Raw genomic sequence first — 144179 nt, forward strand, 5'->3', positions numbered from 1 at the left:
TCTATGGATCCAACAGTACCATCCCAGGCACAGGTCCAAGGTCAAGAATATTGCATGGATGTAGTCAGTCTATGCAAGTCAGCCTTAGAGCTAAAAAGTTCTCCCTGACTCTTTACAAGTACCAGTGTCACCAGTTGTTGCCAGAGCATGGACGCAGGTCAATGCTACTGGTGATGCAGAAAGTCACTGAACTTGGCAAGGTTTAGCTATTCATGGGTAACACACTCTAAGTATGGAGGGAGTCTAGGGGAAGGTTAATAGGTATGTTTGACTGATCACTTTCCGCCCCACTCCCCTTTTTCTCATTTAATCTAAAGAGGCTTCTGCAAGCGTTTTGGGTTCAGATGCTATGTCATTTTCTTAGGCTAAACACATAAACCATTGAGCAGGGCTCACCTTTTTTAAAACATACCTGATGCTTCCTACCCTTTGAATGCAGCCCATTTTATAAATACATCACAGAGAATTACTTATTTCCCTTCAACTCGAACAAGCTTAAATCCACAGCTTTCGTTTCTCAAGCAAATGCCCTCACCATAAGGCTATAACTTAGCCTGAGGATGACAGTGATACCTAAAGCATTCAGCTCGAAAGGGTAGTTTTGGATCTATACTATACTGGGAGAATAAGTTATGTTATTGTTGTTATTATTATTTTGTTTTAGTCCCAAACTGAATTTAATGGGCATAAATTATCCAGGGATCAATGATTAAAACCCGTGTATATTGCCTCCCACCAGAATGCTCCAGCTTCTAAACAATGTGCCAAGTGCATGCACCACAGTAATCACATCTCTTTTGCCAGCCATGGTTTCTGAAGGAAGCAGTTGTGGCTAGGCATAGATTGATCTCTGTTGCCAGTTCATGAGACTGTCCAATGTACAGCTACTAGATTTGGATCCTTTGGGAAACAGTGCTTAAGTTTCTGGATCATAAAGGGGTTCAGATGTAGAGAAGGCAATGCTGCCCAAGAAAATGTAATTCTGCAGTCATATACATACATACAAATCTTCAGACCGAAAGAGAGGTGTTAATTAAATATAGACATCTCCAGAGTCAGAAAAGGATTATCAACTTTGGAGGGAGTAGCTATTTATTTTTGGCATATTTTTGAAACGTGCTTCAAAAACAATTTTGTGCATGAGTCACCCCAAGACTATTATTAAATCGAGCGTTGACTACCATTGTGAATGGCCTTAATCAAGAACCAGTATAAACTCCATAAATTAATGATGATGCTTGTATTCATACACTTCCTAACAGACAGGATGATCTAACTATATAGTCCAGTGAAGAAAAATATTTCATTCTCAAATTTAGATCCTGAGTTCTTTCAGTGAATAAGTTCTATCCTTTCTTGAGTCAATAAGTAGCTAACAGGACATTAATTACAGGGAGCAACTTGAAGCTTGAAAAAATAAAAACCCAAATCTTCAAAAAGTTAAGTCAGAGCTTAATTTAAAAAGAGCATTACCAAAATAAGGTAAAGATAAATATGTGAATAAGGAGAGAGTGAGCCGAAACCTTGGATATGGTTGATATTGTACCCCATTTGAGTATAAAGAGACCATGACACGTTTCAGAGAGAAAAAGTTCTGAAATGCATCAACATGAAGTGAGGAACTGTAGGAAGAAAATATCAAGAAACTCTGGGAATACATATGTATTTTAATATAGATGTCTACATCTTCAAAGTTATTATAACAACATAGTCAGGAATAGCAAGAGATTGAACTTGATTGCCAAAGTTACCTCGTTTCCTCTTATTTTGATTTAATCTAGGCTCTAATTCCATCTAGAAACTTTAAAACATCGGGTTATGGAAAACCACCTATTCTTAATTTTCTGTTAGATGTGTGTAGTGTAGGTGGGACAGAGAGAAAGGAGAGTTTTGTATTAAGTAGGTACTGATGTGGCAGGAAACAGGATCTGCCGTAATTCTGACTGGCATCCCTTTACTCAGTCTATGAAATACACTGAGAGACATGATAAAGAACAAAAGTCTAGCAAAAATTGAGTCAGGGAAGTCACTAAAGTCCATAAGCAGAGGACTAGAGGAAGTGATTGCCATGCTACCATATTGCCCTTATTCATGCAGTCATGTTACAAATTTGCAATGCATCAGCATCTTAATTTTTTTTTTCTGAATACACATTTATACATTTCAGTTCTTTAAGTCCAAAAATTTAGTTCTGTAACTCCAACATTTGGTGCATTTGAGTAACTATAAATAGTTCTTCTCCCCTTTCCTCTAACTGCGGTAATTTAGCAACGTGATGCAAAATGAAACCTATCCCATATCAAAAACCCTCACTGTGCCAAGTGTTCCCAATGGTATCCTTTAGTTCGGCTCCATCCTAATCCATTGAAGGACTGCAGCTAAGGCTGTTATCAGATGAGCAGAGATGAGTAGAGATTATGATGTTATGATGATTTGACAAAGTATAAATTCCACCAAAAAATGCATTTGCAGTCACTTCAAAATTGTGTGAGTGCAAGCCAAATGTGCTCATTACCAGAATTTTTAAAATTTCATTACACATAAATGTAGAACTATCATTATGCCTGCTTCTACCTAGTGCTCCTGACACTCATACAAAATTTGGCAGTTCCTGCTTAAATTCCCAACTTTCTCCCAGGTCCTAGGTTAGCATCCTAACTTTAGAGTACAAAGAAGAAAAGGGAGATCATATTTATGTTTTAATGTGCTGTTTTGTGTTAGTGCTTATAAAGCCAGTGGCTCCTGCAGTGTTCCCTGAACCCAGTGATGATGTCTGATGATGTCTTACACAAAAATGGAGTACCTCCAACATACACATATCCTATCCAGAGATTTCCCAGGGTTTACATGCTCCATACCCTGCCTCTCAGGGTGCTTGTCTGAACTCAGATCTGTTCTCTTTCTGATTGAGGGTAGCAATATGAAAAAGTTTTTTTCATATTTTAAATTAATACTTTCTCCCAAGGCTATAGATATTCCGAGGATTATAGAGAGAAAAGATAAGACTTACGTTACTTCTGCTAGAATGGTTTTTCCGTTTACAAAACCATTCACATCTTGGCACTTAGAATTAGAGGAATTTAAGATTTGATTATGCCAATGTGAACTAAAAACTAAACCTAGGCTGCACAATGCAGGCAGACATTCCAACACTTCAGCAGAAAGAAAAATGTGGCTTTCTCCAGCAGCTTTGTCTGGATATAGTCCATCTTCTCCTTTGCTATTTCTTACCTGTGTTCCAAGAAAATTGTTTGTGCAAAGCCATACAATACCTCAGTCTCAAACTAATTGATTTTTTTTTCATTGTTCTGGGACCTAAAGGGAGGGTGTGGGCAAAAAAAGGAGAAACACAAAAACAAAACACTGGCTTCTCAGAATAAAAATTATTTCTATTGCTTAATTCAGAAGTGAAATTGAAAAATCAATTATTTGCAAAGCCTTAAAACATAATCAGTCTCATTGACATAAATGTGAAGTACACAAGTGAATTGAAAACTGTATTCCTCTATTATTGCTGAGATCTGTCACAAGTAATTTTAGAATCACTTATTGATCTTTCATTATTAAGATTTAGAAAAGCACTCATTTGCTAATCTAGGCACTTCTTAATTCACAGTAAAAACATTACCATAACACCACCAAAATGAAACACTCAGACAAACACCAATATATTATGTCAAATATTACCCCAATATAGAGAGAACTTTTCCCTACTGGAACTTTTGGTGTTTGTTTGTTTGTTTTTGTTTGGTTGGGGTTTTGTTGTTGTTGTTGTTTTGGTTTGTTTGTTTGTTTTGGGGGGGGGTGTTGTTTGGGTTGTTTTTCACTTTTTTAAGCCACTCTATCTTCATTCCTTTCATTCAGGATATTGACAGGAATGTATGACAAAGAACTAAACAAACAGTTTTCTAGGATGTAAAATTAATTGTCTACTCACATATGCATAACAAAACATGAGTGTTGGTTTATAAACAAGTCAGTCTCACTGTGGTTACTCAAAACAAATGTCTATAATTTCTTCTTATTTCCTTTAAAAATTCTCACTGAGAAATAAATGGATAATGAACTCATTATACAAACACCCCATTTGGTCCCCTTTGAAAATCATTCCTTATTATATTTGTTAATTCTAAATGATCAGTATCACCAAGAAGACTGGTAGCTAGGGATTTTTAATGAATAATACTTCTTTTAGTATGTTTTTGTAACTATAGTTAGCTAAGTATTTGACAAAGGCTGTAAGACACCGAGAACATAGTTTTCACATATGGGAGAAAAAATTCAACACCAATATTTCCTCTCAAAGCAGAAAATAGCTAAGCATCAAATATTTCTACCTGTGCCAAGTCTGATACAGCTGGCAAAGGCATGTTGCATGCAGGAGAAAAATATCTTCTCCATGAATATCACAAATCGGCTGCCAGTTATGTGCAGGTCTGTAGTAGCTGCATTGCTGGCATGGGTTCACCAGTCGTAGCTTTGGACTTGTCAGTACATAAAACATCCCTGATCCTGCAGAGCTTTATGGAGGTTCAAGCCATCTGTAAGTACATTCTTTATACCTTACACAAAATACGAGCACAGCATAATTGCACCATTTTTTCACTTCTATTGGATATTACAGCCACACTACAAGATCTATTCAAAGCACACTTTTCAAGTAATAGTCCATATGGAGTACATAAAAGTAGTAACCTGCAGTTAAAGTATAGTGAACTGACCAATGAAGTTTTAAGTCTGTACATTTGGGGCCATAAATTGATGGACTGGCAGAACTAGGATGAATTTCTTCTTATTATATCTAAAGTAAAATCAGGAAAGACAACACAATCCTTGTCTTCTCCATCCTTGTAATCGCTCAGTGTTGCAGACTATAGGAGAAAGTCCATTAGTCTGGAAATTCATAAGTTCTCATCTATAACTTAATGGCTTTTTTATTATTATTTTCTTCAGATTAACCAAGAATGTGCTTATGTAGTATAGAACTACCAGCCAAAATTGGAAGCCTGGGATAAGTCATTATACTACAAGATGCAAACAGAGTGGATATAATGAACTACTGAGCAGTCAAAAATCAGCTAAAAGCAGTATGATAAGTCCACTGATCAATTTTTCCTTCAAAAAGGACGGTAATATACAAAAAAGGGAAAAATTATGATGGAAGTCACTTCACTTAACTTTAGATTTTTAAACTGCAGATGTTTACATCTGTACTAACACCCTGGCTTGTCTTTGTAGTCAATAGAGACAAATGGGCAGCTCCAGGACACAAATCCTCTAGACTTTTTTGATGAAATTCAATGTGTCCTTCAGATGCCTACTTATAACCACTGAGAATAAGGCTAGCCTAGATGCTTAGCTCCTATATATCTGTTACATTACAAAAGTTCCATTTAGTCATATGAATCTCACATAAGGTAACTTAAATCCAAAATGTGCCTGGCAGAGTTTCCTCCTCACAACTGAACTCTTTAATGTACAGTCTTTGGGACCTTGCTGACCTTTCCTATGACCTTCCTGCACACACACAACACTACAAGCATTTTGGAAGGGTCTGCTGAATCTCACTGTATCTGTCAACACAGCTGATTCCTTTCTGAAGGAAAAAGGATAGGAACAGTGGCTTGCAATCATAGATGACAGGTCATCTTACTCATTCTTTGCCCTCAGTCAAGATAGGATATATTTTCTATCAGATAGATATAAATATATTTTTAAATCAAAGTTGTTAAAAGCTTTTATGAGTTATTACTGAGAAAAAATAACCACACTAGGAAACTCTGATGTCTGCGCTGTTCAGCTACCTCAGATTTGCGGTAGGCTCTTGAGAATAAAAATCCTGACAAAGCTGTATTCAAAAGCTTTAGCCATTCTAATTGCAGTAATTGTAACATGTTCCTACATTCCTTTTTATGGCCATGCTGATTTTATATAAAACCTCTATCTATTGTTCCAGTGATTTGTATGAAACAGAAATATCTGTAGATCTATCTGGTTAATGTGCAGGCTAATGGGAGCTACAGGGTGATAGTCTGCCCTTGATTCACTGTCTTCTTTCAATGATCCAGCTCTCTGTGCAGCCTATTAGTCTACTAATGAGTCAAACCAGTTCTGAAGTATACAGGCACTACTTCCAGACTTGCTAGAATTTGTTTGCCTCTCCCTGGTTTTTGTCAATGTCAAAGTGCTATCCACAGCATCAAGCTATTCTATTTTAAGAAGTACTTTGAGAAAGGATGCCCTTATCAGGAAAGGTTTTTAGATTTAAAAGGAAAAAAATATACATAGTATACAGCACACATGAATTAAAACTTAATGATGAATAATTCTATTGACAGAACATGTAAGAGGTGGTTTCATATGTGATACCACAGTTCTATAGCACATTTTCATAATGGAAAATTGAAAAGATTTAGAGGACTCATTCTCACATCATCTTTATCCATGGCTAATCCAAACTAGCTGAATATGTCCTACACAGAACAACAGGGAGGGTCACAGACAGCTACGGGTTCTCTGCAGGTATCTTTTTGTGCTGCCTTTCTTCTCCTCCTGTTTGAGCTGTTGCCTGGTTTTCAATTGCCAAGCCTTTGTGTCTGCAATTATTTGGTAAAGCATTAAAATGCTTTATAAATAGGATAGGAAAAGCAACCTTTTCATCTAGTGGAGATAGATACACATAGCGTATAGATTATATTTGAAAAATGCACTTTCAGAGAGAAACAGGGCTTTCAAAAATAGCTTTTGCTTGTTCAAAGAACAATTAAAGTACCCAAGACACAGTGTACCATCATGAAGAGTGGGATATTTGGGATACTAAAACCAATATACCAGTGCTCACATACTCTTATTCCCAGCCAAAGAATGATAGCTAGGATTACCTTTGCATAAACTAAAATGTGCCTGTAAAGCCATGGCCTTTCTTTGATGACTCAGTATATGAATGATTTAATGGAAAAAATTGTTTATGCCATACCTAGTGTATACAATCTTTAGAACTTTTGTTTCAAAAGCTAGTGTTTTTTAAATACTTTGGTTGCGAGAATTTCTATTTGAAAAGTTGCACAAGAAGCTCTAAGGCCTTTGTTATTAACTAGCTGTTGTAATTCTTGTTACAGCATGTAAGGTTCTTATATAGCTTGTTTGTCCTATATTAGAGCAGTTAATAGCTGAGATTTAAGTCCTCCTACTTTTAGCCTCATCTACATCTGTTCAGAAACACTGGCTGGCTGCCACTGCTCTGCAGCTGTCTAGGTTCTGTCTCTAAAGCTGTCCTGGGTCAGTAGCCACCCTATGTAACCTTATTCAAACTATAATTTGGATTGTGTCCTTTGTTATTGCTTTCTAATTTATTTGATGGTTGGATTCAAACTTCCTTTCTGCTATATTAGCCAGTGATCTTGAAATTAACCCAATGCTCTAAAACAAAATAGGTTGATGGTGGTATGGGAAGTAAAAATCTTTAGGCTAAGGGACAAATGACTTCCCTTTCCCCAATATGTACAAAGGAAACAAAAAACTATTTTTACAGCAAAGTATTTTATTCACACGGAACATGTAAGACACGCAGACACTGAATTCAGAGTAACCTTCTGCATCAGTAAATGCAGTCTCCCATTATTACAGGCTGCCAACTCAAATAATCCTGTTCAGATCTTAAATGTATGGGATAAACCTGAGAGATTCAAGAACTGACATCATTACGTTGATGGATAAAGGCACACAACGACCACCCAAGACTGTTTTTACTTGGCCAAATACATGTTTTATGTTTAGAGTATGCAGGTGTATGATGTGCACAAATCACAGCAAATGACAGGAGACAATGATAATTTCATGGAATCCTAACTTATTTTTGCAAGAAACTCATGAAAGTTATTTTTAATATTTTTGTCAGAAACTTAATGATTACAGTAGAATATTTTTACAGTTTCTGGAAGTTGCATCCTTTAGAGAACAGTGAGACACAGAAACTGACAGTACTTTTTACATTATGCCATATTTTTTCTCTGTGCTCAGATGGAATTTAGAGAACAACTCAGCTCATTCTGAAACATATACAAAGCAGTTTGTCAGCAGATGAGGCATGGAGTAGGCTCCATAGATTGCATTGACTCTGTTTAGAACAGGAGTTTACACATATAGCTTACGCATGAGCACTTCCATATAGAAGTCTAGGGTGTCCTAATTGCCACTGAAGTCTCACCCTAGACCACAATAAACTGCCGCATAATTCAATCCATTTGGTAAGAAGTGGATATTTTGGTACAAGATATCATGCTTCTGTATCCAAAGACATCACTGGCAATGAGACAATGACTGACAATAAAATGGAAACATGAAGAAATTTTTATTACTGATTTTTTGGAATGGCCAGAACAGAACAGTGTGATCCCAGGACACCATCAGAAGCTCCAGCAGGTCTAATTGTAAACAGAATAAGAGAGTCACCAAAAATAAGTAAGAGCACATCTGCAAACACATAGTTGCCATGCTACAAATCTGTTGGGGAAAACAGCATTTGGATTAGCAGTCCAAGGCCTTCCCCAAAGACAGAGTTGAATTGTGCTTCCTCATGTGTGTAGAACCACACACATAAGTATAGTGTGGTTTCCTCTGCAAAAATCTCCCAGCGTTGATTTTTGTGTGGAGAGAGGGGCCATATATGAATATGATATATATATGATATATGGGGGTATGTAACCCCCAAAAATTAAAGATATCACTACATCTGAAAAAATTAAACGTATTACTACATCTGAAATATTTTATAATTCTTTTGCATTGCAAAAGTACATATTTGACTTCATCAGTAAAGAAAGTAAATACATGATATACCGAGGATTTTTACTGTTTTGAAGCATGCAAAGCACTAGTAATCAAAACACACTTCTATTTGTTATGTTTTACTCACTTTTGGGAAATGTGACTATCCCAGAATAGCGTTCCAAAGAAAACCGTGATTCTAACAAGAAGATATAAAGGAAGGAAGTAAAAGCTCTCCACATATGATTTTGATACAGTCCAGTACTTTCAACCCAATGAATAACAAATTAAACTACCAAAGATGAATCGTGCATTCAATACACTCACAATATTCAAGATGTTCATGATATTCTGTAGGCCAACTCAGGAGTTAGGTTTTCATGTTACTTTGAGTGAAGAATGTGATCCCATTGGAGTATGCTCATTGATGCTTAAGGTTTCTGTAAAACTATCTAATCTTAAGGGCTGTATTCAGACTATTATAGCCGCCAGTGCTACAACAACAGCCTGGCAGCATGATTCATATTTATTCCCTTAGGTATTCCAGCTCTCATACAGTCAGTGGGTTAAGTGCCTCCACAAGGAAATTCAGAAACCTTAAGGAGGAAGCCTTTTCCTTTCCACTGGCAGTACAGCAAGTAAGTATCTTTGGAAGAGCTCAACCATGATTTTTGTCTGACAGTTGTACCTACTCTTGTACCTACATAGAACAGACACCTTCATTCCCTGAGATTCAGAGCATTGAATTTACTTTTGAGCACAACGAGATAATAAAGGATGCTTCCTTTTATACACAATTAGGGAACTTGACCAGAAAGAGATGCTAAGATCTCCCTCTGTTTACACCTCTTATGGAAGTACCTGAATCTCAGACAGGTATGTAGCTTGGACTGAGCTGAACTATTTATTCTCCACTTTTCCTGTTGAATCTGAATCACAGTGTAGAAAAAGACCAAAACATTCAAGGGATACATGGGAATCTATCACTAGGATTACACTGGCACAATGAAAAGACAAATCAGGCCTCAAAATAGCATAAGGTCATTTTAAACTTCTAATGTATGTAAGCTTTGAAATTTTTGCCTTTTCTTATTTTAGCAATCATAGAATGAGATGTGAAAGGGAAAACACCCTGAGCAATCACTACTTAGAGGCAGAATTTAGAGGCACACAATTAATTCATGTGCAGTGGATAGTAAAACAATTATTAAAACAACACTTAGAAAATAAAATGTACATCTATTACTTTTTAAGAATTAGAGAGGACTGTTCAAAGGACACACATTATTTACGCAATGAGCAACATGGACACATCTAAATTTTGTTGATGGGTTTTGCGTTAGAGAAGGCTGAGGGAATCTTATTTATGTTTATAAATATTTCAAGGGTGGTTGTCAAGAGGATGGGACCAGACTCCTTTCAGTGCTGCCCAACAATAGGATGAGGGGCAACAGGCACAGAGTGAAGGACAGGAGGTTCCATCTGGATATGAAGAGAAACTTCTTTACTTTGAGGGTGCCAGAGCACTGCAACAGGCTGCCCAGAGAGGTTGTGGGGTCTCCTCTGGAGACATTCAAAACCTGCCTGGACACATTCTTGTGCAATCTGCTCCAGGTGAACCTGCTTTAGCAGGTGGGTTAGACTGATGATCTCCAGAGGTCCCTTCCAACCACAACCACTCTGTGATTCTTTGAATATGATATATTGCTTTCCTGGTTAGGACTTTCTTTAATAGGGGTAGCTAATACTCTAAAAATATTTCATGAATGTGTCTCGGTTCATGCTCTTTCAGTGTAAATGCACAGAATGATTTATAACTTCTGTGGTACAGACAGTTTTTTTTAAAGCATGTTTCAAAGCAAATTGAGCAGAAGTTTGGGTTTGTTATTTTTTGTTGTTGTTGTTGTTGTTTTTCCTTTTGTTCTTCAACTCCACAAGAATTCATATTTCATTGACATTAGTATGGTCCACCTGAGTGGGTTAACAAAATAAAGACAGATGTCAGTGGAGTAACTCTATCACTTCTTTAGTTGAAAGATGCCACTGACAGACTTCTGTGCCCACTCTCACAGAAATATCTCCTGATGATATCTCCCTACCACCAATATCTCAGAAACCAGCAAGAAGTGTTATCAAATGGTATCTGTTTCCTTGTGTGTTCATGCAAGATTTCACACTTTCCGCAGACAGGAATTTGAGAATTATAAGAGTGACATGAAGAGAAAGATGTTTTGTAGGACTGTTTTAATATACAGCTACTAAGAGCAACACATTCTTTTACTCATAGACATGGGCCTTTCCCTCTCTTCTCTGTGCTTGTGGTAGTGAAAACAGAATGGTTCAGTTATTTCAAGACAAGTAGAAATCACACAAAAAAGAAATCACAAGCCCCACAGGTGATCATGAGCAGTATGACAGGAATATTATGTACTGGTTGCACTGGCAGTATAGACACAGCAGCAGGCAGGAGGAGAAGGAGGTGGAACTAGTTTTCTACTCTGGCAACTGTAATTTCATAGAGGGTCATGGTGTCCCTGAGATTTTGGTCAGCTTTCAACAGTGTGATCCTTCTTCACTTCACTGCAATACTGATTTCTGTAACTGAATATGTCAAACTGCATTTTCAACAACATCTTGAGTACTACTTCAGAGCTGACAGGCATGAACTGCTACTGTATTTTCAGCAGTATTAGACACAGCACTGATCTGGGAGTTCAGTTCATCAGTGACCTACCTGATTTGTTACCTCCCCTCTAGAAGAGAGGTTTATTATCTCTCCCAGGTTTCCAGATTGCTTTTCTATTATCTATTTATCTTCTACACTTCTACTGACTACGTGCTTTAGCCGATAACTGCCAGCTGCCTCAAATTCTCTGTGATGCCTGATAGAGATCTTTTGCAGTTGAGTCTATTGCTGTAGTTACAACGTCCTGTGTTCTGTGTCCCTGGGAGCTGTAAAAGAAAAATAATTTTATTGGGTGAGGAACAGACATGATTGATGCTTATAGAGGAGACTGACCTCAATAGAAAGACATGCTTTGGCTATGTTTTATCATTAGAATTCTACAGTCTTATCATATTCATATGAATTTTATCACAAAAATTGAAGTATACATATCTCTTTCACTTAGAGAACTAGGATTATGATTTTATGCTAGCGACAGCTATCTGTGTGTAGGAATGAGGGTAGAGTGAGACACAGGCTGACAATGATTAGTTGTTGATACAAATCTTACAGAAGGTGGCCTAGGTGATTTACCAATATAATTCTAATGATAATACCCTGTGTATTTGCTAGAGATGAAGAGCATGCACACCACATCATGGACATGTTGCATGTGGACATCAGACAAGTTTGAATTGTGTATCTATGGAACAGCAGTCAGTCCAGAAAACAAAACAAAGCAACATGATCAGAATGTAATCTTGTGTAGGCCAGAATGACACAAAATTTAATTTTATTTATTTTTCAGCTTCCTTTGAAAATCACTTTCCTAACGTTCTACAAAACAATACATAAACTTTAATATTTCACTGTAAAATACAATGTAGCCATGCTTTGCATTTTACAGGAACTGTCTGAGCTCCTATGTGGCCTATGATTTTCTTCAGGACATTCAAAGTGTTTGAATATGGAAGAGAGCTTAACACTGTCAAGTATACAACTTTGATTTCAGTACTAGTGGCTTCTCTGTGAAAGACCTTACATCAGATTTCATCCTAATTTACACATTTTTAATCCTGTAATTGTCGGCCTGCCTGGAAGTGACAGTGAGTTTGACCATGGGCATCTGTACCCAAGCCCCCTTTGTTTGTATGCCCGAGACCACTGCTTAGTGTTTGCTCTTCTCTCCACTTGGCTCAGGGGACCTCTCTTGAGAGCTTGTTGGTCTTTCAAGGCCAGTAGTGCAACCTGTTGGCAGGACAGATGCTGTGACTGCTGGGATGCTGAGCACAGGCTCCCTTCGGACACTTGCACAAGAGATGACTGACACCACTACCCAAATTAATGCAAATGCAACTTCCACAAGCTTCTCTGGCAGTCACCAAGGATGTTTGCTCCTAAAAACGTCCCTGGACTCAGGTACGTAACTCAAGTATTACTTAGTGTATGTGATGGCACGAAAATGACTCCAAACTGTTCAATCTGTTTCAGGAATAAAAGTACTTGCTCCTCTGATGAATTACTTACTTCTCCTTACAACTACAGTGCCAGGATCTGCCCAGAGACTGTAGCCACCTGGCTGCTTTACAAACACGTGACAAAGTATTCTCTCCTGAATGTGAATAACTTGCAGTGGAAGCAGATGACACACAAATTATAACAATAGTATCCTTGAGAAAGAAGGAATGATAAAATGTTATATTACTGAGTTTTCTGGGTCTGTGTCTTATGGTTTAATGATTACAGTGTAAAACATAGAACAATTCCTAACACTTCTCGCGCAAAAGCAAACAGATTCATAAGCAAAGGAATTTGTGCTCCAAGATGGCAGTCCTCTCTTGATAGATTCTGTGATGTGTAACAGGTATTGCCACTCGTGCTGCAGCTTTTTTTTGGGGGTGCCACGCTTCTTTCCAGATTATTTTTCAAACTTTTTTGTTCGCTATGTCTGATGCTAGTTAGGGGATTCAAATGTTATTAATGGAAAATAAATAGACAACCCTATCAAGTCCTTCCCTTCTTCACTTCACTCAGCAAACTGGAATATCCCCAACTACAACACAAGTTCTCTCTCCCCCTTCCCTTACACAGGCAGTCTCAGTTCCTAACACATATGTGAAGATCCTATTCATAAAGCTCTCACTAAACAAATAACATGCGATAAATTTTAAAATAAAATATAATCCCATGATAACCACATTTACTTTTGCACACATTTTGCAACATAATGTCAACAACTGTGATTAGTCCAGCCTCTTCACAGTTCTTTAAATGTTGCACATAATGTGCAACTTTTACCCATGAGAACAGACATTATGATAAAGGCTTTAATTATGCAATTATATGATTATGTTCTCTTTCCCTACAGGATTTTAGGCTTAAGGTCAGAACTTTTGGAGAATTTAGTGGCCACTTTCATAAATACGTTCATGATATATACAAAACAGTTATTGTAACTTTTTTTTCTTTTAAGGTAGAAGAAAAGGAGGCAGAGATGACCAAGATTTTAATCAACAACTCATTGCTGACTTGTCAAATTTAAGTTCCTGCTTCAGAAGAGAGATCCCACGTTTAGCACAAAAAACACTCCGATGCTACTCTATGCAACCTTTTCGTGGAATCGTGAGGGCACACAGCCTTACAATATGAAATACTTGGCAACCTCAGCTCTGAAGAGGAGGAGAACGGGGTGGGGCGCTGGGTGGGGGAGTGGACACGTCTTGTGCTGCCAGAAATGAGGTGAAGAGCGCGACACGCGGCCAGTGGGGCTCTCTGCGCCCCTCTCCTCCCCGGCGAGCGCACACAGCCGCGGCCGCGCCTCCGAGCGAGGGTGGGTGCGTCCTCGGCTGCTTCGGAACCCGCTGCGGTAGCGCCGGGCGGGCAGGTAGGCGGGGAGGCCGCAGGCGGCGGGGCCTCACGCCTCACCCTGGCGGGCGCGGGGACCCGCTGCTGCCCGCCTACACCCCCCCGGCCCGGCACGACCCGGCCCGGCCCGGCCCGGCGCAGCCCGGCGCGGAGCGTCCCACCTCCCGCGCTGGCTCCGTCTCCCCGGTCCGGGCGCCGCGCCCCCGCCAACCCCGCGGAGCCGGGTTGGGCAGCCTGGGAGGCGTCTCCTCCGCAGCCCCCGCCCCCCCTCGCCCGTGCTGAAGCGCCTCGGCCGCTCCCCGGCAGCACCCCCGGGACAGCGGCGCCCCGTCGGCCCCGCAGCAGCACCCGGGCCTCCCTCTCTGCCGCCCGGCCCGGGCTCTCCCGCCGCTGCTCCGCTGCCGAGGACACCTCATGGGAAATAAATAAATTTAATTACCCCGCTCGCCCCCGCGGCAGGGAGAGAAGCCGGCGGCGGCCGCGGGATTAGATCCGGCCCAAGCTAGAGACCAGGTAACGTAACCTACCCGCCAGGAGGGAGGAGGAGGAGCAGCGAGGCCGCTGAGGTCGCCCCCGCAGGGGAGGGCTCCGGGGGACGGAGAAGGGGCTGCCGCAGCCGGGGCGCGCTGGCATGGTCCCCGGCTGGTTGCGTGAGGGCAGCTGCCCCCGCGCTGTGCGCGCAGCACTGTCAGTCACTGACACACACGCACACACGAGCCACCGCCCACGCAGGTGTGGATGGATGGATGGATAGATGGACGGACGGACGGACGGACGCCGCATGGGGCGCAGCCACCGCCCCTCGCGGGCGCTGCTCCTGTCGGGCTTTGTCCCCCGGTACCAAAGCAGCCACTGCAGGGAGACGCCGCACTCCCCGCCGGCCCTGCAGCCAGCGGCTCCCCGCTGCCATGTGGGCGTCCGGCTTTGACATAAGGGCGAGGAGGCGGGCGGCGGGGCCGAGCCGAGACCGCAGCTTCGGGGGGGAGCGGCGCGATCCCGCCCCCGCACCGCTGCGCGCATCTCGGCGGGGTGGCGAGCTGGGGCGCAGGGGCCGCCTCCCGCCGCATCCCCGGGCGCTGCGGCACCGCCCGCCCCGAGCAGAGTCATGGCCGGGGCGGCCCCGCCTCGGGGGCAGCTCCGCTGGGAAATGTGGACGGGGAGCAGCAGCCGCACCAGCAGCGAAGCAAGGACCGTGCCGCCGCTCTTGCCGTCATCAGAAACGGGCCTGCAAGAAGCGCTGATGTCATAGCTCTGTGGTCAGGATGACCTTGGGGAACGTGGGTCTGGATGGACCCTTTGCTGCACGTGCCAGCTGCAGCACCTGTTACCCTGCTCTGGCCGCTCTGAGCCCGACAATGCTGGCATTATTATCTCCAAACATTGCTAGCTTTAGTTAGTGATTGTGTACTCCTTGTGTAACTGGTACCAGAGGAGGGAAAATATTGCTTCTCCATCATTCTCTTTACTTGACCTCTGCTGTCACACAGTGGATTCAAGGTCCTTGAAGGGAATGGTTTGAGCAGCCTCCTTGGCAAGGAGCAATCATCCCGAGAGAAAAGGGGTTTTCTGTGCCCATGGAGACCCCTGTGCCCTGAGTTTGTAGTTGCTGAAGTGGCCCCTACAAGACACTGAAGCAAGGAAACAATCTTAGAAGAGACCGAGAAGTTGCCCTGTTCACATTTCAGAGACCAGAGTGTCCCTGGCTACTCCTGGTAGAGGATGTTACCTCTCAGTCCTGCAGGGTCGCAGGACAGACACAGGTCCTCCAGTGCTTTTCCAGTCAGGTGGACAGGAAAACAAAGCAAAAATTAATAACATTTAAAGACGACTCTTACTGAAATTATTATTGAAAGCTGTTTTCGGAAAAAGAAACTGAAGGAAGCTAATGCCTCATGGAGGTGTCCATTCCTGTTTCATTGGTCTCTATAATAATCCCTCATGCTTTCATAGTGACATCCAGCTGTGCCTCTCAAGTTACTTATCAAATAGTAATGAAATAGGTGCTTGCATCTTCCGTTGCAGGAATGGGGCCATAAACTTAACCGCATACCAATTGAGCCAACAAAATATTGCCTCAGCTCAGTCTAGATCTTCAAGACAGAGGGAGGTAGACCGATATTTAAAGGAAGCAGAAAACTGACAAATAGTTCAATACAAGTTGTAAATGCTTTTACGTACAAGTATTAAATCTGGAAATAATGTATATGTGATTCCCTCCTTATTTTTAAAGACAACTCTCTCTCCTTCCATTATTGTCTGCTAGCTTTGAATACCATACCTGAGAATCAGTGCTGACTATCTACTCCGTCTGCATGGTAGAATAAGTTCAGAGAAGAAATTATACTTCAGATGTTTCTGTTATTTGTGCAATTTATTATAAAACTGTAACTCCATGTATCTGTAATGGCCCAGCTAGCTTAGTTTGCAACAAAGTATTTTAAATGTAAGTGGCTTCAGAGCAAAATCAGTAATCATTTTGAATAGGCAAAGAGTGGTAGCTGGAGGTTATGAGTTTTATTTTATGGCAGCAGTAAGTGATTTTGGTTAATGAAGTCAGTCTTATTTTATTTATATGATAGAGTTTGGAATAACATAAATATCAGCTGTGGTCTTCATGGAAGGTCTTCACGGATGGTACAGAAATAAATTCACATGTTTTATGGATAAGAAATACTTTGGATTATGTAGTGATACAACTGATCTGAACAGGTATTTGACGTGTAAAGTGATGAAGGAAGAGTAGATACAAACTTTTGCAGGAGACTTTGAAATATACAAAGGGAAATATCAAAGAAACTGAATACAGTTAAACATTGTGGCTCTGCAAGTGAAGAGAGCTGGAATTCTGTTTCAGCAATTTTCAGGGTAAATGAATGCATCATTAATAGTATACAAAAAAAGTCTCCTTCCAGCTCTTTAACCTAAATCCATCTGTCACTTATCTGCGGTATATATTGGATTTAAGCTCACTCAGCTCTTGCTATGGAAAAATCCTCATTCTAGAATCTGAGTTTTACGGAGACAGGAGATCTTATGGGCAGATTTAAAGGAGATGCTGTTATTTATGGACAGGCAAGTTAAGGGGGAGAAAAGAGCACTTCTTGAATCACAAGCTGTTTTGTTTGTTTTTGTTAATGTTTTTCTTTCATTACTCTTCTTTCCTGAATTTTGTTCACTATTTCATGCTTTCTGTCTATTTCTTTAAATATTTATACATATATAAAAATATATTTCTGGTACCCATTACCCATTGCTTATTGGTTTTCTTAATTTTAGAAAAATATATCCTTCTAGATATCCTTTTTTTCTTAAGTAAATTATCTTGTCCATTTTTCACAATGAGCAGGTGGTAGCACTTCCAGTAACTCTGGTTATTGTTGGGGCCCTTCCAGTCCAAGAAAAGGGACTATGGCTCACCTGCTTTTTTTTTTTTTTTCTATTGCAACATCACATGATTCCTATAAAGAGCTGAATTTTTCTTGATTAGATGATTGCTTTAGAAAAAATGGTGTCTGAATATAATTCTTAATTAGTTATATCCTTTACACCATTTGCTAGAATTAGAGCTGTCCATTTTCTTATGCAAGGACCAAGAAAAGAAGAACGGGTTTGGGCTGTGCTAGTAATCTGTGCTGCTAAATGAATCTTATGTTTCAAGGTCAATATGATTATGAAAACATATAATTCTCATTTGATTTTTATTAAAAAGGGTTAGGTCATAGCCATTAATCATTGATAGAGAACATTTCCAGTTTCTGCATCTGTTCATGTAATATATGTGGCCTAATGTTTGAACAGAATCAAGGAGGAGGTTAGATGGGAAAATAGGACTCATTGGCCAACTGTTTTATGTGTCAAATGAAAGTGAGAAACAGGCTGTGTTCCACATACACAACTCAGTCCAAACCTGCATTCCTTGACTTGCATGTATTTGTGAGCTGTTGTGCCAGCTTTCATAGTTTTATTGTGAATCTTGGAACATTTGAAGAAAATTTTGCAGTATTCAAACAAAAGTAATTGGGATATATGAATAAGGGCATGATATTCCATGACTTGAGGAAGAGAGTGGGTTGGACAGATTGACTGGGGAACACTACTTGGCTTTCTAATCTATAATATATTTCTGATATTTCTTATAGGTCTTGGTCTTGTAGCCAAGCAATCAAAATAATGTTAAGCTTTTATTGAAGAGAAAATGTCTAGCTAACCAGGTCACAGTGGCTGACAAACCAGAGTCTCAGTTTGGGTTTTTTTTCCTCTCAGTCTCAAGATTTTAAATTAATAATATTTGTGTCTGGTAGGGTGGTTAATCATTAGCAGATCATTCTTTTGTTGATTATATTTTTAAGTTTAGTTTATGCAATGTCTTTAAGTAGTTCCTTTATTTGTTATTTTCAAGGTCAAGCCTCCAGTTACATGCTAATATTTTTTTTATTTTCAGGACATGGTGGTTTCCTGTCTCATGACACTTGCAGTAATATGTAATCAGAAGTGTGCGTTAAGAACATTTGCTTGAGAAAAACTGAATAAGCATTTCCAAAAGGATATTAATATAACTAGGGCAATTTAAAAAGTTCCCAAAATGAAGGAGGAAAATTAATGGAAAAGAGTGGAGCCTTAGCATAGCATATGCTTTTGCTTTGTGATTGTAAGACTTAAGATCATAAAAAATGGAATTAGTGTTAATTCACAAAAGGAAGCAGTAGAAAACAAACTTAACCCTGATTTTTATTTTTTTTAACTTTAAATTTAGCTGTTGATGCATTTTATTTTAACCTGGTGTCATGATTATTGAATGTGAAGTATTGAATGCGTTTCAGTTCCACCCAACAAGAAAGAAGTGCTCTTAATAATAGTGTAAATCATATAGAATTGGCTAATAACTTTAGACTGCAGGAAACTTGTACTTTTAAGTCAACTATTCACAAGCTGCAGAAAGCCCAAACATTATAGAAGTTGGAATATTTCAGAATAGGTAGATTTGACATTCTTTTCATATGGTTACTATGAAAGATAATGACAGCATCTGATTTTAATGGTCAAAGCATAAAACTCTGTGGACTGGAGTTGCCTGAACATGCAGGATTGTTTAGACAGTGTTTGCTTTCTTCCAGCCTGAACGTTTGTATCCCCCAAAAAAACACTTGCCAGTTGTTTTGACAGCAAGCTTGGTAGTTATTTCACTTTTATCTCTCTTTAAGGCTTTCCAATGGAAGGACTAAGCTGGAGGTGATGATCAAGGTCCTGTGGGAACATTCAGAAAGCACATTGCACAGAAGACAGCTCAGAATACCTCCTGTATTTAATGACTTTTCTTATCTTTATATATTTTTGAGAGCTCTGGTCCTTTAGAATAGCTCGTCTTCCCACACCTGCTAGCAGACTCTTGCTGCAGCTTCAGGCATGACCATTGTACAGTGCCCTTCACATGGCCTCAGTGTCAGCAAACTGTTGGCAGCACTCCCAAGTTTTGCACTTAAGGATAGAACATATGACAAAGAGTTGTAATGGTGTCCAAAATACGTTTTGCATCAAAGAACTTTACCCATTTGCTGTCCCTACAGTGGTGATAACAACAGAGCCATGATGTATGTTGCCTTTTGCATGTGTTCCATGCAACAGAAATTAGTAAAATCAGTCACAAAACAGCACTACATCATCCCTAAAAATAGATTTTTTTTTTTCATAGAAATAGATGTTAGCATTCATGCCTGCCACTCGTGACTTAGACAGCCTTGCAGTCTATGGTACAAACAAAAAGGAGACAAAAGAAGATGAAATCCCAATTTATCTCTTGTATTAGTATCAAACTCATAGTGTCAGCTTCAGATTTATACTTCTCAGTCTTGTTTTCTGAATTCAAGAAATACTGAGAACAAATGTGTATTTTACAGCACTAAAAACATGTGAAGGAACACAGCAAAAAGACTTACCATTTCTGTGCCAGCAAAAATGGCAAAAACATACATAGAATCACAGAATCATAGAATGTCCTGAGTCTGAAGGGACCCACAAGGATCGTCAAGTCCAACTCCTGTCCCCACATATGACAACTCCACAGTTCACACCATGTGTCTGAGGGCATTGTCCAGTCTCTTCTTGATCACTGCCATGATGAGGTCTCCTCTCAGTCTCCTCTTCTGCAGGCTGAACAAACCAAGTGACTTTAGCCGCTCCTCATACAACTTCCTGTCCAAACCCTTCACCAACTTCATAGCCCTCTTCTGGACACTCTGTAGTAGCTTAATATCTTTTTCATGCTGCAGCACCCAGAACTGCATACAGAGCTCCAGGTGAGGCCGCACCAGTGCAGAGCAGAGCAGGATGATCACCTCCCTGCCCAGCTGGCAATGCTGTGCTGGATGCACCCAGGACACAGCTGGCCCTCTTGGCTGCCAGGGCACACTGTTGGCTCATGTTCAAGTTGCTGTGGACCAGAACCCCCAGATCCCTCTCTGCAGAGCTGCCTTCCAGCATCTTGTCCCCCAGTCTGTATGTACAGCCAGGGTTGCCATGTCCCAGGTGCAAAATCCAGCACTTGCTCTTGTTGAACTTCATGCAGTTGGTGATTGCCCAGTTCTCCAATTTGTCCAGAAAATCAGTTCCTACTGTAATGTGTTTAATCAGCATTGCAGACAGAGAAATGCACTCGCTTTCAGCATAGGCATTTGAAATAAGCTGTGTTAAAGAGGTGGTTTTCTTTTTAACATTAGATATGAAGTGCTTTGTGGCATTTTTTTTTCCAAATATCTGGGATAATGATATAAATATTTGGCAATGAAGGTTAGAATTTTTGAAGTGACACAGGATTATGTTCAAACTACCAACCATAACAACTTGGCTTCTGAGAGACATAGTTGCTTTTCTCTGCTGATCTTACAGAGTTATGGAAATTGGAAACCTTAAAATGTAGAACATCTTAACAGTTTGCCATGTTATTGAATTAAAATACCATAGGACTTGTGTTTATGAAATTGACCTCCGATAGTTTGCATTCATAATATGGTGCTCAGGGCAGGTTCAAGAAAGAAAGAAAAAAGAGCAACTTGGTGCAAATAAGCTTCCCATGGGAATGTAGGTGTTTGATTTCTTAGCAATTTGAATTTTATGTGTTAAACTCCATGATAATTCTGCCTTTGCTGAGTATCCTCTCCATCGAACTTTTCTAAAAGTTAACTCCTTTTGCATGCTATGCCAGGGACAGATGTGGATCTGAAACTGTACTGGGCCCTGTGTTCTCAGCAATGCCACCTGTTGATGTTAGAGATGGAAACTGGTGAGCTATAAACTGCAAACTGGAACGGAAGACTAATTTCAGAGACAGAAAAAATGTGCCTAGGACAAAGACTCAAGCTGGCTGAGCAGGAGGGGTTGCATCTGGTAGCAGGTGGACAGAACAGAATAGACCATGGAGAGAAATTGGTACTGGAAGCTGAAGAAGGCAATGGGTCTATCATCCCATACCAAACCCTTTTTAAGATGTACATCTTTATAATAGTTTGTACATAATGTTAAACTAAAGGCTTCCTTTTTGCCCTGTGAAATTTTTAAGATCTCTGCTCATTGTGTCACACAGGGGTTCTAACTCCCTGCCTTCCATTAGGCAGCCCCTTTCCCTTCTTCTTAACAACACTACAAAAGGCGAATCAGGGGACTCAATAGCCCATGATTAGAAGCCACACCACCAGATTTTAGCAAGGAGCGAAAAAAGGTGGTGTATTTTGAGACCTCTGGGTTGTATATTTGAGGAAAATAGGTAGAAAAGAATGTATCATAATAGTCTGTATTTACAAACCATGAAGTATGTATTGTATTTGTGAAGAATAAGAAAAAAAGAGAACCTGTTTCCTTGTTCAGGTGCAGATATAATTATGTTGGCTAGAGGCATCAGGTAGTTTTTGTCCTCATGTTTTTCTGATGTAGTTACCTAAAAAGAGATGTTTTGATGTAGTTATGCTGGATATGAGGGTGCTTTATTTCAATTTAGCTTATTTCCTCATTCATATATAACAACACCAGAGTGTTGTAGGCACTGTGCATGGCCTGTTTCAGTGTTAGCTGTATTATAGTAGTGAAAGAGGTTTATAAGCAAAGCTAATGAATATAAGGGCTAAACTCACATAAGGTAGAGAAATCCAGCAAGGGCATTCAAAACTGAGACCTAAAAGTGCTGTGGTGTTTTCTCTCAGTCAAATAATATGTCAGTGTTGCTTGATTGGCATTTCCTCTGCTTCTGTGACTCCAAGTCCAAACCTGAGCTCCCTTCCTCTCATGCATTTCCACTGGGTTAAAAAGAGTTACTCGTGGTTTATGCACGGTGATGTCTGAAGAAACTCTTTTGATTGCTTCTCAAGACTCAGTTTGCCTTTTGGATCACTTGCTTTGGCTTGCCTGGTTAGTTTAAATGGAAATTACTTCTCATAATGATTACCAGAATGATTTATCTGTTTCCAAGCAAATACTTTCATATGTCCATCTTTGTTCTTCTCTTCCCATCTTTCTTTCTGCGAGAGCATTTTCTCTCTCTCCATTTATTAGAATGAAAATACTCAAGGTAAAATATCAAGTTACTCTTCTGCTCTGCTCATCCTACTGGTGTAGTGGGTTTTCCACACTAAAAATGGAAACTGTCAGACATGCTCTCTTGTAGGACAGCTTTTATGTGGCATAGATGGTGCTGCTCCATACTACCTAGTATTTATGTTTTATCATGCTATTTTTATCTTTTGAGTTAAAAATGTTTACATTATGTACCATTCTCTTTTTAACTCTGCCTTTCAGGTGCTATGATTAGGTAAAGAAAAAATGTAGCCTTAGAAGAATGACAAATGTAGAAGGTGAAAACAGAGTAGAAGGGAAATAGACAATAACCTGAGGAAATATTATTTTGAGGTATTTAACACAGGCAAATATCTTCGAGCTAGCAGAAGTGGAATAATGTGTCATATTTTCTGTCAGAGTGGGTTTTAGTTGTCTTCAGATTTTTTTTTAATTTATTATTTTTGAGAAAGGAGTAGAGAGAATGTTGACCTTTGCTTTTATTATTTCTGTGAGCTAATTGTAGGCTGTAGGAAGGTTTTTGTTGCTGATGAATTGTTGTGTTGTCTGATCACCAAATGGGTGTGCACTCTTGACAGTGCTGTTGTGTATACCAGTATATCCATCAAACAAGATGTTAATAAAGAAATGCATATGAAATACAATATGAGAAAAAATTTAAAAAGAATTGAGCAATACAATTCTCAAACATTAATATTGCAGCCTTGAAAATAAAAGGCAAGTGTTGAGTTTTATAGTCATTGTTTAGCCTGGTGACTGAAAATATCTTGAATTACATTGAATAATGTAAGACACATTCAAAACCATTACACTTAACACTGTAAAATTAAATAAAGGTTAGAGCTAGTATTCAGATGTACTTGAGTAATGATGGCCTGTGACCTCAGTGGGAGCCAATGTGGACTCTGCAGTATGGGTTTGGTCAGGTGCTTTAACAGTGGGCACGCAAAAGGGGGATTGCTCCTGGTTTATGGCTTGTACAGCACAGGGAAGCCCCACGCCAGCCTGTACCCTGCTGACACATCCCACCCTACCTGTTTGTTAAGTGACTCCCTCTCACTTGTGCCATGAAAAGGGAGCTCTGACATAGGAAATGTGAATATGTCATGTATACATTGCTGTGTCCACTAGCAGCTGTGTGCATAAAGGAGTGTTGATCCACTTGACAGTTTCCAGCTCAGAATTATTTTTGTGATTAAAAAAATAATAGTGACTTCCACCACTATGCTTAATAATAAAGCTGGTTGTTTTGTGCAACCTGGAAACTAGAGTCATATTGTATTTATAATGTAATAGGATACACGCGCCTGTCCTTTCCACTATTAAAATAGGTCCTCCTTCTGAATGTGATAGCACAGAATGCTGTTAATAAAACAAGATGTTCTTGCTTAACTAGATAATCAGCTTGCACTTTTGAATATACTTTAGCATTGCTGAAATATTGTGTATCTAAAATGGTGATTTATATTGTATTGTTCTCATTGCAAGTGTGTTTTAGCTATGAGACCATGATTTTTTTTTTTTCTGGTACCTATTTCCTGAAAAAATAACAAAGCTATTGTAGTTGCCATGTCCAAGCTTACTTTTAAATTCTTATACTTAAATTGCTAGTCTAATAGAAAAGAGTTCTTACAGACTACTGAATGATACTTTTTATTGAGGATCCAATAGATGCTTTTTACCTTAATAAGGTAGTTACAATTTTTTTTTTCCATTTACTAGTTTTGTCCCAGGTGTATAAATACAACATCTTTTTTTGTATGTAGCATAATAGTCTTGTGAAACGTAAATTAGCCACCTAAATTAGTATGTTTAATTTCACTGTTGCTGGTTCCTGGGTAAGTAGGTTGTTATCTCTTAATAACTGAAGCTTAAATCCTACTTTTAAGTCAATCCTCTCTTCTCTAACACTCTCACAGGATGAAATCAGAAGTTATAACTGTATGCTGAACAGGCTATTTAGAAGTACTTTGAACAGCAGATATAGTTATTTTATAAGCAGAGAACCTTGCATTCTGGTGTAGTCTCAAGGAAGTATCTGTAATACTTGCTTCTCATTATGGCAACTGGATATATGTAAGTGAGGAGATGATAGGTCTGTAATAGAAATAATTGTATGTATCTATGCAAACACACAGGGTGATACAAAAATAGGAAGAAATACGCAACATCCTGCATACTAGGACATGAAGTGGAGAGAAGGCGGCACTGGAAAAAGAAGTGTAGGTATATTGATTCGATGTTTCAAGAAGTTTGAGTGTTGCAGCATGATATTTATAGACTATATTGATTCACCATGAGTACCACAGATATATGTGGATGTATTTTCCATAAAATCCTTTTGATTCCTTTGGAACATTTCTGTGACCAGGTGTGTAGAAGGAATACTGGATACTGATGGATAAAAAAGGAAGAGTGTTTCATACAAGGAGACTAGTGTGGAAAAAACGTGGGACTAAAGGAGGGAAACTGCATGTTGGCAGTACAGGAGTGAGAAGAGATGTAGATTCTGGACCCAGTAAGAAAATAAAGGGATCGAATGCCTGGGAAAGACTTCACTGCCATTGCTCTGAGTGCACAAACTGTCAGAACTGAATGCGTGATTCTTTAGGCAGCATTTAATAGTAAATTTAGCCCCCTAAAGAATGAAGGACTCCTATAATCAAGCAAGGTTTTGCTCATCCAACTAAAGCAGAGCAGGGTCATGTTTCCAGTGCCAAGTGGCTGAGGTTGTTTGCTACATAGCTGTTCTCACTGCTCCAAAGGGGAGTTTGAACTGTTTGGTCAATCCCTGCTGGCTTCATTAACTTTGTGTGTTTGTTTCTGTTACCCCATTGAGAAAGAATGGTTTGTATTTGTGTTCCTAAAAGACTGGACCTGGATTATTTAACCAAACCCCACTGAGCGTGGAACCTTTTGTATTTGCTTGAATTTGTGCTCCCTGGGTTATTTTCATCTGCTTCTTTGACCTTGCCAGAGGGAATCCCTGTTTATTTCTTCATTTGGTAGAACCATTTATCTGGGCCCTGCTGAGGATAGAAACGGGCTGCCTACTTTCTGCTGCAAACGGGAAACATAAGAGACTATCACTTGTCCTAAAGAGTAAAAGGTTTATGCAAGACATTTTTTGATTCAGATTTTTTTTTTTTTTCCCCTTCAAAGAATTGGCAATTTCTTGTCTTGGAGGGTGTTGCAGTGATTCTTCAAGCAGCAATAGGAAGGCTGATGACAGCAGTGAGAAGATGCAAGGTCTTCAAGGTAGACAAAAAAAGGAAGGTACATGATATAAGCTGTCAGGCTGCTGGGCTTTAATGATCAGGCAGTCCAGCAATTCATCAACTTGGTTTTTTGCCCTGCTTTTGAAGAAAGCCATAAGACCTAAAAAAACCCCTCTCTGTGCCTCAAAGTGGAGGGAATACATAATACTGTCAGAGCACTGGCTTTAATTCCAGTCCTAAAATGCAGTAGCATAAGGATTAGATCAGATTGAGCAGTTCTGTCGTGGGCTGTGGGCTGAGTTTTGGGAGGCTGTTTGTGTTACTGCTAAAGTTACCATCTTAAAAAAACACACACATGCAGAAAACAGCTGCTGTGGAGCTACAGTGAACCTTCACATTGATCTGAACCTTTTACCTGTGGGAGCTAAGAGTGTTGTATTCATCTCAAATAGACATACTCAGTGTGGCTTGAAAGAAGCTGATTAGTTCAGAGAGCAGAAAAGAAAACCAAGCTGTAGGGGAAAGGTGCTGCTGTCACGGTATTCAGGCCAGCTGGGAGTTGCGTAAAATTTATCTGTCTCCTGAGGAGCCTCAGTTGGCAGGATCTGTGTGGATTTCTGCCTGTAAAAATAAAGCTGCTTTACCCTGTAGAAACTACAGCCAAGAGTTGATCCCTTGGAGGTGAAAGCTTCTGCCAGCACAGCTGCCCCTCTAGGCAAAGTACAAAGACATTATACTGCCCCCTTTAATCAATATGGGTTCTACCTCCTTCTTGACTTTAAACAAAATCACTTCATCAATTGCTGAATATTTTTATCACTATGCTTATATGCCAAAGTAACATTTACCCAAGTACAACTGTCATGTTCCCACTGTAAAGTACACCTACATTTATTGCTTACTTGTTCTAAATGACTGCCTTAATCATGGTCCAAATTTGGCTGAAAAGCTGAGTGTACCTCCCAACAAATATAACATATATTTAGCAATTTATATATTTGTATGTAAATCATAAACTTTGAATCTGGAGACTTTCTTGCATTTTCTTACAGGCTGGAAACAAATATATTTTTGCTTAACATAGTAATTATGCAACTACAAAGATTTGCTAAGTTAAAGCTAAGAGTTACAGGGTTTCACAAGACGTATACCGTTAAAAATTAAGATGCCAATAAAGGCAGTAGTACCATTCCATTCAAGCTCATTTTCCTTTTCACTTGTATTTTGCAATGTCCTTGCAACATCCTCTCCCCTCTGAAGACTCTTAGAGTTCTAGAATAGTTTGTGTTGGAAGGAACCTTAAAGATCATGTAGTTCCAACCCTCCTGTGTAGGGCAGGAACACCTTCCACTAGACCAGGTTGCTCAAAGCCCCATCCAGCCTGGCCTTGAGCACTGCCTGGGATGGGACATCCACAACTTCTCTGGGCAGCCTGTTCCAGTGTCTCACCACCCTCATGGTGAATAATGTCTTCCTTCTATCTAATCTAAATATATTCTCTTTCAGTTTAAAGACATTACCCCTTGTCCTACACCCTTTATTTTCTAATACACAGTAAGCCTCATGTGCACACTGAGTTTCACTGAATTAGGCTCACATGCATTAGCTGATTGGACAAGAAAAATATATTTTTATAATCTAAAAATACACTTGCTCACAAATAATTTGTGAAAGATAAAGGAAGGGATTTGGTATAAGAATCTAAAGTGATCTGAGCAAAACAGAGAAAAAGCAAACTAATATTAGTGACTTGAACGTATTTTGTTTTCATGAGCTACTGCAGTGTTCTAAAAAAGTAAGAATGTTAGTGGCCAAGTTTATATTTCTTTATTTAAGACATTAGGTGATACTCAAATAAACATGGCTTAACTCTTCCCTGATAGAGTAACCTTAAAAATTATTTTGAAGGCATTGCATTCTTTTATTTTGTGTACAATTATCTATATATTCATATAGATACATCTAAATACAAAATAGTGAGGATGACTGAAGGGAAATTAAGGCACCAGGGGAAACATGAAATCTCAGTCTTATCGTGAACAAGCCTTAAGTCAGTTACAAAGTAGTTTTTCCTTACCTTGGACTTTGTATGCTGGTATGTTTTTGAGTTACTAGGGCTGTTAGAGCAAGGGGGCTGAGACCGCTGGCCTTTGAGGTTGGAGGATTAGGGAGGAAGGGTGGAGGAGGGCAGTGAGTGTTTCTGTGGAGCAGGTTGAGGCAGTGGTTGCTGCTGTGTAGGGCTGGCAGACTAAGGGGCTGGTGGGAGACCATGTGTTTTCATCACAGTGCTATTGCAATGAGAGCTAAAGTACATGCGTTTGCAACTTGTGCACAGGCAGACGTAGCCCTCTGTGACCTGCAGTTTTAAACCCACTAATGTATCTGGGTCATTCTGAAGGGTGATGTACAAGAAGGGAAAGTTATTGCCATTTTGGAGGCAAACGGCAAAATCTCTGTCTTTCTCATTGCCCAGGTACAGCAACTTTGTCTGGTCCTGCTGTTCCTTATGGTCTTCATTCCTCCTTTACTATCCTTTGATGCCAACTACTACAAAAGAGCACTTACAGGAGAATCAGGCAAGAACCAGCCCAAAAGGCTGCGTGTTCACACAATGTTGGACAATGTAATGTGCAACATACCATTCAATTTGTGCATTTTCTTCATACCTAATACACTCAAACTTGTGCACTGTCACACCCTATTTCATATCTTATTACTCAAGCTCTTGTGTATCTGCAGCTATCAGAATGTATTCAGGCCTGAATGCTAACACTTTTAAAATAATTAATAGAGAATAGTTTTAAATTAATATTGCCTTTTTCCTGCAAGTGGATCTACTATGGAATTCCTGAGCTTATTCAAAGTCTTGCCAGTTTCTCTGGCAAGCAGTTACTGTTTTTCTGATCAGTCGTGAGCAGTCCCTGATGCATATTCAATATCTGTATCATCAGAGACACCCTAGCTGTTTTGTTGTCTTGAGTAAAATATATTCTGCTGCTCCTGCTCCAAAATTTGCAAGAAATAATATTTAATACCAGACATTTTTATAGAATTTTAGAATGCCACATATTCAGCTATTATGAAATACAGACTCACAAAATTCAAAAAAAAATTGAGATAAAGTATTTATACATTATAAAAAATCCATGTCTTATTAGCAATGTAATGAGTGTAGTCACAAATTGGCTCTAAAAATGCTGCTTCTCCAATTCTGCAGCTCTGGGCAACAGTCCAGTCTTTACATAAAGTAAGCTGCCCTCTATGTTGTTCTATAAGGCATCGAACATTGTTTCAAGTTTTAATTGGCTTGTTTATTCAATGAGTTAGTTGACTAAATTGTGAATTAAAATTACACATATGAAATTTCTCACTCAGATTTGCTTTTGCTATATAAGACTTGAAGATTTACTTTCGAAAAGGATAGTATTAGTTGGCTATGGTATGTACATGAAGCATGAGATAGTTTATCTGCACCGTCCATAAATTTTCTTCTGCATAGCCATGATAGCCACAAAAATGTTCATAATGGAACATTCCTGAGTTGTACATTTTACAAACACAGCAAAATAAAATCCTGCACAAAATATGGGTATTTAAGCACATGCTTTTCAGTGACTCATTACTCAGCAAAACTGAACTTATTTTTCTTAGCAATACAGAACAGACTGCAAAATTTCAGATTTCAACACCATACTGCTAGGCTGTGGATCTACTTCGAATAATATGGAAAGAACATTTTTAGAATCCAGAACATGTGTTTTTCACTTTCTGATTTCATAAGAGTTAAATAAACAAACAAGAAAATCCTCCTGCCTACCCCAAAACACGATTTTAAAACATTGGACTGAAAGAATGATCTGAGTCTTTATTTCCCGTTCCCTGCAATACCAATAAACTATATTATGAGGCTATAGAGCTGCATTCATCCAAATGCAGAGTTCAGTACCACAGGTATCTATAATTTAGCCTGTTATCTAGACTTACCTTATATAATGGAGAGATATAGCCATTTGTAGGCCACATGTAATTTCATTATAACTTAGATGTCTAAAACAGATCAGAGGGATATATACCAGAAGTTCATTTCTGCCCATTGACTATATATCAATCTGGAACTTAGGTATCCAGATCACATGCAGATGTCAGCACAGTCTGAAGATGTCTGTGATGAACCTGTCTCTTAAATCGGAGACAGTCACAAATCGTGTGTAAGCCAAATAATATCTTGCAGAACTTTATTACAAACCTAAATCTTCCCTAAAAATGTGAAAAGCTAAAAGTATACACTAGTAGGATAAATAGGAGAAATTGAGATTGCCACCCAATATCTGAGGTCTTACAGAAGATTAGACAAAAACAAAAAAATTCCCTCTAACAGAGAACAGTTTGCGACCAAACCTCCATTATTAGAAAACACCACTATACAACTATAAGTACTATTGCCACTGTTAACATAAAGCATTCTTTCAAGAAAGGCAACATCTTTGTACTGTGACTGAAGGAAAAATTGTGCTGTCATATTAAATATTTCACTTGGCTGTGTGTAAAAGAGATTATTTTTTTGGGTGTCTATTAATAAACAGACATACTGGAACAGATGTTATTGCATAGCAAACCTGAGCTGAAGTTCAGATAGGCATCCAAACTAAATGGTTACGGTGAACTTACTTCAATTTTAACAGTTTAAGCTCATGATCCCAGAAGAAAATGTCAGACTCTTCCTGGTGTCTGGCTCTTTTCGAGGAAGGAACAGTTAAATTTAATAAGTATATGCCTCTGTGTGTGTGGGCAGCAAGGTGCAGTAAAGTATCTACATCTAGGCACCTATCTCAGAGGAGCTCTCGAGTAGCTGGATTTCTATTATATCTAAAAGCCCACTGCCATTATTATTCACAAAACACACTGCTAGTTCAGTGTCATATGGTGAATTGAGTAATAGCCCTCCTGGTGTCTATACATGTTTATAGACAATGGTCCAAGACAGTATTAGCTTCTATTTTCATCAGGTTCAAGCTGACAGCGAACTGCAGGCCAACTGCCTGCCACTGGTGTGCCCTCTGCCAATTAGCTCTGTCAGTCAGAAGCACACTTTAACATTAGCTCTGACCTTCTACCTCTTGCTCAGTTCCCTGAATTTGGAAGATCAGCCTTGGTGTGGGCACAGATTTAAGCCCTTCTGTTCGCTCTCTGAAGTGGAGGGACAAAAGGCAGCTGTGATCTGCCACCGTGGTGCCAAGCTGGTGCGGTGCTGTGCTTGCTCATGTTGGCCATGCTCTCAGTGTCCTTAAAGGACAACTGCAGCCTCACTTTCTAGGGGCATCACAGTGGTATCTGCTGTTAATCCCTCTTTCTGTGGCTGCTTTTGACAGATGCAGAAATCTTGAGGCCAGAGGTGATTTTCTCTTCCCGTGCCTGGGATGGGATGGGGATCCTGTGGAAGGAAGGGCCTGCCACCGAAGGGCACGGCAGGGGGGACCGGCTCTGCTGACACAAGTGAGAAGCTGTACCTGGGACTAAACACAAGTTGTCAAAATCTAACAGAGGGTGTCCAGTACAAACAATGCCTCGCTTCCTTTTTTTCTCCAATAATAGGAAATGTGGTATTGTTGTCACCACAGGGTCTCCATCAGAGTTCAGCAACCCATGTTTACTTCCTTTTTTTCCTCTTCTTATGTGCCTGTGTCAGCAAACACATTCCCTTCCTGCTGTTGTCCTCAGTGCTGAGATGAGCACCCCTTGCAAATAGTCCTCCCCGCAGTTTGGCATGAGGGGCTTAAATATGATGTATTGTCTCCAATATATTTCATCCTTCTCGAATGAACCATTTTAGATTCAATTTAAAGTTATAGACAGTATAGAGATCAATTAAATGATAATATTTTCTCATGATTAGGCTAGTCTTTTCCTTTAAGCAACTCTCATATTGGGTGTGCTTCCAGTGGTGCCAGAACACGTCTTACTTTTCGTGCGAGATTGACACAGGTCTTAGAAATGCAGATCATCATTTGCGTCATTATTCTCAGATAAATTAATAAATTCATTGAGAGAATTGCTTCTTTCTCTGTGAATATTCAAACTGGTGGACAGTGAAAGTAACAACAGTTTTCTCATAAGATTTGTCCCAGGGACTGCCTAAAATTCCCAAGCAAAGCCCTTCTATGAGCTTTGAGGCTTTAATATTGGTTGCACAGTGAGTATCTAGGACAAGAAAAAAAAAATTTAACCCAAGTCCTCTGAATGTTTTTCTGTTTCATTTGGCCATCCAGTTTCATCCCTTCCAGCATTTATTGGGCCAAGGCAAGTATGGTGTGAGAGACTGGTGAAAAATAGCAATTGTAATGGCACATACACCTTTTTGTTCTCCAACAAAATAGTTAACATCATTTTTGCAATTAAAAAAGAAGGGCTTTTGATGTGAACTTACAAAAGCATTTTGCTCAGAATTCTTGAGTGAAGTTATGATCTGGTCTAAAGTACAACTTACTTTTTAGGTATGCATTTATTTTATCATCAGTATTGCAGATGATTCAGGTTTTTTTCCTATACACAAATGGTGAGTTTTTGTAAAATTTAAGAAATAACAGAAAATATTTTTTGGTGCTCTGAAGCAAATTCTGCATTATCTCCAGCAAAATACAGCTTTTAAAATAATGTATTAGCTAGCATTGCTTATTAATACAAAGAAGTTTCTAATTACTCTGTAAAGCCTAATGTGGTATTTTACTATGCCTGTAAATGGAGCACTCTGAAAAAGTCCAAGTTAATTGCATATTTACTGTTAATTACTGGACAATTTTGTTCAAATGAGAAAAAAATTAGACTTTTGCAACATGTTAGCTGCATTGAGTGCTCACAATTTTGCCTTTAAGCTTCTGCTGATGATCTTTAGAGCATTTTTATTACACTTCTAATTTTTTTAACAAAATCCTACGAGTGCTGATCTTAACTTACTATATGTTTTAAATAGCAGGTTCACACACTGTATCTCAGTATATGCTGAACTCCAGCAGCATTAGGCACAAACTGTGTTCACGTGTCTCCAGATATCAGCACTCATTTTAAAGGCTATAGCATCTAAATACACTTTTGAATATACACAGAGGATTACAAAGAAAAATCCTGCATATCAGACAAAGAAACTGTGAAAGAAATCCTAAACAAACTATGAAATGTTCATAGACCTAGGATATCCTTCTGTGAGATCGTTTTCTGAATGTTGAGCTTCACCATAACCTCTTGTGCCTCAGTAATTTGAGATGCTTGTTGGTTAGGCAATTGGTCACACAAAATAAACTGTCTAAACATCATGTGTGATAATCAGCCAATCAGGTCTCCAAAGAGTCTTTAAATGTTCAAACTGAACAAAGGCTCTGTATTTATCAATTCCAGATTATTGTCTTGGACAGCAGCTCTCTGCCAGGTAATGTGCTGGTTTGCTATTTCCTTTTAGCTTTACTTACTGGCAATAGGTAGTTTCAGATTACTGTAGTAATCCATGCAAAACTAATTGGCTAATTAAATGCAAGACAAGTCAATGCGCCAGTGCACATTGCACAATATTTGCTATTGGCTTTTTAATGATTATCTAGCATATATTGATGAAAGACTGTGAAGTACTTTAAAGAAGAAATATTCTTACACTCTCTCTACTCCTAAAAAGTTATAACAAGGATTAATGACTGAATGGTGACACTCCCCAGTCATCAGGCTTTATAGATTTGATTGAATTTTTTTTTAATGTATTTTGCCAACATTTCTGAGAAAATAGAGTTCAAAGTTCTCTTCTAAAGAGAAACTTTGAAGAAAGGAAAGCATCAGTGTAGCTCAGGTCAGATTTCAGAACTGATGGATGTGAAATGTAAATCAGAGTTAGAGTGAAGGGCATGCTGGAAGTCGTTCTGTGGCTATGTGTCTTGGACTGAATTAGAGGAATGATGAGACAGTGATAAAGAGTGCAAGCAAAGTGTTTGGCAGAAACAGAGCTTTGAAGAAACTCAAGAAGCTCACAGCTAATATAGAAAAAGATAAATGAGGGCAGGAGAAGATTCGAAGACAAGTTGGACATAGCTGAGACAACGGGCAAGGTAGATGATTGCGTTGGCAGCCTGTGTGGGAATGAAGACTAGAGCCTGAGCTGACAGGGAGAATTAATCCCATGTGTTCTGAAGTAACAAATAATTTATAAATGCAATATCAATTTTACTTACAAGACAAGTCTTCATGATAAACATAAGGATTTGGGAGGGTAGCAGTAACATAATCTCTCTGCATGAAACCAAGGGATGGAATGAAGGCTATTCAGCCTCACTGAACACTTACACAGTTGATTCTTTTGCAGTGCCAGAGATTTTTATAATAAGGAGTGAGGGGTTGCTTTAAAGGCTTAAAGCGAGCAATGTGGGTGTATATTTCACTGACACAAGTAACTCTGTTTCGGCCTTTTGCAACCTCAGAACTCAGTGTCCAATGCCTAGTTTTAGCTGTAGGCACTTTAAAATTACTACATTCCTTTGACTAAAGGAAGCACAAAAGTAATTTCTAATTCTGTTTTTCATATATTGCAACCTCCCTAAAACCTCCAACCAACATAAACAGCATTGCCAGTAGATAACGCACTAGCAGTTTTACAATGGCTGGTTATACATAATTTTGGACGAAAGTTTACTGAGTTTGTTTCATGGAGATAACCTGGTGATTTTTGGTGCTGTTTTTGTTATCCCTGTTATCAAAGTTTAAAACCTCAAGGTCTAATTCTTTGTTTACTGAGCTCAAAATGGAGTGCAAAGCTGTCTTTGATTTCACTAGAACAGGTTGATGGCTTAGAGGCTAGAATTTTGACTGTTATCTTCACAACTCTTCTGACATCAGAAGCACTGTGATGGCTTACCACATAGGAAGGCTATGGACTTAAATGGGTTAAACTGCAAACCAAAAAAATGACAAAACCGGTCAATGGTGACAGTTTTCATGCTTTTTTCCAATGAGTATTTTTATACTTAACTTTTTTTTTTTTTTAGTTTGTATTTGCTCATTATATGTTTCTCAATAAATCTACATGAAATGTTATTAATAAATTATTTATGAAAAAAATATTAGAGAGATAAAAAAATCAGCAGTATTTCATTTTTCACCAGTGACTGGGACCCCAGTGTTTATCCATGTAGTCCCATCTTCATGCAGAACTGATGTATTGCAAGAGTAAAACCAGTCACTCGTGTGTTAGTAAAAATAGAAGGATATAACAGAAATGTATTACTACAGGGCAATGGTAGACAGGTCCCCAAATCTTTACCTAAAGGAGTCATGTTTGAACAAGTACTTTTTTGTGAAGGTGCATGCAACCTTGGTGAATTTTCAATATGAGGAAAATTCCTTTTGCTTAACTTACCTCCTAAAAAAATTGTTTTTCATATTGGCAGACAAAATTGATTTACCAGTAGAACTCCCTACCCCCTTAAACAGTTAGAAGACAGAAAGAAATTGAGGGGAAAAAAAAAAAAAAGCAGCATATCAGCCTGTCTCCCCAAAGTCACAGAGAAAGAAAGCACTGTGCTTGACCCACATAACAGAAGAAAGCAGGAGAGTGAAAGTTGTGTGTGCAGTGTAGTTACAGACATTATGAAACAATCACTGCATGATGTTTAAACATTGCTTTGTGGTGTTCCACTGAGATATTCCATTAGTATGTGATGATAATTATTCAGGATTGTATTTCAGTGAGAGCTCTTGTCATGACTGCATACTTTTCTGATTTTTTTTCTTTCCTGTGCATTGCACATTGAAATAAGGGAGAGGAATTGAAGAACGTAACCAGAATAGAAGCAAAATTATAAAGGTATTAGAAGTGGAAAAACTTTTCAACACAGTTTTATTTCATTTTGTCAATATTATTTTATTCAAGTTAGAAGTGCTTTAGATATAGTCTTGTGGGGAATGTGAAAGAATGCCTTTAAAAAATGTCCCTGGGCAGTGCATATGTGTTGACAAAAGTGATTTTTTAAAAATTCTTTTTTTTTCTCCACTTCTGTAGACATAGCTTGTCTACAGTAACTAATTTGAGAAAGAATATTTTCAGCTAAAGAGAGAGATTGAAACAAGACAAGTGTTCCTTTACTGCTAAAACACTTAACATCTATACAGCATCTCAGTTCAGCTGGCAATGTTTCTCCAGATCTAACTCCTACATGCTCAGATGGTAAATCTTTAGAGCAGAGAAAAGTGCCATCTGGTGATTCAAAACAATACAAAACTGATGGAACCAACTTCTTGTAGATGACAAGTAGAACTGGTCATCAACCTCAAATAAAATTACCATATGTGATGCTTGGTCCTGAAGATCCGGAAAACTGACAAAACACCCAACTATCTCCACCTTCAGATTTCCATTTAAAATTATATTGTTCCATTATACCGCAGCAAAGAAATATTATGTGTTTAGGAGCAGTAAATAATAATTCGTGCATTCCTGTATTCACAAAAATGTCAGCGTATGTGATGTGTACTGATACAACAGCTATATACCGTATATACGCCAATTACGTAAATTATAAAAATTATAAAAGTATACTTATATTTGTCCTTTTACAATAGGTCTTGAACTCTGATATAGGTATTGTGATTTACATGGATATTATGTAGCATATGTTATGTGTAAATCAGTACCAATAATGTCTGATGTATGGAGAAACTGGAGAAAAAAAATAGGTTAGAATAATAATTCAACTGTTTTAATAATAAGTTGAAAATATATTTGATAGTTGGTAAGCTGATGATGCGCCTTCAACTGTAGGCCTCAAATTTAAGAACAGAAAGACCATGAAAAACAAAAAAGGTAGGCTGTGACTTTGTAGAGAAAGAAAAGACATAGAAATGGCAACATTTTATTCAGCAAGTTCAACTCCTTTCTCTGGGTAGAACTGTGTCTCATTTGTGTTCTGCTTTGTGGTGAGAGTGAATTAGTAGCTAAGAGAGCAAGGTAAACTCAATTCTAGCTCACTGCATTTGTTTAAAGGCTTACATCTGTAAACATTTAGTCCGAATATTAATTTTATTTGTATGAGTACTCTGAGTATCCTGTTGCTTTTTTATAGAGCACATAATGCAAAGTCGTGGTGTTTTTTCAAGACTCCCTTTAAGAGGCTCATCAGAGTGAAAGTTAATGCCGTAGGGTCTAGTAGGAATAAGCTCAAGTACTACAATTCTGTGTGTAAGCATTCACAATAACTGCTCCTTTAGTTCGAATACTGAAATATTTGTTGATAATGAGGAAGAAGGTGTAAAACACACTTTTCTGTTCTTAGACAGGTTTTCTTTGACGTCAGTAGGCATTTCAAAAGGATCAGACCATAGATATATTTCTGTAAACTGATCCTTCACTTTAAAAAAAGGAAATACATAATACAAAATTAGCATTTAATGAGTATTAGACCATATATATTTTTCTAATTTCTAATTTGTGTATTTAAAAAGGATTTACTACAAAGTTATGTTTATACATCACTTAATATATACTTTTTTTACTTGAAAGCTATTTTACAAAAAAAGAAAAGACATAAAGGAAAAAAATGTCCTGCTGAACTCTTATGACTCTGCATGGGATTGTGCAGGTGTCTTTTGCATAACATTTCTAATAACCTGCCAAGTATGAGCACAAGGTGTCTCGTCATACCCTGTGAAGTTATAACACTTTTTTATGCACAGATGATAACTCAGAGAAGCAGTATTTCTCAGCCAAATCTTATTTTGTAATCCTCTTTAACTTGCTTGTTACATTTTTTATATTCAAGTTACATTTTGTACATTTCAGCTTTTCCATTAGTTTACATTTGTGTCTTGTAATTTAAACCCTGGTGTTAATCTAGCACTACAAATGAATACTGTACTCTGACATTATGTGCATGACATGGTATAGATAACTTTATCCATAGTAGACAGAATCTCTATTTTAAGGAGTTAAGACAAGATGGTGATTCTTTATATTGACATACAATGACTAGTTGGGTCAGGGTGAGTTTGCATAGTAGAATAAGCTCTCTACAATTTCCTCCAGTCACCTTGATAATGAGAAATGGCAGAAATGTTTAATTTATTCATTTCTTTCCACTTGGAAGGTCAAAATGAACTGGTATCTTCATTTCTGTTTCTATAAATTTTCAAATGAGTTTTACTTTTTCGTTTTCAAGTGTTATTTAATTTGAAATATCAAAATAACAAAATTAAGGTCTAGGTGTCTATACAAAGTTAGAAACATGAATAAAAGATAAATTCAGTTCATTGTAAATTTCAATAACAGCAGTCTAATTTTAATGCAGTGTAACTATTTTAGAAATCAATTGCTGGTCAAAGCCAATGTTACTATAAAGTAGAATGAGCGAAAGCAATCATCCTTGTGGTGACTGGGAGTGATGATGACCTTTCTGCATTTATCATGTGATTAGAAAAGCAAAGAATTTTCTCCTTCAAGGACAAAAAGTCTTAAACTGTCAATAGATATATCAAGTTCTGTTTACAAAATTGGAGAAGGTTATGGCATGCTTTCACCTTATCTTAAACAAAAAAGCATTTAAAGGGCTGACTAATTAATTTCCAGCATAAGAAAATTATCTGAACTACAAATGACTGGGCTGTTTAAGGAATAGATAGATAATTTAAGAAGTACTTTGAATTCTAGGACTTGACTGTGGCTTAAAGCCAGGCCTCCTTTGGAAGACCGGTGCTGCATTAGAGTTAGATTTCCACCGGGAGAGCATGTGCTGCAACAGGAGCTCTACCAGCCTGCGAGATGGAACTGCGTATCCCCATCTGTTGCTGGCCAGCTGTCCTGTACACCCCCCTCCTTTTCATGAGATCAGCCTGACAGTAATAGTTACGCTCTCAAGCCATCATGCAGCTCAGCTACAAACATGAATCCAAAGGGGAAGGTGCACTTCATCGCAGTCGTTTGCCTGTCTAGAATTCAGTCCCTTGGTGTGTTGGGCTTTCTAGCTCCCACCCAGAAAAAATACTTAGCATGTGTTTGTGCTACTGAATTGATGAAGAGTCCTTTCCTAGAGAAAAGCATAGAGTCTTTGTTAGGAGAGATAATGAGATTATTTACTGAGGTTTGTTATAGGGAGTATCACTGGAAGAAATGGGTGCTTTCCTGGTAACTACTGGTTTACAACGCATATTATTTAACAACCTATTTTATATTTAATAAAATTTAGCATTGCTTTGTGTCACTGTCTCTAAGGACTAACTCCCATATTTGGGAATAATAATTACTTTTCCTTTATAAAAGTTATTTTTGCAATATATTCAGGAAATACACTGACAGTGACTGCAAAATATGGTAGTCCACACAGTGTCTTCTGAAATCTAGACCTGTGGGAGAAGGATAAAATACCAAGAAAAACCTCGTTAATGTTCGTTCTCAGAGAAAGGGATGGTGACATGTCTTCTAATATTATCTGACGAGTAAGCTTTCTAAGGGAAGGTTGATGTGGGTTGTGGTTTTGTTTGTTTGTTTTCCCCAGTTTTCAGGCAAGGTTCAAAGTTTATTTAGAAAAGTGGAACGGAATACAATTCATTCTTTGCAGATTTGCCTTAAAAACATGCATCATTAAACAATCTACCTGATCATTTCTTGGAGTAGCTCCTCATCATTTTATTGTGAGAAATAGCAAGCAGTTGTTACTATCCTCCACATCATTCTGTTTCCCCAGTGTCACAGACGCAGAGCAGCAAGAATATGTGACTGATGTTGTTACATCATCTTTAGAGTGACTGGTATGAGCCTTCTCATGTATTGCACTTTATTCTGGGCAGCTATCTGTGGTGGCTGTATGAAGCGCTAATTAATTTTTCCATTCTCTCTCATTGCTATCAGATTCATTAAAGCTGAAGCGCTTGCTCTGGTTAACAGTAAACATCAGGTATTTGTGAAAGACTATGATAAAAATGGATTCTGCAGAAAAGGGATACTCATTAGATAACACAGTGTGAATGTTTTTGACTTGGTCTTTGTGTTTTGTTTGCAGCCTGCACTTTGTGGAAATGCAGACATAGAGATGTGCTGGTGTAGCCTGGGTACCCAGGTTGCTGGTGGAAAGGAAGCTGCTGGCAGGCTGCCCGCAGCACCCAGCGCTCCCAGGAGAAGTTAGGAGGTAACTCACACATATGCCAATGCTGCTGGCCGGCCCTGGCCTGTAGACATCTGAATTAGGGCACCAGGAGAAGAAAAAGTTAATCTGCATTGTAAATGGCAAATCCATGTAACTTCAGTTTGAGGTCATTATAACTTCAGCTGATGGCCTGATGGTGGTGTGCAACTCAAGCAAGCTGCACTGGTAGTGCGCTACATCAAGAGGAGGAGGTAGAAAAACAAAACTAGAACAGTTGATCTCTAGGAAAGAAAGTCTTTTTTGAGCCACTTAGGTTTTGTCCCTTTGCACAAAGGGAATGATGGCAAGTATGAAGTGAGGTGAGACCTTGAAACGTGCAGTAGAAAGGCAAAAGTACTGAGGAGGTACCTAGGATGAAGAGAATATGATGTTCATGACCATGCAACATAAAGGAGGCTCTGTAAGAGGTAGCAAAAGACCCTTCCTTTTGGTGTTTTATGGATTAGGACACTTGAGATGGGGCTGCAAGAAGGAGAATCAGCTCTTTTTGGGCATGGTTATCTGAGCTTAGCTATGTAAATGGAGAAATCTTTAAGCCGTGAGAGGGAAAGTCATCCTCCTTCTCCCCAGATAGTTTTATAACAACCACTCATCTTAAGAGTAGAAGTCAACGTTTGAAAAGATCTGTTTGAATGAGGGAAAAAGTACATCTCCTGAAAATCAGAATACTAAGCACAATGTGAGGAGGAAGCAATTTTTCATTTTATACACCTTCATCCCCACAAAACAGACACTTGAAGATATTCAATACAATGAAATAAAGAAAAACAGAAAAGGGAGAAGAAATTCCACTTAATGACAAATCAGGAATCTTTTAGAAATATTTTAACCAGATGTGGTATTGCAGACACTTTAAATCACTAGTAAATACTAAAATACTGGTATAATGAAAAAAACAGTTTAAGTGGTTTTGGGTGTCTATTTCTGTATCTTAACTGGCTTGATTTAATTCTTTATTTTTTGTAAGACTTTTCAGAGAGTATGAATCATGTCTTAGTATCACCGTGATACAACAAATTACTGATATGTCCTCAGTTTTAAATTCCAAATGAGTAATTTTTAACTTGGAAATAAAAACAGAGGTGAACAGGAATGTAATTCCGTAGAGCAGGAATTTTTGCTTTAGTAATGAACTCTGTTCACATAGAAGTAGGAAACTAATTTGTATCAACCAGTATGAAATACATCATTGGAACAAACATAAGCATTTTTTGCTTAGTAATTAATCTCAGATTTATGAGGGAGACTTTCTATAAACTATGAAAATATTAAAGAGTTAATTACAGGCTATAAAAAAGCTTTGTGGGATGCATTGCATCCTTCACATAAGATGCATTGTTTTCTGTCCCTCAGTAAGTACTTTATTTGTTCAAAATGATCTCATGATATTCATTTCTGACTTGGCAAGAATGATATAGATAACAGTATGTACTAACATCTGGCTGCATAGTGCAGCTGAATTACTCATGCGATAGTAGTAAAAGAAGAAAATGGCAAGCAAATATACATAATTTTAGGCTCAAGGGCCCAGTATTCTTGTGCAATGCTAGTTAAACAGACTGAAAAAGCAGAGACAGTTTGAGATATGTTAATATGAGAAAATGCAATTATATCCAAAATAAAAGTTACTATAATTCAAGCAGTAGATATAAATTGAGGAAAATATTGCTAGCCCTGTGTGTAATCAAATCATACTGTAAGGCTGATGATTTGCTGGGTATTGTACAGCTGAAACAGAAGATTTGAAGAGAAATTATAGATGCAAATCCTTCACAAATAGAAGTATTATACATATCACGATGAAATATATCAATGACAGAAATGCAGCTTCATTAGTTATTTCAACTGTTTTATTAGCTGAGTCACAAAATTTCTTCTAAGGACCGGAGTGACAGTTGATACAGCATTTAGCTTCTAACAGCGAGGTGTCTGAAGGGCAACTTAACCTTAAGTTCATAGAAAAGTAGGCACGGATTAATTTCCTTGTCTCACTTGGGAAATATAGTTCTCTAGCTGAATATAAATTCCTCATGTCTCTTCCCTTTCCATCTCTTCCTTCATCCAAACACATTCACATTGTCCTTATCCAACCGACATACTACTAAATCTGTTTCTCCAGATGCCACACAGCCCAATGTCTGAGTACCTAGTAAGGGAAGCCCGTGTCAAGAAGAGATGTGTGTATTGGTTTTTTATATGAAAGGAGTAAAGTACAGACTGTCCTGATGTCTGCATCCTGATGGACCCATGTATGGGGCATATCAGACAAAAAACATTGCTGATGAATCTGGGGGTAATTTTAAACTGGTGAGCTAGATCTTGGTCTCTGAGGTATCTCAATCCTCCATATGGCAGGTAGGAGAGAGGCTTACTTCCACTATTTCCTCATTTCGTAGGACAGCATCCAACTTGCTTTCAGAGCATTGCTTATTTATTTATTCATTGTGAGTACTATGATTTCTGAAATATGTTGACTGTAACAAACTGGAAAGAGTATTTTTCTAAACTTGTAGCATGAGTGAGAAGTGCCTAGCTACCAATATTTAGCCACTTCATGATCTTTTGTTGCACAATATGAACAGGAAAAATGTGATTTTGCCTACTCAGAACTGAAAAGGTTCATCCAAATTTAGAGTGCTAAGTTTCCAGAAGATGCTCGTGTCTTCATAGACAATATTTCTGGGAGGACATGTCAGGGGAAAATCTGGCAGCATTACAAGTTATAAAAATTACTTCACAAAGTTACCTGTTGTTATATCAGCACATTTCCTCTAAGTTTTTATGCTGAAATTCATCTTTTAAACTCCAGTTCCCTTTTTTTTTTTTTTTTGTTTAGTTTTCACCTTAATTTCTCTTTCTTTCACCAAATTAATGTATCTGTGTATTACTAACCAGAAGTGCCTTACCTATTTAAAAAGGTATTGGGATAAAATGCAATTTTGTTTCATGGAAATTGCAAAGACACATCCACCCCTTCCTGTTTTTGAATATTCAAACATCTTTATGAATAGAGAATAAAATTAATTTCTTATTCCCTGTGAAGATGAAGTCCATTAAAGATAATGGATTGGTACTATCATGATATAATAATCAAATATCTATGCATTTTTCTAGCCTAAAGCCTGCTTTACCAAATTCTCATTTCAGCATCTAATATCATGTATATACCTGTAACATTAATAAAAAATATTTTATTGTGGAATTAGTGTAATGTACAGACTAAGAAAAATTCATGGAAGTACTTGAAAGAATAGCAGTAGGCCCAGCTTCAAGGAAGCAGTTATTTACTGTGACTTTCCTTTCAACTTTTGCCACATGTGATTTTCACAAGGTTTCTTTTATTACCCCGTGCAGTTGCCATAATAACAGCATGTCTGTTGTTGGAAACCTCAGGCTGTATTTGTTACAGGCATACCATGCAAATAGGAAAATTGTTCTTTAGCCTTGGCATAGTATGGCATGACTTGGTTCATTTGTCTGCATCCAGCCAGCTGAGGGTGGTTCAGGGCATTACTCTGTTAGTATAAAATTTACTTCCTTGTCATTTCTGATGGATCGTTAGTTACCACTGTTAGGTATTAGCAAAGGGTTTTTTAGTTTGAGTCCTGCAACAAGTTTTGTAAAATGCAGGATTATTTCTGAGGTGCAGTGTGTGGAATAAAAGTAAAATATGTCTGCTTTTGGTTTGGTTTGGTTTTATTCCTTTTGACATATTTTCCAATGTTTGTCACTGTGCTTTAGTTGCCTTGTTGCTCATGTTTCATAAAATGTTATATATGTGATATGCTCAAATAGGTTTTGCTACATATAAATCAATGTCTTGGATATGAAATACTTAGATCCTGTTCTTTATTTGCATTATCAAGGTGAAGTTTCATGTGTTTCCTTAGAAAGAAACTTTTAGTTTTGAAATTGGAAGGTGAAGTAGAAGAATTTGGAGTCCTCATCCTATTAGTATAACTCACTGGGAATTTTTCCTTTGGCTTAAATAAATATTGTTTGCTTCTCAGAGCTGTAAGGTTTGACAGGATAAACTTTCAAAGCTATGTAAGCATTGTCTGTTTCTTTTTCTAGATTGTCAGCTGATTGTTCCCAGCCAGTTCCATTCACTGCTAATACAGCTGAGACTTTCCTTTAACATTTTTAGAAAAATATTTGTCACTGGGATTTGGAATGTCTGTGGAAAATATACTCCATTGATGCCTGATGAAATCTGAATTAATATATAATTTCTAAATAAGATTCTTTTGCCTCTTCCTGAAAAGAAACTGTAAGGAATTTAAGCCACTATCAGTGCAAAAGTAATTCTTTCTAAATGCTCTTTATTTTTTTTACAACAAAGTGAGGAAGAAAGGATGAATGACAGGAAATGAGATTGTCAAAAGCAAACATATAAATATTATCCAGACTACTAGAATAGACAGAGAGAGGGTTCATCTATGTATTTCATTGCAATTTGGTTATGGCTTGGTTGAGTACATCTGGCAGATATTTACACCCTGATGTGCAGATTCTTGTTTCTCATCTGGAAATCTTTTCAAGTCAGCAATTTAGGATTTCTGGCAATCATCCAGAAATCTCAGATATGTCTGTTGTGGACATACAGTGGTATCCTGGAGGTTGGTATCTGAGACTCACTCCTTTGTCATATAAAACAGGTGCTCATACCTCTGCAGAATCTCAGGTAGAAATAAACCAGGCCCAGGCAGCATTAAACAGTCAAAAGTCTTCTTTAAGACTACAGCTCCTATTACATTTGGGATTAGATGATGGTGGGAGCTATACAGAATACAGATGTGTTTGCTTTGAAAATACATTGAATTTCTGAATCAGAAACTTGATCAGTGCCTTGCATTCACAGAATCAGGTTCCTATGGCCTTATGCCCTTACTTACTGCATTGTGTTACTTTACACAGTGTAAGTTTTCTACAGTTCTATTTGTTGCATCTAATCTTTGCTGTGCTTACACTATTCGGTTGTCCAGCAGTATTTTGGAGAAGAGGATCAAGCCCATGCATCTGTATTTCTTGCAGGAAATAATAAATCTCATCATTGTAAAGAAACAACTGAGTATATGCTGGATGCCAGGGAACAAGCTAAAGATTAGGAAAACAGTTACGGAGAATAGAAATTATTTTATATTTTCTTCTAAAAATAGTGTTTAATCAGACCACTTGGTGAAGAAGTTATAAATTTGCTGGGAAATTCTGTGTTGATAAATTCTGTCAAATAAAACCTAGCAGTTTGTCCAAGATCTACATTGTTTCCCAAATCCGTTGAATGATTTCACAGTTGAAAGCTGCATGGCAGTTATTCTCCAGAAGTGCTGTGGCATTCTGTTCTGGTCAGCTGGGGCAAGAACAACTATTGGAAAAAGTGCTGCAGAGTGATAGCAAGCCATGAATAGTTTTTTAAAATCCCTGTGACTGTGCTATACTGTACAAAAAAACCCCAACCCTTAATTATTTGTGTGAAAGCACAGAATTTTTCTCTGGCTTGAATACAAAACAAGAGAAAGGAAGAGGCAACTGAAAGACTATGGAGAGAAGTAAACCCTACTGCAAGGAGAGAGCAGAGTGCTCCTTCTGTAACAGATTCAAATGGTTATAAATGTTACTGAGCCTGCCCACATTTTCTTGCGTAATCCTTCCCACCTCCCTGCATGACTTAACTCAGAATATAGTCCAGGCAGGGTCAATGAGGGTGAAACAAAACTTTTAGTCATGAGGCTAAAAGGTGACCTTGTTCTGCTGTGATGCCAAATACTTAATCTGAAATCTCAGCTGAGTCCTCCTGTGATATCCTTGAGCATGTGCACAGGTCTTAAAATATTGGAGAAATAAAAGACAGTTTAAGTAAGATAAATGTGGTGATATAGGAGGCAGAATGGATGACAAATACTATCAAGACTTAAAAATATTATGTAGCTTTTTGTCTTTTATGAGTAAATTCTACTTTGGCACAGAAAATATGTTAATCTGTTCCTCTTCCTGTGTCTTTAAACAAGCATTTACTCATGCCGCAAAATACAAACAGACAATAGTTGGCTAGTGCTGAATGTGTGGAATTTGCATATATGATTTCAGCTAAGTGACGTATAACAGCAAAGCCAGCATTGACTTTAACTTTTCCAGTAAATACTTCCATTTCAGGTTGAACACTGGGTCTTTTATGGATTGCTTGATTGCTTCTTTCTTCTGCAACAAGTAAAGGAAGAAGTTATTGCTATATCATTATTTCAAATTTTCAAAGTCAAGATATCATACTTTTCCTCTTGTTGTGGTTTAGCCTCAGCCAGTAACTAAGTACCATGGGGCTGCTCACTCATGTCTCCCTCACAGCAATGGGATGGGGAGGAGAATCAGAAAAAAAAAGATAGAATTCGTGGGTTGGGTTAAAAACAGTTTAACAGACAGCAAAGTGAAGAGATAAACAATAACAACAACAAAAGAATATGTTAAGAGAGGGTACACAATGCAACTGTTCACCACTTGGAAGCCAATGTCCATCCTGCTCGCAAGCAGTGATTACTGCTCCCCGCCCCCCACTAGCTCCCCTGGTTTATATACTAAGCATGATGTCAAATGGCATTGAATACCCCTTTGGCTAGTCTGGGTCAGCTGTCCTGGCTGTGTCCCCTCTTAGCTTTCTGTGAAAATTAACTCTATCTCAGCCGAGCACAGGACACCACTTGGCCCACTAAAGACAGAATCTATTGAATTCAGAATAATCAAAAAGATACATTTCTTTGCCTAGGAGAGAGAAATACTGTGGGATGAACTGTAGAGAGAGTGTTGCTATCATATAATTGGCAAGTTAATACTGCTACTAGGCTATATTCTTTTTCAATTAAAAATGTGATCGGCATTAAAATTGCCAAGTTTATACTGAAGACAAAGGGCAATATTTTTGCAACATCCGAAATATGGGCTTTAATCGTTTATGATTTCTCATGTAACTAAAACTTCTCCTCATCTGAAATGTTGACTTTAATGCTTTTTGTCTCTTTTTCAGCCTAAAAAAAGACCTGTTATTTTTTTGCCCTGCAAACTATATGCATCCATAAATGTTGAATGAGTGTGCTAGACCAAATAAGAAAGTAGCATTTAAAAATCAGATGTGTTTTGTTTTGGTTTGCTTTGTTTTTGAAGGAGAGAGTGAGAAAGAATGTTTCTGAGGTAACATTTTTCTCATTGAGTTCAGGTTATTTGCATAAATAAACCTCTGATATTTTTGCATGAATATGGGAAAATAAATAAATATTTTTTAGAAAAAATTTTGGATTCCCCATTACCACTGTCAAGTTTTGTGCAGAACCCAATTTTTTTCTGTCTTCATTGATTGTTCCAGAGAATCTTCATGGTATCACAGCACTCCAAAAACTTAGATTCTACTGCCGACCTGCAGGTAGCCTACCTATTGTTTTTAATCTTTGTACACCACTCTGGCAGCAACGCCACAGTGATAAACGCTTTAAAAATGCAGATAGATTAAATAGGTTTTGACACTGGCTTGTGCAAAAGGCAATTTTAAAGGTCAAAAATAATACAGTGTTAAAGATCTTGCTGTTGAGAAACATACATACTCTCTTACACTGAAAACTGAATGAGGAAAGAAGCAGATAGACAATATATTCTACAGTGGTCCCACCCATCACTGAATTCCCTTAATGGACAAAATAAAGATAACAGAACTGATCATATATAGGCACTTAAATGGAGAGCTTTTCATGACCCAAGAAAATGCTGTTGATTACTATTTGCATTGGGGACATGTATTCAGCCAGTTCTCATCATCCCTCAATTCAATACAATAAAGTTTGATACTGAAAGGAGTATAAGCTTCATATGTAAGCTTGATATATAAACTTCATACATACATGATCATAAATATAAGCTTATGTATAAACTTCAGTAATCAAAACCTCAAAAGGCTGCTGCATGACAGTGAAGGCCCTTAATGTTCTTTTCCTAGTCAATTCAGAGTGCTAACAATCTGTTTCTTAGCAGGGTCGGAAATGCTCCAGCCTTGATTGTGCTGGATGTCTTACTCTCATTCATTGGGGTCTATTAAGTAAAGAACTTGAGGATGTTTGGTAGGTCTGGACTGTTCTACATTTTCAGAGGTTACGTGGTCAATAGGTGGTCACACTGTTGGTTGTGTTAGGTGACACTGGCACATCCTTTTTAGGCACTGCTCAATCAGAACATTACTTAATGTTCAAGTTTGTTTTCTATCCAAGAAAATTATAGCCAACGTCTTTTCCATTTTAAGACATTACTTCACCTGTAAGACTATTCAGGAGGACATTGTCAGTACATCTTGATAAAATCATTTTATTTTGGAGGCAATAATTTCATATTCCTTGACCACTGAGAATGCAAGTACTAACAAAATTTAGACTGATCTGGAGAAATTGCTGCTTCGGGTGTGGATATGTAGATTTTAGGTTTTCCAGAAGTGACTATCTTTCCACTACAGACATGGTAGACACCTGTAAACAACAAATTTGAAAAGCTCTTGAACCTAAATGTTTTGTTTCAAGTAAAAATGGATGTATACAGATTCTTAAGCCTTTTGTTGAACTGGGACATGAAAGGCTTGCCTAAAATTACAAGAAAAGTTTGATGTAGAGTTGGAGAGTTGGTCCAGGTCATCTGAAACCTAAGTCATTGGCTTGAGTGGAAGACTATGCTTCCATGTCATGCATGGAATTAAAAATAACCAGGTGTATACTTAATATTACTGGTACACTCATATGATAAATATAGATCATGAAAAATTCATAATTAAGATGAAAGAATAAATACAGTGAAATCTACTAAAAAGAAGAAATTGCAAAAAGGATGAATTAAATGTGTCAATCAACTTGACAAATATGCATTAACTCATACTGGAGTGTAAGTATGCTTCAGGGTGAAAAAGCTAATGCATACCTTGAAAGACTTATTACATCTCTCCGCTTCATGTTTCCTGTCCTGGGTACATCAACCTATTTGTAGAATATACATCATACTTCAGAAATGCTGCATATTTTTCACATTCAGCTACTCAGAATTGATATCCAGAAGAAATAAAAATCTACAACTAGTTATTATATTTAAATTTATCTGTATGTTACATTCTTCTGTGGAGTGTAATGTCCTGGAATGCACATAATAATACTATTTTGGATAGTGGTTTGTTGGTAAAATATGTCTTTCTTTGCAACAGATAAGGATAAAGACTCTATCTCAGATTATATATTAGCCACTTTATATCAGTCTCATGGTACAAATATGCCCTCAAGCCATCTTTGCTTTGCTTAAATAAGCACTTTATTTCAAGTAAATTTGCAATTAACAACGATTTTTGTAGTTAGGTGTTAGTAAATGGTAGAGTAATATTACATTATTTCACATTAGAGCAGGTATGTATGACATATTAGAGCAAATAAACCAGGACTTTGCTCTATTAACAGACAAAAGAAATAATTTTCTTAAGGTGTAGCTATGCATGTTTTTATTGTAGACTTGTAAACATATAGTGTGTGTGAAATATGTAACTGTAAGTTATTTTTTCCTTATGTAATTATGGAGGAGGCACAAGTACAACCTTATTGTCTAGCTCATGTCAACATCATTACTATTCCAAGTAATTTTCCCAATTTTGAATGATATATAATCATTATTCACAAAGGATATTGTCCTATTTCACTTCTTTAGGTTTTTAAAGAAATATAACTCTTTGTAATTTTTTTCTTTCAAACTGTGTTAACGTGTAGATAATTATGCTTTTAATATAATTTAAAAAAAGCCTAAAAAATTCTAGAGTGGTTGTATCAAAGTATTTGTCTAATGAATGTTGGAGGCGTTCCTCATGCAGAAGAAGTCAAAATATAGTGAATTTCAGTGAGTGATATAAAAGCTTTGAAGAGGGTGAATGTGGGTGATTCATGGCGCAGGTAATGGTCAGCCTTTTACAACACTTACTTAGAAGCAACTTATAGCCATGGAAAGTCCTATTTCGTTTTGCAAAGAAGATGAATTATAGTTTTACTCACACTTTGGAGATGAAAACAACATTATTTCCTTCATCCTTTTGCACTCTGATATTTGGTCAGGAAACCTGAACAGGTGCATTCTGTTACTGTCCTTTTTCATTTCCTAAAAATTCAATGTTTATAAGTGCTGCATCTTTTAACAGTCAGCTTTATTCTTTAGGGGCCAATCACACATTTCCCCACAGAGGGCAAATGAAACATTCTGTGCATTCAAATTTCATTTCGTAGGTACTACCACCTACATACATTGTACCATTTTCTGAGATGCAAAGGCACAAAAATGCAGCTTAGGTATGTTTTTCCATCGCATGCGACTTTTATCATGTAAATGGTGCAATAAATTTGTGTGGTATTTTACAGACATAGTTTTTAAATTAATAAATTAAACTAGGGAGAAGAGACAGAAATAACCCATGCTCTTTCTCCACACGAAAGCCACACAGATTTATTTGGAGTTAGGGCAGAGTTCATTTTACCCACCCAACCTTTGCCTCTTAGTATAAACATTTTGTGGACTGAAGAGAATCACACTACATAACTTAAAGGTGGAAAAAAATAATAGAACACAGATTTTATTTTTAGTATGCAAAATATCATGAAAAGGGAATAATAATACTAGGATTGAAGAGGACACAGATTTTGTGCTTGAACGAAACAGAGTGAAGAGCGTACAACCTCCCCTCGGAACACCTGGCAGTACATCCAGTAATATTGTGAGAGATAAGTGAAACATTGAGAAGTGTGTTTGGAGAAGAATCTTCAAAGAAAAAAAGAAAATGCTTACTTAAATCCAGTCCTTCCAGAAGGTGGTTATTGTTTCATCTGCAGCTATTGACTGAGAAAGGATCTAACTAAACGACAATTAGATATATGAACTTGTAGTTCAAATCCATCTAAGCCCCTTCGAAGTCAGTTGGGCTATATGTGAAAGTCTATGTATAGGAAGTGTATGCACAGTCTGTGCATAGATAGGATAATAGTTAAGACTTCAGTAGAAATGTGTAAAAGAGATGTCTTTAAAGGTTTTAGAAAAACTTATAAACTCCAGAGTTGAGTGTTTTGTACAAAAGGAAAAGTACTATTGTCTTGAAGACTGAGAGAGTAATCTTCAGTGGACTATAATGCTCTTAAATTGTGAATCCCAGCATTGTATTGCCTTTTCAAGGAAAAACCTGGAGATTTACAAAACTCCACGGCCACTTCCTTGTCTTGTTATCAAGACAAAATGAATAGATATGTGGAGTGTGTTGTAGATGTTTTTACATATTATGAACAATTTTACATGTAGAAAGTTTGGCTAAACTCTTGGTTTTATGTATAAGTTGGCCTTCAGTAGAAATCATATGATAACATCCAAATGTGTGTATGTATCTGCTTTTCATGAGGAAAACCACAACTCATTTTTTTGCCTTTGAACTGATTAAGCTTCTGTCCTGAAAGGGACAACAGAGTTATTGCTTAGATTGATGCTTTTACTGCCCTGCATTCCATATGGCTTGCTGTTGAATTATTAAGCTTCCAGGTAAATATAATTTAACTAGTCTCTTCTCTGAATATTTTTACTATGCGCTTTTGCTAATTGGAAGCATACAAATACCACAGAGATCTTTACATTTCTTGTCTTATTTACTATATATTTATATTAGCTATACTGCTGTTTCTATTGCAGCTATTGTAGTGAAGTTTTGAGGATTTGAATTATTTTGATCTAGGTTCTCAATAATGAGAATAATGAATGTTATGTTATCTCAGTTCACAGGAGAACAATCTGAAGTGTAAAGATTTTTGTGATGATACAGAAATGTAAAAGCTAATGCTTGCCAGTCTGTTTACTTTGGTGTGGTTTTGGCAAAGAAGGGTTATGTAGAGCAGAGCACTTTGGTACATGGGAGAAGTTTCATAGTTGGAGCCCCGCATAAATCAGCAAAAGTGCATCTTGCTGTGGGTATGTCAGGTTGCTTTTCAGTAATGAAGCAATGCTACCCCATATTCTCTTTCAAAAATGAGTATTTTCCTGGCTAAAACAGAACTATTGCAAAACCAAGTGAATATTGCATAATTAGGAGGCTGTTGCACTTCAGGAATTCAATTTTCAGGTCTGCTTTTTAGGTCTGCAGCCCAGACAGCGGACTATTTGGATCACTCATACATAGTAAGAAAAGGAGTTCCTTTTGCCTTAGTGTTTGAAAGGAGCACTCTCATAACAGCTAAGATAAGTGGTAAGTTCTAGTTAAAAGACTTATGTTCCAAAAGGCTGATGTTCCCACTGTAAGCTGGAGAAATTGATGGTATATAAGACAAATGAATAGTGCTGGGATTAAATGGAAAATCTATAGAGAGAGATTCGAATATGGAAAATATGAAAAAATATGGAAAAAAAAAGGATTTCTAGATTCTTCAGAAATTCCTGATGTCAGCATGAAAGGGAAGGTGTTTTAGAATTATGCAGCACTTCACTTGCATCCTTCAGTGGTTGGTCATCTGTTTATTTCTTTGAGTGTATTCACAAGCACTAAACAACTTTTCAGTGCTGCTGTGCCAGAGCAAAACCCTGGCTTCACACAAGTATTCTGGACATTTTATAGGTATTTAATAAATGACAGAATAAAAAATTTGCAAATGATACATGTATAAACAATATGATTTATATTAAACTCTTCATGAATTCTAAGCTTGTTGCAAATTAGTCAGAGATTGTTTTAGATGTAGCATTGTAGAACTACTTTCTGAGAGGTACAGCAGTATGTTGTACTCTTTGGGTGTTGTGTACTGTGTTAGGAAAAAGTATCTTCCATAATAGAAAAGAGAGGTTTTTTGATCTCCCCATGTCAAATTTTTCACAATGGGTAGAGGAGTACACATCAGAATTTGATTAAATTGTCTTACCCTTTAAAGGTTTTTTTGTATATATATCAGCAGGTCACCTCATTAACGCTTGGACAAAGTACATAGTAAGTTTGTAATTAAACATCCTCTTCCTTCTCATGTAAATCAAAACAATCATAACTTCTTCCTTCCCTGTATTTGTTTATGCTAAAACATTACCATTCCCTAAATTATATTAGTTTTGGTACATACTTCAAATGAATTTTTTATCATCATGTTCCAGACTGGACAAATAATCATCTTATGTACTTATTTTATGTAGCATAATGCCATGATACTGGAGTAAAACTAAGTTGCCTCAATGGGATACTGAGTTAACACAGCTCTTCTGCTTCTACTAGCCATGTTTAGCCATCAAGAGATAGCATGAGTATCTATGTAGTACTACACTGTCCCATGTTAATAAATACCTCCCCATTTGTTTAGCTGTCTGCTCAAAGTTACGGACTATCGAATAAGAACATACCTTCTTTTACCTGCATAAATATCAGCATAAGAAAGGCTGAAAGTTCAGTGCGCTGGACATAGCTTTCTACTTTAGTGGTAGGTGGTTAGAGATGTTACCTTCCCGTGCACAGTCCTGTGGGTGCTACTGCAAACTGATTTCTGTGCTTAAGAAATGGCAAGTTCATCTTCAAGGATGGCCACTGCATGGCCCCGAACACAGACACTGTTTTAGTATATCTGCATGATTATCTATCTGCCTGAAACTGGAGACAGCTGGAGTGATGAGCATACCTTGCTGTCATGTTTTGCATTTTCAGAGCCATGGGTCTCACTGATCATGAGATTAACAAGATGAAAATTAGTGTCTCCAACTTGAGAAAACTCTCAGGTAGATTATGTCTGTGAGAAAAATGTTGACATTTTTAGAATTCTTCCACTTTGTTTTATGAAGCCACACTGATTCAGTTCTAAAAATGTTTTTTACAAATGTATAAAAAGTTTTTATCTCTGCTAAATTTTATTAAGGCAGATTAAGGCCTTCCTTCCTTCCTTCTTTCCTTCCTTCCTTCCTTTAGTAATTCTTGAAGGACCTCTGGATTAATTTATCTTTTGGCAATATTTGCTTGGAATCAGTGGTTCACATTTTAACTTTCACTGGCAAAAGGAGCTCACATATCAAGCCTTTAAGGGCACAGCTGTATTGGTTGGATTTTTCAGTTTAACTTGTCTATATGTTTTACATTTTATTTCATACAAACAGATGATTTAGTTCCTCCATTCTCACACAGCTTTTAAAACCTACATTAACCAAATAGCTTCTTACTTAGGACCTAAATCCTGGGCAGTTTTTTAGACTGATTACCTACAATTGCAGAAGCTATTCTGGCTTTTCCAAGATAAAATAGTTCCCAAGTAGTTTATTTTAAAAGCTGTTTTCCTCATTGTAAGTTTTGGTGGTTCTGCCCATTTCCTTTTTGCCTTATTTATATAATTTTCTACATAGTACATACGTTAACTGTAGTTTTGCTAACAGGTAATTCATATTTCATTAGATTTCCCATTTCATGCTTTGAAAAGTCTCATCATCAGAAGCATTCCTAACTTTTTCCATTTTATTAATAATATAGAAAATATTTCTTAAACTAGTAACAACTTCCAAACTGGCAGAAACAGATGAAATGTGAACCTTGCCTAGGCTTTTGCAGTCTGGAGTTATTTTTCAGCCTTGGCCTGTTATGTGTTTCCAGTCATATGCTCTTAGGAACAGAATCCAGATCAATTTACTTCCTATTACGTAATCTAAGTAATTGTCACTGAGACTTAAGCATTAGTAACTGTTTCCACCCATAGGAATCATGTGCTGTAGGAGCATAGAAATAAAATATTTTCCCAGTATGTGTGAGATGATGCTTCCAGGCCAAGATTTAGGCGAGTGGTAGCACATATACAGAAAGTACACTGGGCCATAATCTTGAAGCACAGAAAACAGACGGGTTGGAGTCTAATCTCAAGAGCATTGAGTAACTTTGATAAAGTTTATGAAGATTAATGTTAGCAGAATTTGAATTGGAATCTGTTGCATCTTCGTAACATCAGATATTAAGCAGATAGATGGATGTGAATATAATCTTCAGCAATAAAGGAATTAAATATTGCCACTTTCAAATTATATGTTTATGTAAAAAGATATGAATTTTGATTTTGAAAACCTTAACTGATAACACAGCCTAAGAATAGACTAGCTTTTCCCATCATTGATTTTTTTCTACAGATTTGTATTGAGAGAATGATTTTAAAATGAATATATGTTATTATTGAAAATGGAAAATCTGCTGCTTTGGAAAGATTATGCTATTTATTTTTCAAGCAATGTGCAGCAGCTGTGCAGACAACTCCATTAACACTGACTTGAAACCTTAGTTCTTCCATTTATAAAATATTACAACTAAGTGAAAATATAACTCCCCATCTTTCAAATATCAGAACTCTTAAAAATACGCATCAAACATGCAGCTTCAGATTTACATGACTACTGCTATTCTGGGCATGTAACCTTCACTCAATGTGAATTTTAAAGAAGATGAGTGTGCTGGTGTATTGAAAAGGCTTATATTACCAAAAATGTTTTAAACTTGGTCTATACAGAGTTAAAATAATCAGCTTATGCAATAGGTTGTAAAGCTGGTAACTACTGTAGGTAAATATGAGGGAGTAGTACTAGAATTTAAAGGGTGATGCAAGTGGTTAGAAATGAATTAATAAGTCGATCAATATTCTTGCAGTGTGGGGAGCCAACACTTTGAGTGATAAAGGATGGGTTTAGCTGAGCTTATTAAAACCAGTTCTTCAGAGGCACAACAAAGTTTTGGTTTGGGCATTTTTGGAAAGGTTGATTAGTTCGATGGTTTATTTTTTTTTTTCCAGGTATACAGAATTTTTCATCAACCTCAATCAACTTATTGTTAAAACTGATTAATTCTTCAGACTGGATCGCTGGCATTTTCAATTTAGCCATCAACATTTCATTTCAGTGCACTTCAATTTGGGTGGAGTGCCAACCTCTTTAGGCGAGATATGCTATTGACTGCTTTTTTTGATGTAATTAAACCAGAATTGCAATCACTTTTGTTGGAATTCATTTCACTTAACTTTAGTCATCCAGGCATTTAGTCATCCAGAGTAAGCCAGTCATTTATGTTTCCCTTAAAGTCAATGAAAAAAGGTAATAACAGGTGACATGATGAATGGAATTCCAACCCATGACTGTGATTGCGAATATAGATTATGGTTTCCCAGGAGAATGTGGCAGCACGACATATGACATTAAGAAAAATAAAAAGAAAAAAAGAAAAAAAAAATCACCCCCCCAACAAAACTCCAATGAATTGCAAATGCTGCATTAATATTAGTTTTGACAAATTATGTTAGTCATCTCACTATTGACTCAGCAGTGCTCAAAATCTGATTTCAATGATGTAACTATTCCAATGCAGTTTCAATATATTTTTTTTCAGATGGGGCTGCACTTATGTGAAAACCTGGCTTTAGTGGCTGACTTAGTAAGAGCTTTTGGCCTCAGCCTCAGTTTAAACCATGATGAAATAGGGCCTTAGTACAAATGGGAATTGAATTACACCCTCACAGCATAATTTATACATTTTTGTGTTTTATATGGCAATATCTTACAGGACTCACTTCTGTCTCAGTAATCCTATTTTGAGTCCTCAAACAGGAAGAAGGAATTACACGGCATGTGCCTTTATTCCTGTCTTCTTGGTAAAGCTGAATTAGACTTTTTATTATTCCCACGGCCATCAGGAACTCACATCTGTAATCATCATTGTTTAATTCATCAAACGATTTTTGCGTTTACATCCAATTATTTGCTCAGCTGATGCTGTTACTAAGAATCAGCCCATTGCAATGCCATACTCTAAGAAGAAAGAAAGTTATTGAGGTTGTTCATTTATTTTTATCTTACAACATGTGCCTTTGCCCCTCTTCTGCTTCCATCCACAGAGCCTGCCTCTGCCAGCCTCCTAGGCATTTGGAAGAATGATATTAATATGCCTGCTTTGGATGTGTGAGGGGCTATTACTTTCCCACAGTGTCTTCAAGCACATGGCTTGTTGCTGCTTTAGTGGGATGACAAGTATACTATAATATTGATTCTTAACTGTAAATCATGAATGGGTTGAATAACTCCATGTTTGTTTCACAGATGTGAATATTTAGAACAAGTTCTTTCATCTCCTCTTTGAGGAAAAAAAAAGTTTGTCTTTTCTCAGTAAGATATAGCTTGATACTTAAAATATCTGTAGTAATATATCTTAATATTTTTAGATATGGTGCTATTGAAGACTGAAGTTAAATAGGCTTTACGATTAACTAAAACTGGTGGGTTTTTTTGAGGTTTGCTTAGACTTTTAGCAAAAATAGTAAATACCACCATAAGCCTCAAAAATACGATACATATATAATAGATTTTATTGTCACATAAAAGTTTGAAAAGCATTCACAGACATGGCCCTTTGATTCAAGCTTATTGGAGAAACTTTACAAAAAACAGCAGCTTTCTAAAAGTCTGGGCACATTTTAGCAATTTTGGTCTTCACATACGGTGTATTTGTGCTGCAGGTTAGACGCTAGTGGAAAAAATGCAATGAAGTCAGATTCTGAGTGTATCTTTCATATACCTGGGTTTCATATGTTGCATACCCCTCATTCTCTGAATACAGACGTTCAGACAAGATGTAGACTACTTTCCTCTTTCAGGACGATTACCAGTTGTTTAAGGCTGGTTACCAGAGCTCATTAGGAGCTGCTTTTCCTCTAGAACTGAGTAGTTAGAGCTGAAAGCAGAGAATAAGCTCTCTTGATCACTTCAGTTAGTTTTTCCACATCCTCCCTTTCTCCACAAAAAAAAAAAAAAAAAAAAAAAAAAAGTCCTGTGTCAGAGCAAAACTATCTCACAAAACTAACGAGATTTTTTTTTCTTCAAATACTGAATATTGTTCACAAGATAATGGCAATAGCTTGTAGAAGTTGATGAGGCAGTACCATTTAATGAGACGATACTCTCTGTCTTACCATCCTACTTGGAACTTGTTAAAGAGCTGTTAATAAAAATAAGAAAATTGAAATTTTTGCAGCTTTTAAAGAAGGATCTTTCACAAGAGTATAATTCCTATATAGCTCATTGTTTTGCTAATACTACCACAGTCATTTATTTCAAATACAGCAAGTAATTAACATTCATTAGGGATAAGCTAGAGCAGCAGACTATTCAAACCTATAAAGCTAACATTGTACCCCACCTGTGCTCCTAACTCAAGTATTAAGCAGTACAATTAATCTACATTTGCTACTTAATGAGCTTCTAAAACACACATGTACTTTAAAACCACAGTCATAACTCACAGCTTACTTGGACATTAGTCCACATCGCAGCTCTGCCACTGATAAAGAAAAAGACTTAGGTTATTTAGCCTGTTCTTATAGTTGTTTCCTATGTCTGAAAGTGGATGGTACTTCTCAGCCAGTCCACAAGGATGGCTTACTCTGTGGAACTGGAATGCAGTATACACATGCCATATATTCCTACTGTCCAGTGGCAACTGGGGGCAGATTTTTCACATGCCAGCTCTTTTACTCTGAGACAAATGGCTGCTGAGTCAAGTGGTGATGTGGCACATTGAGGACAAGGCAGACAAAATGCAAGCAGAAAAGCAAACAGTTACTCTAATATTGCAGAAAAAACAATACTAAAACTCCCAGTAAAATCAGTCTCTGTAAACAAGAGAACAACATAACCCCTTCTCAGAAGAGTCTTTGACAAGCTGTTGTATTGATAGTCGATTCTGGCAGCTGGCAGCTGCAGAATATTAATGAAGCATTGGTATAAGAGCAGTCTGAAGAGGTTGATCATGACTGAACTCTACAGTGTATGATCTCAAGATACATTATTTGGCTGTAGCATTTGCTCTTAGTTGAATCTTGTTGCTTGCTTTCTGCTTTCTTTCTTTTTCCATCTTTTTTTCTTTCTTTCACTTCCTGATTTCCCCCTTCCCTCCTTTTCTCTCTTTCCCTCTTTTATTCACTCATTTACACAATTAAGTTCAAATATGCTGAGACCTATATAATAATAAATGTTGCATATCAGGTATTTTAAATATATGCTCTTACCCTGTTTCTCTCTTATTATTATTTAGTAGACACATGCAGCTCTTATTATAGTATGCTATGTTCTTGTTCACTGCTTATATAAATGGGATTTATACAGGGGAACTAGAAGGAGCTTAGGAGAAAATCCTTGTGCACAGTCTGACTCAGGGTATGGAAAGGCTGAGCAAGCTCTCTGTGTCTGCCAGAGGGCTTCACTCAGGACACGCTCCAGTCGGCATTCCCCTGCTGCTTCCCTGGGCGGATGGCAGGCAGTGCTCCTCACCCACTGTTTGCCTATAAAAGCACAGGCATGAGCAGTGCTCTTGCTAGCTGTGAGCACATGATGGAACTCACGTGACTGACTAAAAACACTGGCGGTGACCTTCATTTACTCATATGCTGCTTCTTCACTTTTTTTTTTTCAGTCTGGTACCAGGTCCTTCACATGAACATCATCACCCGTGCCTGTTTTTTATGTTTTCTATCATATTTCTTTATATTCTTCACAGAATGAATACTTCTTTCCTTTTGGTGCAAACATGTATTTATTATTTTTTCTCCTTTTCACCTTTTATTAACTGGAGCTAAAATTATCTATCATGATCATAAAGGAACATCAGGGAAGCTATCATTAACTCTGTGGGATAAACAGGAGGTGTGAGATACAGTGATCCAGACTCTACTTTGTGGTAGTGCAATGTCTAGCGTATGTTAGCAGACAGCCTTTTACTGCACAGCATTACAAGCTGGCCATGCAGTGGGATTTGCAGCATTTTGCTTCCTGGCCATGGCGTAGGAGCAGCCAGTGCCCCTCTGCTTGTCTCCCTAATGCCATCTTAGTTTACTATGAAGCTTTTGAAAGGAAGAAAGCACTGAACTATGATCTTTCCAAAGCGCCAGTCCTTCAGTGACATTCCAGAACCTTCAGCATTCTTCTGACTAATATGGCCGCAGTGATTTTTCAAAGTGGCTGTGTATTATTTTTAGGAAAATGAGTGCTTGCTCAATAAATTGATAATCCATTTCAATTTTTATGGAGAGCAATGCCTTCAAGTTGTGTGGCATTACTAAAATTTGTTCTAGAAATAGAAGTGTTGTCATATGAATATGAAATATGAAAACAAATATGCTCAAACCTTTGAAGTGTAAGAAAATAACAGTCAACCTTTTTTTTAGGAAATAACCAAAAGTTTTCTCAGATGAGCACAACAACAGCTTTCTGGGACAGATAGCAAACTGTGGTGTTTACTGTCACTCAGTTCACAGGGAGTTCTGCTTTTTATGCCAATTTGAGCTTTTGTGCTTTTGAAGGCAATCAGCCATCATTATGTCTGTTATAAGTTACAAGTTCATTATCTTCTGAGATACTATTCCTTCTAATGGGTCCCGATTTGACAAAAAACCCTTGGTATTCAACTGCTTTGCCGAAGTTGAGTCTCAGCAACTAGAATTGTCTCTACTAGTCTGACTACTTCTAGAGGCAGGCCCAGATTTGCCTCACTGATGTGTGTCAGTGGACTAATATTGAGACTAGGATAAGCAGAAGCAAAGTACATGCCAGGGGTTCTTTCTGGACATGCATATAAAAAATATTTATGTGCACTGTAGACAGAGCAATAGATCTATTGCTGCCAGCAGCAAATCTGTATGATATGATGCAGTAGCCAAACTACCTGGGCTTTTGCAACCTTGCGTGGAAGCCCGATGTTTTAGTGGTTGATTTTGCTGCCCCTCCGGAGGTCTGTCAATATCAGGGCACTGTCTGCAATCAGCATCAGTAAAGTGAAGAATCAGAAATACAGTGGGTTTCTATCACAGCTCTAGCCTAGTGCTAGGTAATCTTAAAAGCAAAACTTCGATAGTTTTGTGGCGTATATTGCATGCAGTGCTATATGATGTTTACCCTGAAAGTACTCCAGGCACTATCCTGAGAGATTAATAGAAGTTGACACAGTTCATTTTTCAGTTTTTGTTAAGGTAATCATATCGCTCTCAGTGCTAATGCAGTTTGCGACGAGAAATTAGAATATACCATAAGTGGCACGGAAGAAATCATGTAGAAACTTGCTGGCAGTTATGCATAAGCATAACAGCAGCCTACACGGTGTTATCATCCACAGCTTTTGATACTGTTATGACAGGAGACCAATCAAGAGTAATAAGTTGCCTAAATGCCCAAGAAAGAAACAGAGAGGAAGAAGGAATTTTCATTTCACGCTGTCTATGTAGGCTGGATTACACGGAACAAAACACAGTGGACTCCAGCTCTTTGTTTAATAATAAGGGGTTTTTATGGTGGAAAAAATCTCAGAATTACAAAATGGATTCTTGCTTCTACATATTTTCTAAAATGGTTATGCGGAATATAGAAATCTTAAGTTTTTAGATAACAAGGTAATAATGACAGTATAAAAATTATTTCAGGCCTTAGGAGTTTTATGTGGATTATCTATAATTTTTTGAGCTACCTGAATGTCTTGGTTGCACCTCTCAGAACGTCTCAAAGATATCATTCTGGTGGCATAGTAAATTCTAAATCAGAGAATAGCTGTGGAAAGTTTGTGAGGTTATTGGTGAAAGACTTCCTGATGTCTTCTAATATGAAAACAGAGCAAAACCAGTACCATTAAGATCCACCCTGTTCCTGCAAGTAATATCAACATCAACTGGTATGAAGATGAAAATTATAAAAATAAGAGTTCAATATGGAATTGTAATATTTTATATTTATTTTATAGATACACAAAGAATTTTAAATCTCTGCTTGGGATCCATTCTTTAGATATTCTCATGAGATAAACAAAAGATACCAACAGTGGTAAAAATTGGATAACGACAGCATATGATGAAAAACTGTGTAATGAATTCTTTGCTGTCATTGCAGATGATTTTGCTGAGGTACCAGTAAATCTTGATAGGAAAATGGCATTTAGTGATAATTTACTATAACTTTTTTCCATAGCTTCCTATAAGTCACATTTCCAGGTTTTTTTTTTCTTTGTTTCATTCCTGTGCTAGATCCACACTGTACATTTAGCTACATAAATTAACCTGCACAAACACATTGCTTTCCAGTAAGTGACTAATTGCAAATGCAACTTCAGTGACTGAGATCAGTGATTTGTGGTAGTCACCACACGCTGAATAGGATATTGCAAATATTCTTACCACATCAATTTTGTTTTTCAGAAGAGATTTTGCTTCTGTAACCAGGTACTCACACTTTGTGGCCCCATGAAAGCAGGAAATTGGTCTCTGCTCTGAGGATTATAATTCTTGCAGATGATGATTGAATACTGCAGTTTGATAAAGGAAAACTGTTTGAAACTGTGTTTCTTGTCTTCTTTTTCAGCCTAGTTAAAGAAGAGACAGAGACCAAAAATGCCACCAGCAACAGGAGCGCCACAGTACCCACCTCCAGATGGAGGCTGGGGATGGGTTGTGGTCTTTGGGGCTTTTATTTCCATTGGATTTTCCTATGCATTCCCCAAAGCCATCACGGTATTCTTCAAAGAAATACAAGAAATCTTCCACACATCATATAGTGAGATAGCTTGGATATCATCAATAATGTTGGCTGTCATGTATGCAGGAGGTAAGACATTTATGAAATTTGGAAATATAATTTGGTGGGTTTTTTCTGTGGTCTAAAATGTTTAAAGTTAATTACTATGTGATCTTATTATTACCTAAAGAATTTACCAAAATACATGCTTCTTTTTATATTATACTTTATCAGAGAGTGCTGCTAGCCACATAATTATTAAAGTACTGTTTGCTTTCACTTTTAAAGCATTTTATATTCTCTTCCTTTTTGTTTTCCCCTTAGGACCTTTTTTTTGTTCCTTTACCTAATTCTATTTTGCAATTTTGCCCTAAATTCACGTTTTCAGAGAGACACATTTTCCAACAAAGCAATGGCCAAGTAACTTTTCCTGGCCCTGGGGGTACATTTGGTCAGTTTCCACTGCCTTGATGAAATCTCTCAGTAGATCAAATGATGGAGTTTAAACACAGAAATCTGTTCTGACTATGAGGGTTCATTAGTCAGGCACAGGTATTCATCTGTAGACAGAGATTTCATATCTCGTCCCTATTTGCTGTGAAATAAAAGTCTGCTTTCTGTTTAGGCCAAGAGCCGTATTTCATACCTGCCATCTATATGACAGTTAGGATACAGTCTTATTCTTGGGACTGAAATGAACAGTGAACATAAATGCGCTGATATAATTTTTCTTATGAGCAAGTAAGTAAAGAACGAGATAGATGAAGAAGGATTTTAAAGTATGAAGTCATGTTTAAGTACTGTCAAACCTGCTTTGGCAGGTTTTGGTCTATCAACTTCAAAGACTAACTCTTAAATTCTACTCGATTCCTTCATTCTTTCAGAATATTTTTTTAAGTATTGGTGGAAGCTAGCTGATACTTAGGCAAAACACTTTTTCAGGCAGTCGAGAGCTTATTTTGTCAATCGATCTGGCATTGCCCTTTCTTCAGATGTCGTGAGGTCACCACTTGGAACATCTCAGACTGTTTGCAATGATGGAGCAGTTATATGCATACATGTATATGTGTGTATATGTATATATACATATGTATAAATGCATATACATAGAAACTGAAAACATTATGCCAATAGCACACTGAGATTGAATGAAGAGCATCACTCCAATAGTTTTCAGTGATTGTATCTGTGTAATACTAAAGTCCAGTGTTATCCATTAAACCTATTGAAGGAAGCATGGAGTCTCATTTTTAACGTGGTAACTTTTTATCTCTGATTTCAACCTCCCTGAAGTTTTGACACCTGAATGACCCAAACTCCTTTAGCAGTCAGGGAAAAGGGGCAAGTGCCTACAGAGAGGAATTCAGGCTACTTAAGTTGCTCTAAGTACCTGCCTTTCCCTTCCGACTGTAAAAACGAACCTGCAGCAAGCATAGCATTAGCTTAAGCACCTCAGGTAAATACTCTTCAGTTAATGGGGTGGAAAATGGATCCTTTTTTTTTAGAATGTTGGCAAAGAGACCTTATAAAGATATCTTGACATGTGGTGTCAATATCAACAAAAGCTTGCTCTTCAGGTATTTTGATCCCATTTTTATTCATATACTAGTAGAGAATCATAAAGGATTTTATAGGACCAGCAACAATAACCAAGTGATTCATCAAAATTCACTGGGTGAAGTGGTAACTTGAACTACTGCAGTAAAGAGTGGAGTAAAAGAGCAGATGTGTCCTGTCACATTTGGATCCCCTCTAAGGTAGCTGCTTCTTAAGGATGCATCAGCTCTTGCACTGTGGATGTACATGTGTAAGTGTGGAGGCCTCTGTACAAGTGCTGTGCCCAAGCGCTGGAACAAGTGAGAGCACAGGTGTGGAAAACCCAAAGTTTGTTTCTGTTTTCCCTGTGCTGTGACTTTTGACCTAGACTGTTTTTCACCATGTTTTCTAATTGGAGATAAATATTCTAAGGGCAGATTTGCTTTATAGCACAGGTGCTGTTCTTTTGTTTTGGTCTTCGAATAACATTTAACCATCTCAGTGTTCCTCCAAGTTTTATTAACAGTACAGATGAAAATCACAGGACATTTAGCTGTAGTCATTTTTATCTGTGAGATTCAATGTGCACCACTTTTAATGTAAAATATAAAGCATTCAGTAATACTACCTTTTCGCTAATACTTATTTTACTGTTCTGAGTACCAGCATAGTAAGTTCACCTGTACATTGATGTTAAAAATTACAAAATGGTTTACTATTTGTTCTGCTAACATCTACTCCAGTCACTATGAATATTATCAGCACAGGAGCAGTAGGCTAAGTTGTTTGAATATCTTGTTATAGACTCATGGTCTTAAAATGTTGAGAACAACAACTCTGCCTGATGTAAACACTCTTTGAAGCCATAGGTTCTCTAGAACCACTTCCTAAAAAATAGGCTGTTTAGACAATCACTGGCAGCATATGAAATAGCAATCAGGAAAAACATTTCTGAAGGAAATCACTCCATTGTTTTTACTGTCTGAAGGTGGTTTGATTCCTTAGCATTTGATGTACTGTAATGTGAAATACACGTTCAGACCATGAGTACAAGGTGTTTTGTTTACTATGAAGTGTGACACGTACCTTTGTAATGAACACTGTTCATCATACTACTAATTAAGGTAACCTGAAAACATCTAAGATCTGTCATCTTCATTAGAGATTAGCATTCAACCTATTAATCATCACAGTGGGGTCAGTGAATAAGTTAGAGTCTGTGCAGATGCTCTTTGCTTTGGAGGCTGCAGCCTCTTGCAGTAATTAGCTGGCATCTGTGTTCCAGTAACAAGGTATTAACTTACCTTTCAATGCCTGAGAAAAAAAAGAAAAAAAGAAACTAATAAAAGGCATCCAGTAAGGAGCTAAAAGAATGTTAATTATATTTATCACTTACTTCATACTTAGAATAAATGGTATTAAATTATAGCAGACCATCTGGCAATCCATATGGTCTCCTGCAGTCCTGGTTAATTCCAGCAAATAGGTCAAGCACAGCATTCACCCCATTAGGAAAGCACTAAGCAGAGGTGACAAATCTGATAAATCAAATCAATATGAAACACTTTTCCTCTCTCAGTCTGGTATACTATGCACTTTCATACTGTTTTTTGTTGGTTTTGTTGGTTTGTTTGTTTGTTTTCTTAAGTTTTCTCTTCCCCCACCCCCGTCTCCTGGACATTTGTTAGAGTTTACTGAAAAGCCATCCCAAAAAGCAAGATCCTGTGATGTGATCAAGGTTAGAGGTATTGCACAGCCTCTACTTTTCAGCCTGTGCTTGAGAAAAGCATCCTCTGGAGACGAGCAATAGTTCAGTCTCCATGGCAACTCCTTCTTCTGCCTCTCTTGAGCAGAGACTGTCAGTTGAATTAAATTAAGGGTGATGGTTTTGTGATGGAGTCCTACACCCAAGGGACTGTGACTGAGGCCTCCAAACTTTTGTTACTGGAGGACAGAAGCTGGAGTAAAATAGAATTAGGTAAGTTATCCTGATAGGGCAACCTGTGTTGCTGTATGCCTATGAACACAAGTATATAAAATGTGTGTGCATGTATATATTCTTATATTTATAAACTATATATGTATTTGTATATGTATACATACTTATAGAACCATATGTGTGCTCTAACACATACGAGTATTAAGGAATTCAAGAAAAAGTTAAAATACGTTTGACCTCAAGTTCTCTCGGCTCATTTTTCTCTTTTTCAAAAATTCACCCCTCTACTTTACACAGCACTAACCAGCCAAAGGTGATTAGAGAGCTTCTTATCGGAGCTCTATCTGTTTCCAGTAAAAATGTTTTCATTGCTTTCAGTGTAGGTTTGACAGGAGTCTTAGTGGCCTCTATGGAAGCCATGTGACAGGTCTGGTGATTTCGGACACAGCTGATGTTGAGTTTTAGATTTCCTCAGGGAAAAAGCAGTTGGTTTACTCACTTGTCTTTTACTCTTCTTCTGTCATTTTTCCAAGGACAATTTCAGTTTGGGGTCTTGATTGTTGTTGTTGTTGTTGTGTTTTGCTTTGTTTTGTTTTGATTTGGTTTTTAATAACTTTTGGGGATATAGAGATTAGCTTGGGAGCTGATAAATCCTTCAAGCCATACCCACACGTGAAATGTGAGACAGTCTTGCTAGTCTGAAGTTCAAGAAAGAAAGGTCTATTTAAATTCTAGGTTATGTTTCTAAGTAAATAATTTTAAAAACACCTTTGGACCCCTTTTGAAGAAAGATACTGTGTAAGTACAGTAAGGTTCTTTACCATTTTTCAAAACATGCTAATAACTAAAAAATGTGACATTTAATAGCTTCCTCTCTCTTCTCTATTTCTTAAATTATTCAAGTTTGAAGTTAAATATTTTCAAATAGTAGAAAACACTTAAAGGACTTTTAAGGTGACAACACAAAAGTAACCTATAGACAAGTTCTCATTTTGACGTTGTCAAATATTAATTTGGAAAATAACGTATCATATGGTATGTTCAAAATATTTGTGATTTTTATCTCAGTGGGTGTTTTGGTGATATTGCTGTGAAGATGAAATGGCGTGCACAGTGGAGATGACAGTTGCAAAATCCATGTAACACAAACAACAGATGGTTATAGCTTTTTACTTTTGGACAGGACCTGGGCTCCTACACTTTTCTTCCTCCCTGGTAATATTTTCTTATTTTGGTTTTACAAGTACTGGCACAAGGAATTCAGTGGCCATGGATAAGGAGATTGAGAAGCTCTCTTAAATTGACCTATGTCCTTTGTTGTCAGGGACAAGCGTTTTTCTCCATCAGAATATGCAAAGCATTGAATTTTAATAACCTCATTTGGAGTGTCCTTGAAAGCAGAACTTATCAATTTACTGAATGCCTCATGGGCATGAGGGAATACTTCACATTTAGCCTAAAATACATGTAAAACATCTATGTCAAGTTAATTTGAGACTCACAGATAAAGGACAAGAAGTAATAATGAGGTGATACAAGAACAGAGCATTTTGAATCTTACTAACAAATGGAGATAAGTACAAAAAAGAGGTATCAAAAGTTAAATAAATAAACAAATAAGCAGTAGTTCAGTTTTTAAAATAAGACCTGAATGATAAGGAAGTCTGGTAAAGCCTCTGAAGGGTAGTGCAGCCACTTTTTGCATTTCTTGGAAGGTTTTGAGTTTTAGTAAAACTGCACCTTGCAGGGCAGTGTTCTGCAGTAGCAATTGCTGTTTTAAAGAGGCCTTCCCTAACGTTTAGAAAACACTCTTTAAAATGGTCATGGGAAGAAAGATTTAAAAAAGCAGATCTGTTCTAGACGATTTTATACTTTTTTTTTTTCAAACAGGTTTATCATCCCATCTCCAGGAGCAAGCTGGTTTTTTACTCTGCAACTTGTTATGTTTGGCTGAACAGATGAGATCTAATTGTTAAATATTCAATGACTTTTGAGGATCCAATTTTGTCAAATTTTCATGAAACGTAGTTTGTACTGGGATCTGTTAAGCCACACTCAAGAAGCCAGTCTCAAAGTTAAGGACATGCTCCCACTGAGAGAAATAAGGAGTTTTTTGTCATTTATTGTATGCTTATATTAATTTTGAATAATTGTCAGAAAGACATTATGTGACAAAGAATTCCCACTTTGTTTCTACCATGCTTTTACAGTATCCAAATCACAGATTATTAATAATGATTTGATACATATCATAGGAATATTTGTGCTAACCTTAATTTAATTAACTCAAGCCCTTTACTAAAACAGTTCTCATTTACATACAAGTAGGCAATGTGGACTACATCATGAATGTAGTCCTTTTTTTCTATTTAAGGCTCTGTGTTTGTCTTGATCTTCATTTGGGTTTGTAGGCAGGAATTTCTGTAAGTAAAGTAATCAATATTGACAGCTTTTTTATCTGCAAAGAAGATTCTTTTTTTTTCCTCCCACTTACTACCAAGTAAAGGGTCAAAGTCAAACAAAAATAAATAGCATGCCTCATAAAATATGTTTTCTAAGGGACTAAAACTTTGGGTTTGTTTAAGAAAGATAACAAGGGACAAACTTAGGCCTTTGATATGTTCATTGAGCTTTTAAAAGTTTGACGAAAGAATACTGATTTTGTGTGTACTAATAATGTTGGATTAGTTCCCGTATAGTTTTTCATATCACTGGATCATACAATGGCTGTATTTGTGATGTGTATCGCATAATTCAAAGGTAGTGAAACAATGGTCTAGTACAACTGGGAATTAGGAGATATTTAAGCAGATACCAGAGAAGTACTGTGGGGAAGGAAAGGTCTATCTGCTCAAGCTGTGTATACCATTGTAGTCACACCAGCACTTCAAATGAGATAATAAACCCAGCACTTTACAAAGAACTTATTATAGAAATTTACTGGTCCATTGTTTTGGAATGTCTAAGAACTATTCCTTTGTTTGTTTTGAAGGGTATATTTAAGGGAAACAGAGTTGTACTGATATGTTTAGAAGATATTCTAAGCCAATATCAAATGGCAACAGCAGAGATTTTTGCTGTGGTTTATAAAGATAGGTAGATTTGTAGTCATCAATAGAGGTAAGTGGACCAGAGTCTTAGTGACAGGCTTATGCTGATGCCAGGAAACCTACAGGAATCAAAGAATGAGGTGGTTTTAAATTGTTTTTTATAATTACTTCAGTCTTTTAACTGATTAACTGGTTTTGAAGATTTTTGCAGAGATCATATACAACACATGTAGATAAACATATATATCATATGAATAATTTTTGATCAGTCAGAACCTTTTCATCTAACAGTGATATTCTATTAAGATTATATATGTCAAAGAGCACAAACAGCTGCAGCTTTAGTAGTTAATATATGTTTTGTTGATGCATACAAGCAAAAGAAAAGCTTACCTTTCTTTTACACAAACTTTGGCAAGGTTTTTTTAATGGTCAAGAAACAGTTATGTATTTTCACTGCAGTTTTACCTGACTTTTGTTTGCTTGAATATATACTATGACTAGACAACCAAATGAAATAATGTAATTTAAATAGGAGACTCTATTGTGAAATAAGATGTTGATTTCCTCATATAGTTCAAACACTTCTCGCAACACTTTCCCACTGATGATGGAAATGTGCTCTGTTTGGTTTTCTACTTGTACTGCTTTGAAACACTTATCATTAAGTACTTTGACTTTTAGAAAACTTTGAAGGAAGTAGTACTACCCTTCCAGCTTTTTAACAATAGTAACTAGAGATTATATGGACAAGATTAATGTCTTTCATATTCCTCAGCATTGGCAACTAGATCTGATCCAGTTGTCTAGACATCCTCTGTTGTCACTCAGTAAAAATGGGAATTTCTGATTCATCCCTTCCTATGTTAAATGTCCAAAACACATCAAATGAATGATGTTTCAGAAAGACTTCTCTGATTTGTGAATGCTAAAGGAGTCTAGAGGAAGAGTTCAGATGTCCGTTTTGCACAAATATGCTAATATTTTATATTATATTTGACTCCCTAGAGACCCTGAAATCTAAAAATGATATGTACCAATGGTTGGTGGTTTTAAGCTGTTCTGATTAAGATTTGATTTTCTTCTTTAATCTTCCTCTTATATGCTGCACATGTTATAATTCTCCTATATTTCAGTGTCACTGGCTCAGTTGTACTAGGTTTGATACTGCTAAAAATACCTGGTAATTTAAAGATTACCTATTAGCTTGTAAATCTCTAATCTTGCAATGACTTTCATTGTACCCATAATTCCCTTTCTTCCATCAGCAGCTAAGAAAAAAACACGACCGGGATAATAGCTGGTTTGTCTAATAATTGACCAAGTTCACATTCTTTTGTAGCTTTTTATAAGCTGATAGAAATCTATGGATCTGTTATATTTACTTCTGTGAATGATTTGAAAACTGAATACACTTAAGTCTCTTTGTAACAAGATCCCCAAACGCTTCCCTATCAGTATCAGCCGGCAGTGCCAATTTTGTCATGGTATAAACCTTACTCATACTCTTCTTCTGTGGAGGACTCTGTTTTTCCAGGAACAGAATTTACTTCGCTGAATTTTTTTCTCCTTTTAAAAAGAATGAGCTTCTCTGTCCCACGCAAGCTGCTTCAAGATTTGCAGATGTATCCTAGCTTTTATCTTGTTATTTTCTACATTGTAGTATATAACTTAATGTCAGGACTTTCAAAGGACTGCAATAGCTTAGGGTAGGACTAGCACAAGTGAAGGTGGTGGCTGTCCTGTTTGACCTTCCCTAGAAGGGGGAGTAATCTTGTGTCCTTGGAAGTCAAAATTCACTCAGAAAAGCTTCAAGAGCAGTTCAGTTCTAAATTGTCTGAATTATTGGCATATACCCAAATGACCGAATTAATCCCTCCTTACTGTGATGTTGCTAGGCTTTGAGTTTGTGTAATGAAGCAGCTGAATCTGTTGTTATTTGCCTAATCAGAATAGCTGTAATTTCCAGAGCAGCAAATAAATAAAGTTCAGGAGGTTTTACTTCTGGATATTCCACTTAAAGACTGTCTTTGCAGGAGCTATTCAGTCCGTAAGAAACCATACTCTATAAATGTTACCATGAAACATTTGATTAAGGAACATAAGGTTTTAAAGCTGGTGCAAAGAGGCATGACATTACTTCTGGTGAAATAAGATTTTTTATTTAGTTAGTTATTTAGTTAGTTTACATGGACTTCTGCAGAGCAAAACCTGTAAAATAAAAGAATTAAAGTAAAATAGCTACGTTATTGATAAAGAAGTCATGTGCTACATATAGTGAATCTGCAGGTGATCTTTGAATTTATAGCCAAATGTTCTAGAGTCACGCTTTGGCTAGTGACACTAGAAGAAATAAAAGAATAAAGCAAAACTTAGAAGAGATTAATCAATACACATAGTGATGAATGACAGTTTTCACTGAGGATGTTATGCTCTTTTCAGAGGCAGGTGAAATAACTGCCTGGGACTCTGTTCCAAGTATGGGCACCATGGTGCCGATCCTGCAATATGTGCTCGATTTTAAACACCTTAGTGATCTCCTAAAGTTCAAAGCTAAAATACATTTTTAACCTGCTTCAAGACAACATATAAACATGTTTATATATTTATGCAAATATGTTTATCCATAGGTGTTTGTAACATCAAGATCTCTTGACAGTGTACCTTCAATGACTTAAGTGCTCCCAGAGGCACTCATTAAAATCTCATTTTTATTTATGTCAACCTTAAAAAGACATTATCCATAAATGATTCATGTATTTTCTCCAAAATAAAATATAAATGAAATATAGGAGATTAGTTTTGAGGATTTACAGTATTTGTGCAAAACTGGTGATTTTCGCTTTATTAAATTAATCATTTGATTAAACTCCTGACTTATTTGGCAGTAAGTTTATCTCTGCTTCATAAATAAAAAGTAAAAATCTAAGGACACCGTACAATTTCACCTAAAGTATGAGTCTCTAAACTTCAATTTTAATTTACTGGATTTTGTAGACTTCCAGTGCTGAAAAGTGCGCTGAGGAGTGGAGAATCAGGCACTGTGACAGCAAGGATCACTCTGATTATTCATTGAAGCAACAAACTATTTTGCAAAACACTTTCAGGTAATGGCCTGAAATTGTATGATTCTCATGTGAGAAGAGAATTTAGTCAACGTCAGAGAGGATTGTAAGGGGCTGATGGCCTGAATAATCAGGTTTGATTAACACATTTTTATTCTCACAGGAAGTTAGAGAAAATAAAAAAAAAAAAAAAAGTCTGACCAAAAAAACCCACAAACACCTCATTTCTATGGGCTAGATTTGCAGAAGGACTACACATCCCAAAATGTGATGGGGAAATTCATCTCAGAGCAAGGCCCAATGTGCATTATGCGACTATATGTACAATGAAGAGCAACATGGTCCAGCAATTGGGCTTATACTAAATTAAAAACTGTAGAGTTCCAATTTTTTTAAAACAGTTTGGTAGACCTGCTACACCACTGGGACACCCACAAGTCTATGGGGCCAGATGGGATACATCCAAGGGTGCTGAGAGAGCTGATGGTCATGGAGCAGATCATCCTGAGTGACATCATATGACACATAGAAGAAAACCATACGATCAGGCCCAGTCAACCTGGGTTTGTAAAAGGCACGTCCTGTTTGACCAACCTGACCTCCTTCTATGACAAGGTGACTCACCTAGTAGATGAAGGAAAGGCTGTGGAAGTTGTGGTAGACTTCAGTAAAGCCTTTGACACCGTATCCCACAGCATTCTCCTGGAGAAGCTGTCAGCTCATGGCCTGGATGGGTGTACTCTGCAATGGATATAGAACTGACTGGATGGCTGGGCCCAAAGAGCTGTGGGGAATGGAACCAAATCCAGTTGGCAGATGGTCACAAGTCATGTTCCCCAGGGCTCAGTGTTGGGATCAATTCTGTTTAATCTCTTTATCAATAATCTAGATGAGAGGATTGAGTGCACCCTTAGTAAGTTTGCAGACGACACCAAATTGGGTGGGAATGTTGATCTGCTGGAGGGTAGGATCGCCATACAGAGGGATCTGGACCAGCTGGATCATTGGGCTGAGGCCAATTGTATGAGGTTCAACGAGGGCAAGTGCCAGGTCCAGCACTTGGGTCACAACAACCCCGGGCAATGCTACAGGCTCGGGGAAGAGTGGCTGGAAAGCTGCCTGGCAGAAAAGGACCTGGAGATGTTGATTGACAGCCAGCTGAACATGAGCCAGCAGTGTGCCCAGGTTGCCAAAAAGGCCAACGGCATCTTGGCTTGTATCAGGAATAGTGTGGCCAACAGGACTGGAGAAATGATCATGCCACTGTACTCAGCACTGATGAGGCCCCACCTTGAATAGTGTGTTCAGTTTTGGGTCCTTCATCATAAGAAAGACATTGAAGCACTAGAGAGAGTGTAGAGGAGGGTGACGAAGCTGGTGAGGGGTCTGGAGCACAAGTCTGATGAGGAGCAGTTGAGGGAACTGGGGCTGTTTAGCCTTGAGAAAAGGAGGCTGAGAAGAGACCTTATCACTATCTACGACTACCTGAAAAGAGGTTGTAGCATGGAGTGTTGGTGTCTTCTCCCGAGTAGCAAGTGATAGGACAAGAGGAAATGGTCTCAAGTTGTGCCAGGGGAGGTTTAGTTTGGATATTAGGAAAAAAATCTTCACGGAAAGGGTTGTCAGACATTGGAACAGGCTACCCAGGGAAGTGGTGGAGTCACCATCCCTGGAGGTGTTTAAAAGGCATTTAGACAAGGCTCTTAGGGACATAGTTTAGTGCTGGAGTTAGGTTAGGTTACGGTTGGGCTTGATCCCAAGGGTCTTTTCCAACCAAAACGATTCTATGATTCTATGGTAATGAAATGCAATATAGTACCAGATGACCTGAAACAAAATGTTTGCAATTATTTTGAAAAGCTAAGAGGAAGAATTAGATCATGGGAATACTGGATAGTTATATTTCTAATTTGTTTATTTGTATGACAGAAGACATTTAGATATTTTAGACTGATTTATTTGAAGAGTTTTAATTGAACTGAAAATTCCGAGACTTGAAACTTTTATTTCAGCTTGGGAATAAAATGAATGTTAAATCATAAGAGTGTTTCATGCAATGCTAGTTTTAATTTTATATATTGTTCCTTTTAAATCAAATAGCATGCCACAAAGATAGCGTATGTGGTAGTGATTTTCTTGTCTTTGACACAGCGCCATAGATTTTACCCGTGCAAAGAGTGTGCAAGGTTATATAAACCATTGCCATTGTGATTTAGAAGGTTTTCATATTTACTTACTCAAATGTAAACAGTAACCTGAGTGCGAAGCACTTGACCCTAGGCTCAGAGAAACAGAGCTGAAGTGGCATATGGGATTAAGACAAGAACAAATTCATATAATAGAATTTCTTCTGGATCATTTCTCCTGATGTTATAAAAAATTTACCTGACGAGGTCTTCAGATATACATATTGCCTAGATCATTCAATTTTCTAACCAAATGCTTTTCAGTAGGATGTATTAAAACTGACTCAAGAAGCATAGTTCCCCCTGTGGGAAGAAAATAATTATTTCATTAGGAAACCTAAGTAATATTCTCCTCACAGGCATACATATTAAGTCCTTGCAGAAGTGGTATATTTCATTGGATTGTTTTAATACATTCTGGCTGAATATCAACATAACTCCTTAGATGAAAGGTGGCTCCAGGAATGCATGATATATAAGCAGCATCAGTAACACAAATAATGAGAAGCCTAAATTTTAATGGGCACTAATTTATTTTGAATTTATGATGCATCATAATCATTAGAAGGAAGCTGCTTCACATTACTTGGTGGAGAATAAATTTTTTGCCAGTGGTGGGTGGTTTTATTTCTTCATACCGGGTAAGAAAATATGTGTAGTTCAAAAGCCACACAAATATTATCTTGAAGTGCAATAAGATGGCACTAGGTCACCAAGTCACTTCATGTTGCTTTTTGCAGCAGAGTTTAAATATTCCCTATATGTGTAATATATGTAAGTAAATTTATGTGTGTAATATATGGAATACATGTAAGCAAACCTGATCTAGATCCCCCCCCAACCTCCTATTATTAGAAGACCTTGTCCATGGAGATGTATCCTTTGTTGCTACAAGGGAAGTGGCTTGTAGAGAACATTATAGATGTTGTTTCCTGCCTAGTTCAGGCAAAATACAAATGCCATAAAAACCTTTGCCCAGCTCCCTCATAATGTATTCCTTTTCCACTGTTGAAGTCCCAGGCTTCCTCTACTCATTTTTCACGAATCTTTCACATATTTTATGAAATATTGTTTTCATAGCGGAAGGCATACTTTCCCCCTCATTGGAGGAAGTCATCATGTTTTGATTGACTATAGTCCATGGAAAGTGTATTTGTTGATCCAGTCCACAAAAGAAATAGCATGTGACTATACATAGGAAACATCTAAAATTTTGAAAGACTTATCAGGTAAAGCTCTCTCCATAGTAGATGGAAATCTAAAAGTGTCAACTTCATGACAAATTCAACTCTGATGACAAAAAATACGTGAGGTGGGTACAGGAATATGCAAAAATAAACTGACATCTGCTCAGATAATGTAGATATAAAAACTATATATGTGATTTCTCTTTCAATTCTGTTGGATAGACTTATTCTCAGGCATGTGTATTTTGCTGTAAAAGGCTACAAAAAAAGAATGAGAAGAGATTAGAACTCAAATTACTGATCAATTGGTAAATATTTTCTTGAAGATTACTATTTTTAAAATGCAGCAAAATATGGGGTGTCTTAAGTTTAAGTAAACTGGCAAATGTTCTGATCTGAACCTGTGGGACACTTCCAGAGTTCTGGACCTGTTGTCTCCAGAGGTTCCCCTTCCTCTAACATGTAATAAAGGCTACTTGTTCAGGCTCAGCTGAAATAAATGCACTGAAAGATGGAAAAAAATCACATAAATCTTGTTACTATTATTGATCAAGAGGATAATCTTATGATAAATTTTTCTATTTGTTATTGTAATTTTGGGGTTTTTTGTCATGTTTCTAGCTATTTAACAGCTTGTATTACTTTTAGTCTTTTTGACAGGGAAAACAGAATATTCAGTGTTACCTTTACATATCATTCTGTAATTAAACAGACTTTCTCAACAGACATACCGCTTATTTTTTTCACTTGTCTGAAAACAGAAAAAAAAAATCCCCCTCCCCTAAAGATCTCACTTTTAATTGACAAATGAGTGTACTTGTCCCTCTTCCGACCCCCGCTCTGGTTTCTTAGTCTCCCCTTGTGCAAAATACTGGGTGAAGTGCAAATTCTGTACCTAGTATGATCCCATTAATATACTACCATTGCACTTACACTCTGAACACCTTAGATGCCAAAACCTAAAGAGAATGCTCAGATCCCCCTTTGTATATCATTGAAACACAAATAAATTCACTTCCCCTCCCTCTCTCTCTCTTCCCTCCCTCTTCTTGTTACCACAGTATATTTGGAACTAAATATTATTCAGATATATTTACCTTATGCAGTTCTTCAGACATGACCTCATTTACAGGCTCCGAAGGAACACAGGAAATTCCCACTCTTTTAAGGTTCTAATTTTTACCACTGAAAGTCTTCATATGCATTTTATTGGATATTATTAAAATACGATTACAATGAAAGTAATGATAAAGTAATGTTTTAGAAAAAAATGTCTATAAAATACATTTTAAGCTTCATGTTATGTAAGTGTTAAATAGAAAATGCATTTGGAAATAATCTGGCAATGTTATTGACAATGACTTATATATGATAAATTTTCAGGACAAATTCCAAGTTATAAATACATCCAGATTTATACTTCTTGTTGCATATATTCTAAATATGTAGATGAGGTTTAATGATCCACTTGTGATCCATAATTCACCATAAGTGGTGCACAGAAACATCATAGGTAGTAGACTGAGTATTTTCAATTTGGATTTTAATTATACAATGCAAAAATTGAGACCAGAAAGGAATATGATAAAGGAGCAACTAAGCAGCAGCATGTATCTTGTGCTTTCTCTGAAATTACATATTATTGCCTGTAAGAATATACACAGAATCATTTCCAAGCTGAGTTAGGTATAATATTATTCTGGAGGAAAACTAACTGTAGGATGATGTGCAGGGAAAAATGGGATATTGTATGAACATTAATATGATGGGCAATTTGTAGAAGACAGAGAAATCCAAATGACGATATTAATCTTAACTGAAGTTGGCTGAATTTTTCACAATGAATGCATTATCTGGAAAATGTACTGATTTGAGTTGCAGAGAATATACCCTACATTTGTAAGAACTACTAAATAGCCCGTGCAAGGTCTTCTGAAGATGTTTGTTTTGATTTTTGGTCTCTGTGATGTCTGCTAGGCTTCCAAATGACAAAGTATTATTCTGCTTCCAGGAAAAGTAGCCAGAGATTTTTAAGAAGGTGTGTAAAAATCATGAAGGATAATAAGGAATAACAAATAGGAAATAATGAGTAATTAACATTTATGAATATTGTGTTCACATGTGCACACACAGATTTGTGGAAAAAGTCATTGCTCGAAGAGGAAGAAAGAAAAATGGGTAATATATGTAACTAGCCAATAACATGGTTTAGGAAAATATCTATTATGAATCAAAATAAATATTAATATTAGCAAGCACTGGTTTTGTTGTTGTTTATTTGTTTTTTCTTGCCAGCAATTAGGTCTGAGATTCACAATGTATTTCTTATTTTCAAGTTACTATAATTGTCGTCGTGACAATGGTATACTGCAACCTCTGTCTTTCTTTTCAGTTTTATGTTCTGCAACAATACAAACATCCTCCCTTTGTAACAGCAGAACTCGTTTGTCAAGTACTTTCTATTAACTGTGTGCGTGTGTGTATGTCTGTGTGTGATACAACTAGTAGCAATACTGGATAGCTATGAAAGTAGACGTATTAGGTAGGATTTATTTTAGTCTTTTCAGAAACTTGATGCTTCTTCCAGTACAAGTGCTCAAACACAAATACTATCAAATTGAACTAAGTCAAAAGAAGAAGCAACCACTGAGATTAATGGATAATACTTCAAGCATAAAACCTCTGGATAAAAAAATACTAAATATTTCTATTGGAGCATTTCTATAGTTAGAGTTATGCCTCCTGAAATTCCAGGTGAAACCCTGAAAAGGATATAAATTTAGTGGTTTATTATTAATACCTTCATATTAACTATTGCTATAGAGAATTATATTTGCTCATATTTATATATTTATATTATTATCTTTGCTGTATTTCCAGAGAGGAAAAATTAGCAAGTCCTTGTTTCATTTTTCTTTTGAAAGAGAAGAACCTTTTATGGCACAGGTTCGTTGTACCTGTGAACAGTAATATTATTTAGGTGAAATCCCCAACTCATTTTTGGGTCTGAAAAGCGGTGTTAGATTCATGCAAGCACACAAAGTTCCAAGGAGTGAAGTTAATTATGGTTAAATACTAAGCTAGAAAAATCTTCTGCAGGAAACTTTCGGTAGTTCTTCCAAGTACCTTATATTTGCCACTGAATTTTCTAATGTTCGTGTTAATACACTATAAGACATTTACGGCTTAAGTTACAAGCTGGTTGCATAGTTATTTCTGAGAAGAAAAAAACAGTTTTCTGAGAAGATCATTTGCAATTCATATATCATGTCTGATGCTATTTCCAGCTATCCCAGTTACAGAGGCATGCAGGACACTTTGTGAAATATGCACCTGATGTTAAAATATCTCTGTTTATATGCATCTCTCTTACAGGTGCTTTGGTTCCATCTCATCATTAGCTGGTTCCCTCCTTTCTTCTTTCTTGGTTCTTGCCTTTTTCCAGGTTGAAAGACTATTTTTTTCCAAATATATATGCATGGTCTTTGCTTCACTCAGTGATCTTGAAGGAAGCAGGAATAGAAATATAAGAAAATTTTTTAAAATGCTGAAATATTTTTCTGCATCTGACTTCATTTCACAGTAAGTGTGTCAATGCAAAATTTGGGCGGTTAATTTTGGGACACGACTTTTTTTTGTAGTCGACGACCATAAATGTTTCTGAAACCTGCAGAGTGTTCAGCAGCTCATAGATTACACTCATTTATTTCTTATTAAATATTATGAAGTTTCATATTGCTAATTTCAAAAAAAATGTCATAAATCATCTTAAAGTCTTCTGCTTTGTGATCAAGTGTTCCAGCCTTTGATGAAAAAAATTCTGTAGCACAGCATGCAAAAGATAATTAATAGAAAAATTGATACGAATCCATGTAAATAATAATCAGCATGACTACTCCTTGATTAAAAGCTGGGCAATTTCCCAACTTCTTTAAATTCATAGATATAGAGTAATTTGTTAACTTGAAGATAAGTTTTCTAAATTACATGGTCCATAACTCCCTACATATTTGCACCCTAGCAAGCAAGAAAAAAAACCCTTAAAACCATTCAACAGCTTTGATCAAAGGTCTCTGATGTATCACTGGAAAAACAAACAAATGAACAAAATACCCCAAACTAACTAACAAACAAACAAACAAAACAAAGCACAGATCAAGGATCTCTAATTTCTACATAAAAGCCGTATATTTAAAGCAAGCGTCAGCACCACTAATCATTTATTTATGTTTCTTCTGGACATTTCAGGAAAAAGCTCATATTTGCAGCCCGACATACATGTTCCTGACTTGAGCACATCAGTTCAAAATTATGAGATATAACCTTTTGCAGGGAAACACCATGAGGAAGCAGCCAGTGTGCTGAGGCACTCTGCCATCGCCCAGGCTCCTATGGGTTACCACAGACATGATTATTGTATTTGTCATAAAAGTCCCAAGGAATACCTGAAGGTCAAATTAATCCTCATTAGTAATCGAAAGACAGAAACTTAATAGAATTCAAGGACCCTGCAGGACACAAGTGAGAATGTGTGCATTCAGGGTAATGACACTGAGGAAATGTAGTTAGAAGAGGGGAAGTGGTGAGCAAAGTGTGATGGATGGTTGAACGACCGACTGATCACTCCCCGGCATGCTGTGCTTCAGCTGCTGAGCTATCTTAACTCGTGGCTTAGCAACCCTAACTCAACGTTATCCATTTCTTTTTGGTGATTTTTATTGCAAAAGCATTTTTTACTCTTTTCTGTCAAGGTTACTATATTATCTGGGTTTATGGAATCAGTGCAACCAGTTGTAAATGTTATATGAAATAGAAGAAAAATACTGCCAAATGCACAGAGGAACTACAGAGAAAGCTTTAAAGCAATTGTTGAACTACGTTACCTTTGTTATTTTTATGCAAACACAAAAAAAGTGTCAGAAATGCAGGTTACCATTCCCAGGAAGGTGATAAAGAGTCTAACACTTAAATAGTTGCATGACATTTTAATATTATAAAATTCATTGGTACTTTTAATTTTTTTTTTCTATCTGTCTTTTCTAAGTGCCTATCAAAGAGTATTTAGCCAAAGGTAGAACTAGAGATGACTGTCACAGAATGCTCACTTAGTCCTGCTTGCAAAAAGCAGCATATTTTTAAAGCATTTTCCAACTTCATGAACATGGTTTTGACATGACCAGAACCAATTGTGACTTTCTTTTCCTCTGAATACCAGAGATGACATTCAAATAGCAGTACCAAGCACTCGCTTAAAGCATTTTTTGTCGAAGAAGTAGTTCTAAAGTGAAAGGTAAGGCTCTACTCTGGCAAAATATTAGGGATTATTTGCCAAACAAAGCAAATGAGCTCCTGCAAGTGGATTTTATATTTCATTTAAAAAAAAAAAAAAGTCTGATATTAGCAAGTTGTTGATCCTAATGTGAATTCTTGGCTTTTCTAAGCCTGCAGGAAACAGAAATAAAAATAAAGCCAGACTGGAAGGATATCTGCATTGACTCTACAGAGCAGATGGCTGAAAACATACTTGTGTTTAAATCACTTGACTTGACAGGATGCGATCTACAATATTGCATTAGTACAACTTGAAATATTATTATTGCATTTATTTTCAACTTCTTTCAGCAATTCACTTTATTTAAATATGTGTCATATTGTCCAGACTGAGTCATTTCAGGTTACTTTGGATCAATGACACTACGAACACTGTATGATACTGTCAATATATGTTCATCTCTAGTTCCATACTAAAAATAATGCAGATAGTAAACTAAAAAGCATAAATGCACTGACTGTATGTGAAAAAAATTACAGATGTGAATGATCTTTAATTACATGACTGTATAATAGCAGTGAGGAACCAAACCAGGACAAATAAATTAAATAATAAAACCAAGATTATATGCTTTTAAAAAAGCTTTCATTCCTACAGTGAATATAGAATAGAGCCAAAGATGATCTTATTAGAGACATAAAAGACAGTTATGACAGCTTGATACTGTTACAAAGCAATCCCTAATATTGTAACCATACTGACTAGGTATTATACTTTCAAGATGTAGGACATTTTTTCATCCCTCACATAAAGTGCTGTCTATTTATGGGAGAACCGTCTAAAGTAAATATTTTTTTTTCATTTTGGTAAGAAAAAAAATTAGGGAAAAGGGAAAAGGCAGCAAGAATTCTAGTGTCCTAGATTCTCTTCCTCTTTTAAATTAATGGAGTACACCTAATACATTTGGAATTATAAATGTTATTCTACCTGAGAGCTGAGCAAGATATAGATTTTGTGCTTAATAAATCTTCCTTTATTCTATTTCATGGCCTTAAAACTGATCTGCCTGTACTATTACCTCAAGGTGTTAGGAAATAGAAATATTTTAATCTGGTTTGCATCCTTTAAGCTTTTAGAGGTACTAGATATAAAGTTGTTGCATTGTCTCCGGAGTCAGATAATTTTTTGAAGGGTATATTTTCTTAGGGCTGAAAAAAGTTAATAAATAGTTGTGTGTATATGAGTGCATGTGTATCTCTGAGAATGTAACTATATGAGAAAGAGTATTAAATTTTTATTGCATAGTTTGAGCTCTCTTCATTTCCACAAAAATAGCAAGCAGTATATTTTTTTCAAAAAGAAACTTTAATATTTGATTTATGTTTAAACCATATTAGCACAATAAGCATAATTTAAGTGGAAAAAAGTCATTATTTCTTCAAACATCTGATTTTAAAATCTAATTATTATTCAGTTATGTAGTCTTTTCATTGCTTTTTATTTACAACACAGCTTAGCAGAATAAGGGAGATTTATATAGTGACTGAAAAGTTAAACTTGGAGGTGAAAGGAAAATATGGATTATTACTACCTTTGTTATTATAAGAAATAATTACTCTCATTTGTAAGCAATATTTTTCTCCTGAGAGGTCTTGGTATTCACTGAAGACCAGCGAAAGCAGCTTTGCCCTCACATTTTGCACAATACATACGTGCAAGCGAATGTTCTGCTGAGCCATCAAAACAGAAAGTAGGTGTCACATTATTATAGAATTTGTATAAAACATCATAAACATCTCCCAAATGCATGAGCCAGTCTCTGCTTACATAGCTGAAATGGCTTTTGCCATCTTTCCCTTGACATATAACGAAGAATGTGAAAAGCTGCTATTTTTTCTTGTCTTCTTCTAAAGCATTTGTGTCCTGCTGCACAGCCTTTCCTGAAATGGTTTTTCAGTGGTGCTGGTTATAGTTGCTGTCTTATTCCTTCTCACAGTCTGGTCATTTGCCTCAAACAGAAAGATATAAAACAAAAATACAGCCAGGAGACTGTTAGCATATTATGATAATGCTTTTAAATTTGTTTTAGGAAGTGTATAGTCTTTTGTGGCTGATGGTTTGTAGGTGCTAAGGGAGAGATCGGAGTAAATATTCTTGTGGGCTTCCTGACTTAACATCTGTTATGTGGTTACTTCAGATGTCTGGAAAGTAGACTCAGAGATCTAGCAGTCCGTTAGTGCATTAACATGCATTAATGTATAGCATGATTTTGGCAGTGGTACAGTACTTAAACAGCTTGATCTTCCTTCTGCTAAAAAGAAAAAAATATGCACAGAATATAGATACATCCTAGCCTGTGAACATTGCTTAAATAATTTTGGAAGCTGTTAGATGTGAAATGGAATTTGTGCATGGCTATAAAATGTATGGTGGCAAGCAAACAGCTGGAATTTATGCATACTCATATACTTTAAGGTATGAATATGCATCATTTTATGAAACTCCAAAAGCAAGTATATACACAGATGTCACAAGAAAATATTTAACCTACTCATCAGATTGGAAGAGTTCCTAGATAACTTAAGGAGTAAGCTTAAACTAACTTTATGGCTTATAGAACAATTAATATTTCCCACATGCACAAATTTTAAATCAAAATATTGGGATATACTAAAAGAAAACTCCAAATTAACTGGAGCTGTGGTGGTGAATACACATCATTAACTTAAGGAAAATGTCTCAAGGAGAATATTACATTTAAAGGGATTTTAAATTCATAATGCATTCCAGATTTAGGTCATTTGAAAGTACAGGGCTCAGACCCATCTGACAGCTTTGTCTTTCCTCTGGTGTTGTCATCCACTGCCTACATAAATTAATACGTCCATATTTGACTTCTGGCTAACAGGTCTTGTAGGTGAGGCTAACATTGCATGCTTTGATCTGAAAAGGTGTAAGTTACAGTCCTGGCCTAACTGCCACAGTTTAGATCCACAGATGTCCAGTTTTCTTGTTCCTAGTAAAGAACTGTTTGCAAAATGATCTCCCTCGAAGGACTGTACTATGAAACTTGCCGTTTCTGGAAACTCCCCCAAAAAACAAATCAGCCGAAAACTAAAGACAAACCTCTTCCCCAAATCCCTAAACAAACAAGAATCTTGCTCATTTTCCTGTTCTACAGGAGAAGGAAGGAAGGACTGATGGAAAAGTATTAAAGAATATGATTATTATAGTCAGTACTCTTCTGGGGTGAATATTACAGCAGAGCTCATCTTTGTCCTTGATTATTGTTGGAAAACTTTGTCAGTGCTGTGCAATGCTGTCTTTTTGATCAATATTTTTATTCAAAATGCTAACAATATAGCAATATCGCACAGCAATATTTTTTTAATGCAATTCTTCTCTTTCCAACACTTGATAGTCTGCTATGTGTCATTTGGTCTCAAACCTATCCTTCTGGCTTTTCATGCTGTCTTTGTGTAATGTGAAAGGAAACGGATTGGTAACAGGTCTATCTAGATCATTACTGGAGTATTTATATAAGGGTACAATTCAAGGTGCTGCCTGTAGTGAATAAATCTGTAAAAAGTAGGGTCAAATATTCACCTGCTATAATATCCCAATCCTAGATTTTTTTCCTAAGGATCAGCAAAGGTATATCTTAAGTAAGACTACAACAAGGCAACATTTATTACAGTAGTAATTTTGGGGGGAGATCAGAATACTAACAAATACTAAACAAATTTTGATGTGCTCAGATCAATTTTGTAAATACTTCCATCTCATCACAGGTAAAATAAATTGAAAATAATTTTAAAAATAATGATTTTGCTGTCTTCGAAGTTAAATACTGTTATTGTATTTAGCTGTGATAACAATTAAACCTCTTTACTCCCATAAAATTGCCTGAAATTTAATTTATTTTCAAAAATATAAATATTACTTGATATTGAAATGAAACTTTTTGCTTTGAGTTCAACAAAGAGTTCAAGTACAAAGGAGCTTTTTTGACCCAGAAGAAATATTTGTATTGTTCACATATTTCAAAATGGCTTTCTTTCTAATTCAAACATGAGCCAAACTGCTGATTGTCCAAATATAGCTCTATAAATAAAAAAATCATGATTGAAGTTATGCTTCACCATACTTATGAGAGCCCAAGTTTATTAAGACAGGAAAAGTAAACATGATATATTTGAGAAGTGTTTGGAGTGTAATTTGTCTGTCCTTCATGTTTCACTGCTTTCTCTATATGGCCTGAAAGGAGAAACACCAGCTCGTCACTGTTCTGCTCAGCGGTTCCCCCAAATGAAATAAAGAAGTGTTAGGTATCTCATGGTATAAACTGTCAGTGAAATGTTTTAGTGCTTCATATGTGATTTCAAATCTTATAATAAATCTCCGGGCTATTGTATATTTGGTGGGGCATTCCATGCTGTGGATTTTCAAGTCTGCTGGTTTTGATATACAGTTGTGCTTAAGTGGCAGTTCAGTGAACAGCAGAGCCTGGTCTCCTGTGCTTCTGTGTCTGGAAGATGAGCCCTAATGCCTTCAGTCTGAGAATCCTTCACCTTCCCAGTAAAATAGCCACCCTGTTTATCCTCTATTTCCTCACATACCTTGAACGATACAACTGCCTGGGCAAGAAGAGAGATTGCTTTTGCTGGTGGGAAGCTGAGTGTATTGGCCAATGTCTGTGCTGCCTGGACAGGAACACCTTAAAACTGTTAGCAGTACATCAGATGATTTGCAGTGAAATCAGATGCAGTGCTTGGCATTCCACTTTATGTCAGATGCCTGCTTGATCTTGAGTTTGAAATTTATTGCTTTTTGTTATGGATGTTTTTATTTCTCAACTGGATACATTTAGTTATTGCAAAAGCAAGACTATGGTTTGGGCCAAATATAGTGCAGTCAGATGGTATGCAAGTTTACCTAAAGAGCCTTGACAACCTCTTAATCTTGATATGTAGGATGCCATCTATTCCAGTCACGGGCATTTAAAAAAAACATATAATGCATGTCATGCTAAATTGCATACTAGATGTTTGTTTAGTGTGGATGTAATTACACCATAAACTGGATTGCAGTTGAAACTGAAAAATGGACTTGGAGCAATATTTTTTAATTTTATAGGTCTTTGTGCTAAACCACATCTTAGATTTTCCCACACAACATAATAGTCATCTTACTACCCTTCTTTCTGGAAGAGATAAGGGAAAACAAGCCTCAGGGGCCAGAGACTTACATTCTGATTTGACAATATTTTTAAGTCTATGTGTAGTTTAAGTAGAGGTCCAGAACATGCTACAGTACTAAGGTCAATTATTAGTTTGCTTGCCTGGAGATTCCTCCTGTTCTGTGAGTTGGACTTTTGATATCTGTCTCATACTTGAAATTCTTCAGTCCTTGCACTTTCAAAACTTTCATTGACCGATCTCAGTATTGAGTGCTTGTGAACTGTAACAATCCCTCTTGCTCGTCTGATGTCTTTAATATTTTGGTCAGTCTCCATGACTAATCAATATTTATATTGTCATGCAGGCAATATATCTACATCCAAGCTCATGTGTCTGCAGACTCACAGAGTTTACTTGTAAGACAAATTGGTATAGAAAGAGCTAAACATTTTCCAGGATGGAAAAGGAAAGCATTCCAACATGTCCAAAATACAAAGACATGTATGATAGAGTAACTTGTTACGTGTTGTACTTTGTTTCTACCAACAGGTCCAATAAGCAGTATTTTGGTGAATAAGTATGGTAGCCGGCCTGTGATGATAGCAGGAGGTATCCTGTGTTCATTTGGAATGATTGCTTCCTCTTTCTGCAATAGCGTCGTGGAACTTTACATATGTATTGGTGTTGTTGGAGGTAAGAGTCCTGTTTAAAAGATACATTCTATTCTATTCTATTCTATTCTATTCTATTCTATTCTATCATATTATTTCTAGTACTGTTCTACCAATGAGCCTTACTGATCAAGAACCCAGTATGCAAGGCATTGTACAAATGCAAACTGAGAAGCTAGCAAGATCAGTTCATTTCAGCTACCTGAACTATTTAATCCCTTAAATTAGCTGGTACGATGTTAAATTATTTCTTCAGATATTTCAGGAACAACTGATGATTTTATTCAATAAGTGTTGTATGTAGGTACTGTTCCACACTGCACTGTAATTATGGTATAAAAACTGATTGAGTCGTGACAGCACTTATTACAGTCATTTGTGTAGAATTTCACATTTATTCTTTCAATTATGTTGCACTTCAAATGGGGTGACAGAAGCTAGCAGAATTCTAGTAAAAATGCAGAAGCTAGAACCAGCTTTCTGTAGGTTTGTACATACATATGCTCTCACAGAAAAGTATAACAACTTTCAGATCAGTAGCTTTCTGTTTAAAATCCTCCATGGTCAATCCCAAAATAAAGTTATTCATGTATCATAAAAGGCCTGGATATTGCCTAAAGCAATGAACTGAAGTGATTATAAAGCCAGTAAATGAAATAACCTGCTTATCAGAAGTGGTGGGTTTTTTTTTTTTAAACTACGTTCTCAGAAAAAGCAAGGCAAGTAAGGTGAAATATTGGCAGGTAATAAATGAATGAGATAATACTTGTTCCTATATTCAAGCTCATCTGTCTTTATGTTGGGACTGAAGGAGTCCTTTGTTCAGTGATTATTTCTTAAAGTTCTTATTTTTTACATCCTAAACTTGAGGCCCACTGAAAGAACGAAGTCATGGTCCAGGAATGAGCCTATCAGGGAAGAAAACTTCCCTCCTGTGCCATCCAGCAGATTCATAGCTAATTAGACGTTATTGTCTAGATGTCTTAATACAGAAAGAAGGCCTAGAGGTTCAGTTTACACACTCAGCTGATGTGGATGGGTGGTCTGCTCCAGTCCTTGTCCTCTACAACTCTTCCATCTTTAGCAGTGAGTTCCATACTTGAGGAAGTGGAGCTAAATGTGCACCAAAATAATTAGCCATTTTAAGGTCCACTTTTGTACACAAGTTTGATCTTAAATAGGGCTGGAAATAAGAAATGAGATTTATGCATTTAAATACACACTGCATTCATTGTAGCCGAGGTGACATTTAATAACTTTTGTCAAATGAGCCAAGAAAGAATTATATTATAGCTTAGTAAACACAAAAATGGTGAGTCAAGGTGCTGATACCATAATTCCTCTGTGATTCCCTTGTCTCTATCTTTGCTGAAACACAAGGAATTTTGACTTTTATTGCAGTGCTACAGAGGGGAATAGCGAATGATAATAGTCTTGGCATTAACACACATTAGCGATGAAGCTGGATTTCATTCACTAATGCTAGTTTGTTTCTATAATATCTTCATTGAAAATCACTGGATTATATACTGGTAATTTTAAAAATAACTCAAAATAGATGTGATATATTTTTAGTGCATGACCTGCAATAATACTGTTTTTTCTGTGTTGTTTAGGTCTGGGTTTAGCATTCAACTTACAGCCTGCCTTGACCATGATTGGCAAGTATTTCTATAAGAAGCGTCCCATTGCTAATGGATTGGCCATGGCTGGAAGTCCAGTGTTTCTGAGCACATTGGCACCTCTCAATCAATTCCTCTTTAATGCCTTTGGCTGGAAAGGAAGCTTTCTCATTCTGGGAGGACTTCTGTTGAACTGCTGTGTGGCTGGGTCACTTATGAGACCTGTTGGACCAAAACCAGTCCCTCCTGTGAAAAAAGATGCTGAGAAAGGCACAGGAGATTCTACCTTGCACAAAAACAACAAGAAGTCTTTTTGGCAAACTATGAATAAATATCTAGATCTGTCCCTCTTCAAACACAGAGGGTTTCTGATCTATTTGTCAGGAAATGTCATTATGTTTATCGGTTTCTTTGCTCCAATAGTATTCTTGGCTCCTTATGCGAAGCACAAGGGAATTGATGAATATTCTTCTGCTTTTTTGCTATCTATCTTAGCCTTTGTAGACATGTTTGCTAGGCCTTCAATGGGACTTGTAGCAAACTCCAAGTTTATCCGGCCAAAGATTCAGTACTTTTTTAGTTTTGCTGTCTTTTACAATGGCGTCTGTCATGTCTTGTGTCCTCTGGCAACAAATTACACTGGCTTGGTGATATATGCTGTATTTTTTGGGTTTGCATTTGGCATGGTTAGCAGCGTTCTTTTTGAGACATTGATGGACCTTGTTGGGGCTGCCAGATTTTCCAGTGCAGTTGGACTTGTCACCATTGTGGAGTGTTGCCCTGTGCTCATAGGCCCTCCTCTGGGAGGTAAGAATCTCTTTTATCCCATTTTTTTCAGACATTACAGCATAATCTTGCAATTTAGCATTGAATTAATATAAACATAGTTCTTAATGTTGTTTAATGTTTTCTCTGTGACTAGGATTCAGCTCCAATTTGCTCTTTGCCAACACAGTTCTTACTCTCTTGAATTAGTGAAATCCACTGGTCAGTTCTTGTGAACATCTCACGGAGTGACTTATAGTTATTTTCTCTGATGGCAGCTAGATAAACATGCATGTAAATTTAAATAGCAACTTTAGTTTGCCTAAAAAGAGAGGACTGACACTTCTAGAGAGAAGAAACCAGGAGGGAGGTGCCAGAAAGGGCAGGGAGAGGCTCAATAGCCTCGGCAGGGCACGCATGTGATGGGATTCCAGCTGGTGCCATGGAGCATTGCACCCTGGCACAATTTCACACTGTAGTCCTGCTCACAGCCAGTCCTTTAGCCTGTTTCTGCAGCCAACAGATATGTGTAAGGCAATTCAGAATGTGAACCATCCTACATGGACTGAAGGATGATGATGGTGCCACCTTCTCTCTTTTGAGTGTAAGGGGAGCTTAAAAAGGAGCCTACATGTATAGCTTGGACTCTATTCATAACTTTTGAGATTCTAACACCAAAAATGAGGAAGAGTCTTATCTAAAGTCTTTTCTGCTTGTTAGCTTTTTAGTCAGCATTTAGTAATGATGTTAGTAAGTTTTATAATTTTAAGGCTTCTGATGATATAAGAGACTAAAGAAACAGATCTTATTGAAAAGTATTGGTTAAAAGTATATATGCATGTATGCGTGTTGCAGTGTAAGCCCAACGATATGAAAACAGGAAGATATTGAGATTACCAGACTATACCCATATACACTATACCCACATAAACAACGTCAGAAAAGTCAGGAAGATTATATGTGCCTAAACCAATTTATACGTATCACATTTTCTAAGGATTACTGTCAGTATTTCTATAAAAATAGCATTGTTGAGTGAAATTTTAAATATGCCAAAATAATTCCACTCACTTCAGTACAATAATATTTGTACAAGTAAATGCTTAATAGTCCTCAGAATAGTCCATATTTCCCTCATCTTTTAACACACAAATTCATTTTGGTAATGGCACAACACAATATATTCTCACACAGACTCTTCCTATGCCACCTAGTGGGGGGACTGAGCCTGTGGCCACTGGAGTCCAGCCCTTTCAGTCAGGTTCTGAAGTGAATACTCATATTAACTCTACAGATATTAAATCTAATATTTTTGGAGCAATAGCATATGCAACTATTTGTTTTTCAGTATATTAGATTTGCAGAAGTTTTGAAAAGCAAGTGTTTGTGTTATAACTTTATGAATAATGTTTTATCTTGTTAAATAGAGACAACAAAGGGGATGAATCCATGGAAAAACTAAATTCCAACATTGACTTCTACATAACTTTTACAATTTAATGATGAAATACTGTTAATGCAGAATTTAATTTCTAATCATCAGTTTTATCAGACTTTTTATTAATAAAACCCAGTAAATTATACTGTTTACACTGATAGGTGAATTATACAATTGCAGTGCTATTTGAGATTTTCCTAATACTAGGCTTGTGAAATAAAGAAAAGACTAAAATGACTTGAAGGCTTGTGAATGTGTATGAGGTAAATAGACTGGTGTTACGGCTTCAACCCAGTCAAAGCGTCTAAATACATACTAAATTGAAGTGCGCAGGTTACCCTGTGAATTTCGATGACAATGTAGCAGAGTTCAGAGCTAAATAGTTGAATACATAGAGTTCATTTGCAAGTTGGGAAAAATTAGAAAGAATCGCTCATAAAGTGGAAGAGCAGTTTTATTTTATTTTCTTTGTAATGACCATATTAATCTCAGAGGTGTGGATGTAATTTTCAGGTACAGGCTTCAGAGTTCAAAACTCAGCAGTTGATTGTGATAGCTGAAGGGGCAAGCCTTTCTGTCTCTTTCACCAGTCACAGGAACGAAAATTTGAAAATCCAGCAGCTGATGCACAGTGATAGCAGCCTAAAAAGGCACATACCTCTTTATCCTTTTGTCTGTATGCAGCCTCCACGAGTGTCAGACAGTCACTCCAAAACAATAGGAAACAAAATTGGGCGGTGAATAAAACAATAAGACAAGGAAAGAATGAAAATGAAAGAGCTAAAAAACTGTCTGTCATTATGCATTAAGCTTTACTTTGTTCTTCAATATTTTATCATTGTCAGTGAATCCAATGACAATTGCTAGCTTGACTAATACAGGTTTCGTTAAAGTTCTGCTATATGTGTTAGACTATTTGAACATGTTGAAAATGATTTTCTGCTCCAACTTCAAAACCAGGCAATATATAGATATTTCTCCTAGGGAAAGATCTGGATTGTATCGGACATTCTATCCTAAAAACTCTTTTTCTTTCTTCTTGTCTTTGTATTTCAGGTTGGTTAGTGGATGTTACTGGTGAATATCAGTACATGTATTTTGTCTGTGGAGTGATTGTGATTGTGGCCAGTATCTGGTTGTTCATTGGCAATGCCATTAACTACAGGCTTTTGGCGAAAGAAAAGAAGCTAGAAGATGAGAAGCAGAAAGAACAGAAGAATGCTGACCCGAAGGAAGCAGAACCATTAACGAACAATGAGAATGAAGATGCTGCCAGCAGAGCTGACAAAGCTGTTGAAGATCCTTCAGAAAGAGAAACCAATATTTAATCTGCAATATAACTCAGAATGCAACATTTATGACTTCCATTAGAAATATGTCTTCAAGACACAGGCCAGGTTTTTGTGGTAATAATGATCAGTCACAATATTGGATGGGAACAGATTTTTGCCATGTGGCAAGACTCAAATTACTATCTACAGTTTATTTATTTCAGTGATACAAAATTGAGATTACAGAGGTAGAGACTTCATGTAAATGAGTCTATCAAACTATGACTCTGGACAATCAAGAGTCAGGTAAACCACACTATAAAGCCTTCCAATGTCAAACAGATTTGTTTCAAAATTATATCTAATGCAAAAGCATCTCTTACTCTTATTTGGGAAGATACTTTGTGTTCATCTTTAGAGTGTTATTAAAGTCTGTTGAAATAATCTGCCCAAACTGTACTTACCACTAATATTACAAAGAATATAAGCTCAAAGATCTGTTTCGAAAGAGATAAACCACCTGGGTGAAGCACACTAAAACTTTTTTCTCTTTTGTATGCCCACTAGATCAAAAAGCTACATTATATCTGTATAAACAATTATAATATGAATGTAAAAGTTAAGGCTAGAAAACAAACAATTGGTGGGCATCATCTCTAAAATGCAATAAACAGCTGAATTACAATATATTCCAGAAGTTGTTTCCTCCTGTGATAGCTGACTACATTGTACTTCAACATATACATTTGAACACAAAGTACGTTCAGACCTCACTTAATTCAAACTAAGCTAAAATCTGCCTGTACATAGAAGCCTTTAAAACTAAGATTTACATGGCTAATAAGAGCGGCAATTAGCTTGTTTGGTTATGTATTCCTGTATGGCTGAAGGAATTGGGCTGGACTATGAAGCCTTCTTCCAAAAGGGACTAGATTCAGAACTTGCTGATGTTAAAAAGATACTTAGCCTTGGCTTTTGTGGCCTGAATCAATTTCATGGCAATGAGTTCAGAGTAGATGCATGGGTTTATTGGCAAGTCACTAGTCGTTTGACAGTCTACTGAGAGGAGAGTTAAGGTCGAACTTCAGCTCTTTGCAGACAGGTAACTTCATACCAGTTCTCTCCTCCCTTTCTCATGTATTTAGTGAAAAGTTACTTCTTTTTATTAATGCCAGTTTGAGCAAAATTGCTGCAAGGCACACACAACAGTGCCAGTGTGGAAGCCTTGTATTAGCATATCATTTTTGTGCCAGATATTTGGTCTTGTGTCTACAATTTCACACTGATATTTGTATCAATTAGAATGTACACAATTGTTTCTCTTCCTTTAGGCAAAAGAAAACATGAATCTACGATTTTACTTCACAGAAGTTATTTAGCATTGGACTTGAAAACAAAAAGTGCAAGCTTCTGAAGGTATTAAGTGACAATATTTCTGTTCTATTTGTAGGTGAGGAAAGGAGCTATTTGTTTGGGAGAGGTGCATATAAACGCCTCAAAAATTGTGAAAATTAAGGGTCTGATTCATAAAACATTTATGCACTGTTTATACAGGACACACATAGATTCAATTCAGGGAAAAGCATATCATTCATTTTAGCCCTCTTTTAAATCTGAAAAAGTTGCAAATATATTATACTGACAACAAGATGTGTTAAACACACATTGAAGTGCCAAAAACAAAAGAAAAAACAATAATAGTAAAATCTAGCATATATGTCAGTGCTTTTAGGAAAGCCATTCCTTAAGAGTAGTGTCCAATATAATATTTTCATTCTTCTAAAAGTTTTGCTTCTGTTCTGCTGGGTTGTCATCTTATATATTATGAACTTCCACAGTAATACTGAACTTTTTCATTATGTCAGCACAGTTTTAGGGGAGAAGCATCATGAATCTACTCACAGCATGGTACAGAAATTAATACCTACTTTTTAGCTGATGATATACAGGAAAACCAAATACCTTCTACAAGTCCTGTAATTTTATAGGTGCATCAGCAACAAAATATGTGCTTTTCAGAGTTTTGGGAGAAAATATGGGTTACATGCTCAGATCTGAGCAGTGAACTGTGTAAAGGAGAATGATTTAGTCCCCATAAAATTAGAGTTCCTCTCCCAGCCCCCAGCTTCAGAGAAGAAATAAAAACATAGTGCCTCCTTCCAAACCATAGCCCTGACAGCACCCCATGAGGTAAAAATAGTGCTCTGGTTTTGGCTGTACAGATATACAGGGTAAATTCCAGGATCTGTGAAGGCCCTATGTGCCCAGAGCCAAAAAGTAATGAAGAGTTTCATCGACACTCAGCTTTCATACAGTAAGGAATATCATTTATAAATACTGCATTGGGAAAGATGAACTGAAATTTTAGCTAAAGAGTAGTCATCAGGAACATCACTCTGCTCTTGACAGCAAGTGGTAGAAAGGCAGAGATTATCTGAAAAGAGATGAATATAGAGGTTGAACCAAAATAACTGAGGCAAAATTCTAGGTGCTTATTATCTCTTCGCAAAAAAGTTTGATTAAGATTTCAGGGTAGAAGACAACTAGTGTAAACTTTTGACTTAAGTCTCTTAAAAGTTTCTGCCAAGTAAATAAAGGACTCAAAAAAAGATGATAGAAAAAAGTTCTCAGGAAACACACAAGCAACTTATCTATTTATGTGGGATCACAGAATGTGACACAACATGGCATAGGAAATAAGGGAAAAATAAGGTTCCTTGAGCCATAGACACACTTGACCAACAGCAACAAAAATTATGTTACTATCTCAGAGGAAATAAAAATTTATATAAACATCATCCTCTGCAGAGATACTTCTCTTTCATCTCTGGTCAATTATGTTAATAAATAACAGGAATGAAAGACCTGCTTTACCACCACTCACCAGTGTGCAGTTTTTAATCCCATCAGGTAAAATGATGGAGCAGACAACTGGAGCAATATAAAGTGGGAACTGAGTCAAGTGAAACATTCCCTTACACCTCTTTCATTACTCTTAATACTAGCAACAGAATAAAAACCATCTGAATACTCTGATATCACTGAAAATTAAAGTTAAAATCCAGAGATGAATGAAGAAAATTGGAACCATATCTATGCAAAAACAGCCTGGAATTAAAAAAAAAACGTGTCTTCCAAATAACAGGTCTTAAATGGGCAATTGTCTTGAATATGTAGCTCTTAATTCTAAGAGTAATAATAATAATAAATTGCCTTGAATCAATTCTATACTGAGCAGCAGAGTAGCAAAATTAGTGTAACTTGCCTTCAAACCCCTGAATATCACTCTTACTTGCAATGAGCTGCAATTTATACTGCAAATCATTTCATCATCAGATTTTTGCTTTCAAGATAAGACCTGAGTATATACCATCTCTCTAAATCCTCCTGGTTTCTTTTAATTATCTCTCCCCCAGTCTGGAGCACTGCAGGGTCAGGACTAAGAGATGCCCCTGTCCTACAGTGAAGAAATGTGCTCTCAAACGTCAGGACATACCATGTGAATCTGTTATGCACTGTGGAGTCTGTAGTCTCTGTCAGTCATTGAAAGCAAATCCTTGACTGATCTTAATCTCATTTATACTTATGTATACTTCATCCTCTTCATGTCTCTGTCAGAATTATCATCTTGCTCTTATTTGATCAGTGAAGAAAAATAATGCCAAAATTTAAAAATTAGTAGGAAAGGGGATAATTTAAATAATATTTTTCCTATTTAATGTCAAAGTTAAATTTCAAGTAGTTTAAGAGTATACATACTTTTATCTCTTTACAGTTTTTTGATGTCATACTCTCTAGTAGCTGCAGGTTTCTTCCGTATTGCCTTTTCCAACTCCAGAGGAAGACTTCTCACCAGTAATTCTCAGTACTTTGTCAAGAACATATCAAAGGTTCACCCCTCCCACCTCTCCGCGTCGAACTGTGATTGCAACTGTTGCCAGTCCTGTATTTCCTTTAAAATCACAAAACCATCTTTTTATATGAATTCCTGTAACATAAGTAGTCAGACTACAATCCCTTCATTTCAGGAGTGTGATATATGAACTGTTTTGACAGACCTAGGGAAAGTCTTATTTTATCTTCAAATAGATTGGTTTTTTTAAAATGATGCTGTCCGTGTGAGGGGAAGTTCAAGTTATTGCTGAAGTGAATGGCAGCAATTTCACAGACATCATGATTCAAAATCCACGTTTTATTGGTCTTTTTGTATGTCAGCATCCAGTGTGCCTAAAAAACATTTTTCAGTATTTACATAACTGTTCCTCCCAAACAAGTCCTATTCCTCTTGAATGTTCCCCACCCACACCCTGTTCTCCATTTTGATGTAACACAAAGAAGTTGGGCCTGGCACGTAGTGACTTTTCTTAAATGCTTCCTTGTTTCCTAAGCAACATTTTTCACTTGCTACTTTCAGGTCTAGATGGTTGTGAGTATCAGTGGGGAGGTATTATTCAGATACATAATAAACTTCAGATACCACATACACCAAGATTTGGGGAAGCCATCAGGATTTCACTAAACAAAGCCACCGACCACTTTTATGGATGAACATGCTGTAACTGATACTGACAATCTTACCTATAACAAAATTGAATCAAGGCAACTTTTGTTAGTTTCTCTATAGATTACTATTTTTCTACTAAAAGAGAGGAATATAAAGGGAATTTTTAAATAATTATTTTCTGAGATGACATATCAATTTTAACAAGGCGCTCTGGATTTTTTTGAGTGTGGGTGCTTTTCCGATATTTTTGCATATATATTGAAAGTGTTTGCATGTTTTATCACCTTTTTGATCACAATTTGCGTAAGCATTGCTATGTAATTTCAACATCATTTGCATGTTGTTTTGCAGTTCAAATTTTTCTCATAATCTACCTCTTAATTGAAGTTTGCAGACTTGCATGACCCAAGAAGAATATAGTTAACAAAAAGCATAATGATAAAACCTGTACAGATGATTAGAAAGTCTCCCAAATATTTTAAGCTACTTACAGTTCTATTTTTAAGGCAGTACATATTTATGACCAAATTCTGTTTCAATTGGCATAGCTTTATTAAACCTAAAGATTTAACCATACTTGTGTAGTTTTTACATCACTGAACTGGCATAAAAACTCAATGTATCCTGTAGATATCCAAAGTCTACTGCCTTTTTTGGGAGATGCTGGCTCTCCTTTTTTTTTTTTTTTTCCTTTCCATTTCCCAGTTAGTGAAAGTAACTAAATGGAAACATTATATAGTTAATACATCCAAGCAGTTTTAAAAAGTATTACACAACACATTTTGCATCCCTGAAAAAAAAAAAGTTTCTTTGGTTTAGAAATAATACAGAATTTTAGCTTGCTTTCCCTTTTGTGGGGCATTTGAGGGAGATGGTCACAAAATGTTGGACTGGGGCCAAGGAATAATGATTGTTCTTCATATGCTCTTTACAAAGACAGAGGTGATTGTTTCTTCAAAGATACTCTTCTTTTTATTATGCAAACTATTCTTCCCTTCTAGAATCTAGTATGAAGTCCAATGAAGCCAACATAAAAATCCCTTTCAAAGTCAAAAAGCTTTTTCAGACATTGGAGGTAATGGGGCTTCAATGGAGGCTTCAGCCTTATTTTCTCCATATCAGATCTCAGGAGTATCACACATAACATAGCAAATGCAGGATTTGTGGCAACTGGCAATCAAGCTATGCTTGCATAATATTCCGAATGAATCAGTCGCTGAATTAACACACAATATGTATCATTTTAATAGCCTATGTAAATAAAAAAAAATCAAACATTAACTCTGAATGTAGATTATAAAATATAGTGGATATATTTAAATAAATATCCAAACAAATCTGTTTAACCCCAAAGGAAATTATCTATTTTCTTTCCGGCCTTTATTCAGCTGGAATTCAGCATTTTCCAGAGAAAATGGTTTATGTCTTTTGGGAATGTATATATAGATTTATATACAAGGGAATATATATGCATATGTGTGTGTATATTTATTCCCCTATATATAAAACTCTAATTTATATATATTATATATATTTATGTATATATAAAATATATATAATGTCTTAGAGTAAGTTATATACTGTGCCTGATAAATAAAACATATTTGTAAGCAGATAAAAGATTTCAGCAAATGACAAAAAAATGTAAAGGTTTTCTACAAGAGTAATATTTTATAGTTTTTCCATTTCCACTGGTTTTATTTATGTTGGGAATTCATTCAGAAAACTGCAATATTATATAACACTGGTATTTCAACCATGATTGTGTTCAAAGTGGCATAAGATCACTGAGAATTTTCATTGTTGTTAGACTGTAAAACCTACGTTGTTGGTGGAGGGGTTGGTTGGTTTTGTTGTGAAGGTATTAACTAGATGATCTCTGAACAGACTGCAACACATAGACTAAGTTTTTATCTATCTTATTATGTATGACAAGATTATATGAGGTGTTGAGGGACGTCATACTCTTGTAAAAAGTGTGGGGAATGAGGGTACTCAAAGCTCTGAAAGCAGTTTTCCTGTTAAATTATCTTTTCCAGATTTTTTTTGTTTGTTCTCTTTTGTTTTTTACTTGTCTGCAAGTAGGCAAGCCAGTGAAATGTCTACATTTGTTTCTGGCTCCTTAAAAGTTCTACCTTAAAGTTATTGAGATATTTTTTGAGAGTGGTAAAGTACTTACAAAAATACCCTTCCTGAAGTGTGACATAGGTGCATTTTCCATTTACACCCTACTTGGAAAGTTCACCATATCTGCAGTCTACCAACAGAACTTGGTATTGCTATGCAATAATGAAACATGCAGTAGCCATAGTTGTTGAGTAACAATTTTTTTTCTTCCTTTTTGTATTTTGCAATACTATATGGTTTTCACTTGAATATGTCGGCTAGATTTTTTTTTTTTTGACAATCATTTATTAGCTAGAGGTGCTATTTGTGTTCCAAAGAGACTTGGATGAATGATAACATTCTCTTTCTAGATGCCAAATCCTTTTTTGACCTGACAAAATTCATTGTTCATAATGTATATTAACCCAGTAAAATGCTTCTGCACTGCATTACATTGTATTTAAGTGCATATGTGCTCATTAACTTCTATTCCAAGCTTGTACTAGTGTCTAATATGTCAAGTTTGCCCATATATATTTATGAAAAATTAGAATGAAAAATGTGTAAGATAAACAATTAAAAAAAAAGGAAAATTAAAATAAAATTTCCATGTAAATTTCTGAAAGGTTATAAATGCTGTTTTTTAGACTCTTTAATAGTAAGTTATTTACACTTTTAAAGTATGCAAATATTCATATATTAATTGATTCGCTATTCAAATGTAGCTAAGATCTGAGAATCACTTCTCCTTGCATACAGGGGCAGAATTGGAAAATTTCCTGTGTAGGAAAGACACTACCAGCAGCAGAACATGCTACCAGCCCCTTGCTGTTCCTAATTCCACCATAATTATGTCTTAATCTCAGACATTACTCAAATACCATCTGGGCACCCAGGATTTTTCCCCATTACTCTGAGTGGGATGTTTTTCTATATTCCATGTACATGCAATATCATTCATTTATCACTAATACTCATTTTCATACAGAAGAATCTATCCACATAGCTTGAAATAGTGATGTAGTTAACTCTATTCTCATTTTTATAAGCACTCCCAGATGCTATATATTTGTCAGTTGCCTTAAGGTTATGATTGCTTGCCCCAGTTAAATTGGTGTTTATTTATTGAATGTGATTGGATATCTAAAATTAGAAATATTAAGGAGAAATTAGAGATAATATTAATATTAGAGATACTAAGGTCACAGAAGCACAATAAGCTACTGGGAAACAAAGGTCTAAAAGATGAACTATTGAATAAGAAAGAAATAACTTTGTCTATGAAAGCAGATGGTCTTTATTTTTAGATTTCTAATAACTGTAAAATCTGCTTTCAAAGTATGTTATCTATAATCTTTATAAGGAAGTGCTGATTCAGCTATCAGAGTATATTTAGATTTTGGAATGGCAGATTCCAGCTATTATTTGCAAATCACCTCAAACCAATATTTCAAAACTAATATTAAAAAAACTAATATTAATCTTAATTGATCTGCCTTTTAGCATTTCATCAAAATTTGGAGTAAATGGGCCTGGAAGGTAACTAAGATATTTTCCCTCTTTCATGTGCTATTCTTCTCCTAAATTTTCACTCGTACTAACCACGCTGAAAAAATATCCATCAAGTAATATATTTTAGCTGCAAAGCATGGATCTTCTTTTTTTAAAAAAACAACAGCAATAAGTAAAACATAATTAGGGAGGGGAGGAGTTATTTTCCAACCATTGAGAAAAGCAAAAACTCTCAAATCTTATGTAAAAAAAAACATCCCTGAGAAATTTCTTGGCCAAGTCTCCATAAAGAAAATAACTGAATCAAAATGCATGAGTGCAGGAGATACTGTTCAACATCTGCAGATATCATCCTAAAACCTTGCACTTATTATTTCAATTAAAGATAGAATTAGATGCTAATGCCCGGAAATTGTCAATTTTAATGAGTGCTTTTAAGCAGTAGTATCTGTGCAAGAGTTTGGTTACAAAAACTATACAAAATTTTCTTTCTTTTGATATGTCTCTTTTTTGCAGAATTTAATTATATTTTTTTCACCTGGAAATTTTGTGACTGTAGTTAATCAAGCAATATATATTTTCTCTTGTGCTGGTTTTGGCTGGGATATAGTTAATTTTCTTCATACTAACTAGTATAGGCCTATGTTCTGGATTTGTGCTGGAAACAGTTTTTAGTTACTGCTGAGCAGTGCATACACACAGTCAAGGACTTTTCTGCTCTTCAGTCACCTCACCAGCAAGTAGACTGAGGGTGCTCAAGAAATTGTGAGGGGACAGACAGCTGACCCCAACTGACCAAAGGGATATTGCTTACCGTATCATGTCATGCTCAGCATATAAAGCCGGGGGAAGAAGAGGGAAGAGGATGACATTTGGAAGTATGACATTTGTCTTCCCAAGTAACAGTTACGTGTGATGGAGCCCAGCTTTCCTGGAGGTGGCTGAACACCTGCAAGCCCGGGGAAGCAGTGTATGAATTCCTTATTTTGCTTTGCTTGCATGCACGTTTTTTCGCTTTACCTATTAAATGGTCTTTATCTCAACCCGTGAGTTTTCTCACATTTACCCTTCAAGTTCTCTTCCCCATCCTACTATGGGGGAGCGAGCAAGCAGCTGGATGGTGATTAGTTGCCTGCCTGGGTTAAACCACGACACGTCTATAAAACCACTGCAGATTTTCTGTGACAACAGAAGAATTTTGATGCCTTCTATACCAACTATACACCGGCCAACCCAAGTCTTACGGCTTTTCCGCTTCCTACTTCCATTTTTGAGGACCCACTTTCCTTGTGGGTACCTTCCAACTCAGGACATTCTATAATTCGTATCATTTTTCATAAGTTGGAAATCTGCATAATCTATTTGAACCCTTTAAGGTCTATGATATCGGAATGGGAAATTTGCTAATGCCACTTTCCTTGTTTCTTAATTTAAAACAGGCAGAAGTACATCAGCACAGTTTATTTTGGTTTTATTGTCCTCATCAAAGTTTATGGAGACCTACAAAACTCAAAATCATTTAATAAAATTCTTTTTATGCTATTTGAATTCTGAGCACATAAGCAATGTGAAATGTTTAGGAAAATGTGTTGTTCAGACATCTAAAACTCTCAAAAGTTTCTGTTAAAATAAGTTCAAACTGAATACTAATAGAAAACATTTCTCTTGCATAATCTGGTTCAGATATCCATAATCAATATGTGCTTGAATTTTCCACAAAATAAACATTTTCAGAAATGATCCTGTAGAACCTTAAAGCTGTAGCTAGGTACCAAAAGAAATGGAAAAATTTCTGAAATATCATATATGCATCAGTTTTCACTGACAAAGAGTTTATTTTGGAGGAACAGCAATTCATTTTGCCAACCTTCATAATATACTTTGATTAATAATTGCAATTCCAGTGTGGCCTGAATGATAGATGAGTAGCAGTTAGGCAATGTGATTATTTAGTTCCATTACTGAACTGAATAATTAGGGGAAAATGGTTGTGGTTGATCTGAAGGGGTTTTTTTCCCCTCACAGAAAAACTGTTTCTTTATCTTAATTACAAAACAAAGCTCTTTCATTCCATTTTGGATCTTCTGAATGGAAATAAAGGAAGAGCTGGATATCATTTATGAAACAACAGGATTAGGCAATCATCACATCATTCATCAGACATACAGAGAGACAGATTCAGTTCTTTCTTCTGCCTGACATGAACGAACCTATGATTCCCTCTTCTAAAGCTGTTCGGGATTCAAGAGTGAGTTTCTGTGCTGCTGATAATTTTTACTGATGCAGAGACAGGCAATCCTTTGTTCCATCTTGTATGGCGGCACTCTAGCATCTGGACTACATGTCTTCTAACAGCAAATATTTTAAGCAAAGTGAAGGAGCACCAATAAAATAAATTGTTGATACCTGCATGCCAGAAAAAAATACGGAATTGTGTTTGGGGAATATTATAGAAAATGCATTATTTTGAAAATATGCACTATCCATATATTTTGAAAGACTGAAATAAAGTAGATTGTCATTGGTAATTTTTCTTTTTAGTCAGCTGATGTCCACTGCAAATAAAAGGTTTCATCATTGGGTATTAATAAATCCACAGTCAACTGTTTTGTGTTTACAAGGACACTGCATTTGTTGTATCAGTGGTACAGTCTGAGTTAATTGAAAATGGCTGCCTCACAGAATAGATATTTGTCTTCCCATCCTAAAATCCAGAGGCACAGAAGTTCTGTCTGGATACAAAATGTAACCGAAAATAGGAAATAATGCCCCAAAGCAGCAATTTTTTTCCAAGAGACTTACTCTTTCTAGCAATATTTTTCCAAACAGTAGGAGTGTCATTAAGTGGTCTTAATTCTGAGTTCCACTCAAGTTTATTAAAGCAAGATTTTGTCTTAGAATGGATCAAGTGAAAAGACATTGAAAACTCATTCTTAAACTCTGCATTGAGAACAGCAGCAGTAGCAACCTGGAGATTCAGTGCAGCTGGCAGAGGGTGGCAAGTGGGCTGTTAACAGAAGTGTGTAGTCCCAGGGGCTAAAAAGTGTGACATACTCAATTGCCCTCAATAATTTTAGATTAACAGGAGTTTGCAGCCAGAGGACTGCTTTAAATTCTGCAGTTGGTGTAGGGCATCAACAACAAGCCATTTACAACTCCATTTTGTGTGTCAGTTCATAACTTATTCCCACATCTGTGTCACCAGAGTAGGCAATGTGTTTTCTGTTTACTGCAGCAACAGTCGCTGAGAGGCGTCCACAATAACCTTTCTATCACCTTCCTCCAAGTGCAGACCAAACAGCTGACTGCAGAGCCTGGGATGGAAATTGCTTGCCTCACACGTTTTGCACATTCTCCATCTTACAGCTAAGCATCCACAGTACACAACAACTAAGCAATGCCTTGCTTCAGCACTGGAAGGTGCTCAGTTCAGGCACTCATCTCATTGGACAACTTCTAGGCTTTCTGTGGTTCTTTCAGTGACAGTTGTAAGCCTCAGTGTGCATGAATATAATCCACAGGAAAAATGTAAAGTATTTAATTTAGGGACTTCTCTTTCTGATAGATTTTGCAAGAAACATTAAGAACCTCACATGAAAGCAAATAAAAAAACTTTGTGAACAGATATTTCCACTTCAGGATTCCTGTCCTTAGGAGAGTTTCTCTGCCAAGAATTTTTCTGTTACTATATGGAAAATTATATTCTGGAATAGTTTTTTTGATCAATCACATGTGACTGTGAAAATTTTAAGCCATCCTATGCTGAAAGTATCTTTGGGTGGGTGAAAGCAACATGAGTAAACCTCAAATATAAAAATACTCAGGAACTGCAGATTCAGGAGTCTTTCTTCTACTCCTGAAAAGCTTTTCTTGTTTGATACAGACTTCATGGGAAAGCTTGTGTATTTAGAAAGTTGTCCCTTTAAAACAGAGTGACAGTATAAATAAAAAGAAATTAAAATGCAAGATAACTGGAATTTGTTTCACTTTGTCCTACAGATTATTTTAGGAAATTACCAAGCAACTTTCTGGACTTGTCTCTATTTTCTAACCATACAAGAAATTATGCCTAGAGACCTTCGCAAAGAAAGCTGAAACATATGAATTCAAGGTGTAATATCAGTTATCACTAATATTTTTATGTTCTCAGAACACATACTGTTTTCCTTGTCACCTTTGTAGCAGCTGAAGAACCACTTTCTCTGTTACAGAATTGTAGGCAATAAGCTCTCAGCATGAGGTTGCTAGCATCCCTAAAGAAAGAGCACCACACACCTACTCAATTTCTAACACCTCTGGCCTAGAAATAACTTCATAATTCAACAAAACTAAAAGCCACATATTAAATTAAAAGCAACCATTTCTCTACTCAGCTGCTTATTTCTAAGTGAATTTTATTACCACATGAAAGAATAGTTATGCACATTTGTAACAGTGCTAATGGATTAGATGTTAAAGAATGTATATTGCTCTGTGAAGCTAAAAATATAAGTGCCAGAATTTCTGGAACGGTATCTAATATATATGAAAAGCTATCTTGCTCACAGTCACCACTCCCACTTTTCTACTATGAAAATAAGGATCTGTGAGTCCAGCTGGTTACCCCAAAAGTGTATTAATTGGTTAACACTATAAAGCTTTGTGGACCTGCATCAGATGTGGAGCAAAGGGAAGGTTCATACCGCCTTCTACTCCTTTGAGCATTCCTAGATGCTGTGTTGAAGTGCAGCTCCTTTTTGTCAAGAGTGGTGGAAGAGAAGATCATATGCAGCAAAGCTGGTATATCATGCTCTTTTCCCACTACATCTTTCTCTCCATTTCACAAGAAGTCATGCTCTTTTATAGCTCCCAGTCTAGAGACAGGATACAACAAAACGGAGAGACTCAGCTTTCCTGTAAACACATGAATAGTGCCTACCCTAAAAGCTAGTAAATAGAGTCTAGGTAAATAGAGTCTAGGACCTGCTTCTTATCTGGTTAGCTCTTCTCCCACTTTTTCCTTTCACAAGGTCTTTCCAAACGCACTGTTTTGTCTCTCAAAATGTTCTCTAACTGAAAAAGTATGTGATTCCTGAAAAGGAATAATTTAATAATTTTACAACTATATGACTCTGCTACTGTGTGACTGGTTGTGACATATGTTGTAGCTATTCACTGAAACATCTACATCACAGCAGCCACTGGCTTCAATCAGGGTTTTCACAATAGACCTGTAGGGACTTACGTGAGGAAAAGAAAAAAAGAAGGCGCAAGCCTTCTTTCACTTACACCGTGTTCAACATGGAGAAGTAGATCACTTATATCTCCGTTAACTTAGCATCCACACAATTTCTGTTGTATCTGCTCTCCTCAGTCTGGCTGATCCACACCACTAAGCAAGTAACTCTCTAAACCACATCATATATTGCTCTTTCGATCCAGCTGAAATCAATAACTTCCTCTAAAAATATGAATAACTTTGAAGAGGGTGTGTGTGAGGAGTCCTCACAGGCAGCATATGGGCTGATGAGCAGCACTTCAATCTAGCTTCTGAATCTTCATCAGTAAAGCTACAAGGTGAGAGGAGAAAACGGGGAGATCTGGCACCACATGCTGTGGTTGCTTCCGCTTTACTAACCCACATGCGTCTGTACATGTGGCTGTGCAACCACCATAAATTAATTGCCTGTTAGGACTCTACAATCAAAAGAAAATGTCTCCTCAGGAGCAGGAAGCTTCTTCTCCATAGCCTTCATTTCAACTGTACAAAGACAAGGAGAAAAGAGGAAGGAAACAATGAGTGCAAGCCACAAAGGACATTATCAGCTATCAGTTTGTTTCTTAGTTATTGCCTGATTTATGAAGTTCGAACTGTAGCAATCTCTTTTCTGAAGGTAACAAATGTTTCTGAAACTCTTTGTGAATGGATAAAAATCACAATCAGCCTCCTGTCTTCAGTTGCATTACATGACAATGACTGACAAGTGTAATGCAAAGTTTCTGCCTGCTGTGATGTAGTTCTGAATGGCACTTTTTATTTAAAACATGATTTTCGTTACATTATAGAAGAGTTGAAAAAACCTTTTAAGAAGACCGTTTATGGTCTTCTGCAATTAATCTTTTAACACAGAGCAAGAATTCAAACGCCCATTGTGATGTACATCCAAATCTAGTTTTGGATTTACAAATGAATTTCTCAATATGCATGAAAACCTAGGGTCTTCATGGAGCACTGCAAATTTCAGTCTTGTATAACAGTTTTGTTACCTGATTGTAACATGTTTTAAAAGAGTTTATGAGTCTCAGCTGAATATGTAAGGAACAGCTTAGAAAATACCAGCCATTTGTTTCATTGGATAAATCCTACTGTTAAAATCTACCAGCTTGGTTAGACAAGTAACAGTTCTGAAAACTGACTGTAACTGCAGTGAATTGCAATTTTAAATGAATCCCCAGGAACATATATATATATATTTACATTATAAATATAAACAGAAAAAACCATACAGATCTTTGTAAAATTTGTCTTATTACATTAATAAACACATGTGCTTAAACGTTCAACATACTGTAAATGTCCCTAAAGATGAAAAAATGTAAATAATTTACTTCGGAAAGCAGATACTTCTCAGAGCTGTTTACTTGGTCTCTTTTTCATTTAATGAAAATAGAGTTATAAAAAAGATCAGAGAAGTTTTCACTTAGCACTAAAAAAATGTTCTCAGCCCAATCAAATAATTTAAAAATCTCAGTATTGAATCCAGCTTTTATATCTCTTCACTTTCATTTTCCCTAACAAGTCTGCTTGAAGGTGCATGGGAATCTGCTGTACTGAGTATACACGTCTTGTGGAGCTCTCCAGGTAACTTTCAGCTGAATTTCCATTTGGTTCATTTAAATAAAAAAATATTAATTACTAAAAAAAATGTTTCATATTTCAAGTTTTAAAATCTTTCCTACTCATAGGGAACAATTCTCATTTAATTCAGGCAGCTTCTCTATATTCATAATTAACTGTCTATTTTATATTTCATCTCCTTAAGCTCTTCTGTTAGGAAGATTATTAAGAAAAATGGTATTTATAAAAGTGTCAGAAACTTAGTCAGCTTGCACTGATCAGTAAATGAGATCTATCCTTATAATCTAAGTCATCAAGAGAATCTTCTCAGAAGATTAAAGGAAGGGCTCTGAAATGTTCTGGTAATCGAAGTCGTATAAAGTCAAAAAGCATACTTGCTGCTCTGTTCAAAAAATCCATACTTTAACGAAAGTTGAAAGGCATCCCTGTCCTTCTCAGACTTCAAGATTGCAGATTACAATTGAGCTGAGGAGAATAAAAATTTAGGTTTAAGGTTTTAAAGGGTGATTCAAGTCCTCCTGTAAGAAAATCAGTTGGGGCTTGGTTTTAAAAACTATTTTAAAATAGTTTGAAAAGCACTCCCAAGTACAACAAAGTGAACAAAGTGTACCTACTAAAAAATAAAATAAAATAAAATAATATTTAAAGCTCATCAAAGTCCTGGTTAATGTGCTGAAGCAACCCTTTAGGCAATCATCTGAGAATTTTCAATTTTATGGCCGTCTGCAGCTTTCTGACCCTTCAGCGTGTCTCTGTTAACCTGATCTTTCAATGTGCTGCCCATTGCATTGCAGTGAATACCTGTGCAAAGTCAGTAATCCCCCAGTTCTGATTCTTTTATTTCCATGACATTATGGAAATATCTCCATCATGACTCTCATCTAGCAATAGGCTCCTTGCACGCCAGTGGCATATGCTTTTCCATGGAATTTCTTGGCTTATTTCTGCTAGATATTTTTATTTAATACTATAAGGGAAAAATAAATTGTTGACAGAATGCAAGAAACAATTTAAAAAATAAGATTACCCTCCCAGAATTAAATGAGATTTGACTGGCATATAAAAGATATGTCACCTGATACTGGGTCATTTGAGGAGCTCACCATATAAGCCATACACCATCTAGAGAATTCCAAGCCTGGTGCTAAAAGTTATGAATTTGTCACAAATAGTTTGGGGAAAAATGAGAGGATTTGATGTGTCGCACGTCTTACCCGTGAAACTGATTGAATATATACAGACAAGTGAAAGCATGTGTTAAGCAAAAATAGATCCAAGTAAAACTGTCCATAACATTTGATTAAATAATGCTCTTTGAGAACCTAGATCCTTGTGTGATGTAAATCAGTACTATTACTGCAATTTTGCACAGTACAAGCATAGTGTATTTCTTTTTTTCAGATAATATTTTTTCCTACATAATCATTATGTTCAACTAACAAGAAAAAGAGCAAAGGTTTTATGAAGTTTGAAGTCATAGTAGAAAGCACTCCAAGAAAAAAAAAGGAGCTCTAAGTCTTTATGAGTTCAATAAATAAATCCAACATTTTCACTAGAAATGCATTAGCTACATGATAGATCTGATTTTGTACTCCTACTCATAATAAATCTCATTGTTATTTATGCAGGTATTGTGCTATCAAACTAGTTTTACTCTATTTCAACATAATTCAGTACTAGTGTATTGCTAGAATTTGATACCTCAGTTATGTGACACATCAAATCACTTTTCTCTTTCTTGTCATTAATTCTAGAGAAGGATTATTGCTGTCCTCAGATCTCTAAGTAAGGTGAGATTAATTACTTTTTAGAGGAAGGCAGGGCAACGGAGGAGTTTGCCTTAGTTGATGAGGACTGGGTTAGGGACCAGTTAAGCAATCTGGACATCCATAAATCCATTGGTCCAGATGGGATGCACCCACGGGTGCTGAGGGAGCTGGCTGAAGTCATTGCTGGACCACTCTCCATCATCTTTGCCAAGTCTTGGGAAATGGGAGAGGTACCTGAGGACCGGACGAAAGCAAATGTCACTCCGGTCTTCAAAAAGGGCAAGAAGGAGGACCCGGGCAACTATAGACCAGTCAGCCTCACCTCCATCCCTGGGAAAGTGATGGAACACCTTAACCTTGGTGCCATCTTAAGACATATCAAGGATAAGGGGGTCAGTAGGGGCAGTCAACATGGCTTCACCAAGGGGAAGTCGTGCTTGACCAACCTCATAGCCTTTTATGAAGACATAACCAGGTGGATTGATGAAGGCAGAGTGGTGGATGTGGTCTACCTTGACTTCAGTAAAGCATTTGACACAGTCTCCCACAGCATCCTCACGGCTAAACTGAAGAAGTGCGGACTGGACGATCGGGTAGTGAGGTGGACCGCAAACTGGCTGAAGGAAAGAAGCCAGAGAGTCGTGGTCAATGGGGCGGAGTCTGGTTGGAGGCCTGTATCTAGTGGAGTCCCTCAAGGGTCAGTACTGGGACCAGTATTATTCAATATATTCATCAACGACTTGGATGAGGGAATTGAGTGTACTATCAGCAAGTTTGCTGATGACACCAAACTGGGAGGAGTGGCTGACACGCCAGAAGGCCGTGCTGCCATCCAGCGAGATCTGGACAGGCTAGAGAGTTGGGCAGGGAAAAATTTAATGAAATATAATAAGGGAAAATGTAGAGTCTTACATCTGGGCAGGAACAACCCCAGGTTCCAGTATAGGTTGGGGAATGACCTATTAGAGAGCAGTGTAGGGGAAAGGGACCTGGGGGTCCTGGTGGACAGCAGGATGACCATGAGCCAGCACTGTGCCCTTGTGGCCAAGAAGGCCAAGGACATCCTGGGGTGTATTAGAAGGGGGGTGGTTAGTAGGTCGAGAGACGTTCTCCTTCCCCTCTACTCTGCCCTGGTGAGACCTCATCTGGAATACTGTGTCCAGTTCTGGGCCCCTCAGTTCAAGAAGGATAGGGAACTGCTGGAGAGAGTCCAGCGCAGGGCAACGAAGATGATTAAGGGAGTGGAGCATCTCCCTTATGAGGAAAGGCTGAGGGAGCTGGGTCTCTTTAGCTTGGAGAAGAGGAGACTGAGGGGTGACCTCATTAATGCTTATAAATATATAAAGGGTGAGTGTCACGAGGATGGAGCCAGGCTCTTCTCGGTGACAACCAACAGTAAGACAAGGGGTAATGGGTTCAAGCTGGAACACAAGAAGTTCCACTTAAATTTGAGAAGAAACTTCTCAGTCAGGGTGACGGAACACTGGAACAGGCTGCCCAGAGTGGTTGTGGAGTCTTCTTCTCTGGAGACATTCAAAACCCACCTGGACGCCTTCCTGTGTAATCTCACCTAGGTGTTCCTGCTCTGGCAGGGGGATTGGACTAGATGATCTTCTGATGTCCCTTCCAATCCCTAACATTCTGTGATTCTGTGATTCTGTGATTCCTGTCTCTCCCTGCACACTCTGACTGTGGAATATCTCTCCTCCTTCTCCTTCTCCTTCTCCTTCTCCTTCTCCTTCTCCTTCTCTTCTTCTCCCTCACTTCTTTTCTCCCTGTAAAATTCAATTTTTCTTCACAAGGTTCAGATTTCACTGAAAAAAATATAAAAAAACTGTTTTCATTTATCATGAACAAAAAAAAAATCAACAAAACCTTATCAAAGTTAAAATCCTATAAAAATTATTTTTTAACAAACAGTAAAATTCAGTATTATCGTAATCCCAGTTCACCCCTGGGATAGATCAGGCTGAAGTTCATAAATTTGTTTTTCACAGAACCCTGACCCTGACGGTGTTTTGCACAGACCAGTCTTCCTGAACTGTTTTTATTCTCATCAGCAATGGTCTAATGGATTTGGGAGTACAGTCATCACCATCACCAGTGTGACACCAGAAGTCTGGTATAGGGGTTTTTTTCCCCATAACATTAATGGCTAGCAGAGGAAATGATGCAATAAACTTCACATTGCTTCAGTCTTTTGAAGATCATCATGCTTCAACTCTGAGTATTTTCTTGGCCATAACTAATTAATATTCAGCAGGCTGAGAGGAAGTTATGATATAATGTGCTGACTTATTCCTGTTGAATTATTAAACCTTGCTATTTGTTTGTAAGTTTAGTATTCCACATAACTTTAGCAGGGAGTGGAATGGCTGTAGATTCCTTACTTTATTACAAGTAATTCTAAAATTCAAGACAAGACATAAATATGACTATTGAACTGTAATGACTACCACATATGCTTCCATATTTTCACATTAATTAAAGCGTGTATCTTTATATATAACACGATATTTAAAGTAAAAATGTAGAAATTAAAAACTTTCTAAAAATAAATCAAACCAGAAATAAATCAAACCATTCATCATGCTTATGTAGTAAGAGAAAAATACGTATATTTTCTGGCAGTATTGCTGGCTATGTCTTAAATAAACAATGCATTGTTTACAGAGAAAATTCCTGTTGACAAAGCCAATTAAAGCAATCACAATTAGGACCATTTAGACCTGGACTTTGAGCTAACGCTCCACTTCACTGCCTGTGTCTTTGTCCTCTTCATGTTTTGTAAACTCAGCAACAGAAGATACAGCTGGACAGTCAGCCCACATATTCAAGTTGGCTGGGAAAGCTAATCAGGTTCCTAACATTTTTAAAAAACAAAGTAGCTGTAATTGAGCTAATACATTGATAATTTAGAGACAGAGCCATTAGCACAGCTGTCCAAGGGTCAACAAATGAGAACTGCTGCATCCTGTGTGTTTTGAAACTAATCTGCCTAATTGGCTCATGGAGTCTCATTTCAAAGATGTACTTTTTGTGATAAAAGATATGTAATTACTAAATGTGAGATTGGGTCAGCCTTGGTGAGGAAGAGAAAGAAAATCAAAACTGCTTGGCACCATGTCTAGTCTCTGCCACTAAAGAAATGTGTGTGACTGTTTAAAACTTTTCCAATTTGTAAATACTCCTTCTTCTCTCCCAGTCATGTTGCTATGCTTGCCTATCTCTACTGGGGTTATCTTTTGTTTGTTTGTTTGTTCTTCTTTTCCTTGAGGTAGGAAAATAAAATAGATAAAGGGTAACTGTATCAGAAGTTGGGTGGAAACAAAGAATCCTATTATGAAGCAATACGGCATATTTATCTCCCTCAGAAACATAGGCTGTGCCTTGCCAAAGCACCATTATTTGACAGTAGAGCATGGATACAGGATGACCTAATGCCAACAGGAGGAAGACTGAAGTGCTATTTGGTTTGTTGAACTTACATTCAATAGCAGGTGCTTAAATTTGTCCATTACTTCGTTTGAGAAGAATAACATACCAAGGCTACATTAAAACACCAGTTTGAATGGGACATCATAAAAGCCAAATCACAGAATTCACTTTAGCCATTTTATGTATTCAAAGGGAATAAAAAAGCTTTTACTTTCACTTGTTTCTGATTCTCAGTTGTCTCTCACACATGTAAATGACTGCAGAGTGGGCAAGAATTGAGGAGTTTGAGAAGATAGAACAATGATAACTCCTCTCTGTGTACTATGCTCAAATCCCTACATTAATAGTGGAAAATGTCATCACTGACCTTTGAGCCACTTCTCATAATTTATCAAATTAAAAACCAAAAATAAGTAATAAATTAATCCTTACATCTCTTAACTGAAAATGTTTTTACAAAATAAAATTTACTGTCCTTTTGTAATAATCAGAAAGAAGTAAATCTGGAATTATTACAGAATAGCCTGTGAATGTATTATACTGGTTATTTAAAAAGAAGTAAGTCTTCCTAAATAACCCCTTTGAGCTGACCTTGGTTTTTAATTAATATGAATAATGGAACACTATCTTGGATGTGGTTGTCAACAAAATCCTAAAGAATATCCCCTACACAAAAATACTTTTAGTAGAAAATCCCTTTTATTGGCTAATTAATGAATAAGGGACCAACTGACTTAGACATGATTAACTCTTTAATTTTAGTGAACTATACTTATAGAAAAATGGCTGTTAATTTATGCTTCACCTTCTTTCTTGTATTGCTTAATTTTAAGTCCATAAGTTTATTTGAATGTATTTCTTTCTTTTGTGCAGTTTTCCGCTATTGTTTTTTGGGGGGGTTGTTTTTTGTTTTCTGGGGTTTTTTATTATTATTTTAAAATAATTATTGACTATAATCAGCCTCTGAAACATTTAATATAATGGAATCTGAAAGCTTTTGCCTTTAATCATTAGTAAGAACAGAATACACTTACAGGATAGATCATGGCATACAGCTAAATATATAAGCCAGAAGTGAAAAGTTTACTATCAAGATTTCTACAAACTATAAAAAGCAAATACTGATTTAAAAAAAAAAAAAAAGTAAGATAGTCCTAGCTTTAAAAGCTATAGGGAAGATCTGTTCTTATCTGACACTTCAAGTAATGGGCAAATGTAAATAGAAGAAAAAAAGAATGTTAATATTTCTAGGAGCATTCTTTTATGTCCCAGAGATGTTCTACATAGACTCTCAAATATAAGATCTTGATTTACTTTGGGAAATGAAGTCTCACCAGTTGCATTTGATGGAGTTGAGAAAATAATTTTCAAGACAGGAGAAGATTTATATTTGCAAGCTGTATTTCTTCTTTTAACAAATCTAAGAAAACTGTGTGTAAAGAGTAATGCACAGATACCTCTGTACTTGATAGCCAACTTAATTTGTGGAATGATAAAGAGATCTCAAATCTCTTAAAAAAAAAAGAGTCCCATGAGACCTTTAAAGATTCACATACACTTGGAATTTTCCCCATTTGGAAGAGTGGAGTAAAAAGGGAGGTTTCGTGGCACCATTCCTAAGGTGCTTCTGCAGACCCTGCCTGTGTTAACCACAGTCTGATCTCATGGGATGTTGAAAGGCTTATCCTCATGTCCAAGAAGGAACACAGAATTGCAATGGCAGGGGTGACCCCAATGCCCCAGTCAGACACAGAACCCCTGTCCTGGCCCCAGGGCTGTCCCAGGGCAGCCCCAGTCCCGCAGGCCAGTGGACACTCAGCACCAGGAGTCAGTGAGAAGAGTCTCTGGGTCACCCTACAGACCAGGGGTACTGCTCGGGGTACAGGGCTTTCTCAGGGGTGTAGGGAAAAGCATTTCAGGACTGCACAGGACTTACTGTAGTATGTTCAGGGGAAGTAATGAAGTTGGGTAATGGGAGGGATTGGGGTGGTTTGGGGAGGAACAAATGTGGCAAAATGGGGGAAGAAGGGGAGAAAAGGAGGCAGTTCTGTGCAAAGAGGAGCTGGGATGGATGTCTGGCTGGCTGTGCTTGCACCTGACCAGTGCAGTCTATCCCAGCTTCTCACTAAACTCCATGTCTAGTGATTTGCTGGGTGAAGGGCTCTCTGGGCTGTGTGCCTGTGTGGGGAAGGAGCTGAGTGACAGTGCCAGGGCAAGACTACTGGCTGTGGGCCGGCACATCTGTGGTGCCAGCACCTGGACAGACTGTTGTGTGTGTGCGTGTTGTGTGAGGGTGCATATGTTGGTGTGTGTATAGCAGCTGGAAATCAGAGTGACTACTGGTCTATGCTGGATACTGGAAAGACAAGGGATCTGTGCCGTGGCTACAATTGTCCTGATAGCGCAGCACTGAGACTGAGAGGCATTCCAGAGTACAGGTGCAGTTTGTCCTGACAGTAGTAAGACCTGTTATCACTGGGGATGATGTGACTTGGCCAGCTCCTAAATACTATGTTTGCTTGTTTTTCCAGTTGGAGAAAATATTAGTAAGTTTAATCATGTGACTGGAACCTCCTGTAGGGCTATGGAGCACCTGCAGACTCTTCTGACTTGCATTTGTAAAATTCAGTGTCATTAGCAAAAAAATATATTTCCCTTAGTAGATGCTAAATATTTATTTATGTGTCCTGCAGCCATATTGCTTTGGACTGTGATCTTGTCAGATCTTATAAATGATGTGTGGAAGGAAGGGGGGAGGCATTCAATCTGCATTGGAGACCATCAAGGAAAATATGCATGATGCTGAAATTACTACTGGTGGTTACCTAACAGTTTTCCTTTGAGTTAGAACATGCAATAATCTCCACTTGGTGCTAGGTTAAATGGAAAAGAAAAATATTTTTTTTAAATAGTAAGAGATAGGAACTTGTGCAGCTTGTCAATTGAGGCAGTACCATTTTCTTGTTCTGCAGTTGTTTGTGCATTACATTGAAGCAGAGCTGGTTACATATTTGAAGATAGTCCTGCAAATATCTTCTAAGACTAGATCCAGTTAAATGCTTAGGTGTCTTTAAGATAAACAGGGCAGATATTATGTCTTCAAACTAGGCCTCCTTTTCAAAGTTTATCAGACTCAGGCTACTGAACCCTACTCAGTACTGTACTGCAAGAATACAGACTACTGCTTAGAAACTAGACCCTGAAATCAGAGGATTGTTGGTCAGAATTTAGCTATATTATTTGTTTTTCTGATGGCAGTGGTGTACAAGAAGCTTGTCTTTTTTATGTCATTATCAAAAGGGTTATTGAAGAGAGGAATACCTTGGTTCAGCATTTCAGGTGAAACTGGGATTCAAAGTTATGCTTCCTAGGTAAGCGCCTTAACTTCCAGCAGAAGTATGATCTGGGGACTGAGAATGTTTTCTCTCTCTCCTGTGTAATTCTCGTGATGCTGACTCCTTGTCCTGTAGACATGAGGGGAAAAAAAAAATACTATGATTCTATAGTTTTATATTATGCGCTCCCTATCAAAGGGAGTCTTGGCTTTTGGTCAGCCAATGTTTTGTTGTTGTTGTTGTTGTTTTGTTGGGTTGTTGTTGTTATGTTGTTGTTTGTTTTATTCAGCAGCAATATAATGCAAATTGCAGAAGTATTTGAGGGCCTTGTGTCTAGTAACCCTGAAGGCAGTCAGTAGCCTAACCATTAAACTCCAGTTTTGTATACTGTTTCCAGAGGAGAAGGGATAATACTAGCTTTCCAGGCTATCTGGCCTACTAAAGATTTTGTAGGAAATGAAATGGAGAAATGTAAATATAGAACTCTCCATTTAAAGTAGGGAAAACTTATTACTCTAGTAAGGCTAGAGGATATAATCACTAGGATGTGTAGGGTAGGTACTAGTGAGAAGTTGTGCCTGCCATTTAATGAATGCCTAATTATTGTCATTAGACATGTGGAGAGGTTGTCTATAGAACAAGTCAAGTAACCTTTGGATTATTACTGTAGTTTTTAGAATTCAGTAATGCTTAGGCAAATGTAAAGTCCAAACATGCTCGTGCATGCACCATAGCCAGATGTGCAGAAATCAGGGGAACTCTCGGATCAATGAGCACAAATACACCTTTACATGTAAGCAGCTATTGTATACAGTTTCATTTCAGTGGTAACTTTGGACTTTCGTGTTACCATTCAGCCCTGGGCCAGCAGCCAAACAGTAACAACTGCTCTCTCTCTTGCCTTTCCTTCCCTTAGGGGAAGGAACATAAAAGGAGGAAAGACTCGTGGGTTGAAATGGAAGCAAATGTAGTAGAATAATTATAAAAAAGCAGGGAAATAGGGAAGTAGTGGTTCAGGCAATGGGAGCAGTAGCAGGACCATTCATGGACAGTGGACATCAAAGAAGAAGGGCCTCTCCCAGCAACTTCCCACTTATGTATGGAACATGATGTTCACAGCATGGAATACTTCCACTGATCAACTTGGATGTCAGTCTAGGTGCTGTCCCATCTGTGCCCCTCCTCCTACTAATCTGCACCTGCAGCTGGACAGTTGGAGAAGTCTTTCATTTCTTTGACAACAGCCAAGATATCAGTGAGTTCTTACATTTTTTCTGTATCAAATCCCAAACACTGGAAAACTATTGGAAGAAAACATGAACTCTGTCCTGTGATGTTATCTCATTATTCTCAAACTAAATCCAAAACAAAAGACCGTGCTAGCTACGAAGAAGAAAAGATTCTAACTGCATGGAAAATTTCCTTGATTTCAGCTCACCCAGCAAAAAAAGTTACCCAACTAATCTTGATTTTTGTTTTATTGGGGTTTTGTTTGTTTGTTTGGGTTTTTTTGGTTGGAGGTGGTTTTTTGTTTTATTTTGTTGGGGTTTTTGTTTGTGTTTTTTGGTTGGTTGGTTGGTTTTTTTGTTTGTTTTGGTTTTTTGTTGTTTTTTGTTGTGTTTTTTTCCTGTAAAGATTAATATGATGTACATGTCAAGTAGACGCCCTGCTATAACCACAGGATCATCTTTTATTTATTTATTTATTTATTTAACCTGCTTGAAATTACACTTTTAAGCTGAAAGAAAACTGAAACAAATCCTGGAGTTCTCAATAATTCAGAAATTTTTGCTAAATATTCCTTTACTGCTGTTTGTAGATTGCAAACTATTGTTAATCCCATATAACAGTTGTTTTCTTTTTATTTCAAAAGATTTATATAGAATTCATCCTCTGTTTTTTCATCAATTTGACATCACAAATTGTAAACTGTAGATAGTCAACATCACTGCTGAAAATTAAATCTGTTTGGTTTTTTGTTTTTTGTTAATTTGAAAGGCTTCTGAAACAGTGTGGGTATTTAAAATTATAATTAGGCCAAAGCATATAAATTCTTTTTATGAGCAGATTTATTTTCATTGGACCTTAGACCCTGAAACTTTTAATCAGAATATGTAACAAGATACAGCTTTACAGATTACTAGGAAGGAAAAAAAAATTCTAACTGTCAAAAAAAAGCTTCTCACACAGGCAAGAGCAACACAATAATGCTTAAACTAAGATCAATTTTTAAGCAGTTACTTTCTCAAGTTTTTTCATTGCCAATAGAAATTTAATCTGATTTTTTTAAATCAAACTAATCCATAATTTAGATAAACCCTGGTAAATATATCTAATTGTTTTTAGTAACTACATAAATTTTAAATATTAAATCTCCGTCAACAGATTCAAATATTATAAATGGATGTAGTATATACAGTTGGAGTGGGTGGAAATCAATCTAGCATGCAGACAAATTCAGGAAAGACCTAATAACTAGTGTACATGCTATGCTTATAAAACCAATTAGTTAATTGTAAATGATTAGCAATTATTGTAGAAATTCATTACCTTCAAATGTAATAGGAAAAGAAAAAATCCCCCCAATATTTTTACATTCATATAGAGAAATGCAAGAACTCACCACCTATGTTCCTCCTTGTCTAGTAGACCACGTAGCCATGCCTAAATATTTGTAGGGACAGTGTGTCCAACAGAGCTTTTGAAAGAAATGTTGTTTAATGGAAAACTAAAAAAATGGAAGACTAAAAAAGGATTATGTGCACTTCTTGCATACAGAGCCAAAAAGTCATTCTTAAGTAAAGCGGATACTAGTCACAAACATTCCCTCATGCTAAGCACCTCAAGGAAAAACATAAATACTTTGAGCAAGAAAAAACTGTTAAAGAAAGTAAACATATCTCCTGTCCGTTAGACTCACCAACTTCCTTGCAAGTGTACAACATGTAAATCAACAACTTGGTACTGCAGTTAATAGCCATTCAGCCTCTAGCAATTTACTCTGCAGTCACCAATGATTTCCCACTTCTCCCTGAAAATACTTGCATTTTCAGACCCACCAGTACCACGTTCTTCCCTGGAAAATGAAGTAATATTGTGCTTTCAAAGTATCCCCATGCTCCTGACTGAAATCATAGGAGCACCTAAAATATTCTGCTGAAACAACAGATGTTTTTCGCATGTAATCTTGCTAAATATCTTCTCTGAACATATCCAAATTTTATTCAAGTACCTTAAGGCAAAGATTACACACACACACACACACACACACAAAATAAAAATCTCAAATATTAGCAAATAGCAGAGACTTTAATTCCTCTCCTCCAGTAGCACATGAGGACATCACACTGACTAAACTGTACGTCTAAAGCCTATAGTTTAGGCATGTCAAACTCCTTTTCACCAGGCCACATCAGCCTCACGGTTGCCTTCAAAGGGCCAAATGCAATTTTAGGACTGTATATATGTTGAAGTAATTACATCAATCCCTCCCATTTCCCACCTTCCTTACTTCTCCTAAATATACTATACTCCTGTGCAGTCCTGAAATGTTCGTCCCTATACCCCTGAGCAAGCCCTGTACCTCAAGCAGTGTCCCTGGTCTGTGGGATGACCCAGAGAGCCTCTTCACTGATTCCTGGCGCTGGATGTCCCCTGGCCCATGGGACAGGTGCTGCACTGGGACAATGCTGGGGCCAGGACAGGAGTTCCTGTGTCTGACTGGGGCATTGGGATCACCCCTGGCCATTATATTTCTGTGATCCTTTGCGGCCATGGGGATGAGCTTTTCACAGGCTGATGGATCCTGTGGGGAACTTGGAGGAACTGGGCAGGGTGGTACTGGGATTCCCCTAATTGTGGTGTTCCTCTGCACTTCCTTGTGTGTGAGGTGCAGCTTTTGTCGTGTTACCCAGCAGCGGACATTTCATGATGAGGATGGGAGCATTAGATGCACACACTTCTCAGTAAAGAATTGTGTATGTGATAGTATTGTCACCAATATCTGACAGGAAAAATCCCGTAGAGGTCAAACATACTTGCCTGTTGTCACATATAGCTATGAAAGACAAACTTTCTTGAGTCAATTTGCCAGCAGCTGGATGATACAACAATACTCTGACTCCATTGATTTACATATTTTTACTATAAAACTCTGTGTTTTTCTAAGCAGAAGTATATTCTCCAAATCCAGACATGCAATGCTGGGGACTAATGACACTGTCAGTCAATATATCTTATTTCATCTCTGAAAGCCTTTGTTCACATGCTGTCTCGGTTTACAAAGGAAAATGAGAGAGATTAGTGTTTCCAACTTAATCATTCCTCACAGCTACATCAAAAGACCGTGAGAAGGCATTCGTGACTGTTAGCCTTTTACTCTGTGTCCAAAGATGAATCACACCCCAGTTCCCATGGCACAGTCCTGTGGTCACCGTCAGCAGTGCTTGCACTGTGTGGTAATGTGCATTGCCAAACTTAAATTAAATTTTATTTCCAGAAATACTAAATCCACTGACATTATAACAGTAAAATGGTACAGCTTTTTTTTTTTTTTTTTTCTGCAGCCTTACTTCATTAAAAACTAATAGTTTCTTGATTAAATATGATTTAATGTGGCTTAATGTCTTATTGTGGAATTTTAAGAGATACAGACTACACAAATGATAAAAGTTCCTGTGAATCATGGCACTGAAGTTAAATAGGCACAGGTATTTTATTGATAAATGGTAGCTTGACATGTCTGTAAAATTTATAGGAATGGAATCATCTTCAAAACCTCCTAGGAGTTGGAGAAGGAAATTGCATTTGATATAACGGGAAACTTTTGCGGTTTTTTAATGCAAGGTGATGTATTCTACATGCCTGCTATCAAGAAACTTTTTCAATCTTCTCCTGCCTTCGGGATGACACTTCTGATGACTTTTAAAATGAGAGAAGACTTACTCTATATTGGGGACATTTAAAGTACTGGTATACTTGTGGTGGAAATCTGCTGTCTCTTACAAAGTTTTACTGGGAAGTTCATCAGAAAGTTTTCTTACGTGCAATCTGTTTTACACAATTACGGAAAACAATTTGATTTTGATCAAATCACATTTCTATGTGATTGTGTCACCAATAGCTAAGTATGAAAAATAGTAATCAGGATTATGTATTTGTAACAGATTTTACACTTCCATGGATTTTGTGAGTTAATTTATTTATTCAAGACTCTGTACCTTAGAGTGGAGTGAAATGAGTACATTTTGCCATTGAGTTCTCTTGCATGTAGATCAAATGTTTGGTGGGCCCATAGAGATATAACCTTTGACTGCCTCATTTATTACTTTAAATTGCTTCTGAAAACGAGTTATGAATTCAAAACTCAGACTTACCTTTGGGTGTTGATAATATATACATTTTTTTTAAATGTGCATGTTTGTGCAATAAATGTATTTTTTTGCTGTATTTAAAATGTTTCTTTGCTATGAAATAATAAAACCCATATACAATTCTGCTAACCTTTTTTAGAGCCTCAGTGAATATGAACATAAAAATGCAGATGGTATTTCATTTAGATTAGCAATGATATATCTGTGCCCATAGCTATGGTCATTTGTTCTAAGCACTTCCAGGTGAAAAAGTTGAAGGGAAAAAGAAAGATAAAAGAAGATGTTAATTTCCACAGGAAGCTGTAATCTTGATATCTCTCCATCACTAATTACATTCAATTGCTAACGAATCTTTGCATCCAGAGAACATCTACTTGACCAAAAAATGGTTTCTGAAAGTAAGAATGACAGGTCCTGTTCATGCAATACGCTGTACTGACGTTGGTTTCTCTTTTTAATTCTCACACAGGGACAAAGCTAGTGCAACTACTAAGAGCTGTCCTGAAAATTGTGTTAACAAGAATAAAACTCAAACTCTGTTGTATCTATTAACTTGTCTTTTTTGTTTGGTTTGGTTTGGTTTGGTTTGGTTTGGCTTGGTTTGTTTTTTGGACCCCCTCGCAGTTTTAACTCCATGGAAGTAATTAAGATATCATTATGTATTAACATTTTACTGCTCATTTTTTCTTCCCTTCTGAAAAGATTCTGAAATTTCCTAGCTGTTTCATTAGTGTTTCTTTTGATAGCAAAACTTAAGTTAAAGACCTAGAAAAAAATTACAGAGTCACGGAATCACAGAATGTTAGGGATTGGAAGGGACCTCGAAAATCATCTAGTCCAATCCCCCCGCTGGAGCAGGAACACCTAGGTGAGGCTACACAGGAAGGTGTCCAGGTGGGTTTTGAATGTCTCCAGAGAAGGAGACTCCACAACCTCCCTGGGCAGCCTGTTCCAGTGCTCTGTCACCCTCACTGTGAAGAAGTTTCTTCTCAAATTTAAGTGGAACCTCCTGTGTTCCAGTTTGCACCCATTACCCCTTGTCTTACTGTTGGTTGTCACTGAGAAGAACCTGGCTCCATCCTCGTGACACTCACCCTTTATATATTTATAAGCATTAATGAGGTCACCCCTCAGTCTCCTCTTCTCCAAGCTAAAGAGACCCAGCTCCCTCAGCCTTTCCTCATAAGGGAGATGCTCCACTCCCTTAATCATCTTCGTGGCTCTACGCTGGACTCTCTCCAGCAGTTCCCTGTCCTTCTTGAACTGAGGGGCCCAGAACTTGATACAATATTCCAGATGCGGTCTCACCAGGGCAGAGTAGAGAGGGAGGAGAACCTCTCTTGACCTACTAACCACCCTCCTTCTAATACACCCCAGGATGCCACTGGCCTTCCTGGCCAAAAGAGCACAGTGCTGGCTCATGGTCATCCTGCTGTTCACCAGGACCCCCAGGTCCCTTTCCCCTACACTGTTCTCATTCCCCAACTTATACTGGAACCTGGGATTGTTCTTGCCCAGATGCAAGACTCTACACTTGCCCTTGTTATATTTCCTTAAATTTTTCCCCGCCCACCTCTCTAGCCTGTCCAGGTCTCACTGGATGGCAGCACAGCCTTCTGGCGTGTCAGCCACTCCTCTCAATTGGGGTAATCTTTTCCATTTAACAACAAAGGGGGAAAAAAAATCATCTCCTGAGCTGATCTCACAGATTTAAAGATCTGAAAAAAACAACCATCTTTTCTTAAATTTTAAATGACTACACATCCAAACCTGTCTAATATTTGAAGACAGTTATGAGAAGAGTTCCCATGATTAACATCGAATAAACACAAAATAAATAATACTAAATACAAATAATACCACAATAAACCAGTGGATAAGAGAGTTCACCTTAGCATATCCAGGTACTAAAAGGACTATAAATGAAATGCAATTTATTTTTCTGACCTCCTCTGTTAATTCGACATTATTAACTCCATCCTAAATTATTAGGTATGTTTTTTGTTAAAAAAATTAATCTGTGAAAAGGACTTTATTTCTCTCATGAAATAAAACAGAGCCAGGCCTAAGACCCAGGTCCTGTAAAAATCGCTCATGGCAGGCTGTGAGAATTTTTGTTTTAGACAGAGGCAGGCTTTCTGCATCATGTAGAGATGAAAACAAAAGATTCAGAACTTCCATTGTCACCATCTGAGCAACTCATGAGGATTGTTTCTGGCGAACTACTAGGAAATGGAGTGAACTATTAGTGTAGGAAAATATTCATACTCCCCTCCACGGCACAGGCAGCATTAGCCGACTCCTTGTCAAATTCTGTGTGGGTTTACCCTTTAAGGGGCAGAGATTAGACCTTCTTCTTCCCAGTTCTTCTTGACATTTGCTGTTTACTTGGTTGATGATTCTGTTCTTCCTGTTTTGACTCCCTTGTGCATGACAGAGAGATGATCAGTTCCATGTGGGTCAGAGGGTAACAGAAAAACAGATGTTAAAAATTCTTGGAAATACTGCATTTTATTTTCCATTTTCCACTATCAGTCAACTTCTAGCTGTGAACAACTTAATATACCTGCACAAGCTTCTGGAATATTCAATTTCTTTCCACTCTTGTGTTATTTAACTGCCTCAGTTACTAAAAGAACAGCATCTGCAGCTTTTTGGTCCATTTCTTCATCCCAATGCCAAGGCTGTTCAGTTTTGATGTTAAGGCAGGAACACCAGCTGAGTCACAGCCATGGCATCAGCATGATCTCCTCGCACATCTGTGGTTTGCCTTGGACTTGCCCTCATCCAAGTGTCGAGTCTGGATGGAGATCATGGCTCCAACTACAGTCTACAGCTACTTGGCTACTCACTGCCCTTTTAGAAGAGTGGGTGATGACAGTGAGATCTGATATATATTTTTCTTCGCCTTTGTACAGGGGATCAGCCATGGTAAATTTTAAAGAGTAAGGAGGTTTGACTGGTGTACTTCAGCACAAAATTGCATCAAAAGAAAGAAATGAATGAAATAATATAGTAAATTTTGTCTCGTGTGTGTGTGTGTGTGGTGGGGGTGGTATGCTTTTTCAGGGTTATTTGAGTGTGAGGGTTAATGCTGCTACAGATCCAACAAGGGTTCAGAGTACAAATGCCTGAGCTCATACTGATTTTATTTCATTTGATAATGGCAGGGTTTTGAAGCTTTCTTTACCTAAAAGTGGCATCTTTCAAACAGAAAATCGAGACACCAGACAGAAGCACTCAATGTATGCTATTCATTTTTCATAGCAAGAAAAAAAGGGCATAGAGGAATCTTAACACTATCATCTGTACAAGAAGATACATTATTGTAAAATGCAACTTGCTGTTATTGCTGGTATTATTATGAACAATGTATCCATTATCACTTTGTAGAAGGCTTTTTATCCTGTTTTCTTGATTTGAGTCTTGCAAAGTGTACTTATTGTGGAAGGCTTGGTTATTACTCAACTTGTACTACACTCCCACCTTTTTTCAGTCTGTCTTTCATCTGAAGAGAACAACAGCAATGCTTTTTGGTTGAGGGGCAGAGAAGTTGAATTATTTATTTGTTTGTTTGTTTGTTTGTTTGTTTGTTTTGTCAGGTGCTTTGTTATGGCAATGGGTTCAAGGATGAGAAAATGTGATGGGAGGTAAAAAAGGAAGTTTTGAGGGGATCTTATGTCCACCTTGCTGCAGAATTTAGTTAGTTATTTGTGTCATAGAAAGGAATGAAAGTTTGTTTTAGCTGCTAGCATATCTTTACCTATTGTATCCTGTTGTCCTGGTCTCCAAATGTATTTTTTCTCCCAGAGAAGCCATTGTTTTTATTTCACAGATTACCACCTAAGAATCAGCATACCTTTGGACAAGCTTAGGCAAGCAAGTGAGCGGTAGAATAAAAGATTTTATGCATCCTAATGATCAAGTCCTTTAACACAAAATCATAGAAGGGTTTGGGTTAGAATGGCCTTCAAAGATCATTTATTCCAACCTCCCTGCAATGGGCAGGGACATCTTTCACTATATCAGGTTGCTGCCACATCCAACCTGACCTTGAACATTTCCAAATTTGCCCATTTGCATTGCAGAGACTGATGATGAAGTCCTTCTTATCACTGTATACCCAGTCTTCTACACATACACAGCAATCCTCTGCTCAAACTGTTACTCACTCTTGTTTACCTTATTGTATGCAGAGAGAGAACAAATGTTGGGAGAGAATGCACAGCGGAAGTAAAGCAGGGTTCAAGCTTTCATATGTCTTGCTGTCAACAAGCTTCTGCTTCAACAAAGCAAGCTTAGTTTATTTTGTTTAGTTAATTACATGAGTTACCAGAGGTGAAGCTCAGATGCTGTACCAGCAAACCCATTACATTTGGACATTATACTAATTGCTGAGGTATGTTGGGTATAAGGGTTCAGTGTATCACATTGCTAGAAAGTAAGCTGGAATCATCATGATCATTTCACTTCTAAAAATCCAAGCTGGCAAGAAGCCAAAACAGCACAGTAATGAAAGGAAATGCCTAATTAGTTTAGCGACAGAATTTCACTGATTTATTTAAAATTTTAAAAAATAATTAAATGTCCTATGTTGTGAACTATAAGCATTAAACACTTTCAATTAGCAATTCATTTAAGGGAAGTGTTTTTATAGGACTTTGTATATGGCTAAGACTATTTTTTTCTGTGAAGAATGTTTTAAAATTCTGTCAACATACTTTGAGACAAAGAATTCAGAGTGATGTTATTTGTATGCAGCAATGTGGTGTGGGCCAAATTTGTGGCTCCATCCTTATACATCATTGAAGAATCATAGAGATCTTGTAGGGTAGCAAGGGAGGTCCAAGAGAAATTTCCAGTGGCATGGAAATTCTCAAGTGTTATTTGAAATGTGTGGCTATTACTTACCCTGCTCAGTCATAGTGTAGGAGCAGCGCTCTGTGTTCAGTCATGGAAGGACCTAGGCTTCTCTGAACAGCACAGGGGGCTCAGGTCTGTCCTACGAATCAGGAGGCAAAGCACGAACTCACTATCGTGGTGGCTTTGCAACTACACTGCCAGGGAGCTTTCTGTTCCCAGTGCCTTGAGGTGGGTTGAGGTGCTCCCCCTTTACTAGGCACATTGCTTGACACGACTGCTACTGCTGAGGGGGTGGTGAGGCAGCTTCCCTAGCTTCCACAGGCAGTGTGCATTGTGGACCTCATAGTGGGGGGTGCCATATGGGCACGCGCCATTTCCGCTGAAGAGTTGGGGCTGTGACCTGCCAGCCAGGACCACCAGCTGAGGAACAATTGCCTCTCAGCAGTCAGGCTAGCTGACTTGACTTTTACTCTGCTCACCAATAGGTATTTTAAGGACACGGGCAGTGGAAGAAGAGTGAAAAACTATTCTGATTTACTGTGTGACTGACTCAAAAGTGCAAACAGGGCGACACAACATATGTGACTTCAATACCAAAGACTACAGGACACAATATTTCCTAAGCCTCTATTCTGAAAGTAAGTAAAGTTGTGGTTGAGATTGAGCTAATGTTAACTCTTCCCAGAGAAGACTCCGTATTCTGCACTGTTTCTTATTTTCTTTTTCTGCCTTTTTTTTTCTTATTTCTTTGTTATGCAAAACCAACTTCCTATACCCAGCTGAAGTTTTGCAACACCCACCACAATGGCTGTGACTACTACAGCACCTGCTTTTCCTGCCTTTGCATGGTTTTGCATGTGTGCACACATACACTGTTTCGGTCCATGCTAGTAGTACTACAGTTTGAATAAAAACCACGGGTTATATATTCTTTATTACAGAATCAGCTTTTCTTTTTAGTTCCTTTTCTGACAGCTGTCTGGACAGATTATTTTCAGACATACATAGCATCTCAACTTCAAGGCTGCATCTAACTTTGATTTGGCAGACAGAAAAGATGTTTGCTTAAAGACACCTAAAGAGACAATAGAAAATATAGTATTTCTTTGCCTTTCAATGATTTCAAGGATGGATATTCATGGGTCTCTGAAAACAGAATTTAAAAGTTGATGTTCTAAGCTAAAAACTTTGTTAAAAATTTAGAAACATTGGTTTCTAAATTACTATCTTGGAACTTAGTGACCCGCACTTCAGAAGATGAGATGCTAGTCAGAATACAGTAGGACAATATGATAAAGGATTCAGCAGCCTTTATATTGTTGGAGGGGTGGTACACAACTCATAAGAAGTAGTGTTGTTCTGTTTCTATGACTGCCTTTCCTCCTTTTTTCCTAGTTCTGTGCTTTTCCCTGAACAAAGAGCTGTGTTCACTGTTTCTCCTTCCCATCAGCTCTTCGACTAGTCAGACTTGTCAAGAAGCCCATAGTCCATTACACCGTGTCTGCAGAAATGCAGCAATGCAGAGTGCATGTTATGTTATGTCTAATATTTTGACTTGTCTTATAACCCAGCTACACAGTGGACACTTTTTTTGAAGAAAAACAAATGCTCTCCAGCAAAGGACCCTTATGTGCATAAGATAATCCTCACAGTCCTCCTCCTCCTCACTCATTTTAAATGATTGTTTGGTGGCTTGGAAAACTAACTTCTTCCTCTTGTGACACATGCATTTCAGGCATACAGTAAAAAAAACCAACCAGTGTTTGTACTGTGACATGTACAAATTGCAGATTGTTCTCTTCCTTAGATATACCTGCAAACAAACAAAATTACACAAAAACACATAGCATAAATGTCAGTGGGATAACTATCAATCTCAGGAACAGAGGCGAATTAATATAAGAAGGTACTCATCAATAATTTATGTAAATGTCACAATATCCCTACAGTTTTTACATTTCACTAAGCTTAAAAAGAGAAGCATTGGGTACATGGTTCATCAAAAAATTAGGATTAATTTGGTTTATATTTTTTTTCTCAATCTGTAAGAGCTTCTGCTACCAGAAAATTAAATGCCTGTTTTCCTCTTCCTCACACCAAGATAGCACCGAACTTTGCATCTCCTTAATTGGCTGAAGAATGATGTTTATAAAATAATCAAACTTTTCTTGAATCAGCAAGTTTCTCAGTTTGCTTGCTGCATGAGTGAATAAGACTTTAAGGATTCCAGCCAAACAATTCCATTCAACAATTAAGTGGAACACTTCACATTGCTTTATCTCTTACCACAACAGTTTTCTCTGTGGGGAAAGTAAAGAATCCCTTTCAGGTCAACTTCACAAAGATGATTTATTTTATTTTGTTTGGTTTTGTTTGTTATGGGAAGTTTAAGAATTGGGAGGCGTGGGGGGACATTCATTTTCAACCCGTAATAGAGAGGGTCTGCAAGAATTCCAATAGTTCCACTCTTCAGAGTTAAATTACTAGACCAGAAGTTTTGAGCCTTTTAATATTTTGAGACAATGCAAATAAAAATTTAGGAATGGGCTGAGATCCAAAATCACATCCTCAGTCAAGCATTAGAACTTTGTGAAATAAAGTATACCAATTCTAACAACACCATCTCAACCTCCAAAATACATATGGGCATCAGGTCCTCAGCATCATGAGATTCATTCTTGAAGATCCACCTCTGTTACTCCTGTGACTTGTTAATGTAGACAGAGCCAAGAATGGTTAAGGCTCACCAGGAAGATCTTAAGTAAAAATTGGCCTGCAATGTCAATCTAAGTGCGTAGTTTTATCAGTAAAATTTCATTCTAGGATTCTGACTATTCTGCAAGTATTTCAATTGAAAACAGGGACTCTTCTGAGAAAAAAAAAAAAAAAAAGAGAGAGGCATGTGTAGAATCAGGGATAACAACATAACCTGCACACTGCAAATCACTACTTAGTGGAAAGCTGCGTGTTGCTTATTAGTACTATGAATTAAAAGTCTAATGCACTTTTGTGCTCATCATGAGCTGGTCTGTCACAGTAAATACAGGGTTTTTTGTTTTATTGTCGTTGGGTTTTTTTTGTTTGTTTGTTTTTATGCTTTATTGTCAAGGTGGGTGTGTGCCATCGAGAGAAAGGAAAACAGAATCTTAGCCCCTGTATACCAGTTAAGCCAGGTGGATGCTTGTCCTGGAACAGACATGATCAAGTATTTTAGTCACTGGGGAAGGTCCAACTGCCGGGAGTGTCTTGGAGTAAGTCCACAGGCATCGTGTTGAGTAAACAAAAGATTAACAGGAGAGAGACAAAATAGAAAAACAAACAAACAAACCCAAACAAACAAGCAAACAAAACAACACAAAAAATACCCACACACAAACTTCAGCTGCAAAAATATAATTTTTGTTATGCTATTTGGACAAATTACATACCCGGAAAATACGACCTCAAGAGATCAAGATGCTGTCTCTGGATCTGATATCATTTTATGACCTTGCACTGATACAGCATGGCCACAGATATGTGTGCCTCAGTCCTCTAACAGACAGCAGGATCTTCAGTGAGTGATTCAGTGCTCTAGAAAGTTTGGCAGGGAGAAACTACAACCAGACAAAGAAAAACAGTAGACAAAGAAAATGTCTAAGGTGATTTCTGGTGCCCTGACAGTTGATTAAGGGCCACTCATTAGTAATCTCTTAGCTGGGTTTCAGAATAGACATAGGAAACTTGAAGAGAAAAATATCCTGCTTTTGAGTACTAGAAAAAGCAGAGTAACTGCATTAGATAAGGATGATGGGGACTCCAGTAGCTGGAGATAATTCAAACCCTCAGTTTTCACGTACAATATTGTTCTACAGTTATGAGTAAGACTTTGACAAGCTGCCTTTCCCCTGCCAAAGGCCCTTCTGCAAGCTTTGCAAGATTTAAGAGGCAAAAATAACAATAAGCAAAGTCAAGTTTGACTGTATCCTAGTAGCTTGAGGACTTCCTGCGTTCTGGTCTTTTGGAAATCCTTACACATATTGCATTGAAGACAAATATGCAAACAGAACCCTGGATGCAGGGACAAGAGTTGTTTATGCTGTCCCCTGCTGTTACATTCTTGAATGAAACCACCGTGATTGTGAAATCTTGAACAACTCTACTTTAGAATAAACTCAGCCCCTTTTCTATTGTCTTGGCCTAAGTGGGGACAAAATCAGTTCTTGCATACCTCTCTCAAACTATCTTTGAATTTGATGTTGTTTACAAAGAGACTAACTGATTAGATGGTCACATGCAATGGATCGTTTGGGAACCAGTATGTAGGGAATTTGGGATCCAAAATTGGAGTCTTCTTTTACTTAGTGTTACCAGGATTAGATGGCCTGGTCTGAATTGATCTCAATTTAAGCAGATTTTAGACTATCTGAATTTTATCACCTGCTTGTTCCAACTTCAACTTGGAACATTCTGTAGCCACGTTTATTGGTTGTTCTTAATATTGATTACCAAATGGTATATTAACTGTAGATTGAGCTTCTGGGTTTTATTATGACACAAATAACAAAAACTCATAATTGGTGTATTTGAACTGCATAGTATTTCCTGCCTTCTCCTGTCCTGGGCTTGGAAGCATTAAGAAGGTTCACAGCAGAAAAATTCAACACTACAATGGCTCCAACTTGGAGAGATGCTCCAAATTTCTGTTAGTTAAACTAAAAGCCTGAGATGGACTTGGGACTAAATCTATTTCACGAAGGTAAATGCTAACACATTGTTCATATAAAGCAGCTCTCCATGGGTCAGAGAGGCAAAGGTGAACCTGAGAGCTTCTATGTGTATGAGTAGCCGTATCACAGACCATGATCTAAAGCAGCTTTTTCTCACATTCTTAATTTGAATTTAACACCTTGAGCTTTACAGGTACTGATAATATGCCCTTGCAAATGTAAGTTGTTTCAAATGAGCAAAATTGGAATTTCTTGCTACATGACTAATTAGCATAAGCAATCTCTTGTCTCATAGCAACCTAGATCGGATGATGATGAACACCTGCCAGCCCAGATGGTTTGGGGAGGAATTTTCTAGTTTAATAGAATACTATTGCTGAGCTGCCTCAAACTATTATTTAACAGAAATTTTGCGAGAAGTCTGAAAAGTGATTATTGTGAATTCTTAACAAATAAACATCTCCAAAATTGTCATGTTCAACTGTCAGCACTTGTCAAGGCATGGCTTTAAAAAATGCATGGCTGTTACATCTTATTCTGTCTATGTGTGCTAACAATAGTATTGAATAGGCGTTAACTCAGGAATACAGCAAAACCAGTAGGATCTGCAAAATTACAGAACTATTTCCTCATTATAAGATTTTATTGCCATCAATTGCAGTCTGTAGTTCTAAACAGCTGTATGAACAAACTTGTTGAGTTCTAGTGGAATATTTTTGTAAAATTTCAGATAAATGTACATGAACTCTCAAATATTTATTGAAATGAGTCTTGTAACTTATGACAATAGCTCAGTACTGGTATGTGGAGAACTCCAAATTATACCTGTGTGCTAGAGATATTGTTGCAGTAACCTCATAACTCATTGCTGAAATTCTGATCTCACTGATGTCAAAAATACCAAGATTTCAGCCACCAAACATGGGAAGCTTAAAAATATCAACAATTTTTTAAATGTTATCTACAAATTTTTAGAGAAGATAAATTTTTTTAAGCCTTTTCCTTAATCCTATATCTTAAACTCTGAAGAGATTAAGAAATATCTTTGAAGAGAGCAACATTATTTGTTTTGGTGAAAACTCTGTTTCATGGTCCCTTCTGCATTTTGTAATATAACTCAAAATTTGACTGAAATTAACAGATTGACTTTTAAGTGGCTACATACTTTGCTTCAGTTTTTTAATATTATAGCTAGAAAGCTGAATATTTAATAATACAGAAAGTAACAAAATGCCTCTTGGAAATTTTGTGTACTCTGTATTTCATCTTGGCTTTCTCTGTATGACATTCAGTAATCAATATTGTTGCTTAATTTTAGAGATGATGAGGCAGACTGATGATAAAAAAGCTTAGGATTAAAAAAACTTCTTAATGATTGTCCCACTTTCCCCTGTATCTCCTTTTTATAAAACGGTTCAATATGAAATGTGAAGAACTAATTTAGGAAGACTAGTTTACTCTGAAGGTTCAGGAACAACTTTGGCAGGCACAACATATGCTAATATATTCCTAAACTTGAATATAGCAGTTCTAGTGATCCATGAGTCAGACAAAAAATCCGTTTCAGTTTGGAATTCAAATATTGACTTAGAAGCATTAACAATAAAGACTTGGTTTTTCTCAGTAGTCTAAACAGAGATCCTTGAGAAAATATGTAAGCTGCATAAAGGCTTATGCATGAATTTACGTTTCTTTCCCTGATGGAATCAACACTTAAGATGATATGTAAGTTTTGAGATGAAGGTATTTCACCATTCACTTACCATTCATTGGGGTTGTAGTGTACAATTTAATCTCCTAACACATTCCATAGCTGTATTTGCTAGCAGCCTTCAACTGAGAAATTAAAATAGACCATATTATGTTCTGTAGAACTTGGTCACTTAGGACCAGAAGAGCTATCTCTTCATAGTATCAGAGAGAAACCAATATTCTCCCCTAAACACCAGAAAACCACAAGGCAAAAGAAAGAGCTATACTGACAAAAAAAGTAAAAGAGAAGCTGGGATATGTCAGGCTGCAAGAATAGCACAAAGCATTTATGTCAGAACACAGAATACATATTTTGGTTAAATCTCAGCAAAAGTAGCCAATTTTCATTCACCAACTTATTAAACTACCACAATTTACATTGCAGTATTTTGCTTAGGAATATTTCCTCATTTTTTTTTTCCCTCTCTTTATTTTGTTTCTATTTTTCTTTAGAGGAGAGAGAAGGAACAGAACTGTATCATTTTAAAGGACTGTCTTCTCTTACCTTTTTTTTTTTTTACTCTACAATAACAATAGGTACGATCATATTACTCAGAAGTGATAACTATGTAATTCAGGCCTCTGAGATACGTCATCTGAGGCACTGCTTTGCTCATTAATGAATAAATCAAGATCCGTGATTGTTCATAACACACATCCTGTTTCTTTCTTGAAATAAGTGTGATAAATTTAGAAAATACTGCATGTATCTGCTTACTAATAATGTTTAGAGAAAACTCACAATAGCAAGAAAATTACAAGAGTGCCATTAACTCAATTCCCCAAGATCAGTTATTTTACATTAAAAAAAGATTTAAAAAAAGAAAAAGACAATTATTGAGGCTTCAAGACTAAAAACTAGATTAAAAGATACATAACATTATACTTGTAAAGATTCAGAACAGGAACTGACAGGAAGGTCTTTTATTTCCCACTTTCATGTTGGATATCTTGCTGCATGCTACTTAGCTCATTCTTCAACTATTTGATGACGAAGTTTTCTCAGGTTTCATTTAAGTTATAGCTTGAAGCACACAGGACAAAATAGATGATGTAATCAAATTCAAGCCTGACACACATTTCAGAAGGGATGTGTTAAAAATAGCACAACTGTTATCCAAGTATTTCTTCAAGCCAAAGTCTTTGGAAATGACAAAAGCCCTCAGGTATTCATGTACATATATGGGGGATGTATACGCATATACATACATACCTAAATGTGAATATGTATTTAACACACAGTGAAGGGAGATTAAGGGGAGAATATTCAGAACAGGATGAGCCGGTTTATTTTGTATGGGTGAGGACATTGTTTAGGCAGATAATGTGACCAGCTGCTGCTATTTCTGAGCACACCTCCATACCCAATCTATTGTCAGGTTCTGTATCAGGTTAAAAATTGAGCTAGAATATTAATTTTCTCCTGAGATGAATGGATTGGCATAATATCTGCCCAGAAATCCATTATATTATATATGGGAATTATTGTGTAAATGACTACATATATAGACACACATGCATATTGTGAAACTAATCTGTATATGAGTCAGGACTGTCAACTTTCAGCTTTCCAGTTCAGTACAGTAGAGATTAGAAATAGTTTTCTCCAGGGTAGTAGGAAGAGGCCACTGCATTCCCAAGTAGCAATATATGAACCAGGAACAATTCTTCTAGGAAGTTAGACTGTCATGGATGTATTGGGTAAATCAGAAGTTTTTTCTTCTTTTGCAATTTTTAAATTATGTTTTTCCTTCTTTCTTGGTTCTTTATCATGTGTGAACATTTTTTGGTGTCCTATTTATCTCAGCAGTTGCTCAGTGATTCTGTCTTCTCCCTGTTCCAAGAACTGACAGTTGCCTCTGCTGATCATCAGCTCTGCTTACAACTTCTCTTCAGAGATCACTCCTCTTTTGCTGCACTACCATGATGTTTTCAAATGTCTACTCTCTCAGATAAAGGGAGAAAACCGAACAAAATAAAAAACCACCTGAGTGCTTTCAGAGCTACATTTAATTTCTACATTCCTGTCTGGTCTGCTTGGGACTTGTTGATATTATAAATAGAGGCAGCAAGGCAATTTGAAGTAAGAGATGAATTGCACTCTGTCAAGCTGCATGAGAGAAGGGTATGCATTTAGAGTCCTTGTGGGGAAATTATGAACCATTGATTTGAATTCTTCAGCTAATGGTCAAACCCTGAGCACAGCATGATTTGTAACATCAGTAAGAATTCATACTCATGAGTCAGTCTAAAAAAACACTGAAGCCATTTTATTCTGTATCCAGTTCCTTGCTATTTTCATAACAGTAATTTTGAAAGATTATATCAGAAATTGCATTTAATGCTTCCTATGTCATATGTTCCATCCTTCAGTTAGTCAGGAATAAAATCGACATTCAAAATAAGACCTATCTATGTTTTTTTCAACATGCTCTATATTCTCTCTTTCACATATGATCAGAGAACCAAATTCTGAGTGAACACTGTCAAAGTAAAACATAATCCCCCCAGAACCTTTCAAAAAGCAATTTCAATGACCTAAAATAATGTATTGAATATTATTTTAAAATGTTTATTAGAACAGAAGGAAAAAAAAGAAAAACTAAAAAAAATACTACTGTAAAAAAATTCAGTGTTCAGTACTAGAATATCGGCACTATGCCATAGATATGCAACCACATTATTAAGTCCAAAAATCTATGCAACTGTTGTCTGCATGTTCTACAGCTTCAGAATGATTTACTGGGGACATTTGTAGGAACAATTTCCTTCTTTTCAAGTTTATTTAAAGTTGCTACTGTGCAATGAAAGCTGAAATGCATGGCCACAAAATGCAAGATAATGACTTCTTTCTAGCTTAGTCTCCTTCCCCACTGTAGGATCAAGTTCTCTCCTGGATCAACATTAGTTCTTAATATTAAAAAGAATAAGGTGAACAAAACAAAATCTCCTAGGAACATTCTTTGGTATTATAAATTAATCCATTTAGCCAAGTTCCAGGAGTTTTTTGCTTTCCACAAACACTGAAGAAATGCAGTTTACTGGCATGAATGCTATGGAAAGCAGTATTAAATTACCTTTAATATTTGTGTTGAAAGGGCTTGATTTTGCAGCCAATTAAGGAACAAAAATAATTCTTTGCAATTTAGATAGTTTCATTGCAATATGAATATTATAACAGTGTAACTGAATTTAGTATCTTCCTAATTGATCCAGTGAGTGTAGAACATCATTATTGCACAGACCCACTCACAGCAACCAGACAAAGAGAAAACATCATAAATTCATTCAGTGAAATGTGTTAGCTAAATCATCCATTCTGCTATGAAGATGTGAAAGTCTGCTTTCTGAAGGTTTCTTAACATGAGAATGCAGCAATAACTTAGCTGAAGAATAGAGAATGAAATTTTATGGATATGTTGTCTGACTCTGTAAATGAGGGCAATAAATCAAATAGAACGAAATAAAAATAATAGAAATTCAAATTCACTAGTTTTTCCAGTTATTGTTAAAGCACTTCCTGTGCTTTGCCTAATGTACCAGCCCCTTCTGAGAGCCAGGATAAGAGTTACCTTTCAAAAGAATCTAATTAATATATACATTACAAGCACTATCTCTGTAACTTGATTGAATGTGGATGACAGCAAGAGATGTCAGGAAACTCTCACAGGAAGGTTACAAGGAAAGGGTCTGAAAATCTGGAATGCTGATTGGGTGAAAGTCAAAGTCATTGAAATTGTAATTTGAAGGACAAAATCTGCATTTCATCTCGTATGAATATCTATGCTCTGAGCTACTTTGTTCTGAAACCAAATACAAGCGTCATGAAAGTACAGACTTGGCAGGTCTTCCAGTGCTCCCGTTATTGGTAGAACTGGAAATGGGAAGTTACCTGAGCTTTTATTTCTTGCAGGATTTTTTAAGGAGGAAAATTCTGACAGCTGTTGAAATTTTTCAGCTGACTATTCTGCAGCCACAATGAAAAGAAAGGATAAAATCTTCTTCCTTTCCTTCCTCTTCATAATTTCTGAATATGAAGGTGGTACTGAACGACTGCTTTCTGTGAGATTCAGATTTCTAGATAGTCCTCCTGGATTAATATTTGTATATGTCTTGGAAATATGAAAACTGAGGTCTAGATCCACTGCATAAAGTAATGTGAAATCTCATCAAAAGAAGTGGATGAAATTGCCGTGGCTGTTTCTACCTGAGTTTTGGATTCAATCAGTATTCACTATAGAGATACAACTGTAATTTTTTCTTCATTTTCACTGATTACAGATGGATCTGTACTGCAGTCTTAGGACATCTGTCTAAGCTTATAACTTCAAGCCTAATGATATCTCTTGGTTTACAGACTCTGCAATGATTTATTCTGACCCTGCTTTGGCGTGACTGCTGAACAGAGTCTGGATCTGAGAAATCTTACAAGGTAGCAGGATGTGCGGTCAGTCTTAGTAGTGGAAGATATCCAGACTGAGTGCAGGCTGTAGAGATCAATTAATCATATTTGTTCTAGGCCAGAGCTCCTGGGCATAGTCAAGCTACATATATTAATTACTAAAAATAATCTTTGAAATATTTACATGGAGCTTCCATTGGCAGCAGTGAATGACTGTGCCCTTCACGCTGTTGAATAATCTTTCCACTGTAAGAAGAGTGCCTAAAACATTAATGGGGAGTCCAGAAGTCCTGCAACCAAGGAAGATAAAATGCAATATCACTTATGATTTTAATGATAGGTAAGTGGGAAGAAAGAAGCCTGTTTCCAAACACAAAGCCACCTTTCAGACCTCACTTACGTAAGTACTACTTATATAAGTACTACTACTTATATAAGTAGCCTAAATATGCACATATTGGTTTGATTTCCAATCCTCATTCATAAGGCAATACTGTTTAACAGAATATACTTTCTTCTACCCTAAACAGGGTACAACATATTTATACCTAACCAGTGCATGTGCAGCTATTCTACAGGAAAGAAAATAAACACTAAAAACTAAAGCCAAATTCCAAACTCCTCCTACTCAGTCAGTGAGTGAATCTGGATGCAGAAGTTGCACAGAATTCACAATAAACAAATGTTAGTTGCCAAAAGCTTCCATTCTCTGTTCATCATTGACATGAAAAAAACCCTCCCTTCTTAAATGGTACTTAAATTATTTGTGAAACCTACTTAAAAGTCCCGGATCATGATTAAATTGAAGCTAACATTGTTACCTTATTCATTCCTACGTAATCACAGGAGAAATTGCGTTCCTTTATTTGGTTCTTCTCACAGGTTGCATCCTACTTCTCCACCACTTTATAATTACAATCAATATACTTAAAGATTTTCAATTCTACCCTAACTTGTCCACTATTTTTCTCAAATTGTGACAAAACCACTTTCTAACTACCCAAGAATATGCCATAAAAACCACTGCATACTTAATCAAGTGGAGTTAGCCTGGGTTAGGATGAGGGACAGCAATTTTCAAATAGATACATTTGTGATAAGGCAGGGCTAAGAAATCAGTCTATAGATCAGGATCAGTATCAAAACCAGCCATAACAAGGCTATAGCTGAGCTAGAAACTACCGCTTTTCTGGTATAGCTCAGGCAGAGACTGAATGTCCCAGGCAGAGTTCAAATAGTGGTCGTGGGATGACTGATGTGGGTGGAGACTCCAGGTGAGGTTGGTCAGGGCCCTGAAAGAAATACCGACGAAACTCCAGGTTAGTCAGCTCTTTTATGTTGGAGATATATTTAGACAGTGTTTTTTGATATCAGATGTGGAGCTGGACAAAGTACTGGAATAGACCAGGCAGAAAACCTAGGTAAGAATATATTTTTCCTTTAGAAGAACAGATCTAAGGTATTCAGAAGATGATTAAACTGTTAGTAGAGAGATGTCAAACTTTATCTTGTCTTTCCTTAGGAGTGAAAAAGTTTGGCTGTTCTCCCAGCTGGGAAATAAATGAGGCAACAAGAAAGGTAGAAGTCAGACTTGTACAGTGTCTGAGAATGTAGTTTTGTAAACCAATTATCAAAAACTTCTTTTTCCTCACCTTTTCTATTTGATAGATGGTGCAATGGTAAGTGCCTCCTTCATAAGTCCATAATTTAACTATTAGCTGAGTCAAATACAGCAATCACATTTCAAAAAGAAATGTTGATATGACAGGTACAAAGCTGAAATTAAATTATTTGTGAGCTGCAAAGCCAACATCTTTAAGGAATTGTCCAAAGTAAGAAGAACGCTTTTAAATGAGGTAGAGTTGCAGACTCTCAGGCCTGCAGGCAACCAGATCGTTCTTGGTACCTTTAGGACGTCCTCCTTTAAAAAGCAGCAAATCCAAAGCTCCTGCTGGTGTTTTCATTTAGTTTGTGCTGTCCATATTCTACTTTTTTGGCATATCTTTCTTCTGTAGAACAAGATACTATAAGTTTTTGTCAAAATTGGATAAAGTTATAGTGTTAGGATACTATTCCAATAAGACTGGAAGAATTTTACTGCTACAAAGTTCAAGGTATAGAAATAGTAGGGGTGTGATAAGTACACCTGGTTTAAAACAGTGTTTGCAACAGGCTATTTCAGCTTCTATCTTCTCTCAAGATATTTTTAAATAACAGTAACTTATTGTGGCAAACTTTATAGCAATGTTGTTCCATTTTCTTGCTCACTCACTTCACTTGAAAATGACAAGCTCACTTTAACAGGGTTTTAATTAGTTTCCTTATCTGATCAGTTTGTATTATATAGCTCTAAGATTTTATTTGTGTATGGGAAAAAATAAATTTAAGCAATTGAAATTATTTATCTGCCTCAGTTCTAACATTCCCAAAACAGATGTCTTTGACATTTTTTTTTATTCTGTGTGTAGGGGTATGATGGATATATATATAAATACCCATTGTTATATATATTTAGCAATAATACATGTACTACACATATATGTATATAAAACCAATACAAAATACATATTGTTGCTGATGTACAACATATTGTTGTTATATATGTGTGTATGTGTATGTATATCTACTGTTGCTATTCCAGATTATTTGGATAAACTTTTTGCTTTGTGAGCAATTGTATTAGAAGAAGAAACAAAGATAGACAGGAGGTCAACTGAAGGATTTTTGCACTGTTAAATTCGATTATGAGCAATGACTCAAATGAATTTAAAAATGTCTTTCCTGAAGGGTGAATGTACTCTACTCTCCAATATCTGATGTGACAGTGCTTGGAGGTCTTTTACAAGATGAACTGAGCTCTGCTTATTATTTTGTTTTTTTCAGGGAGGAGTGGGGCTTGTTGTTTTGTTTTGTGTTTTTATTTTGCATCAGTTTCTGTCAGATTTCATGGGTGCACTAGAAAACCACTGTCAAGCATACAATAATTTGCTATATTCCCAGGATGAGCTGTTCGTCTGACAGAAGCAATTAATTTACAACACACAAAGCACAAAAAATGTTTTATTCAAAGTTGCAACAATTTTAAGCAGCAAAATGAAATGTCAGAGGACCATTTGGTATAAATTACAGGGGAAGAAACCTAACACCTATTCTCAAGAAGAGGTGATTAATTACTTTTTTTTTTTTAATCCATAAAATTCAAATAAAAGAAAGATGTTTTCCTTTTCAAGTCCTTTCTCTGATTCAGAGTATAGGTCCTGACATATTCCCAATTATATAATTATCTGCTCTGCACAGTCTCTGGTTTGTAGGCTGCTTTGAACTGGTCATTATATTCTTTTTAAGTAATCACAGTAAAAATATTTGCGTCTCTCTACTGAATCCATAATTAGAAGTCTTTGGAATTACTTCTAAAAATGGTATTTAGTAGCTACAGTTAAGACCAAATGCATCGCTGGTAAGGATTTTTTTTTTTTACTTTGAAAAGTAATGTTGCATTCTCTCAGGAATCTTTTACTTGAAAAAACAAACAAACAAAAAACCCCCCAAAAAGTTAAAACTTAGAACCTGGTACAGAAAAGAACTTAAACTCATACCTAAATCTGTCACAATTCAAGATAACATATTAACATGTTCACAGGTTTTGACTCTGGAAGCAACAATTAGAACATTTGACACGTTATATAACAAAACTGGAAAATTTAATGCACTTATTCCTGTAATAAGTTCTATAAGTTTACTTTGACTAAGAAACTTCTTCCAGAAATCTGATCTTGACTTGATGACTTCAGGTTATGGGCTGTTCATCAGTTGTGTGTTCTTACCCATAAATACTGCATGAAGGTGATATTTGATTTATGGGATTTAAATATATATTAAAAATTAAGATTTTTTTTCTCTGAAGGAAAATATTTTCCCATATCAAAGCCTTCACTGAGCAATCTAGATCATGCTAGCATTCAACTATGTTTTTGTTCCTGTGAATGACAAAAATCCTAGATGTGTTAATATGGGCAAAATTAATCTTAAACTATAGTGAGTTCAGGAGGAGATTAATTTTATAAGGCAGAATTAAACAAGCTGGTAGTATTATGACCAAAGAGGAGTGCTAACATGATTCTGATGGATATTTTCCAATCATTCTTTAATACTATGAAGATTTTTAAATGATTCATGAGTATAATTTTTGCAGATGTCTCTTACGAATTTGACGTCTTGAAGTCTGACAAGGTATATTAAGTTGTTAGGAACATATCGAATAAAAAGTTTTTTTATAGATGTAACAGCAGGTCACATAATTATGGCATAAGAATGGTTGGTTTCCAGAAGTAATTGTTCATCAAAAGAGCTAGAAACTGCAGACGTCTATAAAATACAAAATATTTATATAATATAAGATGTTTCGTATATATGATAGTGTTTTATTGTGTTTGGTGGTGGTGGTAGGTTTGATTGGTTTTTTTGTTTTGTTTTGGTTTGGTTTTTTTGTTTGTTTTGTTTTGTGTTTTTTTGTGGTTTGGTTTTTGGTTTTTTTTTTTTCCTTTCCCCAGAGGGCAAGGAAAACAAGTTTAACAAGATCACCAGTTCTGGTCCTTTTCAAAGTAAGTTTGACAAGGTTTTTTTTAATTGATGTCAGCTTTGCCCTCAGTGTGTTCGTGGGGGTTTTTTTGTCAAATGTTATCACCATTTTTAATGACAGTTGTAGAAAGCCCTTTATGAGGACTATTTTATCCCTTTGGTCATGCAGTGCAGTGACAATAATAAAGACCAAAGTCATAATAAAAACATCACAATCTTGCCTGGGAACCCCTGGATGCAGGTTTGATCTTCACTGCGCTATTCTCTTCTAGGAGGATTTTTTTCACTTGCATGTATGAGTGTTCCTGTTTCATTAGCATTTGGCTAATACAGCTGAGAATACAAATAATACCGTAGGGATTCTCTGGAACCATAAACAGGAGGGAGTTCAAACCACCAGAATATACCTCTTGCCTCACTGAAGGTATGTCAAAGGGATGGTGAGCTTCGATTTTAGCTTGTAACCAGTCATAACATAATGGAAACTAAGAATTAGTGGGGTCTTTTTGTTTCTAAAACTCAGAATAGGAAACAAAGATATTGTAATTTATATGACACAAAAGGAAGCAAACAAACTCCCATCAGAATCAAACACGAACAAATACCTCCCTCTTTGTCCACTGGTCAAGCTGGACTCCCACTCAATCCCTGTATGGCCAAGAACATGGGTTCCTAGTGTATACTGCCCTCTCAAGAAGTATTTCCTTGAGATAGAACACTAGCTTTTTTTACCCAGAACAGCTGGGGGAGGGCTTTGAGGGTAGAGTTTACAATGTAAAGTTTTCTTTTTGTCATGGTTTAACCCCAGCCAGCAAACAACTAAGCCCCACACAGCCACTCACTCCCCCTTGGTGCAATGGGGGAGAGCACTGAAAGGGTAAAAGTGAGAAAACTTGTGGGTTGATAAAGACAGTTTGGTCAGTAAGACAAAAGCCATGCTCTCAACTAAAGCAAAACAAGGAATTCATTCACTGTCTCCCATGGACAGGCAGGTGTTCAGCCATCTCCAGGAAAACAGGGCTCTATCACACATAACAGTTACTTGGGAAGACAAACTTCATAACTCTGAATGTTCCCCTCTCCTTCTTCCTCCCAAATATATACTGAGCACGATGTCATACGGCGTGGGATGTCCCTTTGGTCAGCAGGGGTCAGCTGTCCCAGGTGTGCCCCCTTCCAGCTTCTTACGCACCTGCAGCTTTCTTGCTGAAAAGTCCTTGACTTGATATAAACATTGATGGCGACATCCAAAATGTCAATGTATTAATAACATTCTTGTCCTACTAAATCCAAAACATAGCACTATACCAGCTACTAGGAAAAATTAACTTTATCCCAATGGAAACCATGACACTCCTCCTGAAGGATTAGTTACCCGTATTACAGAGGAATTGAGTCTTCTCAGACAAGCCTATCAGTTGCTCTTCACTTTCTTAAAGATCTGTTCATTGGACTTAACAGAAATACCTCATTTATTCAGCAGAACTACTAGCAAGCACTTAATTCTTTCAAGTACAAAACACTCTTTTCCACTTTATTTAATAAAATCCACTGTGATCCAGCATTATGATTTCTTTGCTGGCAAAATGTTATCAAGAAGCGGTTTTCTTGCCACTTGTTTTCTGCTCCTTCCATTTAATCAATTCTTGCTTGTGTTGCTTGTAGCTACTAGTGAGGATCTAAGGTGAAAGAAAATATGTGTCAAAACAGTAAAAAAAAACCCCAACCAACCAAAAAAAACCCCCAACCCACTCCTCCCACCTAAAAAAACCTGACAGTACTGCTAGAGATATCTGTAGTACCACAACCTGCTTGTGTGTGGGATCATGCCTTCCCACACTGAAAATTTTCATGATATACACAGGTATATCAACAGTTCTATATTTTACAAAAATGGAAAGAAGATTAATGCCTACAGCTTTTTACTGGCTTCTCATGGAGATCAGGCACAGCATTAATCGCTCCTTTAAGGATGATAATGGAGTTGTGACTATCTACCAGCCCCGTGTTTGAAGAATACTGTGAAAATAAGATTAGCACAATCAAAAGAGTGATCAAACTGAAAGCAATTAAGTTTTGAATAGAAAATGAAAAGCTAGCAAAAATAATAAGAAGAATTGCTTGGAGATTTGGAGGAGTTCTGGAAAATTCACACAAATATATGTTTTCCTTTTTTACTGTGTTCCCTGGGATTCTCAGTAAAGATACCAGACAGGATTCCAAGTCTGATACAGGCACTTATTTAAACCGTACTCCTTTTTGGCTGAAAACCCTTCAGAATACCAACTAATTCACCAGTTTCAGCAGAAATGTGTGTTTCTATGTCACCTTTCCATTCACCTTCTTCAAGCCCCAGCTTGTCTTCTGTTTCACCCCAGTTGGCAGAGTTCCTGTTACCGGCCATGGCTGGTGAAGAAAGCAGCTAAAAAACAGTAGCATTGCCCCACCAGTTTTACACAGTGATTAGTTCCTTCATGCAGGAAAAGTTCTCATGCAATTCTCCTGTTGCTTCATTTTCACATTGACTCTTAAGAGCGTGAACGGGATGGTCTGGAAACACAACCTGCATTCTTTATGTAGGTACACTTTACAATAAATAGAAACAACCATATGAATCAGTCTGTATCTGTTGAACTTAAGTTATTTAGACAACTTCTCTTGTTGCCTTATGTAGAAGAAAAAAAAGTAGTTTTTACAGTAGTTTTGAAGGTAATGGCTTCCAGTTCAAGAGGAATACTAAGAACTCAGATGAAACAGAGTATTTCTAAAACATAAACTGCTAATAAGATCACTGGTAAACCACCGTATATTAGATAATGTCTACTGAAAAAACTGTTAGGTGTCTTACTTATAAACATAAGCAAAAAAAAAAATGTATATTAGTGTAAGCATTACTAGAAAAAAGTTATAATTAATTTAGGCATCCTTGTATTAGATGTTTCTAACAGAAAAATAGTATTTTTCTCACAAAATGCTGCTACTTATTCTCCTTCTGTAAAAAATGAAAAGGTTTTCTTCAGATATAATAAAAATGGCTTA

General features: G+C 36.9%; 1 protein-coding gene across 1 annotated transcript; it reads left to right on the forward strand.

The window, feature by feature from the left end:
• Positions 1-14581: 14581 nt before the first annotated feature.
• SLC16A7 (solute carrier family 16 member 7) lies at positions 14582-97924 on the forward strand. The gene is made up of 5 exons (XM_065636224.1): positions 14582-14809; positions 62628-62870; positions 86745-86888; positions 88483-89295; positions 91748-97924. Exons 2-5 carry the CDS (start codon positions 62657-62659, stop codon positions 92017-92019), a joined length of 1443 nt encoding a protein of 480 aa, XP_065492296.1. The 5' UTR covers positions 14582-14809; positions 62628-62656; the 3' UTR covers positions 92020-97924.
• Positions 97925-144179: the final 46255 nt, after the last annotated feature.

Source organism: Caloenas nicobarica, chromosome 1 (assembly GCF_036013445.1).
Source record: "Caloenas nicobarica isolate bCalNic1 chromosome 1, bCalNic1.hap1, whole genome shotgun sequence".
Lineage (NCBI taxonomy): Eukaryota > Metazoa > Chordata > Aves > Columbiformes > Columbidae > Caloenas > Caloenas nicobarica.

Excerpts from the sequence above, each read along its gene's own strand:
- SLC16A7 (XM_065636224.1), top strand. The coding sequence starts at position 62,657 with ATGCCACCAGCAACAGGAGCGCCACAGTACCCACCTCCAGATGGAGGC. Across the intron at positions 86,889-88,482 it reads ATGTATTGGTGTTGTTGGAG|GTCTGGGTTTAGCATTCAAC; the intron begins GTAAGAGTCCTG and ends TGTGTTGTTTAG. Across the intron at positions 89,296-91,747 it reads CATAGGCCCTCCTCTGGGAG|GTTGGTTAGTGGATGTTACT; the intron begins GTAAGAATCTCT and ends TTTGTATTTCAG.